This window comes from Geotrypetes seraphini, chromosome 4 (assembly GCF_902459505.1).
Source record: "Geotrypetes seraphini chromosome 4, aGeoSer1.1, whole genome shotgun sequence".
Lineage (NCBI taxonomy): Eukaryota > Metazoa > Chordata > Amphibia > Gymnophiona > Dermophiidae > Geotrypetes > Geotrypetes seraphini.
In genome coordinates, this window is record NC_047087.1 from 102,725,238 (window position 1) to 102,869,416 (window position 144,179).

Sequence of the window (144,179 nt, forward strand, 5' to 3'; positions counted from 1 at the left end):
AACTTCACGCGGTAAAACGCTCCAGTATTTTGAGATCACACGTTGATTTTTTTTTTTTTAATGAACACGTGAAATGTTATTGCCTAGGTTTGCCCTGTAAAACAAAAGTGTCAATCAGACCCTGAAGTTGATCCAAGCCGTCAGGCCCAAAGACACCGATAACCGCTGTATAAAATCATACGGTTTATTTATTTATTCATTTTTCTATGCCGGACGCTCAGAACCGGTTTACAAGAATTTATTCAGGTATTCAAGCCTTTTTCCCTGTCTGTCCCGGTGGGATCTCAATCTATTTAATGTACCTGGGGCAATGGGTTTGCAAAGTATTGCAAAGTGGAATCTAGCTGGATGACCCACGACTGTACATCAAACCGTACAAATTACTTTAAAATCCAAACCAAATTTCAGCAGCAAACGAAAAAAACGAAACAAAACAACAAAACCCAAAATCCTCAGACCCAAAAGTTTCTAATCAAGAATATTGTAAATTAATAGAAGCTACAGCTAGCAGTGAAGCAGGGTTTAAAAAAAATGCTGACGTGATTGCCACAATGAAACCATATTTTTATTTAGATAGGTATCTATAAATAAAATAGGCATTGGGGATTTTCCATTTTATTTCACAAGGTCGATTTGCCCTTAGCTTTTGGCACATTTCCTCCCCCCCCCCCCCCCACACACATATCAACTTTATTATTTCTTCTCAAATCGGCTACAAACGCGGCAAAGTAATATTTTGCGCAATAATGCCAACTAGGAGTCACTGCATTTAGCGCCCGACCAATTAATTTTTTTTAGCAGAGGTATTGGTTTGAAATATGACCGTCCTAATGGGAAGCCAATGGACAGTCCGTTGCCATAGGTCTGGCTCCACAAAGGCCTTAGCCCTGCAGATTAGAGACAGGTGGAAAAAGAACGATTTTTATTTTTTTTTGCCTACCGATTTCTCAAAAAGACTCGAAACCTACAAAGGGTTGCCATAAATTTTGTAAGGGATGCCTCCCATCAATTTACAATCTGGTCTCGGCCGACAGAGCGGCTTAAGGCAAGATATTGTAGTATACGCATCTTTTTAAAGGCATGTTACTAGTTGACCTTGTTCTTCAGATATTGGAGGGTTAAGTGACTTGCCCAACTCACAAGCAGCAGCACTGGGAAGTGAACCCCGCCTTCCCCCAGAGTCCCCCAGTCCGCCGATCTAAACCATGAGGCTGCTCCTCCAAGAGTTTTAATTATACAAATCCAGGTTGTAAAAATGCATCCTGGGATAGTCCAAGACTTATCCAGCATCTGATAATGTATATAATGATGTGGTTATGCTGCAAGGACATGTTAAAAAAAATAAAAAAATAGGGAAGACAGAAGAATCCTTTATTTGCACAAAAAATGTATAGAAAACAGCGAGTATAGACAACGGTTGATGACTAATAATAATAAAAAAATCTAATAAGCAAAAAAGCTGAACATAAAATCCTTTTTCAACGTAGAAAAAAAGCCAACGTTGGCTAAATATGCCCCTAATTATCAACCAAACTATGATGCATCTGCTTTTCTATAAGTATATTGTGGCATTTGTAGATGATTATTAATAAGATAATGCATCAGACAGGATCAATATGGTGAAACTGCAAGCATTTATACACAGTGGAAAATATATATATACAGTTTATATATATATAAACCAAGTCTATCAGTGGCAATACTTTTCAAACTCATATTAGACTCTCTGCCCAGGCTGTATAAAAGTTAAGGTTTTCAAGTGTGTAGTATACCTATGAATTTTGGGGAAGTTGATGTCCTCCTCATTCTGGGAATAAAAGTTTAATGATAAGATATCACAATTTCCAAACTGACCCCCCTTTAAGTAAGTCGCAGTAGAGGTTTCTACCGCAGCCCGGAGCAATAAATGCTCCAACGTTGCTCCAACGCTCATAGAATTCCTATGAGCATTGGAGACGCGTCGGAGCATTTAGCGCTCTTGGCTGTGGTAGAAACCTCTACGCAGCGTAGTAAAAAAGGGTCTAAAGTCTTACTGAGAAGCCTTGATGTTAATATTAACATCAAAGCATTTTCTGCCTTCTGTATTTATTTTAATCATATTCTATTGCAAAAATCATTAGTGGTGGAAGTGAAACCAGCACCCCCCTCACTCCATTTATCCTATATTAGATTATAGCATTATACATATCATAAGGAAAACAGACAGTTTTGGGGTATAAAAATGGGCTGGATTTTCATTTATTGGCGAGATACTTAATTCAAAACACCCAAACAAATTAAAGATTTAATAAATGAACAAACCACCAACCAGGCCACCATCATATCAGCACATAGTCCAACAAAGCAAAACAAATAGGATACACGAGGGGCCGCTGAAAAGTTCTCAGCCCAACCAACACAGTTAGGGCAGTCTCCATTAAGGGCTATGTACCTACTTAGTCCAGTGATTTTCCACTTTAAATCACTGGACTAAGTGTATAGCCCTCAATGGAGACTGCCCCAATTTTGTTGGTTGGGCTGAGAATTTTTCAGTGGTCCCTCGCATGCACTGCCATTAACAGCAAGAGCAAGTACAGTACATATACTCCCAGTACCTCCTGGACTGAATTTATGTGCTATAAAGCCCCAACATCCATCACTGGGTGAAAATTGAGGCCTGTTCAAAAGGACCTCCTTTGAATGCACCCTTGCTCGGGTACCCACAATAGTTGCAACAACAGAAATTAACCATATTTCCAAACTTCCTGTTTCTGTGTCATGGCAGAGAAGCTTTGGGGCAGCTGCATGCCACTTGTGAAAACGGCTGCAGTGTCATGACCCCTCTAAGAGAGAAAATTTTGATTCTGAAAAGCGCCCACAAAGATGAGAAGGGATGGAGATGGCCTGACAAGGGGAAGAGGTTCAGGTTTATTGTGTAGAGGGAGGGGGGGACACTGGAAGGAAGTGGGGAGGGTGGAGTGAGAGAGGGGAGCAGATGCTGGAAGGAAGTGGGGAGGAGAGATAGGGGAGCAGACGCTGGATGGAAGTGGGGAGGAGAGATAGGGGAGTAAACGCTGGAAAGAAATGGAGAGGGCACATACTGGATGGAAGGGGGGGGGGGGATAAAGAAAAAGGGCACATGCTGGATTGGAGGAAGAGGTTAGAGTTAGTGAGATAATGGAAGGTGTGAGGGATAGAGGAGGCAAGCTGTAGGTAGACATAATGAAAAGAGGGAAATTGAGGACTGGATAGTAAGAAAGAGACTGAGGCAGAAAATAAATTGAAAAGGAAGACCAGGGAAGAAAAGAAAAGGAAATGGAATGGAGAGGAGAGAGATGCCAGAGCATGGGGGAAGGAAAGGGGGGGGGGATACAGATACCAGATCTGAGGGGAGGAAAGGAGGAGAGATGGTAAAAACCACCAGGGGGAGGGAGGGAGGGCCAGTTTCTGGAAGAGGCATAGAAAAAGCAGTTGCCATATGGAAGAGGCAGAGAGAGGACAGACAGTGGATGGAAGGAAGAGCATGTCAAGACGAGGAAAGCAGAAACCAGATAACAAAGGTAGAAAACAATTTTCTATTTCTTTATTTATTTTTTGTTTTAGGATAAAATAGTATTGTAACTGTGTTGATAAAAATTTATAAATAGAAAATGGAAATAAGGTGATCCTTTTATTGGATTAATTTTGATACATCTTTGACTAACTTTCAGAGACCAAATCCCCCTTCCTCAAGTCAGGGCAGGATACTGTAACAGCAATATACTTTACAGACCTGAATAAAGCGGTTTTGACCTCTGAAGGCTAATTGAGAAATGTATTAGTCCAATAAAATGGTATCATCTTTAATTTCCATATTTTGTTTTTGTTAATTTGTAAAGTAGTTTGTTGTTTCTCTTTTTTCAAATTTATATCTACTATTATATATTTTGTACATTAGAGGACATGCATCACTGTTTCTGTGGTGTTGTAGAGTCTGGCTTCTTGGTGGTTCTGTTTAACTTTTGTCTACTTATTTCTATTTTTAGTTTGTGGTTACTTATTCCATACTGGGTGAGGGTGCTTCTGTGTTCTTTATGACAGACATTCTGTTAGCATTGACTGTGCAGGATTGATCTGTACTAATCTGGTTTGATTAGTTTTACATTGGGTGTATTGATGTTCTAATGCACGTGTGTCAAACAGAAGGCCCGCGGGCTGTTGTAAGTGGCCTGCGGGAGTGCTCCTGGATCTTCCCCTTCTCACGGCCCAGCATGTCTTCCCTCCCGCACTGGTCCAATGTTGCCATCATGTTGAAAAATCTGCTGGCCTCGGCAGTGATTCAGAAACATTGTCTGCGGCTCGCCTTCCTGCTTTCCGTCTGCCGTGGTCAACCCAGGTGGAAACAGGAGACAAACCACAGCAGATGGAAAGCAGGAAGGGGAGCTTATCTGTACTCTTCTCTTCCGCTATTAATTCCAGGTTTCACTGTGTCTTGCAGAACTAGAATAACCTTTGTTGTGTTGGTGTGACTTGCTCCATCTCTGTCCATATTCAAGTCCCACTAAAAGACCCACCTCTTTGAGACTGCTTTCAAATCTAAAACTCCTGGCTCTTCCTGATCTTTACCCACACACTAAACATATTTTACTGCAATATTGTCTATATCTATGTCTACAGGGAAATTCTACCAGCTGGTCTTTAAAATAAAAGGCCAGAAGGCAGCAGTCTGGAATGGACTGGATGAATGTTAATTTGAAGCACATTGTTACCTATTTGGATCCTTCAATGCTGAAATTTTGATTTTTATGGAGGATGTGGAGGAGCACTTGACTTTATATATACTGTGTTTCCCCCAAAATAAGACAGTGTCATATTAATTTTAGGCCCCAAAAATGCACTAGGTCTTATTTTTGGGGTTTGTACATGATCATCTCTCCCTTCCTCTCCTTCCCCCCAATTCTTCCTCTTTCCTTTTTCTCCCCCACATGTGCAGCATCTTTCCTCCCCTCCCTCATGCAGCAGGACCCTTGCCCAGCTTCTATCCTTCCCTCCCTCCAATCCCTCGTGCAGTAGGACTCTTGCCCAGCTTCCCTTCCCTCCTTCCCATCCCTTGTGCAGCAGGACCCTTGCCCAGCTTCCCTTCCCTCCCATCCCTTGTGCAGAACCTTTGAGCGAGCACCCCCCCAAGACACCCACCCCCAAACCCCTATCCCTCCCTCCCATCTGAACCCCGCCGACTGTGAGTGAGCCCTACATACCTTTCTAAGCAGCATCGGGCCAGCAGCACTCTAAACAGGCTGTTCGGCCTCATCTGTCTGTGAATTCAATCTGCCGCATTACTGATGACATCATCAGTAACGCAGCAGAGCAAATTCACAGGCGAACAAGGCCGAAGCAGTCTGTTTAGAGTGCTGGCGGCCCGACGCTGCTTAGGGAGATATGTACTAGGGCTCGCTCGTGGTTGGCAGGGTTCGGATAGGAGGGAGGGAAGGGGAACTGCTGATGAATCCCAGGACTAGGGCTTATATTAAGACCTACCCCGAAAATACTGCTAGGGCTTATTTTCAGGGAAACATGGTATATATGATTTTTTTTTTTTTTTTTTTAAATTTTGGTGCTTGGTTATTGCAGATGTTTTCACTGGTTATTCTCTTACCTTTTTTCACTGCACTACTTACACATGGCATATTAAGTGATTGATTTATTGAAAGAATTATGGTGTGTTTTGGAACAGGTATAGCAAATGACACAAATCTTTACACCTGCCGTATCTTTAATGAAATGTGTCTACTCCTGCTGTCAAAACATTGCTTGCCAAGTCAACAGAAGCAGCATTATCATGGTGGCAAAACTCAGCAACATCAGAGCAAATAAATGCATCCATAATTAAGTTTTTTTCTAGTTGTACCTACATCTATAGAGGATCTAATCTATACAAGCAATATGTAAGTGACATACCCCTTTATATACATAGGTCACATGTAAATGTAATTATTTCTGTGCTTTTTCTACTCTACAGTAGATCCCGTCCAGAACTAGAGTGCCCCCTGCTGCCCTTTTACAATAACAACATCAAAATGTTTAGTTTCTTCATCTGAGATCTGAATCCTTAAAACAGTGACATCAGATTGTCAGAGAACCAAATAGTTTACCCAACCCAATGGTATACCCGTCACATTGTTCAATTTTTTTGTTTTACTAGAGTAGCTGGGTATAGTAGATTCTACTGGTTCTGCATGAAGTGTCATTTACGATATGTGTATTATCAGTTTAGAACACTGATGGAACGCTGGCTCAAAACCACCTGAAACTGGCATGTGATCACGTACAATTATATTGCTCATGTTTCAGAGTCAATTTTCAGTTTCATAGGTGGTTTGGCATCTTGTCAGTGGTAGGACGTAACAGCCATGATTAGGGGGGGAAAAAAAATCACCCTTTTCTTGATCATGAACTAATCAGCTTTTCTGGGCATAAGTCCAGCATGAGCAATCAAGCGTCTTTTTCAGGCTCTGCTTTGATCCTAATAGTAAGTCAGGGAAGTGAATCTGAAGACAGAACTGAATGATTATTTTATTGGCATAAAATGTGTGGGATAAGGTTAACCCTCTCTTCAATATCCTCAGATGTTGATATGTTTCATTGTGATGCTTACTATGGGCTTGCAATGTGCCTTAAAAGAATATCCTCCTAATTCTATAAAGTGCACTAATCAGGCAACTAACAAACAGAAATTAAGCACCAAAACAGGGGTAAAACAGTAGTTAGGTACCTAAGTAAACCTAGGAGCTATTCTATAACTTAGGGCTCCTTTTACGAAGGTGCACTGGCATTTTTAGCGCACGCACCGAATTAGCGCGCGCTAGCCAATAAACTACCGCCTGCTCAAGAGGAGGCGGTAGCGGCTAGCGCGCACTATTCCGCGCGTTAAGGCCCTAATGAGCCCTTAGTGCCTAAGTGTTCTAGTACATGCAGTCCCGGGTTAAGAATGCCCAACTTATATCAGACTCATACTTATGAACTGGGGTCCTGCCTCTCCCTTCCTGTGCCAACGTGTCCCTCTTCCTCCCTTCCTGTTCCAACGCGACCCTCGTCATTCCTTCCGTGTCCCAATGTGACCCTCGTCGTCCTTCCCTCCCTTTGTTCTGTTTCCCAAATTTGGGCCTCCCTCCCGCTGGTGTTTACCTTCTCTGGCCAGCTTCCTCCTCCCAGCAACACTTCTCGTCACAAAGCCGCAAGCAGCGACTTCTGCACGTGGCTTACCCAGATGGAAGAATGGAGGGAGTGAGGGAAAGAGATGCTGATGTGGAGTAGGGAATAGAAAGGGAGATTTGTTGGGCATGGATGTCTGAGTGAGAGGGAAAGAGAGATGGAGGGAACGAGGAGAGAATAAACTTGGGAGATAGGAGGGAAGCATGGAGGGAGTGAGGGGAAGATGCCGAGGTGGAGGAAGGAACAGAAAGGGAGAATTGTTGGGCAGAGTGTCTGAATGAGAGAGAAAGACAGATGGTGTACTTGGGGAAATGAAGAAAGAGAATTGTTGGGCATAGGGAGAGAGAAATATTGGACATGGTGGTAGGAGAGGCATGAGGTACAGTTGCACAGGGAAGAGATGAGAGAAATGTTGGATATGGTGGTGGAGAGGGAACAGTGAGACGGATGAAGAACTTAAGTGTAAACCTCCTATCTTTTCTTTTTATTTAAACTACACTACTTTATTTTGAGGACCGTTTCTTTAACGTTTTTATAGACTGTTTACTATACAGGATCCGAGTTACACACAAATTCAACTTAAGAACGGCTTTAAAAATGGAACTCATTCTTAAGCCGGGGACTGCCTGTACATAATTATAAAAAGGATGCTCATATGGGAGGGGGTATGAACGTTTCAATTATTTAAACATGTGTGTTACTGAATACTGTCAGTTAGGTGTCCGAGTGCTCCATTTAAACCTCCCACAGTGCAAATAGTAAGTGGTAGTGCCTGACTGCTAACTTACACTAGGATTCCATAACATATTAGAGGCACCAATTTGCTGTTATAGAATGCTAACTTAGCACCTAGATTTTGGGCGCCTATCTTTCACAGAATTGTTCCCTGTAGCTGCATCATGATTAGGATTTGGTACTTTTGAAATCAGCACAGTAGATAAAGTCTCACAGTGTTTCATAAATCCTGTACAGGAGTCTTCTCTTCGCTGAATTCATAAATCTGAGACAAATCAAGTTTTATGCAAATATCAAACTAGTTCTAATCGACTGCTAACAAGTGGGAGAGCAGAGCTTGATTCATGCATTTGAATTTTTAATCCAGGAACTCTGGTGCTATCTCTTTGGTTTCTAGGAAAGGGTACACCTTACCTCCAATGTATATCTCAATCTGTTTTAGGAAACAGAGACTCAAGATACACAAAGCTCCATGAACCCAGCAAAAATATACTGGGTTGGGAGTAATTGGCTTTTACTGGGCTATGCATGCTATTTGTGTGGAGTAGCCTGGCAAAAGAGAGGAGGCACTGTGCTTGGTGCCTGCTCAGAAGAGCACATCACTAGGTACAGTTTCTCCTCCTGTCTGCAGCCATAGTTCTCCCCCTCTGCCCAACTGATGGGCTCCAGCGCCAAATCAGCTGAAAGCCAGCAGAGGGGAGAGCGGCAGCTGCCAGGGATGGATTTGCTTTTGAGCTGGATTGGAAACTGCAGGTTTGCTCAGCCATGAGTAATGGAGGGCAGTACCAGTTCCAGGACTCCAGAGCCGCGATCAGATGAATCACTGCTTCCTCTGCTAGCTCCGGAGCCTTGATCAGCTGATCAGGGCTTTCCCTGCCGGTTCCTGATTCAGAGTTGGCAGGGGAAACCCTGATCAGATAATCAAGGCTCCGGGGCCGGCAGAGGAAGCCAAGCCGATGCAAGGAATTGTGGAACTGGTACTTCCCTTCTCTATTACTCATGGCTGAGCATACTTGCAGCTCCGAATCCAGAAAAGCAAATCCTTCCCCAGCAGCCACCGCTCTCCTCTCTGCTGGCTCTCAGCTGATTGCGGTTCCAGAGCTGCCATCAGCTGGGTAGAAAGGAGAACAGCAGCTAGCTGCAGGTTGTTTTTTTTTTAATTTTTTTTAGAGGGGGTGCAGCTGTTGTGCATGTCTTGTGTAAGTGCACAGCACCCACACACACAACAGCTACAAAATGTCCCCCATAAAAGGGGGAGACATTCCCTTTAATACATCATAAGGTGCATCTTTGTAATGCATTTGCATAGGATTCTCGGAGGCTGCTACGAGGATCGGTAGCAGCCATAGAGAAGCCTTTTGTGCATCAGAAGCCACACTTTTGTGCCAGTAAGACTGCTTTAACGATTCTTACTGGCACAGAAAGCTTTTGAACATTGGGGCCAGAGTCGAGTCCCACTACAAACTGGTTTATGAGATAGCTACAGCTCTCAAAGGTTTGTGCATAAACTAGAACTGCCCCATGAGGTAAGACCAGCCTTCTAAGATAATAGATCTCAAGTCTTAAAAGTTTGCTGCTGGTATTATTTAAAGACAGGCTGTCGACCCAACTTGTCTTGTAAATGAACAATATCTGCGTGCAAGAGTATAAAGGAGGAAACCATTCTAACTACGATCTACCTAAAACCAACCAGACTTCTGATTTCCTGAAATATAGGAATGGATAGTTCTTTTGCCTTTTCAGTCCCTGAGGTCAAAACATTTTTCAAGTAGCCATGATCTGCTTTGAGCTTCTCAATTTCACTCCTGACAGGTGTGAGCTTTTGAATAACAGCCTCTGCGACAACAATTTTGTAACGAGCAGTATCCAGATCAACGCTCTGGCGGACTATTTCATCCACGTTAAGTCCAGTCACTGCAGAATGAATAGCAACCATGTTTGAGACCCCTGGTCGATGATCTGGGTCATAGGTCACCTCCGATGTGAAATCTGTAACTGCCTTACGGAATTTCAGCACAATTTCCTCCGGGCTATCAGTGATGTTAACTGTGGCTAGATTTTTAGGATCTGACTTGGACATCTTAATTGTGGGATCACGTAGAGATTTAATCTTCTTTGAAGTACCTAAATACAAACATGGAAAAGTACCATTACAAATACAAAATTTTGTAAGCAACATTCAAAATCTAATCAAACTCACACTTGCTAGTAGTTGGATCTTTTCAGTGAGCAATTTGAAGGTCAGGACACAAGAACTCAGTCTTCTACAGACAATCCTCAATGTAAGGGAGATTTTAAGGAAGGAAAAATGGCAAAGCCATACATTTTTGGATTTCCTTCCTAGAAAAGTTGGTAATTGATCAAAACATAAACGTTTGCCCATTTTCGTGACTTATTTTCCAAATAATTTTTCAAGGTGAAATTAAATACATAAAGTTCTTCCATCCCAAACCATTTTCACGGAATCAATGGTGAAGGTATTCAGATTCCCATCAAAGCTCTAAATCCAGTAACCAAGTGACCTGGAAGTGATGCAGAGAGAGAGAGAGCCGACGCCAACGTGGGCAGCAAGTTCGTGATGCTGCTTGCGCCGGGAAAATTAAAGAAATACGACGGAAGGGAAGGGGTGCATGCACACGGCGGGGGGGGGGGGCAGGAAAAAACAGGGGGCGGAGAGGAGAATGGGAGCTGGCATCCCCACCAAGACAGCGCCTGGATCAGAGGGTGACAAAACAGTATAATTTTATGGTTTATAATGTGATAGAAACCCCAGGGCTCCAGTGCTAAAGTGAACAGTGCAGAAAGACAGCCTTCCAATTCTCCTACTAATGCAGTGTATCTCAAACTGTGTGCCTCCTGAGATTTCAGGTGTGCTGCGGTACGACAGGGAGGAGGAGAGGAACCTGATGACTGCCTACAGGGAGGGGCCTTAGGTACCTGGGCCAATCATGGTCTTATGCCCCACCCCATTGCATCCTAGGATGTACTGGGAAGGGGAAGGTCTGCCATTCTATGGAGGCAGGCCTGTCAGCAGGAGGGACTGGGCATCCCTCTTGCTGGCTACCAAAGAAAGGTATGGGGACATTTGGGGGGGGGGGTGGAAGGGGGATCTTGAGGGGGTTCAGGGGTGATGGGACTAGCGGCAGGAGGGAGTGTGCATACCTCCTACCCAGGGATGTCTCAGAGGGGTGTGGCAGAAGGGAGTGGGCATCCCTCCTGCCGGGGGATATCTCATTGGCAGCAGCATGAATTGGGCACTCCTCCCGCCATGGACATTTGGGGGAAGGGGGCTTTGGGGGTTCCAGCAGGAGGGAGTGGGCATTCCTCCTGCTGGCCAACTTCACAGGGGTGGGGGGGGGAGGACAGGTTCCCTGCCAAGGCTGCTAAACTGATTGCGGCAGGGAGGATCTTTTACCGTGATTGGCTTAGTGGCTGCATCTATCTGAAATATAGACCAGCATTTTGCTGGCCTACATTTCAGGTACCTATCGTGGCCCTAGGGAGAGGCCTTGGGCCACCTAAGCTCGCCTAAGGCCACATCTGGGTGAAACTAACCCCACACCTAGTCTTGGGTGAGCTTTGGTGGCCCTAAGCATCTCCCTAGGATCACAAAAACACTTACAATGTAGGCTGCCTGCCTTGGGGTGTTTTTTTGTTTTTTTTAAAATACATGCGTCCCAATTAGCTGGTTAGACAGCGGTAGGACGCCTACTGCCACCTACAGTCAGGACGCTGTTCATAGAATTTGCCCCCTAGTATGTGTCATGTTAGGATGTAAACCTATTCTGAGCTCTTTGGGGATATTGATATAGGAAATGAAATAAATAAGTTATACATTAAACGGCCACTGGTGAATGTACAGGGTGGGCCAAAAGGTAGGAATACAAAATGGGGGGAACACCACTAGGGGTCAGTAACCTGGAGAGAGACCTGGGAGTGATGGTAGACGCAACACTGAAGGCATCGGCGCAATGCGCCACGGCCTCAAGGAAAGCAAACAGAATGTTGGGTATCATTAAAAAGGGTATTACGACCAGGACGAAGGAAGTCATCATGCCGCTGTATCTTGCAATGGTGCGGCCGCATCTGGGGTACTGTGTCCAGTACTGGTCGCCGTACCTCAAGAAAGACTTGAGGGAGTACAAAGAAGAGCAACTAAACTGATAAAGGGAATGGAAAATCTCCCATATACCGACAGATTGAAGCAGTTGGGACTTTTCTCCCTGGAAAAGCGGAGACTTAGAGGAGACATGATAGAAACCTTCAAGATCCTGAAGGGCATAGAAAAAGTAGACAGGGACAGATTTTTCAAATTAAAGGGCACCACAAGTACAAGGGGGCACTCAGAGAAATTGAAAGGGGACAGGTTTAGAACAAACGCTAGGAAGTTCTTTTTCACTCAGAGGGTGGTGGATACATGGAACGCGCTTCCAGAGGCTGTTGTAGACAAGAAAACCTTAAATGGTTTCAAAGAAGGTTTGGATAGATTCCTAGAAGAAAAAGGGATTGAGGGGTATAGATAGGTATAGACCATTACTCAGGCAATGGACCTGATGGGCCGCCGCGGGAGCGGACCGCTGGGCAGGATGGACCTATGGTCTGCCTCAGCGGAGGCAACTTCTTATGTTCTTATGTATTGTACAGGTGTCATGAATATCATTTATGTGAATTTTTTGTATCAGTTGCATAATTTCGCTTTTACTCGATTATCGTTCAGTAGTGTATAAAAATAAATAATGAATAAATATGGTACATCTACTTTTGGCCTACCCAGTATAACTGGCATTAAATAGTGCCTCAAAAATGTTTTTGTTCACTGTGACTGAACTATTTAAAAGACTGAATTACTTACCTAAAAGTGCCCTGGGCACAGGGAAGAACTCCCCATATTTTTTGTTAAAGATCCGTGCTGTATCTTGGGTTAGTTCTAAGTGCTGGACTTGATCTTCTCCCACAGGAACATGTGTTGACCTTTTATTAAAAGACAGAAGTCCAAATACAATATCTTAGAACTTCCTAAAGGCACTGAAGATTCTAGATATGGTGGTCACAGTTTTGGTATTGTAGCATAGAATTCTTTTGAGGACAGAGACCCCACAAATCTATTTAGATCTCTGTCCGTTCCCCTTCTTCCTTTTGTTTCTTTCCTTATGGGCCTCTTCTATTAAACTGCGCTAGCAGTTTCTAGCACGAGGAACCGCGCTGAATGGCCCGCGCTGCTCCCGATGCTCATAGAGTTCCTATGAGCGTCGGGAGCAACACAGGCCATTCAACGCGGCTTCCCGTGCTAAAAACTGCTAGCAAAGTTTAATAGAAGAGGGGGTATAAGTTTACTTTCCTTTAAATATTGTAGTTCTCCCTATTCTCCTCTTGTTTTTACTGTACATTATGTCAGTATATATTGTTTTTATTTAGCCTCTTGATTGTTTCCCTGTTTAATTTTATTGTACAACGCTTCGAATTTATGATTGGCGTTTTATCAAAATTTTAATAAACTTAAAAACTTGCAACTGTGTGAGTGGTGGATCATAAATGCCTATTCCTCCAACTAATCTCCATCATCCTTCTTTGCAGGCTATCTGCAGAATGGTTACTAATTCACAAGACCAGGTTACTGGCATTGGGCACCTTAGGCGAACATGCAGCCATATGACCCCACATTCAGCCCCCTAATCTCTCCCCAAACACGTCATCCGGCCGATATTCAAAGCGAGTTAGTTAACTGGCCGGAAATAGCTGTCAACTGGCTAACTTGCTTGTATGTGGTTATCTGGCCATCTTCAGTGACACTTAACGGGTTAGTGGCACTGAAAATGACTGCTTAGCACTGAAGTGGAAGCCAGTTACATCGAGGGCATTCAGGAAGTGTTTCAGGGGCGGAGTCCAGATAACTTCTAATATTCAGAGCTATGTTTAGCTCATAAATAAGATTACATAAATAGAAACCTGATGGCAGATAAAGGCCAAATGGCCCATCTAGTCTGCCCATCCGCAGTAACCACTATCTCTTTAGCTCTCCGAGAGATCCCATGTGCCTATCCCAGGCCCTTTTGAATTCAGACATAGTCTCCAATTGTGATGCAACAATACATAAATAGCTGTCTTAGCTCAAGGCTGGTTAAGTCTGAATACTGGCCTAATCAAGCATGTGCTAGCTGGCTTTAAAGAAAAAAACAATGCCCACATAGGACCCGGCATTGAATTTCCAGTTTTTAGTGTTGGCAGAGAACCAAAAGACACTGGCTGCCACTGGCTGAATACTGAACAGCATACAAGAAGCTTCTACTGCAAGAGGCAAGCCACTGTCTACAAGGTTGGCATTAAGGCAATGAAACCTGGTTGTTCACCCTCTCCAATGTAGAGATAACGAGAAGGCACTCTCTAAAGTTAAAAGGGATAGATTCCATACAAACATAAGGAAGTTCTTCTTCACCCAGAGAGTCGTAGGAAACTGGAACACTCTTCCGGAGGCTGTTATAGGGGAAAACACCCTCCAAGGATTCAAGACAAAGTTAGACAAGTTCCTGCTGAACCAGAACGTGCGCAGGTAAGGCTAGACTCAGGGTACTGGTCTTTGACCTAAGGGCCACCGCGTGAGTGGACTGCTGGGCACAATGCATCACTGGTCTGACCCAGCAGCAGCAATTCTTATGTTGTTATGTTCTCTATTTAACCATTCACTGTGTGAATGATGGTAAGTCACTTATCCTGTGTATAGTGCCTTTGGGGCCAGGACCTAATAATCATATATCCTGAGCAGTGTGTTTACTTAAAGCATTTATAAGTTTTGTTATTTAAACTTAATTACATGCTTAAATACTCCAATTGTGGTACAGCACTACATCTAAATTAGATCTTAATACAAAGATGTTAGAAAGTTCACTGGCATTTCGAGCTGCAAAAACATATTATGAAAAACACCAGATTAGAAAGTCTTCCGAAGGGTAATTAAAACAATGCTATTTTGAAAATATGTCAAACAGTTAATGAGATGGCTGTTTTGGTGATGCAATAATTTGCAATTCCTGGAAATGTCCTGTTTTAATCTTATTGTAATCCACCTAGAACTGCAAGGTTAAGGCAGAATAGAAGTCAACAAATGTAATGTAATTAAAATCATGAGCTATCAATATTTGAGAGGGGTGTGTCTGAAATATTTGTCACATAGACTTAATTGAGAGCAGAAACTGGGCCAATTTGGAAAAGACACTAGCCAATATCTCTTTGGCTGTCAATGAAAGCGAAAATGAGGGCAAAGTTATGTACTGATCGTAACTTACACCAGTCAGATTACACCATACCTTCCCAACGATCTCTTCTCAGTGTTGAAGGCGGTACAGAGAACAGGGAACTATGGGGCATATCTGGTGGAAGGTGTTGTAAAGAACGTGCATTTTGGAAAGTTATTCACGACCAGCTGCACTACTGGCTGATGTGCCAGATTCCGTGCAATCCTGGCGTCTTTTTATTTAATAAACTGCTGCTATATTGATTTTGGCTGGGTTTTAGTCATCCCTGGTGAAATGGATGACTAAAATATGGTATATATCTGAGATGGCGAGGCATATGGCTGAATGTAGGCATTCTTTGCCTAAATGGAAGACGATCTGTTACCTTTTCCATCCAAATGTTGGTAACATCCTAAATCTTTTTCTTAAGCTACATTGTCCTCATAATTGTTTCAGTAGCTAGAGAAATGTTACATTTTAGCTTGACCTGCCATGGAGGATTGGGGTACTGACGGAGGGGGTTATTTCTCTCTCTCTTTCTTGGGAGTACATAAGAACATAAGCAATGCCTCCACTGGGTCAGACCCGAGGTCCATCGTGCCCAGCAGTCCGCTCACACAGCGGCCCAACAGGTCCAGGACCTGTGCAGTAGCCCTCTATTATACCCCTCTATCCCTTTTTCCAGCAGGAAATTGTCCAATCCTTTCTTGAACTCCAGTACCGTACTCTGTCCTATTACGACCTCTGGAAGCGCATTCCAGATGTCCACCACATGCTGGGTAAAGAAAAACTTCCTAGCATTCGTTTTGAATCTGTCTCCTTCCAACTTTTCCGAATGCCCTCTTGTTCTTTTATGTTTTGAAAGTTTGAAAAATCTGTCCCTCTCTACTCTCTCTATGCCCTTCATGATCTTGTAGGTCTCTATCATGTCTCCTCTGAGTCTCCGCTTTTCCAGGGAGAAGAGCCCCAATCTCTCCAATCTTTCAGTGTATGAAAGGTTTTCCATGCCCTTAATCATTCATGTCACTCTCCTCTGGACCCTCTCAAGTATTGCCATATCCTTCTTAAGGTACGGTGACCAATACTGAACACAGTACTCCAGGTGCGGGCGCACCATTGCCCGATACAACGGCAGAATGACTTCTCTCGTTCTGGTCGTAATACCCTTCTTAATAATACCCAACATTCTGTTTGCCTTCTTCGCGGCTGCTGCACATTGTGCTGTTGACTTCATTGTTGTGTCCACCAGTACACCCAAATCTCTTTCAAGGTTACTTCCCTCTAATACTAATCCCCCCATTTGGTAGCTGAACATCGGGTTCTTTCTCCCTATATGCATGACCTTGCATTTCCCTACATTGAAGTCCATCTGCCATTTATTCACCCACTCCTCCAGTTTGTTTAGGTCCCTTTGTAGGTCCTCACACTCTTCCGCATTTCTAACCCTTCTACAGAGTTTAGTGTCATCCGCAAATTTGATAACTTCACACTTCGTCCCCGTTTCCAGGTCATTTATAAATACATTGAACAGCAGCGGTCCGAGTACAGACCCCTGCGGAACTCCGCTCGTGACTTTCCTCCAGTCTGAGTAGTGACCCTTCACTCCAACCCTCTGTCTTCTGCCTGCCAACCAGTGTTTGACTCATCTGTGCACGTCCCCTTCCACCCCGTGGTTCCACAGCTTCCTAAGTAGCCGCTCATGGGGTACCTTGTCAAAGGCCTTTTTGAAGTCAAGGTAAATGATGTCTACGGGTTCCCCTTTGTCCAACTGACTGTTTACCCCCTCAAAGAAGTGCAGTAAGTTTGTTTGGTACGATCTTCCCTTGCAGAAGCCATGTTGGCTCGCTTTCATCAGCCCATTTTTTTCGATGTGCTCACAGATGCTGTCCTTTATCAGTGCTTCTACCATTTTGCCCGGAACCGATGTCAAACTTACCGGCCTATAGTTTCCCGGGTCTCCTCTTGACCCCTTTTTAAAGATAGGTGTAACATTTGCTATCTTCCAGTCCTCCAGGATCTCTCCAGTTTTCAAGGATAGGTTGCAAACTTGTTGGAGTATTCCCGCTATCTCATTTCTTAGTTCTTTTAGTACCCTAGGGTTATAAACATTAAACTGTTTAAATTGTTAAGAGTTACGTTCTTGCACCTTGCTATGACTGGGAAATTGGTAATGTTTCTTGGGCCTGGTGGAGTAGTGATTTGTTTGCATCACTTTGGATGTTACATTGCAATCATTAATAAAGACCTCTAAAAAGATTAAGTAATAATAATAATCATCATCATCATGAGTTAGCTAATATAACTCATCATGAATCCATGGACTAGTAATATGTTCATATTTTATTAAGATGGATAAGCCAAAATTGGAACAGATTGAAAATTTCAACCGTTTAAATCTTCGCTTTTTAAATTTTCCACTGTCCCCGGCAGTATTACCTCTAGGTTTTCTTAAAAGGTACTTGATTGAAAAATTAAAAAGTTTCCCCAAACAATATACCTCCAATTAATAAAATCTATTACCTTCCGACTAAAAAGATGCCTCAAACTGAAGAAGAAAAAAAGAGTGGACAAAAAAGATTGACTTCGGTAACGTATCTGCCTTACTTGAACAAACGCTAACAGCAGACACCGACAGAGCTACTTTGTTGGTTTCTTTTGTTTTTGAACAGGATGCTAATATGATTTTGAAATTATATTTTAAAAATTGTTCGGAGACCAGAAAATATGAATATATCCTGATGTCGCTAAGACTACTCAAAAGCGAAGAAAAGTTTTCCTTTCCCTACATCAAGAGACAATTAAATTGGGTGCAACATTCTTATTAGCATATCCCTGTAAGTTCTTGGTCAGGTACTTGGGAATCAAATACATCTTTTTCTCTCCTGACCACTTGAAGGAGTTTATAGATATCAAAAAGATCATCAAGGAATGACTATGAGGGACTTTTAAAAATAAAGCAGTTGTTGAATATCACTAAGCCTTTCTTTTTGTGAAAAATTATATCTATATTTAATCTCATATACTTTTATCACTCTTCCTTAATATTATGGTCTAAGAAGGGGGTTATTATTATGATTTTGATTTTATATTGTAAAATCCAGGCTACACTCCTTCCTGGACTTCTGCAGTACTACTTGTACAACTCAGCCCCAATCTACCACTCTTGGCCATCCTGGTAAATAATCTAGCAAATCCCTCTAACCTCTAATAATACATAGAAACATGATAGCAGATAAAGGCCAAATGGCCCTTCCAGTCTGCTCATCCACAGTAACCTCTCTCTAAGAGATCAAATGTGCCTATCACATGCTTTCTTGAATTCAGACACAGTCTCTGTCTCCACCACCTCTTCTGGGAGACTGTTCCACACATCTACCACCCTTTCTGTAAAAAAGTATTTCCTTAGATTACTCCTGAGCCTATTACCTCTTAACTTCATCCTATCCCCTCTCATTCCAGAGCTTCCATTCAAATGAAAGAGATTCGACTCATGCGCATTTACATCACATAAGTATTTAAATGTCACTATCATATCTCCCCTGTCCCGCATTTCCTCCAAAGTATACAGATTGAGATCTTTAAGTCTGTCCCCAAATGACTTATGACAAAGACCACACACCATTTTAGTAGCCTTCCTCTGGACTGACTCCATCCTTTTAATATCTTTTTGAAGGTACAGCCTCCAGAATTGTACACAATATTCTAAATGTGGTCTCACCAGTCTTATACAGAGGAATCAATACCTTCTTTTTCCTACTGGCCATAAGTCCCCTAGCAACTTTCTAGCTTTTGTCATCACCTTTTCAACCTGTTTAGCCACCTTAAGATCATCACATACAAACATACCCAAGTCCTGCTCTTCTGTAATGCACATAAGCTCTTCACCCCCTAAACTGTACCGTTCCCTCGGGTTTTTGCAGCCCAAATGCATGACCTTGCATTTCTTAGCATTAAATTTTAGCTGTCAAATTTCAGACCATTCTTTAAGCTTCACCAGGTCTTTCTTCATGTTATTCACATCATTTTAGGTGTCTACTCTATTGCATATTTTGGTATCATCCGCATAAAGGCAAATCTTACCTGACAGACCTTCAGCAATCTCGTTTATAAAAATGTTAAAAAGAACAGGTCCAAGAACAGAACCTTGAGGCACATCACTGGTAACATCCCTTTCCTCAGAGCGATCTCCATTGATCACTATCCTCTGTCGCCTTCCACTCAACCAGTTCTTGATCCAGCTCATCACTTTGGGACTCATCTTGAGGGCACTCAGTTTATTTATTAGATCTCTGTGTGGAATATTGTCTTCCTCTTCCCCTACAAGGTTCAGCATGTCTCCTTCTCTCCCCCCCCTTCCCTGGCCAAATACAACATCTCTCTTTCTTCCTCACCCTCCTCCTACCAGATACATGGTAGATACATAAAATTAAAAAGATGGCCAATGTGAAAATAGTCATCTAGAAGGAAGGATTAGGTTCTTACCTTGATAATCATCTTTCCTATAGAACAGCATATGATGTCTTACGGATGAGTTATGTACCCCAACTTGCAAGTTGGATTACAGAAGGCATCAATCATTTTTCTCAGCTCTGCCTCCTTGTCTCCCTTGGCAGTGCCCCTCTCTCTTCAGATCATACCAAAGCAAGCGATAACTCTTAGAAGAGGAAATGATAAAAAGGAGGGGTTATGGGGACTCCCCGAGACCGTTAACTTTGTTTGCTTTGCAATAGGAATAACAAACAATAGGAGACAAAAAAAGTACACAATCTTTGTAAAATTAGAGATAAAACCAACTCACCACCTACCTGTGTGTAACCAGCACAAACACTTATATAGCTCTGTGAAAGCAGCATGCAGCGAGCAGTGGGCTCAACCCCCTACCTTACAATAATTTCCTTTTCTTCTCTTTTGGCTGTCACAAGTCCAGCAACTGGAAATTTAACCCAGACTATTATACAATGCAGGTTGTATTCATCTCAGACAGGGTGGGGCTTAAGGAATTGTATGCTATTCTACAGGAAACAGAATTATTGAGATAAGAACCTAATCCTTCCTTCCTGTGCAAACAGCATACAATTCCTTATGGATGGGACGTACCAGAGAAGTTCCTTGAGTTTAGGGCGGGATAGATGAGCCCGCAACAAACACCGAGGACCCAAATGCCATGTCCACTTGTGCTGACATATCCACTGTGTAAAACTTTGTAAAGATATAAAAAGTGGACCATGTGGATGCCCTGCAAATTTCATCAGGCAGCACTGCCTTGGACTCTTCCCATGAAGAAGCCACACTTCTAGAAGAGTGGGCATTCAGGGCGACTGGTTGTTATTTACCACATAAGAACATAATAGCCTAACTTAGTCAAACCAATGGTCCATCAAGCCCAGTAGCCCATTCTCATGGTGGCCAATCCAGGTCCCTAGTACCTTGCCAAAATCCAAGGAGTAGCAACATTTCATGCTACCGATCCAGGGCAAGCAGTGGCTTCCCCCATATCTCTCAATAACAGACTATGGACTTTTCCTCCAGGAAATTGTGCAAACCTTTCTTAAAACCAGCTTCGCTATCTGCTCTTACCACAACTTCTGGCAATGTGTTCCAGAACTTAACTATTCTCTGAGTGAAAAAAAATTTCCTCCTATTGATTTTAAAAGTATTTTCCTGTAACTTCATTGAGTGTCCCCTAGTCTTTGTAATTTCTGACAGAATGAAAAATCAATCCACTTGTACCCATTCTACTCCACTCAGGATTTTGTAGACTTCAATCATATCTCTCTTCAATCATCTCTTTTCCAAGCTGAAGAGCCCTAACCTTTTGTCTTTCCTCATACGAGAGGAGTTCATCCGCTTTATCATCTTGGTTGCTCCTCTTTGAACCTTTTCTAGTGCTGCTATATCTTTCTTGAGATAAGGAGACCAGAACTGAACACAATACTCCAGATGAGGTCGCACCATGGAGTGATACAGGGGCATTATAACAGTTTTGTTAACTATCCCTTTTTTAATAATTCCATTGGGATATCAAAGATTTAGAGGCAGGTATTCCCTTACAATTAGAGCTGGATAATACATACAGATGCTCTGAAAGCCTAAATTCATGTGTCATTTCAAGATAGCAGAGAAGCACTCTCCACACATCCAGCAACCACAAAACCTTGCCCTGTTTCTTTGTGCCCATGGGCTGAAACACAGGTAGCCTTACTTTCTGATTAACATGGAACATTGAAACCACCTTTGGTAGAAACGAAGGCACAGTGTGTAATGACACTCCTGCTTCGGTGAATCTGATAATGCCTGCAGCTCAGACACCCTCTTAGCTGAAGTAATTTCAACCAAAAACACCATCTTCACAGTCAGAACCATGAGAAAAGTGTCTCATAAAGGTTCATGTGGAGCGTTGATGAGGTCCCTCAATACAATATTAAGATTTCACATTGGAAATGGCTGCTTTACTAGAGGGCGGAACCTCAAAGCTCACTTCAGGAACATGGAAACATTTGGATGAGAGGTGCACAATCTACTCTAGCTTGGAAGCAAGAAAGATTAGCCACTTGAACTTTAAGAGAGCCAACTACCAAATCCTTCTCTAATCCTTCCTGCAGGAACAAGAGAACCTCAGAGATGGAGACCCGGAAAGGATCCAACTTCTTATCCTTGCACCAATGCTGAAAAGCTTTCCATGCTTTAGCATAAGCCGCCACTGTTACTGGTTCTCTAGCATGGAGGAGAGTCAAAATCATCATCTACAAATATCCTTTCCACGCTCAATAACTATGATGTAAGACTAATGCGTTCTGGATTGACTAATACTATGGGCCCCTGTAATAGAATGCCATGGTGCAGCCGTAGTCTGAGGCCGCTGTCTCACTGCAAAGTGGCCAATCTAGGGCTACAAGGACTACCAGTCCCCGATGGGTCGATATTCTGTGAATGATTTGGCCTATCATCGGCCATGGTGGGAATACATAAAGCAGTTCTCTTGCTGGCCATGGCTGTACGAGAGTATCCATTCCGATGCTTCCCAACTTGAATCTTCGACCACAAACCGAGGGGCTTTCTTGTTCTCTGTTGATGTCATGAGGTTGAATGTCAGTTGTCCCTAGCATCTCACAATACAGTTGAAAGCTCTTTGGGACAATGACCATTTCCCTGGATCCAGCGTCCACCTGCTGAGGTAGTCGGCTTGGACACTGTCCAATCCCGCTACATGTGCCGCCATCAGACCAACAATTGGGTTTCCATCTTCAGAGAAGAACTCTTGATTCCCCCTTGCCTGTTGACATACACTACCACTGTAGCATTGTCCAAGAATACTCTGACTGCTTTGCTTTCAGCCATGTCTGGAAGAAGTGGAGAGCCAATCAAATAGCTCTCAGCTACAGTATGTTGATGGACCATGTTTTCTGCAATGGTAGCCATTGGCCTTGCACTGGGAAACCCTCGCAATGAGCATCCCAACCAGATCCTGTAAGTGCTGGACTACCTGAGAAAGTGCCTGGCTGCAGTACAGCAAGGACAGTGCTCTGATCAGTCAATCATCCAAGTAAGGATGAACCTGGATTCTTGCCTTGTGCAGATCGGCTGCTGCCACCACCATTACTTTGGTAAATGTGCATGGCGCAGTGGCCAACCTGAAAGGTAGCACCATGAAATGAAAGTGTTTCTCTAGCAAATGGAACCTGAGAAATTTTCTGTGATCTGCAAATATGAGAATAAGCAAGTAAACCTCTGTCAGATCCAATGAGGCTAAAAATTTACCCAGAATCATCGAAGCAATGACTTTTTCATCTGGAATCTGGGAACCTTCGAGGCCACGTTGACCGCCTTAAGATCTAGGATTGGCCTCCAATCGTCTGAGTCTTTCTTGGGCACGATGAAGTATATAGAATATCTCCCTGATACTGAGACTGCATCTGGAACCGGCTCTATGGCTCCAATCTGTAACAGCTTTTGCACTGTTGCACTGACCTTGGCACCTTCTCCAGTCTTCCCGCTGGGGAGTCCAAAAGTAGGTCCCTGAGTGGGTGATAAAAGTCAAGCTTGTAGCCTTCTCAAATTATGTCCAGCACCCAATGGTCTGAAGAAATCTGCGCCCCAAGTCTCCCTCCTAAGCAGGGGCGCTTGGAGGCTGACCTGGCATCATTAGAACATAAGAAATACCATACTGGGACACACCAAAGGTCCATCAAGTCCAGTATTCTGTTTCCAATAGTGGCCAACCCAGGTCCCAAGTACCTAGTTAGATCCCAAGTAATAAAATAGATTTTATGCTGCTTATCTTAAGAATAAGCAATGGATTTCCCGAAGCCATCTCAATATCCAAACCTTTTTAAACCTCGCTAAGCTGATCCCATTACATTCTCCAGCAACAAATTCCAGAGTTTAATTGCACGTTGTGTGAAGAAATATTTTCTATGGTTTGTTTGAAATCTATTACTTAGTAGCTGAGAGCATGCTGGATGTCTGAGTTCTCCTGGAACCACCAAATCTTTGTCTAGATCCTTGACAGGACCTTTGTGACAGGGATCCATTAGACCCATAACACAGTCTTCTGTAGCCACAAAAGGAACCATGATTGGAACTGCCTGATCTTCATGGTTTATTATCTGGCAATGGTTTAGGACGATGGTCCATTACACTTGTCATCAGGTCATTCAATTCTTTGGCAAAGAGCATTTGCTTCTTAAAGAGGAGCCTGCTCAAAGTAGTCTCAAACGCTGAATCTCCTGCCCACTGTCTGATCCAGAGCATTCTGTGGAAGAAGAATTTATAAGCTGAGACTGCTCATAACTCTGAGCATATTGTAGATATCATCAGTCACATAATCCACCCCTGCCAGGATGACAGGGGGCAAACCGCCTTCTCCATGCCCGGATTCTGACATAGCATTTTGTAACAGGCTTACACAACAAGGGATGCTGTGGCCGCTGCCTTAAGGCCTAAAGCCAGCATCTCAAACTGTCATCTGAGGACCAAATTCACTCTACGATCCTGCATATCCTTCAGGATCACTCTCCCTTCACTAAGTAGCAAGGTTTGCTTAGTAACCTGCACTACCAGCAAATCAAACTTAGCTGGTGCAAATTATTGCTGTAATTCTGAAGCCATGGGATATAATTTTGTCAAGGAACCTTTTGGCGAGTTCCAATGCTCTGTTATCACCCTGGTAATCTCTGGTTGAGAAGGGAAGCACGTGGACTTGGTACTGCATAGCAGCAAAATCTGGGACTCTAGATTAGAGAGCTGCACGGGAACGGGGACGACGGGAATCCCGCGGGACCCGCGGGCATCCCGCGGGTTCCCCCTTCGGGTCACGGGGATCCCATGGGGACGCCCCCTAGGGTCGCAGGGATCCCGTGGGGACGCCTCCGAGGGTCGCGGGGTTCCTGCGGGGCTGGATGTACTAAGTCACGCGGCTTTTCTCCCTACCTGCTCTGCTTGCAGCACAGAGCCGAACGGAAGTCTTCCCGACGTCAGTGCTGACGTCGGGAAGACTTCCGTTTGGCTCTGTGCTGCAAGGGTAGGTAAAGAGGAGTAGCCTCGCGGCTCAAGTGGCTACCAAGGGAGGGGGGCGGTCCGCCCCGGGTGCAGCACAGCCGGCCAGGTCCCCTTACTTTTATAGCGCTTCCCCGACCGACCGACAACAGCCCTGGTCCGACAAACCTCCCTGCCCTTAACCGCGAATCTAAATTACCTTCTTACAGCAGCTGTAAGAAGGAAATTTAGATTCGCGGTTAAGGACAGGGAGGTTTGTCAGACCGGGGCTGTTGTCGGTCGGTCGGGGAAGCGCCATAAAAGTAAGGGGACCTGGCCGGCTGTGCTGCACCCGGGGCGAGAGAGAAGGAGGGGGGAGAAGGACGCTGAAAGCACTGGGGAAGACAAAGGGGTGGAGAAGGACGCTGAAAGGACATGGGGAAGACGGGGGGGGGGTGGAGAAGGACGCTGAAAGGCCATGGGGAAGACAGAGAGGGAGAAGGACGCTGAAAGGACATGGGGAAGACAGAGGGGGGAGAAGGACACTGAAAGGACATGGGGAAGACAGAGGGGGGAGAAGGACGCTGACAGGACATGGGGAAGACAGAGGGGGGAGAAGGACGCTGACAGGACATGGGGAAGATGGGGGGGGAGAAGGACACTGAAAGGACATGGGGAAGACAGAGGGGGGGAGAAGGACGCTGACAGGACATGGGGAAGACAGAGGGGGGAGAAGGACGCTGACAGAACATGGGGAAGATGGGGGGGGAGAAGGACGCTGAAAGGAAATGGGGAAGAGAGAGTGGGGAGAAGACGCTGGCAGGGAAGAAGACAGAGATGCCAGACTATGGGGGGAGCGGAGGGAAGAAGATGGGTGCCAGACCAATTTGGAAGGGGGGAGAAAGGGAGAGGCACAGTAACAGAGCAAATGGAAGACGCAGAAGGAAGAGAGACAGTGGATGGAAGGAACTGAATGAGAGCATGAGGAAAGCAGAAACCAGGCAACAAAGGTAGGGAAAGAATTCTATTTCTTTTTTTTTTTTTGCTTCAGGATAAAATAGTATATTGGTTGTGTTGATAAAAATTTATAAACAAAAGAGGCTCTGGTAGAAACCCGTTTACAAAGTATGTATTCTTCCCAATTAATATTTCCAAATTAATAAAGTCTTTTTGCTTATTTGTAAATGGGTTTCTACCAGAGCCTTTAATTCAGTAGCATAATTAAATGAAATAACTATTTCTGAAGTTTATAGGGACGGGCGGGGACGGAGGGGATTCCTCACGGGGACGGGCGGGGACGGAGGGGATTCCTCGCGGGGACGGGTGGGATTCCTCACGGGGACGGGTGGGGACAGGTGAGACTTTGGCGGGGATGGGTGGGATTTCTGTCCCCGCGCAACTCTCTACTCTAGATCCAACTCCCGCAAAGACTCTGTAATGACTTAAGTCAAATCTGACGGTTTGAAAAGTCTTCGCACTGTCAAATTCTCTCCCTGGTCTATGGCTGCCACTGATTGTCTGCTCTGAACTACAAACCAGGATCCTCCAAGGAGGATGATTTCTTGCAGAGCAATGGAATAGTATCTGACCCCAAATCATCTCAGTCCTTTTCTGACTGGACCTCTGGCTCCTGTAGTTCCACACACTGTGTAGGGACTTTGCCCTGAGGTAATCCTCTCTCTGTACCTCCCTAAAGGCACCCTGACACTCCTTCGTATTTTTGTTAGACTGTATACATCAGGGTCACAAATTAGGAGTCAAAGACCTGACCTGGATCCTCCAGAGACCTCCTTCAGTCTGATATTCGCTTCCTCTCAGGGTCAGTCACCTCCACACAGCAGCACTTTGCTGGTGACGCATAATAACGGTTTAGGGGCTCTAACAGGTTTTTGAGCCCTAGCTCTTGCGATCTGCAATTCATGACCCATAGAGGGACCAGAGGGGGCTAAGTCAATGGCTCCCACCCCTCCTTGCATGTCCTGTGGCACACAAACATTTCTCAGGCACCCATCCAGCACAAACTTTGCATGATATAGGGGTCAAAACCCCCCAAGGAGTCCATTATAATTGATTTTAAACCCAAACTGAGGCTGAGGCAGACAGAGGCTTTTAAAATATAATTGAGAAATCCAAGATGGTTGCTGTGGCAGCATTTTGGTGCTAAAAAACACAACCCGTGGAAACAAAACTAAAAATTTAAAATTGCCAATTTCAGACCCACCCCAATTTTTCCCATTGAAAGTAATGAGCTGTACTCACAGACCTGCCATGTGTTCTGCCTGCTTCAGCTTCTCACAGCAGCTGGAATTGGAGAAGTGATTTCTGCCTCAGACAAGCAAGGGTGCCTCTTTGGGCTACCTTTTATTCAGGTTCCAAAACCCTCAATCCCACATGATTCTTCAGGGGTGAGGGGGATGGGAGATGCAGCCAACCTCCACCAAGTCTCCCAGCCTGTCATGAGATCTAACCAGCCTGCACTCAAGCACCTGTCTACACAGGGGCATCACTCCCAGGGAACTTATTCCCATGCTTCAACTCCCCTATGTATCTCCCCTACTGATCAAATCAAACTGGTTACCACTCTCCCATAGGATAACTTATAAAATCCTACTTCTCACATTTAAAACAAAAATTAACCACACTCCAGGATTCATATATAGATTAATTATTCCTTATTGCTCCTCGAGAACACTACAATCAAGCAATCAACATCTCTTAACTATTCCCTCCTTACGCCATTTATTCTACAATGCGCAAAACAATTTTTTCTGTGACAGTGCCAACAACCCTCTGGGAAGAATCTTGTATAAACAAATGCAAATCCAACCTAAAAACATTTTTGTTTAAAGATGCCTATAACCTATAACACCCGTCAGAACTTTATCAACAGTCTTACAAGAAGAACACACCCCATTCCTAATGTACTTACCGTTTTTTTGTAAATCTATCCTATTACCATATGTATACGAATGTTTTGTCTTTGCCTGTTGAAATAGTATGTGTCATCCTTGAATTTTAATTTTTTTATATTTCTTTGTATTTCGTGGGGGATAGGGGCAGAGCCGGCCCACGAATATTGAAAATTTGCAAATAACTTTTGGGCTGGCTCTGACCCACCCCAGCCTCCCTCAGCATCCCGGTCCTTACCTGGTGGTCTAGCGGTCTTTCGGGGCAGGAGCGATCTTCCTACGCTCTTGCCCCATGCAGATCACTCATACAAAATGTACTACGGGAACTCACGGCAGCCATTTTGTATGAGTGATCTGCAAGGAGCAGGAGCGTAGGAAGATTGCTCTTGTCCCAAAAGACCGCTAGACCACCAGATAAGGTCCGGGGAGATCCGGGAGGCGGAAGGGAGGTGGGGGGTGATTCTGGTTTTAGGAAATCGTGAATAATCGAAATCGTGAGTCCTAAAACCATGAATCGGGAGGGGGGAGTGTACATCGCTTAGACAACCTATTAAGCGGTATATCAAATTTTAAATAACAGGTACTCTTTTAGAAGCATGGTCCTCCTGGCTAGACCCCAACGTCTGACCCTTCTCCCAGGCAGAGCTACTGGGAACCTCCTAGCACAGGGAAGCCTTGAAAAAGATTGGATTAATATCTCAAAATAATAAATCTAGAGCAGATGAAAAGACACTTTTCTCAACTCATTTGTAGAAGTTAAGGCTGAAGAGAGAGAGCGCACTGCACAGGGAGAGAAGGAGGCAGAACTGAGAAAAATGATTGATGCCTTCTACAATCCAACTCGTGAGTTGGGGTACACAACCCATCCGTAAGGAATCATATGCTGTTTGCACAAGAATGCCTAGATATCCTGTACCAGAAAACTGGGGGTTGTATAACATTTGTGGAAACAAAATGTGCAGCATCTTACTTGTAGAGCAGGATGTCTGCACACTGGAGAACTGGATATGTCAATAAACCAACCCCTCCTTCATTCTTCTGTGTTTGACTCTTGACCTGTGGGATGGGCAATTCAATAGAACAGGTTCAAGCTACCTTTCTCAGATCAGTATTTACACTAAATATTTTTATACTCTGATGTCAGCTCAGGCCTCTGCAGGTAGCTAAATGACCTCTAACGGCAACATTTACAAAGGCACCAGAGATGCAACCTTGGCAGCCACGCAAGCACTATGGCAAGGTAGTAGCCCGAGAAAGTTGTAAGCAGCAAAGATCCATGACAGCAATCTCCAAGAATTAATTTCTCAACCAACCTCTGCCAGGCTATGCTTTCTTACAAGCATGCTGAGCTGAAACTCTGGGTTATCTGCTGCTTTGCTTCTGTGCTGGAGTGTGCAAAGCCAACATCCTTTTATCACACAGGAAATATCATATCAATCCAGTGGATGCCAAAGCGCGCTCTATTCGAAATCATTTACAATACAGGTATGGCTAAGTATAGTACTCTACATCCTTTGAGTGAGCAGCTTTTGAATTTCTATTAATTAAAAAAAAAATTAAATAAAACAAATTAACAAATAAACTTTGGCAGCTAATTTTCTTGGAATAAAAGTCTTAACAAGAAGTTCCCACTATAACCTGACGATGTCCACTGCATATTTATTTATTTTATTTAAAAATGTATACCCCGCTTAAACCTAAGCGGTTCATAAGATAGATACACTATTTTTTAAAACATTACAACAAATGTGAATACTTTAATAATATTGTTGGAAAGGTTTTTATCTATTGCTTGCATTTAAGCAATAAATGAAAGACTGACCTATTATATTACATTAAAAATAAATGAAATAAAGTGATGCAGAATCTGATCCCCCCTCCCCCCCCTTTTACTAAGCCACGGTAGAAGTTTCTACCGTGGCCTGGAGCTCTAAATGCTCTGATGCTACTCCAATGTTTAAATAATTCTTATGAGCTTTGGAGCAACATTGGAGCATTTAGTGCCCCGGTCCATGGTAGAAACCTCTACCACAGCTTAGTAAAAGAGGGCCTTAGTTTTTAAAAATCATTCTCAATTATGGATTGAACAGCTTATCTAGGAGGAGCAAACTGGCAGCTACCTTCCACTGGTGTAAGTGCTGTAGACGAGGCATGGAAAGTAGACATCCCAAAATCCATCCCAGCTCTGTATGTTCACTGACCTGCAAACAATTTACACACAAAACACACAAGTTCAGCACAAGCAATAGTTTCATTCAATGTATTTGGATGGGATGTTAAGATATTTAATTGGGTTACTGACCGATTGTATCTCAAACACTGAATCTTTGGCACTAAACCTAGGCACGAAAACATCAAAGCAAAAAAAAGCACCAAGGGCCATCAAGTATAGGACAATCAAAGAAAGGTTTATTGGTGGATCCGACAAAGGCTGTGTTTCAGCATCGAATACATATGTCAGGGGCCGTTTGAGTTCTAAATGATAACCCAAAGTTATTGCATCACCATTACACAAAACCTGTTTTAGTTGAACAGGTTCAACATAAGTCTGAGATGCAGTCCTGTTCTAAATAGTTTGATAGGATTCCAAAGCGAGCTGCTGCATCCTTTTGCCATCCTCAGGAGAGAGTAGTTTAACTACATTGGTGAAGCAATAGTGAAACACCACTTGGATTAATTTGGACTCCTATCAAATTATTCAGAACAGGACTATATGCACATCGTACTTATGTTGGACCTGTTCAACTAAAATAGGTTTTGTGTAACAATGATGCAATAACTTTGGGTTATCTTTTAGAACTGTGTCTCAATTAGACAACCTCTGATGCAGGAGTTTAATACTGAAACATAGCCCGTATTGGGTCCACCAATAAATCTTTCATTGTCCCATACTTGATGGTCCTTTGTGTTTTGTTTTGATTCTACTGTGGTCAGCTCCTATTAGAAACCCCAATGCTATGCAGTGAGCGCCTATTTCATAGTGGTATCTGGGTTCCAAGATTCCATTACAGAATACTAGCATAGTCTGGTATTGGTGTGCCTTACATTTAGATGTGGTGTGAACAGTGAGCACCCAAGTGTGTCAGGGCATATGAAATTTACTGTATTCTGTAAGTTGCGTGCATAAGTGGTAACCTCAACCATGCCCCGTTGCATTTTACTCACTATGCTCCTTCCCTTCCCCATACTTCTAGTGGAAGATGTTCACGGTGGTCAACAGCATGCTCTTCGCGATCATGTCTGCTCTTATGCATACCTTAACAGAACAGTCGATTTGCTGCCCACTTGAATATAAAGGTGCTGGATTTCTTTACATTTATGCACGCAAGTGGTGTAAAACTATAAGAGTCCTGTTATAGCACTACCCTTCCCATGAGTGTGTGAATCATTCATTTGAATATTAACCGCATTCAGTGTAGATTAAAAGTCAATGTGTCCTTTCACAATGTGTACACTGTAGCCATACTGAGAGGCATTTCTGGGGGCATGTATGCGTTGGGGGGAGAGGAGAAAAGTGCGCATATGGGTAACATATTTGATTTATCACACAATTTCCAGCAAAAAAATCAATTCATAGATCAAGCGAGTGAAAGTGACCACATGTATTTTTAACCCATAGCAAGTTTCAGGATAAAACTATGCACCCATATTTTTTTTCATTCTTTGAAAACATTTACTTTGAAAACAGTTGCAAAACCCAGGGTAGAACTGTGTATGCTGTTTCTCCCAATGCAAATTATTCTCTTAAAGGACATTACAGCTTATAAAGACTCATGTGATATAGAAAGCACAGTTACTTACCGTAACAGGTGTTATCCGAAGACAGCAGGCAGATACTCACGTATGGGTGGCATCATCCACAGAGCCCCAGGACGGACAGTGGTAAAGTGGACTGTCACTTTAATCTTTGAACCTGCCCATACGGCGCATACACGGGTACCTTCCCGCCTGATGCCAGCTCGCAAGTTCATCAGTTCTACGCCCAAGTGAAGAGGTCAACCAGGGGAGATGGACAAGATGTGAAAATATCTGCATGCTATCTCCGAATAACACCTGTTAAGGTAAGTAACTGTGCTTTATTCTTAGACAAGCAGGCAGCATACTCTCACATATGGGACTGCATAGCTTTAAGAAATTTAAACGCATGTTGCCTCGCAAGAAAATCAGGTATACTGTCTGCAGTGGCATAGTAAGGGGACTGTGTGTGTGGGGGTGGGGGTAGGTCCCGGTCTACCTAAGGGCGTGGTACCCCTCCTCCTTTCCACCCCCCCCATCTCACAACGTGTGCACACCCCTTGCCTTCCCCCGTACTTTTTTTTACTTCCCTGGAATGAGGTTGCTGCCTGTGTCGGCATCGACGTTCTCTCTGACATCACTTACGGGACCCGCCCAAAAAGGTTGTATTTACAAGTGGTTTTTCAGAGAATTTTAGCTTATCAAGTAGCATCTTGAGACCAGAGTTTTATTAAGTTGATATGAGGTTCCAGTTCCTTTCAGGTTTTTAGAAAGATGCTGAAGACTTACTTATTTGATAAATGAGTTTGTAATCTACTGTGTGTGTACGGTTCTTTTTAATTCCTTTGTAAACCGCTTAGGAATGAAAGGTACAGCGGTATACAAGTATAAGTGGATTTTTATGTTATGTTAAGTGATGTCAAAACACCGACGTGGTGCTCACGCCGTAGAATTTAAAAATCTACAAGGAAAGAGAAGGGTGTGTGTGCGTGAGGTGAGGGGGGAAAGAGGCCGGTGGAGGAATGCTACTGCCCTGGGCGCTGCTCACCCTACTTTGCCACTGACCATCTGATATGAGTAGGCCGATGCAAGGGAATGAAATAAATACAGCCCAAGCAGAAGAACAAGCAAGAAGAAGCAAGAAGAGAATAAAGAAAGGACCCCAGGGAGTACTATAGTAATGGAGGTTATAAATAATAGACAACCTCATAGCAGCAGGGGAATCCAAGCATAGGCAAGAAAGAAGCCAGAAAAATTAAAAATAAAATAAAAAAAGATACGGGCCAATGTACATATATGGACGACCAGATCAAAAAGAGCAGGTAAAGCCAGGTGTGGCTCAGGAAGGCACAGACTGGAGTGAAAGAGAATTTTGTCAAGCAAAATGAAGGCATAGTTCCCATTTGTTAGAATAGTTTCGAGGAAACTAGGAAAAAATACATTAAGAAGGAGAAAAATATTACTGTGGTCCATAGAAAGAAATAGTGGCGGACTGGGAGGAAAGCTACATGTTAAAAATGCTCCCCTTGAGGGCTGTGAGAAAGCTGTTATGTCTTGAAAATGACCAGAACTAGTGCTAGGATGGCAAGAAGTAGCACTTCTTAAGAAATATGCTGGAAAAAAGGGAAACCAGCAAAGAGGTATAGTAAAGCCATGGTGAATGGGGAATGGAAAAGTGGGATATCCCCATATAGAATGAAAACAAAGAAAAGGATATGCAAAGTTATTGCAGAAACTGGTCTCATGATCTTCTATTAAAAGTGTAGTGAGCTCAGAAACTTGAGAACCAAGTAAGAGAATATATGAGAGTAGAGGCAATTTACTTCATCTTTGTACTCAAGTCTCTATTCTGCAAACCATTCAGTGAGACAGCTGATGCAACTCATGGGTCACAAGGCCTCCACAGCTGAATGGTAAAGGGATACTCCAGGACCAAGTTGAGAAACAATGCACTAGCCCACCTTTGAAGACACTTGTGTGCTGCTCTACTAGGCTTTCCCATACCAAGTGCTGCTGTTCTAGAGACAGGTACGTATGTTTTCATTCAGATCTTTTTGGGGTGGGAGGCATGTGGAGTAATCATTACTTAATCCCTCCAGTGATCATCTGGTCAGTTTGGTTACCTTTTGGACACTTAAGATGCTTTTAAAGCAGGTCTAGCTCCAGAAGTCCGAGTTCCGTCCTGGATGGCTTAGGAAATGTTTGTCATCGCAAGATGTCCAAGTGCTAAGAACCCATAACACACCAACACACACCCTCAAACTCTGGATGCACAGAGGCTAGCCAGAAATCCAGAAAGTTGGTTTCAAAAATCAGTACTTGGACGTTTGGATGAGAAAAACCTCCAAGTGCCAATTTATGCCATTTTTCAGATATCTTAGTGTTTTGAAAATGCCACTAAAGGTCGCCTATGTGACTTCATAAAATGTTAGCACAAATCCAGCAGCAACAGAGCAGACATTACACCTGCTCAAGAGTGGGTGTAAACTTTAGTGCATACTTTATCTGCATAAATCATAACTCTGCCTATACATACCTACTATACAAGTATGCACCAGCTTGTACCGTACGCACAATACTTTTAGGTGTTACCTAATTTTATAAGAACCTATTTAGATGTGAAAGTGATGTATAAAATTAATCCTCCCCCCCAGCCCAAATGTTCTACAGCTTTGTACAAAAGGAAATGTGCTATGTCTCTAGAATACCCCTTCCCCTTCTTGTGATCTTATAATTATCTCATTTATGATGTCAGAAGCATGATCCAGTGGATATGGGGAGGGGAAGGAAAGAGCAGGAAAATGTCTTTGGTAACCACAAATTAAACTTTGGTTCCAATGAAAAACACCCAACACAAACTCTTTTTATGTGCAACAATCTCCAGTTGTTAATTATAGCCTGGAAGAAAAAAAATAAAAATAAAGAAATGAAAAACTTTAACTACGTGCATGAAAGAAAGAAAAAGATTTTTTTTAAAGTTCCTTCCTCCTCCTGCTGCCCAGGATGCTCGGCTGCAATTGACTTCAAATAGCCACTGCACATCTCAATGAAGTCAAATATTTTACTTGGAAGAAGCTTTTATTTGTACATATGGAAAGAAATTCATTTAATATTCCATGGGAGGTCTGCAGGGCTGCCAAGATATATGGTATGAAGTTAATTCAAAGACTGGAAAAAAATAAGACGTCAAAAGCATTTCCCATCATCTTCATTTATAACACAAATCCATGGGGGAGGAAAGGGGGAGGAGGAGGAGGTTATTCCAACATTAAATCTCACAAGCTAACGAATATTCCATTATTTGGATAGACTACAGGGATTGGAGATTTCATGAGCATACAGACACTGCAACTTTCTTTCTTGAACATGTCAAAGGCTTACTGACCATCTACGGAAGGTTTCATTATTAGACGAGCTTGCTCTAGTGCAATCTCATTATATATCCCAACGGAAACAAATTAATCCATGGTTCTCCTCTGAACTCAAACTAATTAAAAAACAATTGCAGTCTTTGGAAAAGCGATGGAGGCATGACAAATCTTTAAATAACCTCAATCTTTACAAGGAACATACAATTTTCTATAAAACTAAAATAATTGAGGCAAAATCCAATTATTACTCTAAAAAAATATCCATAGCTAAAAACTCAGCAACACTTTTTAAGATTTTACGTTCTCTGACTACAAAACAACATGAGAAATCCAATGTTTCTCAGTCCAATCTTTGGTTGAGTTTTTCATAGGGAAAATTTTAAAAATTAGATCAACCATTCAGACTTCAGACCAATCAAAATTCGACAGCTTATCTCTCTTAAATTTCACATCTTCAAATACACGGAGTTCAAAATGTTCTAGGTTCAGGATTCCCTCATTATTAGAGATACAACAAACCATCAATACTCTGAATAGTAAGGGTTCCTCTGCTGAAGCCATTCCCCCTCTTATTCTCAAGCGTTATTTTTCAATATTTGGCCCCCAAATAAGCAATTTTATCAAAACTAGTCTCCCTACAAGTACTGTTCCTAAACAATGGAAAGAACCAATCGTCTCTCATTATTAAAGATAACAAAGTCAGTGCAGCACAGATCTCTAACTACCGTCCTATTTCCAATATTCCATTTTTGTCTAAACTTACTAAAAAAATTGTCTTTAATCAACTCTCTGATTTCATTGAGCAAACAAATGTCCTCCATCCTAATCAGACGGGTTTCTGTAAACACCATTCAACTGAATTATCCTTGATAGGGTTAACCACTAACATCATGTACCAATTAGATCATAAATCAGTTTTACTTATTTCATTGGATTTATCATCAGCCTTCGATACTATAGATCATCAATTGTTAATCCATAGGCTTTGTGACATAGGGATCTCTGATCAAGTGTTAGACTGGTTTAAATCATATTTTAAAGATTGTTCCTCGAAAGTCCAGTTTAATGGTTCTACCTCTGACACTTTCTCTAACAACTATGGGATCCCACAAGGTTCCATTCTTTCCTCTATGCTGTTTAATATCTTCCTTGCTCCACTTATCACATTAGGGAAATCTATTGGGTTCTCTATCTTCGCTTACGCGGATGATATTCAACTTACCCACCCTGTTGATCTGGGCAACCCTGCAGATATTTCATCTATTAACTTGAAACTAGAACAAATCAGCCATTGGTTAAGCACAAATATGTTAGCCCTCAACATCAGCAAAACCAAAGTAATGATTTTCCCAGTCAAGAATGGTCTTACCCTTCCCTGCCCCATAACAATAAAATCAGTTTCAGTTCAGATAGTCACCTCTATTAAACTTCATGGTGTTACTTTTGACGGAAAACTCTCGTTCCATGAATAAATAAGTTCAGAAGTTAAGAAATGTTTCTACCATCTTCAAATGATCTCTTGTCATCTTATTAGATCAATCTTCATTAAATATTCTTATTCATTCGCTCGTTATTTCATGTTTAGATTACAGTAATGCACTATGCAAAGGAATCACTAAGAAAGAAATAAAACGTCTTAAAATTATTCAAAATACTGCCATAAAAATTATCTCAAAAGCATGAAAATACGATCATGTCACACCTCTTTTGATCAACGCTCACTCGCTTCCTATAGATCATCGAATTTCCTATAAAATAATGTTACTGACATACAAGACCATAACTTCTGGCCAACCTGATTTTATTAACAAGCTACTTATCCCCCATACCTCCCATCGTACATTACACTCATCTAATCAAAACATGCTATCCATCCCTTCTTTAAGATACATTAACACTATGCGTACTAGCATTTTTTCTATTACGGCCCCTACCATCTGGAATTCAGCACCAAATTATATAAGAGAAATTACATCCCTTGATAAATTTAAAAGTAACTTGAAGGCCTTTCTTTTTAAAGACGCTTTCGGTGTATAATAGTCCTTCTAAGGACGGTAATGGAAATCTGTTCCTTGCCTTTTTTTAATCATTTTAGCCTATTTTACAAAATACTAGACTCTTTATTTTATTGTTCCCCTTCCTTTTGTCTTGGTCCTTCTCCCCCTCTTTCTCTTTATACAAATTGTATTTCTGCCCTTTTCCATCCTGTATCGGTAAGTTAATGTTTGCCAGGGTGTTTTGATTGTAGCATTATTTGTAATTTGTTTTTAACGTACGCTCCTTTTATACTTTGTTTTTATATTATATAAAACCACTTTTAATTTGAATAAAGCGGTATATCAAATTTTTAAATAAACCTGAAACAGGCATGTTCTGGTGATCAGATTCATTATTAACTCTCAGATAACTAGCAGGATCAGCAGATCTGGGAAAGTGCAAAAGGAGATCATAAGGACTACTAGGATGTGTTGGGTGCTTCCAAGTGATATGATTAGCCACTGTCAAAAGACAGGATGGTGAACTCTTTGACTCACTTGACCCAGCAGAGCTTAAATTCTTAGCATTCAGCATCTGTACAGCATTTGTTTTCAGAATGCCAGTCTCACCATTTAAATCTAGTCACATATTTGTAATGTTAAAAATATCAGGATATTTGAAAGAGATCAATCTCTATAGCAATACTATAATCAAAGAAATTCCCACTGGGTTCAAACATCAGCACCTCTCAGGGTAATATTTCCAAATCGGTTTATTTTGTGCACACCAGGACAGGAATAAACCTCAGTCCTACATCAGAGTATGTTGGGCATGATCTAAATCTCTTAAATGTACTACTAGTGTTTAGCTTAACACTTGAACTGTACCTAGGATGTAACATGTGTAGGGTTACCAGATGTCCGGGAAAACCCCAACATGTCCTCTTTTTAGAGGACTGTCCTGGTGCCTGGATGGTTTTATAAAAATGGGGGGAGTCTGTCCAGGTTTAGCTGGCTCTCCTGACACCCCCACCTATCTCCTCCCCAGGCCTGGCCATTGTAATTTATCTTTGGGTCTACATTGGAACAGGAAGTTGCTGCAGAGGGGTGGCTTCTGGGGCAGGCTGGCAGCAGCAGGCTTACCTCATTTCTGCTGCTGGCTACCCAAAGATTAGATTACAGCAGTCGGGCCCTGGGAGGAGGATAGGTGGGGGAGTTGGGATTGGAAAAGTTGCGAGAAAAAGCAGCATCAGAGGTTGGTGGGGAGGGGGGGGGGTAGAAATAGCATGGAGAGAGGGAGGAAGGCTGGAGAAACAGCATGATGCGAAGGAGGGAGAAATAGCATGAAGGGAGGGCTGGAAAAGCATTATGGAAAGGAGAGAGTGCTGGGAAAAAGAGCATGGAGTAGGGCAGTGCTGGATGGGAGAGAAGAGACAAAAACAGAATGAGAGGAGGTTGGAAAGAGAAAGAGGAGCACCTGCGGGGTGGGGAGGGTTTGGGGTTGGAAGGAGGAAGAGAGAGAGAAGCACCCAAAGGTAAGGGAGGTTAGAAGTTGAAAGAGAGAGAAGCACTTGTGGGCAGTGGTGTAGTGAGGGTGAGAGGCACCTGGGGCGGTGGTGCCCCTCCCCTCTTCTTTGCCCCCATGTTCCTTCTTCATCCCCCCTGCCGTGGATGCTCCTTCCTTTTCCCATAGCTCTTTGTTTCCCAGCGTGAGCAGCAACACCTAAGCGCGGGATCCAAAAGTGACACCAGAGGGAGAGCTGACACTGGCGCAAGCAGCGGGCTGGAGTTGCTGCTTGCGCTAGCAAAGAGCTAGAGGTACCGTGGGGGGAAAGTGAAGGCGAATATGTGGTGTGGGAAAGAGCAGAGAGGAGGAGGGGTGCCAGCACTCCCACCAAGATGGCATCTGGGGCGGACCACCCCCACCTCCCCCATGGGGACCAAGGAAATGGGTGGAGTATGGGCGGGGTCATGGGTCTTGTTTTTTGTCTTCACAAATATGGTAACTCTACATATACGTCTAGGTAACTTGTGCTTGAAATCTCTTTTTTAATCTAACCATTATGGCTCACCAGCCATTACCATTGTTAATTTGTGAAACTATTCCTTCATCCCCTCCCATTACTATTGTCATTTGTCATATACCTCTATCAAGGCAGGCACTTTTGAACCATATTTTTCAAAAGGTCAGGCACTGGGGAGAAGGATGTTAACAATTATTGTCACACCAGGATTCTTGATAATTGCTGCTATTAGTGATATCCACAATGACCATGGTTCCCAACCTTTTCCTATTTGGGATCGATAATATAGTCACAGGATCCACCACCAAAGCAATTTTCTCTGAAGTATAAATACAAATATCCCCAAATTACATTATGAAATTTGTCTCAGGGTAAAACAGGGCCCACCATCTTTGTTTATACTAAATAAAAGGTCTACAAACTTGTGTGTGAGGTTTTTTTTTGTATCTTATTTCTTTACAAGTATTGTTTGATCATATTTTGGGGCCAAGGCCCATAAGCACAAACCCAATACAATCTGGGGTTAATTTAGAGCTGGCGGAAGTGAGTGTTTTTTTAAACACTGACTTTTACTGGTAAAGTTAGGCCTGGATATTCAGTGCCAGGCCATGTCTAGTCTCTGGCATTGAATAACCAAGCACCAGCTGATATTTAGCTTTTTTTTTGCTGTTCTACCTGTATCCACTTACTTAAGTTTCAAGTTTGAAGTTTATTTAAAATTTCTTATACTGCCCAATCAACCTTCTAGGCGGTGTACAACATCATAAAAACATACTATAGCTAAAATACAAATTTAAGCTGACAAAGCATCACCAAACAGTAACAATAACTTACAAAGATTTTAAAAACACAGACAAACAGGAACTTAACCAGCTAGTGGACTGAAAATCATCATTAACCAGTTGAGTATTGGCTTCACCCAAGCCCCACCCCCTGACCGCCCTTGTACTAAGTAGACAGTGCCTGGGTGCTGCTTAAGTGTCACTGAATATTGGCGGATGGCCAGCTCAGCAGGATTTAACCGGGCAGGAGCTTCTCTGCCCAGTTAAACCCTTTTCAACATCAGGCCCTCCGGAAGTAATTTTCTAATGCATGTTTCACACATAAAGCATGTGGAAAAGAGCCATTATAAAGTAGTTTGAAGATTCAGATGTGTAAAAAGTAGGTCCAGGAAAACGTGCCATCTACTATATGTGCAGGTTTTGCACTGTATACATAAGAATTGCCGCTGCTGGGTCAGACTGGTGGTCCATCATGCACAGCAGCAGCAGTCTGCTCACGCTCAAAGACCAGCGCCCTAACTGAGACTAGCCCTACCTGCATACGTTCTGATTCAGCATAAACTTGTCTAACTTTGTCTTGAATCCCTGGAGGGTGTTTTCCCCTGTGACAGACTCCGGAAGAGCGTTCTAGTTTTCTACCACTCTCTGGGTGAAAAAGAACTTCCTTACGTTTGTACAGAATCTATCCTCTTTCAATTTTAGAGAGTGCCCTCTCGTTCTTCCTACCTTGGAGAGGAAAAACAACCTGTCCTTATCTACCAAGTCTATACCCTTCAGTACCTTGAATGTTTTGATCATGTCCCCTCGCAATCTCCTCTATTCAAGGGAGAAGAGGCCCAGTTTCTCTAATCTTTTGCTGTATGGCAACTCCTCCAATCCCTTAACTAACTTAGTCGCTCTTCTCTGGACCCTTTCAAGTAGTACCGTGTCCTCCTTCATGTACGGCGACCAGTGCTGGGCACAGTACCCCAGGTGAGGGCGCACCATGGCCCGGTACAACGGCATGATAACCTTCTCCGATCTGTTGCAATACACTGTATGTACCTATTTTACAAAATGTGTGTGTACATACACAGAGATAAAAATTTGTGCAAGAGCATTTATACTATTGGGTCTAATTCTGGGTGCCTTTTTTATTTTGTTTATGCTTTTTCAGTGGTAAGTCAAAGTAAATTACATTCAGGTACAATGAACACTTCCCTGGCCCTTGAGGGCTTATAATTATCTAAGATGTATTTGAATCAATGGAGGGTGAAGTGACTTGCCTAACTTTGGACAAATGAAAGATGTAGGATTTGAACTGCAGAATTCCAGGTTATCAGCCTGCTGCTCTAACCACTATGCTATTTCCTATGTTGCCTTTATAAAATAGGTTTTAAATAGGCACCTTTCATCAACTTTGACAGGATGCAATGTAGAGAAGGAATGGCCTAGTGGGTAGAGAAGTGGGCTGGAAACTGGTCAAGTCACTTAACCCTCTACTGTACAGATTGTGAGCCCTCTGGGGACAGAGAAATACGTGGAGAGGCCTAATCAAAACAAAGGTCTAAGTCCAATTCGGATGCCCAAAGTCGGCAGTGGGAAATGCCCATTTCCGAAAAATACATCTAGAATATATTTTTTTTTTTTCGCAAAATTATCTGGATGTTCAGGCTATTGTTTGTCCAGACTGCCAGAACATCCATCTTTATACCACATTTTTGTCCAAGTCCCAAATGCCCAGAACAAGACCATTTGGACATGGGAGGGGCCAATCTTGTAATGGACTGGCAACTTAGACATGGCAACAGAGCAGTGGAGAACCTTACAGGGCACTGCTGTGAACTTCACAAAAAGGGTGCCAGATAAACATCTCACTAGAACTTCCATATAGGTTATGGTGAGCCCCCCGAAACCTACTATACCCACCTGTCTACAACCCCAATAGCCCTTATGGCTGCAGGTGGCACCTAAATGGCAGTCGAGTAGGATTTGGGGGGGGGATGGTATGATGGGGGCACACACGTTCAACCATAAATGTAGTGGTTAGGGTGGCTTATGGGTCTGGGTCCCCCTCTCTATGGTTCACTAGCCCACCTCCCAGGATATTTAAAACACTTGTGTGCAGCTCCACTAGGCTTTCCTATATCAGGTGCTGATGTTCTGGAGACAGATATATACTTTTTTATTCTGATTTTTGTGGGTGTGTGAGGGAGTCAGTGAACACTGGGGGGAGTGTGTGTGGGTCTTTACTTTGTCTCTGCAGTGGTTATTTGGTCACTTTGGATGCCTTTTTGGCACTTATACCTGTTTTTACATTGTCTAATTACAACGTTTAAGTTTCATCCAGGATGTCTAGTAAAACATTTGATTATCCCTGCAGGATAACTAAGTCTAGGTCGGCCCCCATCCCGTCCTAACCACTCCTCCAGATATGCCCCTTTTAGCTCTGGGCGCACAGCGGGATTCAGAGGCCTGAAAAGTCCTGCGACATGTCCAGAAAATTGGTTTGACTATTGGCACTTGGACAACCTGTCATTCAAGTGCTCACTTGGGCGGGTTTTTATATATGTTTAAGTTTTGATTATTAAATTGCCTCAAAAAAATAAATAATTTTGTAACTGAGTGCATGCATAAATAAACACTTTCCCATGGGTTAAAAAAACCAAAGCATAAGTGTGCTTCTATTTTAAAAATTGCCCCAGGAAATTTATTCCCTTACATTTACACCTGTTCTTTAGAATGCACTAATTTTCCAGATTATTTGACACATGTATTTTCACAAGTATGTGCAGAAATGCAAACCCCTCCCCAAATCTAGAATATCTTTGCTCAGTTTGGGTATCAGTAATGTGTGTACATGCTGTATATGTCTGAAATTATGTGCAATTCTATATACACCTTTTTCTCCGTACTTGCTTTAGGAGAGTTCAAGGGTGCCTGATTTAAGAGGTCAAATAGCTGTTTACATAGATGTTTATTAAAATCTTTCTATACCACCTATACAGCCAAAAAGGATCAAAGCGGTTTAAAGACTGTGCTATTTTAAAAGACACATAAATCTCTATAAAATACTTGCAGTAAGGATCAGCAGAAATCATACCTGTCTCACACCGAAATTATTATCCACCTACTTGCTAACTCTGCCTCTGTATACATTAGAGCACCCTCTCTCTCTCTTCCCCCACCACCCACCCGATGTGGCCAGCACCCTCTCTCTCTCTCTCTTCTCTCCAGCCCTCCTACCCTATGTGGCCAGCACCTTCTCTCTTTTCCCTTTTCTCCAGCCCCCCACCCCCCTCTACCCCACAAGGCCAGTACCCTCTTTCTCTTCCCTCCAGCTCCTCCCACTCCACGTGGCCAGCACCCTCTCTCTCTTCCCTTTTCTCCACCTCCAGCCTCAGCCAGACAAGCTGCCCCCTCCCACCCCCCCCACCCCCGGTGGGTTCAGTAGTCTCTCTCCCTTACGGATCTTCCCTCCAGCTTCCAGTTTCCTCCAGGTCCATCGATAGTGGCAACACCCCCCCATGTGGGTCCCAGTCCAGCGTTGGTGGCAGCAGTGGCGTTCCTAGCATATGTGACACCCGGGGCCCATCATTTTTTGGCACCCCCCCCTTCCCATCTGTATGAAAAACATGATTTTTAGTAACAAGCCACATGTCACACATGAGTACCAAGGAAAAGGCAGCATCTTACATACTGCAGTGAGCAGTACAACAGTAATACACCCATTGTAAACAAGCAAGACTAGTACAGATCAATCCTACACCGTCAATCCTAACAGAAAACCATGTCTTTCGAACACACAGAACACAGAAAACACCTTCGCCTAGTATGGAATATGTCATCACAAACTAACCCCTCCCCCTTTTACAAAACTGTAGTGTGGATTTTAGCCATGGTGGTAACAGCTCTGACGCTCATAGAATTCAGAGCTGCTACCACCATGGCTGGCGCTAAAAAACGTTCCACAGTTTTGTAAAAGGGGGGATAATATAGAAATACATAGACAAAGGTTAAATTGAACCAGCAAGAAGCTGGACTCTGCATACAATGCAACACCACAGAAACAGTGACACATGTCTCCTAAAGCAATAAATAAATAGAAAATTTTTGTTCTACCTTTGTCTTCTCTGGTTTCTGTTTTCCTCATCTTCTTGTTACTCTCTTCTTTCCATACACTGTCTGCCATCTCTCTGCCCCTATATGGCATCTTCTCTCCTTCTATGCCCCTTCCAGAAACTATATGCCTCCCCCTTCCATCTCTCCTTTCACCCCCATTGGTCTGGTATCTCTCTCCTCTCCTTCCCTCTCCCACACCTCTCTTCTGCAATCCCTTTCTTTCCTCATTTTCTTTTTCAATTTATTATCTGCATCCATCTAGATTATGTTCGTACTACCCTCTCATCAATTTCCTTTTTTACTGTCTACCTACAGCTCGCCACCTCTTTCCCTCACCCCCTCCAGTATTTCCCTAACTCAATCCTTTTTCACCCATCATGTGCCCTCCTTTTATTTATCCCCTCCTTCCATCATGTGCCCTCTTTCTCTGCCCCTTCCATCTAGTACCTTCTCCTCTCTCTGTCCATTTCCATCGTCTGCTCCCCTCTTTCTCTCCTCCCATTTCCTTCCTGCATTTGCTCCCTTATCTCTCCCGTATGCACTTCCATCCAACATAGGCTCCCCTTCTACCCGCCACACTACCATCCAATGTCTGCCCTTTCTCTCTCCATCCACCCCTCTTCAATCAGCATCTGCCCCCTTTCTTTCCCTCCAATCCAATTCCATCCAGTATCCTTCCCCCTTAAGTCTCTCTCCCCCTGTACATCAATTCCATCAGCACTACCCTTCCATACCACCCTGCCCCCTTTCTCTCCCTGCACCACTCTTTCATTCCAGCAGTCCTGCTCCTTTCTCGCGATGACTGTAGCTGCCGGCTGCCGGTCCACCCCACTCCGACGTACTAGTTCTGGAGTAGAGTCAGCAGCCACGTGCTGGAAGGTCCCGCGATGACTCCAGGCTTTGCTCCGGAAGAAGTAAGTTACGTCGGAGGGGTTGACCCGGCAGACACAGGGAGTTGCGGCAAGGACCCGTGATGTCTGCGTCTGCTGGGTCCACCCCGTCCGACATAACTTACTTCTTCAATGTCTCTGTTTTCTGCTTTTATCTTCTTTTCACTCTTTTCCTTCCAGCGTCTGCCCTGTCTCTTCAGTCCAGCATCTGCCCATTCCATCCACTGTCCGCCCCTTCCAGAAACTGTCTGTCTCCCCCTGCCATCTCTCCTCTAGACCCTCCCCCCCTTTTGGTCTGGCATCCATCATCTTCCCTCTGTTCCCTCATGGTCTGGCATCTTTCTCCTTTCATCTCTCTTTCCCTCCCCCCCTGTGGTTTTTAGCATCTCTCTCTTCTCATTTCCTCCACTCAGATCTGATATCTCTGTCTCCTACCCCGTTCTCTGGCATCTCTCTCTCCTCTCTCTCTACCCTTCTCTGGTCTTCCTTATTTATTTTCTGCCTCTGTCTAAATTAAATTCTTTCTTACTATGCAGTCCTCAGTTTCCCTCCTTTCACTATGTCTACCCACAGCATGCCATCCCTTTCCTTCACCCCTCCACTATCTCACTAACTCTATCTTCTTCCCCCATCCAGCATATGTCCTTTTTCTTTATCCCTCCTTCCATCCAGTATGTGTTCTCTTTCTCCACTTCCATTCAGCATTTGCTCTTCCTTTTCCCTACTTCCATCATCTGCCCTCTTCTCTCTCCCCACTTCCATCATCTTCCCCTTCTCCCTACTTCCATCATCTGCCCTCTTCTTTCTCTTCCCCCCCACTTCCATCATCTGTCCTCTTCTCTGTCCTCACTTCTATCATCTTCCCCTTCTCCCCATTTTCATCATCTGCCCTCTTCTCTCTCTTTCTCCCCACTTCCATTATCTGTCCCTCCTCTCTTTCCCACTTCCATCATCTGCCCTCTTCTCTCTCCTCACTTCCATCATCTGCCCCTTTTCCCTCCCCCTTTTCTCCACTTCCATCATCTGCCCTTCCCCCCCTTTCAAATTGGTCTGACACCCCATCTTCTTCCCTCCTCTCCCCCCCCCCCATAGTCTGGCATCTCTGTCTTCTTCCCTTCCAGCATCTTCTCCCCACTCTCTGTTCCCCATTTCTGTTCAGCGTCTTCTCCCCACTCTGTCATCCCCATTTCCCTTCAACGTCTTCTCCCCCTCTGTCTTCCCCATGTGCATTTAGCATCCTTCTCCCCCCTTTGTTTTACCCATTTCCCTTAAGCGTCTTTTCCTCTCCATCCCACCTTTCCTCCCTTTCTCCCTCCCTGCTCCTTACCTTCGTGGAGCTTTCACCCCCCCTTACCTTCGTGGCGCTTTCACACCCCTCCCAACAGGCCCGGGCCAACAAACCTCCCTGCCCTGTGGCCGGCGATGTCTAAACTGCCTTCTTATGGCAGCCATAGTGTTGTAGTTGCATATGGCTGCCATAAAGGTCATTTCTGATGCAACTTCCGGTTGCGTCAGAGACGACCTTTACGGCAGCCATATGCAATTACAACGTTCCGGCTGCTGTAAGAAGGCAGTTTAGACATCGCCGGCCACAGGGCAGGGAGGTTTGTTGGCCCGGGCCTGTTGGGAGGGGTGTGAAAGCGCCACGAAGGTAAACCCCCCCCCCCGGGCCGAGCCTGGGGGGGGGGGGGTTTGAAAGTGCTACGAAGGTAAAGGGTGGGTGAAAACGCCACGAAGGAGGGCGGCAGTAAGGAGGGAGAGAGTGCGATAGGGACCGGGCCGGCTGTGCACCCCCCCTAAGGCTGCACCCGAGGTGGACCACCCCCCCTTGGTACGCCACTGGGTGGCAGTGTTCCCCTACCCCACCCCCGGCATGGGTCTGAAAGCAGCATGGGTCCAATGGTAGAAGTAGCACATACCAGAAGTTCTCAGCCCTCACCGTCAATAGGCATAGCCCTGCTCTTGGGCTTTCCCTCTGCCGAAGCCTTCCTTCTGATGGAACTTCCTGTTTTGTGAAACAGGAAATTACATCAAAAGGAAGGACTCCAGCAGAGGAAAAGCCCAAAAGCAGGCTTGAATAGGTGAGTCTGATGTTTTTTCCCCAAACAAATCGATTCAAATTGATTCAGCCAAACTGAATAGGTGAATCAATTCGAATCGTGAATCAGGCAGCACTAGTATTCACCTACTGGTAAAGCACATACCATCATGTCATGATGTTTATTTTTAAGCCAATCTTTATAAGAGAGCACATATGTGCAAAAATGATTTTATAAAGCTACCTCCTATCTATAGAAATGACTTATACTCGTAAATGGCCCTCTCTCGTACACAGTCTAATGTAACCCTGAGTGGTTTGGTCTTTCCAACCATTGTGGGTGCTGCCTCACATAAAATAATCGTAGCCTGAAGAAATTATTAAACTTATTTACAACATATCTAACATAGCTTATTTATAAAAAAGATGTGATATTAGACTCTTTAAGTGAAAGACATCAACTGAAGAAAAATTACCTGCGAAACACCACTATATTTAGAACACAAGATGGAATTAGGTCATTTAATCTAGCAATTTGATTTGTCAGTTTTGACTGTTTAATTTATCAATTTCTTAAGAGACTTTTAGGCACTCTGACAAAGGTGATGTACAAACACACAAGAACATCAGTAAACACATCCATAGTTTCTATTGAAAAACCCACTATCCATTTCTACCAAACGTTCATTAATTATTACTGCAGTCCCTACCCAGTTATCAATAGCTCTGACAAATTTAGTCAATGGACAAAAAGAAATCTAGCGATCAACAGCCAGAGATACCACATGTCAGGGCTAGTCAATTCCGATCCTCGAGGTCCACAGGCAGGCCATTTTCAGAATATCCACAATGAATATTCATGTACTGCCTCCTTGATATGCATATTCATTGTGGTTATTCTGAAAACCTGGCCTTTTGGTGGGCCCAGAGAACTGGAATTGGATAGCCCTGAAATACATTATAAGCAAAATAAACTACATCAAGCCCCCTCATTTATTTTCCATTTTATAATCTGTAACCATTAATTGTGAGGATTAGAACTCAAGATAGAAAAATGTCTCTCTCTTGGCGCCTCACTGTTTTGATTTACTGAAGAATCTTATTCTTCTCTCTTTTGTTTTCATTGCCTCTGCCTGTGTTGATTTCCCTTACAATATGTTTGCCATATGTGGATATTCCTGTGACCACACCACCCTATTGGCAAGGTGTACATGTCTTTGCTTGGCAGGAGTTTCCATCCTGATGGCGGCACAGGGATCTTTTACTTACATAAGACATATGGTGGGTGTGGGGGACCAAACCAACCCTCTGATTTTCACAGCTGTCTGCAGTCACTGGATTCATCACATTTTACATTTTATTTTTCTACCCATAGAACTCTGTTTCACTGAAGGGAATTATTAGATGGAAACAGGAGAAGGGGAAAATGGCTCCCGTGAGGCCAACTGGGTTTGGCCCCTCAAAGAATCAAGTTTAGTATATAAAAGCATAAACTGAGCTGGAGTTTGAGGTGACTCCAATCTTTAGTTCATAAAGATCCTTGTCTCATTTCCATCTCTGGTCACAAGGGAGGTGAGTTTGTATATATTAATATATACTAATCTCCAATGAATACTTTTTTTACTGTATATCTTGAAATCTGATTAAGTGAAAGGCCCATCAGACAGTGAGACTGCATTAAATTTTCAATCTGAGTTTAGGCTAAAACCTCTGTAGTAGCTGCTAGTAAGTACTATATTTCACCAAACTATTTTAACAAGTCACAGGTAAAGGTGATTATGGACTCCACAGCACTTTTCAGGTGATTAGCTAGCCTTACTCCTGTATCTAGCCATTTGTTTCACTGCTGCTGTGGGCATGTCCCTTCTGTACACTGTCCTTTTAAGCATGGCAAACTCAGGGCTCTCATTTCCTGGATTTTGGGTCAGACTATGTTGTGACTTCAGCTCCATCTGGATCGGGTAGTAAACTCTGGACCTCTAGAATCCATCAAGCCACTCATTCACAGCTACTAGCAAAAAACATCAGTTTATACATTGTCTCCCGAAACATATGAACAAATTTCTCTTTCAGGTTACAATCTTTCCTCATCGGCAAATCCTTCATCCTTTTAGAATGAATAGGAATTGATGCATCCAACCTAGACAGCAAAGAACTTTGGATGGAGTCCTACTTCTGCCCTTCTTCCTCATTTTTCTCTGTGAAGCCTCACCCTATTTGAAAATGAAAGCAAAGCGTGGGCAGCATTCTGCCCCAGGCAGCTTAGCCGTGTCTACAGCGAGGCCTTCGAATCCTGCACTTTTCCTGACTTTTCGCTCTGGAGTTGTGGTGTAGCTCATCTTCAACTGTACCCACCTCTGAACAGGACATAAGTGCCATCATATATGAACAAAAAATACACAAAGCATACGACATCAGCCAAAATAACAACTTTAAGCACATTAAGGGCTCTTTTATTAAAATGTCTGCATTGGCTCCTCGTGGCATATCAGGTTCATTTTAAGATCTTAACTGTGGCATTTCACATTCCTTCCATATTGGGGGGCCTAGTCTACTCCAAGATAGCTTAGCACTGTATGATCCTTGAGATCTTTATGCTCAAGTCAAAGAGGTGATTCCAGCTATGTGGTGGATGGGGAAAGCTGAAACAACAAAGAACAGTTTGTGTAGTAAACCAATCCCTGTAGGACATACTGGCAGAGGTAGGGAAATTTTTACCTCAGATTTCAGAAGAGGCTAAAAGCCAATATTACATACTAATTGGAAGGGGTTAGAAGAGTGGGTCACTTTGTGAATTTTTAATGCATTTTACCAGATAGGGGGACTGGTTCAAATGGTTTATTGATTTATTGTTTTTTTTTATTGCTCTAACTTACTATGGATGACCTTTACACCAGGAAAGCTATTAATAAAAGCTTTAAATAAATAAACAGCATTACAACAAAATACCACCAATGTGATTCACATAGTCTAACTGGTTGATCCAAAAGACAAAATATGGACAGTCAAATTAGTACTAAATAATAGAAAACTACTATCAAAGTTACATGTTATAATATTTAATTGATATAGCATATAAAGAATTACAAAAATCAAGGCTTCACCAGAATTTTCCTTTCTCTGTCCTCCTCAAACACAATTCTAAAACCTGTATTTTACTTTTGAAAATGCTAACAAAAATACAAAGCATACATATCCTTTACCTCACGAGAGGGACAGTCTGCTGCATGGCACTGACCCTGATGTCCTGGTCAAGGTGGTTAAAAGTAAACAGTATGAGTAAAGACTAAAGAGGTTGGGGCTCTTCAGCTTGGAAAAGAAATGACTGAGGCCTACAAAATCCTGAGTAGTGTAGAATGGGTAAAAATGAATCAATTTTTCACCCTTTCAAAAAGTACAAAAACTAGGGAACACTGTGAAATTACATGGGAATATTTTTAAAAACAATTAGGAGGAAATATATATTTTACTGAAAGAATAGTTATGCTCTGGAACTTGTTGCCAGAGGATGTGATTACAGTGGTTATTGTAATTGGGGTTGAGAAAGGTTTGGACAAATTCCTGGAGGAATACCATGAAATTAAGACAGACATGGGGGAAGTCACTGCTTGCCCTGGATCGGTAGCATGAAATGTTGCTACTATTTGGGTTTCTGCCAGGTACGTGACCTGGATTGGCCACTATTGAAAATAAGAAACCCAGTATAGCTGTTCTTATATTCTTAGTAGAACATTTGTAAGATAATCTCGGTGCCTTAAGGCAGTGATTCGCAAACCTGTTCCTAGAGGCACCCAAGCCAGTCAGATATTCAGGATATCCACAATGAATATTCATGAGAGAGATATGCATGCATTGTGGATATGTTGAAAACCTGACTGTTTGGGGGGGGCCTCCAGGACCAGGTTTAGGAACACTGACTTAAGGTGATAATATGCTGAAAATCTTCTATATGCCACAAATTACTTAATAGAAGCAAGGAAAGCATAAGAATTGTCGCTGCTGGGTCAGATCAGTGGTCTATCCTTCCCAGCAGTCTGCTCACGCGGCGGACCCTAGGTCAAAGACCAGTGCTCTAAATGAGTCCAGCCTCACTAGCAAACATAATATCCTAAAAATGTTTTATCAGCCCTTTCTTTTTTTGGCAATTAGTTTGAACAATCTTGATGTGGCATACAGGACCACGATTTATGAGCTTTGTTACAGAACACCGATGGGGAAAAATCTAACTATGCATCTCCACTTTCAACTCTGCTTCTTTTCTGTATTAATGCAGTAGTTGCCAAAGTAAGATCTGGTGAAGTGATGGAAGAGATTTTACCTGTGACTGCTGGAAGATGATTGCCTTCTCTGGATTGAGGCCACAGGCAAGGAGACAGGCTGTCATATGAAGGATACTCTGTCGCAAAATGGCAGGATCTTGGGGAACGGTAATGGAGTGAAGGTCCACAATGCTGTATAAAGCAGAGCTGAACTCCTCCTGCAGCTGCACCCAGCTCTCAATAGCGCCCAGATAATTACCCAGGTGAGGGACCCCTGTTGGCTGGATACCTGAAAAAACACGTGGTTTGGCCTTCTGCAAAACCCCAAAATTAAGAGAGAGAAAAAAGCTCAAAATGAATAAAGAGCATTCATTTTAAGGATAATAATTTGCATAGGTGGTTGACATAAAAATATTAAACAGCAACAGAATCATTAGTCAGCTACAGAAAAACAAATTGAGACTCTTAATCCACTTATTAAAAATACAACCCCATTTTAATTGCCACTGTTAAACCAAAATATTTCTTCCCATACTTGGCACAACAAATACACCCATTCAGCCAAAATTTGTCATATTCAGTTGTTTCAGTTCAAGCTTAAAGGAACAGGAGCACTGCAGGCTAGAATAGACAGATGCACATATTCAGAGCTCGTTAAGGGACAATATGGAGGTGTAGCAGGCTGAAAGGGCAGAGAAAAAACTGGGGAAGGAGACCATGTATAGTGCCTTGCAAAAGTCTTTACACCCTTGTAAAAATTTTCACATTCTGCTGTTCATAAAATACAGAATGCATTAAAGTAGGAGGCTGTTTCACTGATCTATACCAGTGGTTCCTAACCCTGTCCTGGAGGATCACCAGGCCAGTCGGGTTTTCAGGATAGTCCTAATGAATATGCATGAGAGAGATCTGCATATAAAGGAGGTGCCAGGAATGAAAATCTACTCGATGCATATTCATTAGGGCTAGCTTGAAAACCCGATTGGCCTGGTGGTCCTCCAGGACAGGGTTGAGAACCACTGATCTATACAACATTCTCTATACTTCAGTGTGAAAGAACTATGGAAATATTCAAAAAGTAAATAGGAAAACCTATATGTCTTGATTGCACATGTCTTTATACTCTTTACAATACAATTCTTATAGACTAGACTACAGTTCCCCAACATAATTGGTTCTACAAATCAAGAGGCTAGAAGAGTACTAGAAAGTACAGATAAAAATCAATATACTATAAAAATGTCTGAAACAAATATGTCTTTAATTTCTTCTGAAACTTCATATAATTAATTTTGCGCCTAATGTCTAATGAAAGAGAATTCCATCAATGGGCAACAAGATATAGCACAATTAAAGACAATAATCCAACAACAAAATACCACCAATGGTATAGGATAGTAAAGAAAAGAGTACAATTGTTTATATGCTGGGTCAAAATCATAAGCCCTCAAAGCAAATGTACAGAATTTGAATATAGCTCCTGCCTCTATGGGCAACCAGTGTAACCTGGTCAGACTCTATCTGTTGGAATCCAGCTTTGCAACAAAAACAATTATGAGTTATTTAGGCTAAATGACTACCAGCTCTGTAGAATAGGATGGTACAGTGTTTTGCAGAACAGTTCAGGTTCTTTCACACTGGCTGGCTAATTTGGTGACTGCCACAGATTTTCTATCAGATTCAGTTCTGGATTTTGATCGGGCCATTTGAAGACATCCACTTTTTTCTTGATGAGTCGCTGCGCTGTTGCTTTCAATCTTGCTTAGGATCATTGTCCTACTAAACGTGAATCTTCTCTGCAGTCCTAGTGTCTATGGCACACTACAAAAGGTTATCCTCAAAGATCTACTTGTACCTTGCACTATCCATCTTTCCCTCAGTGTTCACAAGCTTCCCTGTCCCTCTTACTGTGAAGCATGCCCACAACATAATGCTGCATCACCATTCTTTACTGTCAGGATGATGTAAGGAAGGAAACGTGCTGTTCTTCATGCACTACAAACTAATTAGCATTAAGACCAAAGGTCCACTTTGTTCTCATGAGACCACAAAACCTTCTCTCATATGCTTGCAGTATCTCCCAAGTGTTATTGGCAAGCCTATACAGCACATTATGTAGCTTTTCTTTCAGCAATGGCTTACTTCTCACCATGCTTTTGAAGTAATCTTGTTACTGTTGGTCAGTCTCACCCTCATTTAAAGTAATCTTAGGCCTCATTGTGACCTCCCATAGCTACTGACTTAGGAGGGACTACCTGTCTGAGACAGTGTCTCATTGGTGCCAAAAGGCTTCTACTTTATGATGGTGGACCTGACAGTGTGCCCCAAAAGATATTCAAAAACACTGAAAATTTTTCTTATAGCCTTCCTCCAATCTATATCTTTGAACAACTTTAGCCAGTTCTTTTGGAAGCTCTATATTTGGCATGCTTAAACCTTTGCTTCAAATTCAATTTATACTACAGAAATACATTGATTCTTCATCCAGTACTACAATCAAATCAGCTATTGTGATTAGACAATTAGTACCAATAATTTTGGTACTAATAACCAATTATCGGCGCTAATTGTCATTAATTAAAATTTACACCCATATTTTTAGGTACCGGTCTCTATGTGTAAAATTTGTGCATAGATCCATAAAGGGGTCTGGCAATGGTAGAGCATAGGTAGATTGGAGGAGTTCCTGGAATTTGTGTGTTTTATAGAATAAGGGAGATCCATGCATAATTTAGAGATGAGAATTTGCACCAGGTTTTATTTGGTGTAAATCCTTGCACCAAAAACTGGGCACGGATCCTATCACCAAACGCTATTCTATAAAAACGGCAGCCAACTCTGAGCACCACTTAAAGAATAATGCAAAATTTATTAATGCTGATTTTTCAGCACCACATGTAGAATTTTGGCCACTACAAAAATTGTGAAGACTTACTTAATCAAAACTTTTGGTTCCTTAATCTTAATTACCTTTTGAATATTTAATTGTCTTTTCTTATTGAAAGTGTAGGAAGCAGAGAAGCAGCAGGCTAGAAACTGGAAGGCCCAGGTTCAAATCCTATGGCAGCTCCTTGTGGCCATGGGCAAGGTTGTTCCACTGGTCTACATAATATACACTTTCAGGGGAAGATTCTCTAATGTTCTCGGCAAAATCTGATGGGCCGCTATTGCGACCTTTATTGTAAAGATTTCAAAAAGACAAAACATTCTCAAAAAACCACACATGCAAATGAGGTTCATTGAGTTTCGTGAAAGGTTGCTAAATTTACATGTGATGAGTTGCTGGCGATAGCAATCGGTGCATGTGCAGAATACACCACAAAGAGAGGCTTAAATGTGCATACGTGCCAGGAAAAACAACGTCATATCAGGTCTCACTGCATACCTTCTCATCAGGACAGCACGAGGATAAGAACCATCATCCATAGTGCCGTCTGCTATTGTAGTACAAAACATGCGCGGCTCACAAACACCTATAATTCACTGGTTTTTAAATTTTTTTATGCCATATTTTATCATGAGCCACAGCCAGAAACATACGAGACATGCCTATACTACACGCACTGAAGAAGCGTGGGTTTTTTTCCCCCCCTCACCCCCCCTAAAAACTATAATTCATGTGAATCTAGTTATATTTTTGTTTTAATGTCAAATTTTATCATGAGCAACAGCCAGAAACAAATGCCAGAGATGCGATTTTCACAGTACCGGCACCTCTGGAGCAGTTGGTGATTTTTGGTCGCAAAAAGCCAGCACTTTGCTTGAGGAATCACATGGCAATGATAGAGAAACCTGGAGTGCTCCTTTCAATACTGATGAGCCCATTATGACCTTGTTGTACTATATTTGCATGGCAGTGCCAGAGACTGCTAGAAAGCTTGGAAAACACCGCGGTGAGCCGTTTTGATAATTGGCTGCTAAAATACATGCACGATAGACCAGCTGGAATAGGTTTAGCGACCATTGTTAGGGCCACGGTAAGTTTTGAGAATCTGCCTCTCAGTCGGGAGAAGGCAATAGCAAACTATTTGTTTATTATGCCAAGAAAACCAGAAAGAAGGGCATCCCTTATTGTGTGGTTAAGGGCACATTTGGATGTAGACCAAGTGTATTGTGTAGTCCAGTGAAACAACCTGCGACTTTACTGAATTCTGAAGGAGAATGTAAAAAAAAATATACAAGGGTGAGAAGACTTTTAAAAGGTACTATCCGGGTACAGTAAAGGATGCTGTGGGAGTGCAGTTTTGGAATAGCAAGGAATACTGAAGATCAGGCCTGAGGAGGAACACAAGTGAACTGTGTATAGGAAGCTTTCATATAGCTGGTTATAGAACTACCATGTCACTATCCCCTTCCTTTTACTAACGTGTAGCGCGCGTTTTAGCATATCTATGAGAAATTCTATGAGCGTCAGAGCAGTTACCGCCGCTAAAACCCACGCTACGCAGTAGTAAAGGAGGGTGTATAAAATAGTTAAAATATTATTGACAAAAGTAGCTCCAAAAGCAGAAGGCTGATCTTTTAAATTTATATATATATATATATATATATATATATATATATTTTTTTTTTTTTTTACAGTAGAATCCAATTTTTCTTGGTTTAAAAAAACACTACTCCCCAGAGGCTCCCCCTAGATGCAACTAGTTTACACTTGCAAGAACAGTACTATGGAATGAAAAATAAGGGAAAAGAAAACCCAACATTTATTATGAGAACAGAGTAATTAATCATTCACTGTTCCCCAACGTCTTCACTTCGACTTCTACAAAGCAAGAGAGATTACTAAAGGAAAGGTGGCAAGACATAGATCATCGAGCTGGCAACGTGCTACAAAAATAACCCCCCACCTCTTCTTACCACTAATAATATACACAGCAGTTCTTGCTTGCTTGACTGAATTTATGTTCTCTTTCCTTCTCTTTGGAGGGCCAGCAGCAGGGTTCCTAGCAGACGCAGCGAAGCACTCCGGTTTGGTACCATGAAGTCATGCGGCAGGAATGTAGTTCAATGGAGTTTGGTGGGAAGGACAGGGAGAGTAAAGAAGAGAGAGGTAGGAAGGATAGAGAAAGGTGGGACAGGTCTAATAAAAACCTCTCTCCTCCCTTTGAAGAACAGAACCAAAATATGGGAGAAAATAGCTGTGAAAAACAGGGACTTACACTAAAGCTTTTACCATGCAGCAAACAGCTTTTATAAATTTGTGCAATTATGTAAGGGGGAGAGTGTGATGCAGTGGTTTAAGCTACAGCCTCGGTACCCTGAGGTTGTGGGTTCAAACCCACACTGCTCCTTGTGACCCTGGGCAAGTCACTTACTCCTCCCATTGCCGCAGGTACATTAGATAGATTGTGAGCCCACCGGGACAGACAGGGAGAAATGTTTAAGTACCTGAATAAATTCATGTAAACTGTTTCGAGCTCCCTTGGGAGAACGGTATAGAAAATTGAATAAATAAATGCAGAATGAATATACGGTGGTGAAGTTTTGATATATACACCCACTTACACCATCTTTGGAGCAGGTGCAAATGTGAACTGAATTTACATGCACGTGCCAGGTAGGGCATTAAGATCCGCAATCTAAAACTTACTTGCTATTCCTGAGGTCAGCCCTGCCCACCTAATGAATACATGTGATAAATCTTTTTTTTTTTTTTTTAAATCAAGCTCCAATTCTTTGGAATGTTCTGCCTTTTTATTTGCGGGAAGAGCGTTCGTTAACTTGTTTTAGGAAACAGCTTATGGCACATTTACTTTGGAAGGCCTTTGAAATTGGTTGGTTGGTTTTTTTTGTCATTAATACTGTGGGTTTTTTGTGGACTATTGGTGGGGACTTTCCTGTTTAGTATATGGAGTTCTTTTCTAATATGTGATTTTATTTAAAATTATAAACGCTTAGATTGTATTGTAAGTTTGCAGTATATCAAATTGAATAAAATCTGTAAATCTGTGCTTTTCTGGACAGATTGGCTACATTATAAATGTACATAGACCATCTAAAAAGAGCAAATATGCAATTTGTTTTAAAGAAACCAACTCTAGATGTATTGTTACCCAGTTCCTATTGACTGATCTCTAATCTACCCTTCTTGTCAGATTCATAGGGCCATATTCTATAAATGGCGTCCCGATTGTAGGCGGCAGTAGGCGTTCTACTGCTGTCTAACCAGCCAATCGGGATGCATTATTTCTTTTAAAAAACCCTCGAGGCAGGCTGCCCACACTGTAAGCATCTGTCGCAGTTGAGGGAGACATGTAGGGACGCTTAAGCTCGCCCAAGTCTGGGCGTGGGCTTGCCCGGAAGTGGCCTTAGGTGAGCTTAAGTGGCCCTAGGTGTCTCCCTAGGGCTGTGATAGGCACCTGAAATGCTGGTTTACATTTCAATTAGACGCAGCCACTAAAATGATCGTGGCAAGGAAATCTCCATGCCGCGATCAGCTGAGCGGCCATAGCAGGGAACCCCCAAATCCCACCGTAAGTCAGTCAGCAGAATGGATGCCCACTCTCTCCTGCCGCAAACCGCGAAACAATCCCCAGCAGAAGGGATGCTCACCCCTCTTGCCGCAAACCGCAAAACAATCCCCAGCAGAAGGGATGCCCACCCCTCCTGCCGCAACCTGTGAAACAATCCCTGTCAGGAGGGATGCCCACTCCCTCCCCCAACATCCCCATCAGGAGGGATGCCCACTCCCTTCTTCCGGCAACCCCCACATCCCCAGCAGGAGGAAAGTCCACTCCCTCCTGCTGCAAACCGCAAGACAATCCCCAGCTGGAAGGATGCCCACTCCCTTCCCCCACAACATCTTTCCACTCCCTTCCCCCACATCCCTCTTTGGCAGGAGGGATGTCCACTCCCTTCTGCTGGCACCCCCCTCCCAACATCCACGGCAGGAGGGCTGCCCACTTCTTCCTGATGACCCCCCTAAACCCATTACCCCCCAAAACCCCCATCCCCCAAAACCCAGACCTCCCATTCTGGGAAGCACTGGGGAGGGGCCTAAGACCCTGATTAGCCCAGGCACCAAAGGCCCCTCCCAAAGGAGGGGCTTTAGGCACCTGGGCCAACTGGAGTCTTAGGCATCCTTCCCAGTGCATTCTAGTGCATCCAAATGCTATTATCACGCATAGCTTATAACCGAGGTTTAGAGGAAGAAGGAGCAGGCCTCTTTCTATGAACCATCCATTGGTGATGTGACCCAATGTTTGAGTCCCGACCCAAAGTTTAAGATCCCCCCATTTTAGATGTTGAATCAACTTTCCACTCTATACATTAACAACTTCTCTTATGGAAGCTAAAGTCACTTAGGACTAGGTTAGTACCGTAGTTCTAAAAGGGTTTCATTCATATTTAATTGGATGAGAAAAGCAGCTGAATATAGGGAATAAAGGTTTGGAGTAGGCTAACCCAAGTCTTTCTTCAGCATCAGTGCTTTCTGCATTACTGTTCAATGTTTATTTGCAGCCATTATGTCAAGCAATAAGATCACATGATGTTTATTATCACCTTTATGTGGACAATATAATGATGCATGCTCTTTTCTCTTCTGCAAATGAAGTTCAAACAGTAGCCACATTTGAATGTTGCCATGATACATACAACCCAATGGTTGTCTTACCATGGATTAAGAGATAATTATAAAAACCTAAAGTGCTATTTGGTTCCTGGGATTCTTCATTTGTTTTTCCAACAGTATTAAAGTAAAAGATGTGGAATTATCAGCTATCATACATAAAACACTGCCTAAAGGTCATCTCCCATACTGTAGGTTGCATCCCTACTTTCCTCTTAATTTCAACACCCATATAACTCATATATAGATTGCTCCATCATTTCACAGGTCTGGCATTTACTTTCCTTTCCCTAGGGCAGCAGTTATTTGGTGTGTGTGTGTGTGTGTGGGGGGGGGGGGGCATGGCAAGAGAGCATACTCCTCTCCCCACACAATCACACCAGTTCTACCATCTTCCCCTCCCAGAGTGTCTCAAGACCCAACAGCAACAAGTATGCTCTCTCCCCTCCCATTTCCATGCTGTCACTTTCAGCCATAACTGCTCTTTGCACTGTAAAGCAGTTTCAGCACAGGCATGGGTTACAAGGAAACTGGATATGGGGAAGTCTCTGGATGTCGTGTACTTGGACTTCAGCAAAGCTTTTGATAGCGTCCCGCACTGCAGATTGTTGAGCAAGATGACTTCAATGGGATTGGGAGTGACATTGACGACATGGGTCAATGACTGGTTAAGCGGTAGAATCCAGAGGGTAGTGGTTAACGGTACCCCCTCCAATACATCGGAGGTGACCAGTGGAGTGCCACAGGGATCGGTCTTGAGACCGATCCTTTTCAACATATACATAAGAGACCTGACTCAAGGGCTTCAAGGTAAAATAACACTATTCGCCGACGACGCCAAACTATGCAACATAGTAGATAACAGCACCCTGCCCCACAGTATGGAACAGGACCTGCTCTTAATGGAACATTGGTCCTCGACTTGGCAGCTAGGCTTCAATGCCAAAAAATGTAAGGTCATGCACCTTGGCAGCAGAAACCCGTACAGAACTTACACTCTAAATGGTGAGACCTTAGCTAGGACTAGGGCAGAGCGTGATTTGGGAGTAATCATTAGTGAAGACATGAAAACTACCAAGCAGGTGGAGAAAGCTGCATCCAAGGCTAGACAAATGGTGGGATGCATCCGTAGAGGTTTCGTCAGCCAGAGGCCCGAAGTCATAATGCCCCTGTACAGATCCATGGTGAGACCTCATCTTGAATATTGTGTTCAATTCTGGAGACCACATTATCAAAAAGATGTACGGAGAATCGAGTCGGTTCAGCGAATGACCACCAGGATGGTCTCGGGACTCAAGAACCTCCCATATGAGGAAAGACTAAATAAACTGCAGCTATACTCGCTCGAGGAACGTAGAGAGAGGGGAGACATGATTGAGACTTTTAAATATATCACGGGCCGCATCGAGGTTGAAGACGATATCTTCTTTCTTAAAGGACCTTCAACCACAAGAGGTCATCCGCTGAAAATCAAAGGCGGGCAATTTCATGGCAACGCCAGGAAGTATTTCTTCACCGAAAGGGTGGTCGATCATTGGAATGAACTTCCATTGCAGGTGATTAACGCCAGCAGCATGCTCGATTTTAAAAAGAAATGGGATATGTATGTGGGATCTCTAGCCGGGTGAAGTCTGGGGGTGGGTCATTAGAGTGGGCAGACTTGATGGGCTGCAGCCCTTTTCTGCCGTCATATTCTATGTTTCTATGTTACTCTATGCGTAGGGCTACCAGACATCTGGATTTACCCAGACATGTCTTCTTTTTAGAGGACTGTCTGGGTTTCCGGACGGATTTTTAAAAAGCAGCAGTTCGACCAGGTTTTCAAGTTCGGGGCTACATCTGGAGGGCCTCCGAGCATGCGCGGGTGTGACAGAATGACATCAAAGGGTGCGACATCATTGCATCACATCTGTGCATGCTTGGAGGTCCTGCAGACACGGCTCTGAGCTGGAGAGAGGAGGTTTGGAGGGGCGGGACTGGGGCATGACTTGGGCAGAACAGGGCAGCGCTGGGGTGAAATGGGGAAAGGCTGGGGTGGAGCCACGTGTCCGGGTTCTAGCTTAACAAAATCTGGTAAGGTAACCCTATCTATGTGTCCAGGCTCAGGCATTATGCTGGGTCAAACCCTCTGAAATGTTTCACTGTATTTTATATTCCATGCACCTACTCCAATTGAAATACGCCAAACCCTTTTTTGGGGAGGAAGGGGGCATATCTTCTGTAGCCCCCAGTCTGATCTGGCCTATTCTTGAACTGTGTGTCCTTTTACCATTTTTCCCCACATGCCAAGTTTTATCCCATTCCAATAAAATTTTGGAGACTATTTAAGACCACAGACATTCTCAATCCGTTTTGTATAATTCTTTCCCAACTTCTGAGGGGCTGGAAAGAATGAACATGCATTACTTAGTAATACTACAGATGTATCATTGTGACATCAGATTTAAGTATCAAATTGTAGGAATCTGAAACCTACAACACGTACTGCCATAGGAGGATTTGCTGGAAGACCTGTGCACACAGATTTCCTTTGGAAGAATATCTGTGGTAGTCTCTCCCTCAGCAGCAGCTTCCCCCACCACTCACCCCCTCCTCTCAAATACCAAGCTCTCTATGTGATTGTTAGTCTTACTATTCCACAGCTGAATTAATAATGTTCAAATAAATACAAATTACCAAAGCAATGAAAATCACAGCTCATTAAATGGAAGTGGACCAGAAAATCATGCAGCCCAGCTCAGTTATTTCCTCCTCCTTCTACTCTTAGGGCCTTCCAAGCAGAATGCAGAGCCTCTCATGCGGAGAAACCCCCGAAGATACAGACTTCCGTATCTCATTGCTCTTATAAACATGGTTTGCGTTTTACATCCAGAAAGCACACATGAGTAATGGGAACAGCTCTGAAAAGCTGCAGCTGCCTGCCACAAAGGGTGCTTCCCTCTCCCCTTACTCGGACTATCTTGGCTCTTTAAGGTTGCACAAGCAGAGACTGGTTCCCATTCACATCTCGCTTGGCTCTTACTGTTGGTTAGGTTCCAGTTTTAATTCTTACTTTGTCCAAAACAGCAGTTCCACATTGTTTTATTTGCAGTTATTACTTTTTTTCCCCCCAAAGAGGACATAGTGTACTATGATGGCCACTCTTTCTTTACCTACACAACTGTGCTAATAGTAAAAAGGATGCTTGATGACACATAGCACAGTGGCATTTCAGTTTACTTAGGTTAGTCACGGCATGAGTAGCAAGACAAAAAGGGCCAAATGAACAAAGTAATCTTCTGAGATACATAAAATTGCAAAGAGCTTTTAGTTAGTATATCAGAACCAAAGAGCTTTCAAATCATCTAATTTATCCACCATGAAGATGCGATTGGAATTGGAAGGGAAAGGGGGAAGGTTGGTGTATGTTTGTTTTAATGACTAACAATTAAGTAAAAGAAATAAAATACATTTAAGTTCTAAAGCCTCCAGCCACCTAGTAGCAAAGCTGAGTGGCTGGCTACAATTTTTTATCTCGTAGGAAAATAAAATGTGAATCTCTAGTTTAAAACCCTTGGAAACCAAGGGATCTCTCCTATTAAGACAAGGAAGGAATGCAATTCATACTGATTAATTCTGCCGTGGCCCATATATCATGGAATAGACTGAATATCAGACTTCAGCATATACGTTATAGTTTTAGGAAAAACAAATTAAATGACTCTCCCCTATCAGTTGAGTCTGAGGATTTAAAGTGATGCATCTTTCTAGTGATAGTGGATTATTCAGTTTTAATTATTAATGCAATAGTTTTGGTGATGTTTTGTAAGGGGGATAAGGGCCGACTGATAGAAGTTGGGGTGCTGGATGATAACTACTTCAGGGTTTTTGTACATGATAACATTAATAGATATTGCTGCAGGGCAGCAACAGCAGGCAATGTTCACTCTAAGGACTGAGTTCATATGAGCAAAATCTTTTTTTCGTGAGCAAAGTTGATTTCAGCAAAACTTTTCCTTTACATTACCATGATGGTATTCTACATACTGTACATTACAAATTAAGAATTACAAATATAAATTACAAAATGGAAAATAAGAAGATATTATTGAAAGAGCTTAAAACATTTTTTAGTTAGCTCGCAGAGGCCAATACCTCCTTCCCCAGATCAAGCAGTAAGCTGTCCTGACCTGAGAAAGGAGGTTTTGGTCTCTGACAGATTGTCAAAAATGTATTAATATTAGTCCAATGAAAATATATCATCTTAATTCTATTTTCTGTTTATATTCATTAACCTTTATAAACACGGGTACCACACTATCTTGAGATAAAATAAAATTATTTTTTCTCTCTTTGTTTCCTGGCCATTTACTTCTCTGGTTTCTACTTTCCTCCATCTTCAAGTCTCTTGCCGGGATTTTTCTCTCCTTTTCTTTTTGGTTTTCTTCAATTTATTTTTCTACTTCTATGTCCAGATTTAACTCATTCTTACTAACTAGTCAGATTTCCTCTTTTTATACGGTCTGCCGGCAGCCTTCCATCTCTTTCCTTCACCCTGGCTCTCCTATTTTACTTCCCCTTATTTCCAATCTTTCACCAACTATGCCCTCTTTCTCTCCCCCTCTAAGAACATAAGTGCCTCTGCTGGGTCAGACCAGAGGTCCATCGTGCCCAGCAGTCCACTCGCGCGGCGGCCAAATAGGTCCAGGACCTGTGCAGTAGTCCTCTATCTGTACCCCTCTATCCCCTTCTCCTTCAGAAAATTGTCCAAGCCCTTCTTGAACCCTAATACCGTACTCTGTCTTATCACACCCTCTGGAAGCGCATTCCAGGTGTCCACCACCCTTTGGGTGCCGAAAAACTTCCTAGCATTGGTTTTGAATCTGTCCCCTTTCAACTTTTCCGAATGCCCTCTCGTTCTTGTAGTTTTCGAAAGTTTGAAGAATCTGTCCCTCTCCACTTTCTCCATGCCCTTCATGTAAGTCTCTATCATATCCCTTCTAATTCTCCTCTTCTCCAGGGAAAAGAGCCCCAGTTTCTCCAGTCTCTCAGTGTATGAAAGGTTTTCCATACCTACAGTGCTTGCCCCCTATATCTGTCCTTTCTTTCCCCTTCCATCCATCAATATATCTCTCCTTTCTTTCTTTTTCCCCATATATCTGCTCATTTCTCTCCCCTCTTCCATCCAGCATCTGCCCCTTCTATACAGCATCTGCCTCCTCTCTCTCCCTTACCATCCAGCATCTCCATGCTCTCTCTCCCCTTACATCAGTATCTCTCCTCTGTATCTTCCCTCTTCCATACAAGTCTTCCCCCTCTCTCCCCTTTCACTTCCCTCTTCCATTATCTCCCTCCTATTTCTCCCTTCTTCTATCCAGGCTTGTCTTCCTCCTTCTATACAGCTTATTTCCCCTTCCCTTCCCTCCCTTTCCATTAATATTTCCCTCCTCTTTGCATCTCTTCCCTTCCATACAACTTCTGTCCCCTTTCTCCCCATCACCTTCCATCCAGCATTCTACTTTCACTTCCCGTTTCATCATCTCCCTCTTCTCTGTACCCCACCCCCAACATCTTCCCTCTCTCTCCCCTATTCTATCTATAACTTGTCTTCTCACTTCTATACAAAATCTGCTCTCTCTCCCCCTCAACCCAAACCATTTCCACTAGCTTCTGCACCCTCTCCTCCCACTTCCACCAGTGTCTACCTCTCTCTCTCACCCATCCCTTTCTACTAGTATCTGCCCCCACCCCATTTCCACCAATATTTGCCCCTTCTCTCCCACCCACTCCACATCCACCAAGTTCTGCCACCTTTCTCCCCACCCCACCCATAAACCATTTCCACCAACTTCTGCACCTCTCTTCCCCCCATGCCTCTTCCACCCCCATCTGCCACCACCCCATTTCTCTCCCAACCACTCCACATCCATCAGTGTCTGTCCCATCTTTCTCCCCCACCACACATAAACCAGCATCTGCCCCCTAGCATCTCCATCACTGCTGCTTTCCCAAAGTGACAAGCTAAAACAAATCAGTTGCAGAGCCTTCTCATACATTTCCCTGGGCAAGTCACTCGATCCACCATTGCCGCAAAGCTTACAGGGAACATTGATAGCAGGAAACCCCAATCAGCTTCAATAAACACAGCAACACAAACCCCAATGTCACACTCCCTCCTGGGTTGTGTTAGCGGGAAACAATGCCTAACAGGCTTTCAATTTCAGCAGCTTTTTGCACACTGGAAATGAAACCCTGGTAAGCACAGTTTTCTGCAAGCAACCCAGGGAAAGAGCAGAGAGTTGGGATTCATGTAGCCATGTCTCCTGCAGTTGGCCGGGGTTTCCTATTGCTGCTCTCCCCTACATGACAATCCTGTATTTGTGACAGTTCTGTGATACACCTCTTAATACACATTATACATTGGACTCAGAAAAGTGAAAATTGGGTATAACTTGGACCATCTGAACCAAGTTGGACCATCTGTATGTATATTACCTATACATACAGTGTCAATATTTTGTGGTCTTATAAATATAGCTTATATACCCAATATTTGAATTTATACTTGAATTTTCTGGACTAGCTATGGTGTATATATATATATAGATAGATAGATAGATAGATAGATAGATATAGATATATATATATTCACACACACACTCCTGGTTTCTATATATGGTGCAGAAATTTAGGCATGAAATCAAGATGCACACGAGACTAAATTAGTTAATGAGCTATAAATTATGAATTAATAACTCTTAATTGACACTAATTTGAGATGCAAACTATGGGATTAAGACAGTGAGTTATAGAAGAGAGGGCAAATGCAAAGAGGGTGTAGCCAGTGGAGGGGCATGGGTGGGTCAGGGATATTTTGAAAAGTTGCACCTGCTTTGATAAAATAGCACGATTTATGTGCCAAAATACCATAAGTTGAGTGCTGACATTTACACCAGGTTTCACCTGTCGTAAATTCTGGTGCTCAGTTTTTAAGAACGGGTATCGGCTCCGAGTGCTATTCTATTAAAAGTGCTTAAATTTATAAAATAGTATTTTGTGTAGATTTTTTTTCCAGTGCCAATTTTTGAGTGCTAATTTTATTTGGATTTATTAACTGCCTTTATGAAGAGATTCACCCAAGGCAGTTTATTTATTTGGATTTATTAACTGCCTTTATAGAATTCCCCTACAGTGCTGCAGAATATAGGAATAAATATGAAATTTCCAGACTAGACAGTTCCAACTATTCCCAAGATGTTTCACTGAAAATTGACCTGTATGTTTTTATGGTCACAGAATGTCTGGGATAAGCGATCAAGACTTTCCCTCTGTCACTGCCTCTCTGTGACCTTGGCCATGCTACTTCATCTTCTCTGCATCTGGATCACAGCTGAAAGCAAAGCATTTGTCAATCAAAATCAGATCTGCTACAGTTTGGAGACATGTTTCTGCATAAAATGATACTATATTAGCATTATGCTTCTCTGGGGACTATTTATAGTACTTTCAACTGCTGAATCAGATAAAGAATAGCACCCAATATTCTTACAGTGGCAAACAGTACGTAGGTACCTGAAGGAAATGTGAAAGAAACAGGAGTTTTATACAATGATCCATTTCATTATCCCTTCTGGTTTCCAAGTCATGGTTTAGGTAGGGCTTCAGAAATCCCAGAACAGGTCAGCCACGTGCCCAGGATTTGCCTCCGCCAACCTCCTACTTCTGCTGCTGCCAAACTGAGCCCACACAGCTTTCCCTTAGTGGCAATTCCTTTAGATCCTGCTATCAAGAATTACAACAATTCACAAATTAGCATTTCCTTCTCTGAAAGGTATTAAATGCACTGGGAAGCTTAGTAAGTCTTTTACTTTTAAATTGGTGAGAATTTGGAATGGACTTCCAGATTCTCTAAGACTGGTAGATCAATTATTTCAATTTCAAAAAAGTTTAAAAAGCTGGTTGTTTTCACAATAGTTAATTTGATTTTAGCTGTCGTATAGTAATTTTAAGCAATTCAACATACTTTTTTCTAACTTTTTCCATCCATCTAATCCAGGGGTCTCAAAGTCCCTCCTCGAGGGCCGCAATCCAGTCGGGTTTTCAGGATTTCCCCAATGAATATGCATGAGATCCATGTGCATGCTCTGCTTTCAATGCATATTCATTGGGGAAATCCTGAAAACCCGACTGGATTGCGGCCCTCAAGGAGGGACTTTGAGATCCCTGATCTAATCTAACCAATTTCTGTTTTATCCCACAGTTTTTACTTGTTATGTTTCATTTTTTAACCAACTGTAAACCGAGTCGAGTAGATTCGGTATATAAAATGAAGATTAGATTAGATTAGATTGAGCTGAATGGTGACTGAATTATCGTATTAGTCTCGTAAATTGGGGTTTCAGACATAATGCGGCTCAAATAGAAAAGAAAACAACAATAAGCAGCAGCCACCATGTGATTCTGGTGCACTCACCTAATGGTGAGTGCAGCAACTTGAGAACCTGGGGAACTGGGTTTGATTCCCACTGCAGCTCTCTGTAACTCTGGTCAAGTGGTTTATGCATCCTGCTGCTTTGGTGAATCGATCAGTTTGTGGATTACTACCTACTGTTTATCATTCTCACTCCTTTCAGAGGATTCATAATGACTCCTGACGAAGACACATGTGGCTATGCCGAGCTGAGCTGTAATCCGTTTTATGTGATCCTCCAATAAAGTTTGTGTGTTCCCAAGGAAGGACTATCCTCGCGTTCTCACTTTTTTCTGCTTGTGCAAGCCACTTAACCCTCCATTGCACAGGTAATGGATTCCCATTTGATGGTTAGGAAAGAACTTTCATTGTTAGGTGTTAGCTAAATTCTGCTCTCTCGATGGGGAGGCAGATTGTTAAGGTCATCCAGGGAGGGTACGAGCAATTACATATTTTGCATAGGTTGAAACCAATGCTCTCCCAATTTGATTTTCGAACTGTGGTACAGGCGTTGATACTCACTCAACTTGATTACTGTAATATGCTGTGCCTTGGTTTGCCTAAGATGAAACTTAGATCTCTGCAGCTGCTGAGGAACTCTGCTGACAGATTAATAACTGGTACACCAAGGTTCGAACATATCACTCTGGTTCTAAAAAAAACTGCACTGGCTTCCAATACCACTGCGAATATACCACAAGGTTCTTTCCTACATGCACCAGGTGGTATATTTTTATGCTCCAGCATGTTTTCAAAACCTCTGGGAAGTCTACCAATCTAATCGTAGGTTACGATCTGAGGGTGGTATGAGACTGGTGAATCACAAAGAAACTAGAATTCACTATATGGAAAATGAGGGATACCATGTTTTCGATAATGGGTGTAAAACTTTGGAATTCACTCCCTGGCTTATGAGACAATGTAAAGATCATATGAATTTTAGGAAACAACTGAAAACCCAATTGTTTGTTGACGCCTTTATGTAATACGTATATTGATATTTTCTGGATATTTATGGAATGACGTTGCAGAAGTGGCAGACGAAGTAAGAACTCCAACCTGTAAATTATGAAATGGTACAGTAAATTTTTGGTTTATGTTATGGATCTTGGTGTGTTTCAATAATGTGTATGTGATTTTGTACATTGCTCTGATTGTAAGTGATTTATAAATCTTTTAAAAAAATTAATCAACAGGTACAAAATAAGCACCTATATATAGTATGTAAACCACTTTGGTTGTAATCACAGAAAGGCAGTATATCAAGTCCCATTCCCTTTACTTTCTCTTAAAACTGCCATAAACATAAGAACATAAGCTGTGACAATGAGTATAAGTCACCACAAGTTGTGAAGTGCCACCATTGGGACACCGACAAATGGGTATATTAAAGGATGTTGACCATTCAGGAGCAATCTAGGACATTAAGACGTGTAACTTGTATTGTTTTGTTTGAAGTCAGAATTGATGGTGAGTGTGTATCCTCTATTTCTGCACATTAAAATGCTACCTATACAAAGACACATTTGAGTCATAGATAGGATAATTCATCTATCATTAATCCCAGGCTCAAATACCTAATTTTAACCAAACCTTATGTATAGGTCACAACCTCCCCCATCCTCTTTTTGGCTTACCCTCCTGATGTTGTTTTTTCCTTAAATGTATTTTTACTTTCCTTAAAGATTGTAGTTCACCCCTCTTCCCTTATGTATCGTTAATTACTTATGTACATACATTGTATGTTTACTTGTAAAAATTGTTTTATTTTGTCTCCCAATTTTTTTTATTGAAGTATTTGATATTGCGTGATATTGAAGTATTTGATATTGTGTGTACAACAAACTTTTAATAAACTTGAAATTTAGCATTGGGGCTGGAGGCTGTGCTGACATTTCTTTCAGTTGCTGACATCCTGCAATATTTTGAATTGTTAATTTTCTCTTGTATCTAGTCAGGGAGAAAAATATATAAATGTTATTGCATTTTGTAGTTTTAACTGTCCTTTAAAGTACTGCCTGGTGGTATGAATGATCGACTTGCGATATTCGGCATGCAGTGCAGTGTGTCGGGAATTTTGTCTGGTTTCCGTCGGTGCACCCCTGCTGCTGGCAGCTGGTAATCGGATCCATGACGTCGGGCCCTGCCCTTCATGTTGGGGCGGAGTTTGCTTCGGCTGAGGCCCGCTGGTCTGGTCTGGTGTCGGCTGGCTGATGCAGATGCTGGTGGAGAGTTTGCTACCGATCTGAACTGTTTTGTGGTATTGCGGTATACAAAAATAAAGTTATTATTATTATTATTCGTCCTTAGGTCCTCGATCTGGTTTGCTGCCGATGGCCATGGTGTGTGGCCTTGCCTGGTGTTTTGGAGCCGCATCGGTGACTCAACGGCCTACACAGAACAGACACGGATGTGGTGCTTTACTGGATTGGACTGATGCTATGATTTTTTGCAGACTGGATTTTATGTTATTTCTTTTAATTTTATCTTATTTGATTCTTCTGCTCGGTTTATGTTTATTTTTGTTTGAATTCTTTATTCATTTTCAAAATTACATTTATGATTATTTTTTGCCTTTCTGCTTTATTTTTTTTCTTTTGCTTTTGATATTGTTTTTTCTTCTCCTATACATTTTATACACTTACCGTATATATATTTTTCATACTCTTTATTTCTTAAGCACTTTAGTTTAGATTGTGAACCTATTTGGGACAGAGAGAAGTTTCAGTTGCCTTCAATACTATATGCAAATGGTTTTAAGCAGAATATAAATGTTAAACGTTTTAGCGTATGTGTTCTAATGTAAATCACGCAGAACTGTGGATGCAGCGGGCTATAAATTCTTTAAATAAATAAACTAACCCCCTCTTTTACTAAGGTGTGCTCTGCTTTTAGCACGCAATAAATATCAGTGCTCGCTAAACGCTAATATGTGCATGTTATCCTATGGACACGTTAGCGGTTAGCGCATATGTTGATTTAGCGTGCGCTAAATCCACGCTAAAACGCTTAGCGCACCGTTGTAAAAGAGGGCCTACATAAATACTGTAGTGATCAAACCAGCTCAATGAACTGTCTGATGTACACATTTGGCTAATTTTTCAGAAAAGTTGGGAACGTGATATAAACAACACTCCATCTGATCAGCTTTGGTCTTAGTTTTGGCTAAAAGATTCCCATTCTTCTTTGTCAGCTTCTTTAACACAATCCTTTTCTTTATCATTGTTCTTTATGGACACCAATTCAATCACATAGAACTGGTTAGACTACAGATATCTACTGGGCATGCACTTAAGAAAATAGTAATCTCTCATATGATATTTAAATGTAACAATCTTAATTTATTCTGGTCTAAAACGTGGAAGAAAATTACTAATATTTTACATAGCAATATTGAGCTTTAATTAAACGTGTGGTTTGGAAAGCATGTGCATTGTCCATATGCCTTTCTGATTATGATTTGTAGCCTAAGGCACTAGTTTAGCAAATTAGAATGAAGACTATTCCAATATATCAGTGATTCCCAACCCTGTCCTGGAGGAACACCAGGCCAATCGGGTTTTCAGGCTAGCCCTAATGAATATGCATGAGAGAGATTTGCATATGATGTAAGTGATAGGCATGCAAATTTGCTTCATCCATATTCATTAGGGCTAGCCTGAAAACCCAATTGGCCTGGTGTTCCTCCAGGACAGGGTTGGGAACCACTGCTATATATAGATAAACATCTATCTATTTCTGATTATGATTGACATCTTTTTGATTTCCTCATTTCAGTCACACTCAAATCAATCAAACCATTGGAAGGAGAATGCCTCTTTCTACATAACATTATGGTGGACAATATGAACCTACTCAAAGTAATTTTGTTAAACAACAGAAGAAACTGGATGAATATATTCACCCTTTATGATAATTTGCATCTATACTGATTCAATTTGTATATTGTACATTTCATTGCTCATCTCTATTCTTATTATAGAAACATAGAAACATGACAGCAGATAAAGCCTGAATGGCCCATCTAGTCTGCCCATCCACATTAACCATTATCTCTTTCTCTCTCTGAGAGATCGCACGTGCCTATTCCAGGCCCTCTTGAATTCAGACACAGTCTCTGCTTCCACCACTTCTTCCGGGAGACTGTTTCACCCATCTATCACCCTTTCCGTAAAAAAGTATTAAATCAGATTACTCCAGAGCCTATCAACTCTTAACTTCATCCTATACCCTCTCATTGCAGAGTTTCCTTTCAAATGAAAGAGACTCGACTCTTGCACATTTATATTACGCAGGTATTTAAACGTCTCTATCATATCTCCCCTCTCCCACATTTCCTCCAAATTATACAGATTGAGATCTTTAAGTCTGTCCCCATGCTCCTTATCACAAATACCAAACACCATTTTAATAGCCTTCCTCTGGACTTTTTGAAGGTGCGGCCTCCAGAATTGTACACAATATTCTAAATGAAGTCTCACCAGAGTCTTATACAGAGGCATCAATACCTCCTTTTTCCTACTGGCCATACCTCTCCCTATGCAACCTAGCATCCTTCTATCTTTCCCCGTCACCTTTTCAATCTGTTTGGCCACCTTAGGATCATCACATACAATCACACCCAAGTCCCGCTCTTCCGTCGTGCACATAAGTTCTTCACCCCCTAAACTGTACCGTTCCCCCTGGTTTTTGCAGTCCAAACGCATGACCTTGCATTTCTTAGCATTACATTTTAGCTGCCAAATTTCAGACCATTCTTCAAGCTTCGCCAGGTCTTTCTTCATGTTAATCACCCCATCCGGTGTGTTTACTCTATTGCAGATTTCGGTATCATCCGCAAAGAGGCAAATCTTACCCGACAACCCTTCAGCAATATCATTTATAAAAATGATATATTACATAATATTTAATAAAAAGATTTGAACTAAAATTCCAGAAATATGAATCAATTCATCTGTGGAAAATAGGCTGTAATTAGCATTGCTTTGCACTCACTAATAGTCACCATTTGCTGTTTCACAGCCATGTCAGATAATATTCTTAACTAAGAACTACATCAACCAAGACCTCCACACCAGCATCAAATTAAAAACCAGCATTAGGATAAAAGCAGGATGAACAGTATTTGTCAAATCTTTTACACTGACTCTTTCTAGTATAAAATAGCCAAAACTGGGAGAATTACACACACATTGAAAGACAAAACTCATTTTGCAAAAAAAAAAAATAAAAAAAATGCTGCATCAAGAATTTATTCAAGGTAGAAAAGTTTTACTTTTCACTGCTTCATTGTCTTTTGTCTCAACTGAGTTGTTTTGCTTAGATCCAAAGTAGTAATACAAGGGGGTGCTGAAAAGTTCTCAGTCCAACCAACCAACTTCCTAAATTCTGAGTGTTATATTGTCACTGTAGAAGAAGTTATCTTATTTTGTTAAGTGCCAATTTGCAGAAACAAAATTCTGTTTTGACATTGTTTCAGATCATTGATTGAACCATATCCACGTCATTCTCTTTTTGGTTTGGCTGAGAACTTTTCAGCAACCCCTCGTAGCACTGGATGGCTCTTTGGCTACCAGTATACAAGCAACCCCAGTGTTGAATTTTAACACAGGTGGCAAAAGAGAGACATGAAGGGTGAGAAGCCAGGGAGAAGGAGATCCCCGCTGACATTTTTGACAGATATGATTGATTGGTTTCCTCTGCACTTCTCCCCACTGTGCTGGTATGTGGGGAAGGATAGACACAGAGCAATTCTTGTGAAAGTTACTACGAGGAGGAGCAAATGTTTGGGCCCATGCATGATTAATGAGAATGCAATGACTCGGGACAGAATCCTCTCCAGAAAAAATCATTCACCACAAACTGCAGATGGATATTCCACAGACAGCCCAGGTACACATCAGATTTGTGGGAGAAGCATCTAGTGAGGTGAAGGAGAAACAGCTTATGAAAGCTTAAAAAAAATTCCTTTTGCTCATATTTGAAGCAGATTAATTTCCAAGGTGACAGCTCTTTATAATCCCAGTTAAACAGTGCCTCTCCTAGTACCTCTATATCAGATCATGCACTAACCCAGATGAAACTGTACTATCCACAAGATATACTTAAAACAATTTAGATGGAAAGTAGTTGATATTTTTAAGCTTTGATTCAAAGACTTATGCTGCTATTAAGTTTGTTACTGGAATATTAGGGCATGCTCAAATGGAATTTGTAGAGGGAGACATGCAAGGATAGATACCAGAAAGATAATAACGGCAACAGAAAAAGGTAGAGAAACAGTTTAGATGCATAAACCACTCTTGACAAGGTGTCATGTGGTTAATACGATGGACCACTGGTCTGACTCAGCAGCGGCAATTCTTATGTTCTTATAAAGCACTTACAGTAACTATAACACAGTTGCCTAACTACTCTCTCTCACCTGCCCTCTTAGCTAATGTCTGCATGCTGCACAACATTGAGAAGTGTCGGTCTTGGAGGATGGGGAAGAAAAAGCTTGCATAGATTTTAGAGTCCGTGCATACAAAGTGAAATTCTTATGTTCATTTTTGAGCACTGGTGGTTCAAGGGTCAACTTTATTTAGGAATAACCATATTGGGTCAGACCAATGGTCCACCTGGGGCAGTATCCTGCTTCCAACAATGGCCAATCCGGACCACAAGTATCTGGCAGAATCCCAATTAGTAGCAAGATTCCATGCTACTAATCCCAAGGATAAGTAAAGGCTTTCCTCATGTCTTATCTTAAAAGCAGATTACAGACTTTTCCTCCAGGAACTTGACCAAACCTTTTATAAACCCAGATGTGTGGTAAACTGCTCTTACCACATCCTCCAGCAATGAGTTCCACAACTTATCTATTCGTTAAGTGAAAAGTTATTTTCTCCTATTTCTTTTAAAAGTATTATCTTGTAACTTCATGAAGTGTCCCCTACTCTCCTAATCTTTGCATTAATTCATGTTTACTCATTCTACTCCACTCAGTCTCAAACCTTTAGAGAGTGACATAGAGAAAAAAATCTGCTCCCATCTTCGAAGGCTTTTTCCCTACCCCTACCCCATTTCTGCAGTTAACAAAGGGCTCCCGGCCCCATGTCATTCTCTAGCATAGGTTTTCAGTGTACAGTGAGGCATAAGACATTTAAAACAAATTGGGGAAAATGTATTTTCACTCCGTGAAAAATCAAGCTAGGAATTTGTACTCCAGGCATCTAAGCATAGCTGCACTTAAAAGTGAGTTAGACAAGTTCCTAGAAGAAAATGTCTATAACAAATATTATTTAACTAGACTTGTAAGCTATCACTCATCCCTGAGAATGAGTTACAAGGAATGGCTATTCTTTGAGATCTTTCTAGTACTTCCTAGTAATCCAATCTGGCCACTAGCAAAGAAAGAATCCTAGGATCAGGAAGACATTGGTCTGACCAAGCAGAGCAAATCCTGTGTTTTAATATGTTCTCGAGGATGTTTGTTATTATCTTTACTATTTGTTAACTTTGGAACTGCTAGCAATTAAATTGAGAATATATTTCAAGGAACACCAACACAAAAATAGGTCTATTTGCTAGGAGTGGCTAGCAAAAAAAAATTAGTCTTTTTTTTTTCCTTTCATTCCGGAACAATGTCAAGAGCGTAAAGGAGTGTGCACTCTTTAGATTCAAGAAAGAGTGACAAAAAAATTAAGTGCTAAGCAAGTGTTCTATAATGGCAAAGATGGGTGCAAAAGCCGTTATATAACACTAGCATAAGTCAGTATTTTTGTACCTAACTTTAGGCGTGAGCATTTACGCCATATCAAAGGCGTAACTGAAAGTATTCTATAAATTTAGCCCCCCCCCCCAATTCTATATACTGCATCCAAAATTGCACATATAAATCTATACACATCACTAACACTGACAATAAATCAAGTGCCTTTAAATGTCAACTCTCTTGCACACATCATTACTGCAGCAGTTCATGCTTGAGGTCTGCTCCAGTGCATGTTCTCCGATACATCCTGCCCATGGGAGTTTAAACTGTAAACATCTGACAAGTAGATAGAATCCTGAGTGAGTGGATACCAAATCTACCTTCTCGAGATAAGGAACCAGTTGATGTGGGATGTTGTCCGCATGTACCTGGTTTTGAGGTGGGAATGTGAATGGGTGTATATCCTGTCACTGGCCAGCAGAGGGAAGTCTCAGCAGTAGAGGATATAGATGCTGCAAAGATACCCGTGAGCTCTCTACTCACCCTGAGTTGAAAAGAGAGCTGAAAACAAGAGTTCCAGTGCAAAGAGCTGGTAAGAGCTCTTTCGGGAACTTAGGTGACAGGAGGCGACTATTTGGCCCATTCACAATGAGATTAATGTATTTATTATTTTTTATCCCGCTTAAACCTAAGCAGCTTACATATTTGAGTATACTGTATATGGTATAGGTACAAGATCCTTTATCCAAAATCCTTGGGACCAGGCATATTTTGGCTTTTAGAATTTTTCAGATTTTGGGAATGATAATACTGTATTAAGTCAGAAAAAGAGAGACCGTAAGGCCACAAAATTACCACCAAACTTATCTTTCTGTTTCTTTAAGTCATATGCTTATTCTTCCCACAACATATTCTTCAGTCTGTCATTGTACAGATAAACCATGATCAAGCTTCGGCTCCAGTTTTTATTATAGATTTAATGTGGCATCATTTATTTAGTTATCCATGATTCTGCAATTATGATTTGAGTGTATGTTCCTTTGTGGACCAAGTTATTCATATCAACTACGAGATTTTTAAGACTCCTGAGGAAGGCCATTCTGGCCAAAACATGTACATGTCAAGTCATTGAGTTGTTGTAGGATGAATTAAAGGATATTTCCACCATACAGTCTGTATAGGACATTTCCACTTTTTGTCTTGCGATCTTGTGGTTGTGGATTTGACTTTCCTGTTTTATACTACAAGCTTCTTCAATACCTCAAGCTTCTGTGCTATTGACAGAGAGAAGCGCTTCCTTTTCTGCTTCTCACTGTCACCCTGAGGGGAATCTGTAGCTTTTTGCCATTTTTCAAGCTCTCCAACTTGAATTGCACAGAGAACAGGAGAAACACACATACCTGCCTTAATTTCAGCATGTGTCACATCAGAGAAATGGACTACTTCCAGTTTGTGTCAAATTTCGGTTCAGAATTTTGGATAAAGGATCTTGTACCTGTACTTGTTATTTAGGAATAAACTCAAAGCATTTCTGTATCCCCAAGTTTGTAGATTTGATAGGTTATTGCAAAATGATTTATTACTTTCTAGGTTTTTTTCTTGCTGCTCGTGTTGTTTGTCTGCTTATGGCTATAGGTCATTTTAATATTTTATTTTGTTATTTGCACTGAACAATATTGTATTAACTGTTAACATTAATTTCTGGAAACTATAGAGACATCCTGTCTCTACATTGTCACCATCTCTTTTACACAGATACTTAAAGATCTTCCAACCCAAAAGCCATTAATGCTTCTGATTAAACCCAGGACTGCAACTGTTCAAAGCCTTTCATGGCCCCATAAGTTTTTATTATTATATTCTGGAGTCCATCCAGCAGTCCAGTGTAAATAGAGTTTCTTCTACCACATCCATATGGGAAAAGGAAGTGATCAAACACAGCAGTGCCAGAACTGTACTTAATCCATGTTAGGAATCGGTTTCCTTTGCCAGCGATTCTTTGAACACACAGACAAACTATCTTAGTAAATCAATAAATCTCTTTATAAATGATTTGCTGTGTCTCTGGGTTGGTCATACTCAAAAACAAACATTTGTATTTTCTTTTGGAGACATTTAATACTTGATCCTAATTTCTTACGTCCTCCTTTATGTGCCAGACCCAAAATTGTTCCTTAGAAATTGTAAAAAGAGGGGAAAACCTATCAGTTTTGCCTTCTGAACATTTTCCAGGGTCTGGTCATCAGTATATACATATACCACACTTGGGAACTTGGTCTAGCCCAGTGGTTCCCAAACCTGTCCTGGGGGACCCCCAGCCAGTCAGGTTTTCCAGATATCCCTAATGAATATGCATGAGAGAGATTTGCATACCTGTCAATTCCATTATATGCAAATCTCTCTCATGCATATTCATTAGGAATATCTGGAAAACCTGACTGGCTGGGGGTCCCCCAGGACAGGTTTGGGAACCACTGGTCTAGCCTCTCTGTGGGCATAAGTACACAGGATGGAACTCCTGAAAGATGGGGGATTCCAGGGATAAAAAGATAAGGGAGTCTATGCGCATTACCTTTTACTTTTATGATTCAAGCATTTTCGGGAGTCCTTTCTGCTATTAAGTCATATTTCCCTAGGTAACATAGGGGTCTTTTATTAAGGTGTGCTAAATGCTAAGATGCCCTTAGGAATATAATGGATGTCTTAGCATTTAGCGCGAGTTAAATCAGTTAGCGCACCTATCTAAACATAGGGCTCCACTTACTAAGCTGCGCTAGCGGTTTTAGCACGCACTCTAGATGCTAATGCCACCATTTTATACACCATATATTTTACAGTTGCAGATCCTCAAAATCAGTAGTAATTGAAGTTTTAGGCTGATGCTTCTTTATGAAGGTAAATTTTCTAGCAGGTTGCCTTGGCTGAGAGGGAAAGAAACCATCTATTTCTAGCATGGTAAATAAAAATCATTTTTTTTTTTTTTTTAAATTTAAAATCGGATTTTTGGATTTATTTTTAAATAAAATGCTTTTTTGTGGAAAAATTTATCTAAACATAGGGCTCCACTTACTAAGCTGCGCTAGCAATTTTAGCGCGCAATCTAGATGCTAATGCCACCATTGAGCTGGATTAGATTTTATGCATAGCATGAGGGGCAGCACGCGCTAAAAACGCTAGCGCACCTTAGTAAAAGGAGCCCATAGTTTTCTATTTAAGATGCATTATAGTCCAAAAGTTATTCATCATGAAATAAAAATTAGAGAATGACAAGGGATGGGTACCCGCAATTAACTGTGAGGCAGGGACGGGGACAAAGCCCAAGGAGACTTGAATAGAGATCACAGGGAGAGGGTCAAACTTTGTCCCTGTGTCATTCACTAATTTAAACTTGAGATTAGAAACATAGAAAAAAATGGCCCATCCAGTCTGCCCATCTGCTGCATTCAATATTTCCTCCTATCTCTAAGAGATTCCATGTGCCTGTCCCACACTGTAAGAGGACTTCCACAGATTTTCACTTTTTTTTTTTTTTAATTCAAATTGTTTATGAGTTTATGAAAAATACAATCAAAAGATATAATACAAGAGGTTCATGAGGCACAATTGTAATGCATTAATGAAGCAGAAATTAACTGGAGAACATGATAAAAGGTATCGCATTACATAACAGAAGAGGAGGTTAACAGAAAGAAAAGAGGGAAAGAAGTAAAAAGGTCTAAAAAAAAAAATCCATGAAAAGAGAAAAGCAAAGGGAAAAGAAAAATGACTGCTCAGCTACATACACCAATTACAATACTAGTAGTGATGTAATATATCTATATTGTACCATGAGTATTAACAGAACAATGATCCGTAAATGGCTGCCAAGTAGTTTGAGTTTTGAGTAGAGCTCCTTTCTTTTCAGCTGCAATGAGTTCGTACTTGGCAGTGAGGCAAACCTGATTCCACCATGCTGAGTGTGAGAGAACAGTTGAGTTTTTCACTTTTAACCACTGTAGGGACAAAGTACAGACCCCTACACACTCCCCCAGTGATCACTGCCCCCCCTCCCCCACTGCCATAAAAATCGTAATAACAACTTTACATATCTGCCTCCAGAACATCAGCACCTAGCAGCCTGGCATAGGAAAGCCTAGTAGAGCTGCACAGAGGTGGCTTAAGTGGTCTGGGGGTGGGCTAGTAAACCATGAAGAGGAGGACCCAGGCCCACAAGCCACTCTAACCACAGCATGCATGGTGAAACATGTGCACCCCCCAAACCCTTATGTACTGCCATATTATTGGCACCTGCAGCCATAAAGGCTATTGGGGTGGTAGACAGATGAGTCTAATCGGTTCTGGGGGGTGTTTTGGGGGCCTGCAAGGGAGTTGTGGTGAGATGTTTATGTGGCACCCTTTTTGTGAAGTTCATAGCAGTGCCCTGTAAGGTATCCCACTACTCTGGTGCAATGTTTGTGTGTCCAGTCCATCACTTTGCTGACCCCGCCCATGTCCAAAAGGTCTTTTTCTAGGTGTTTGCGACTTGGACAAATTTTTGGATGAAAATGGGGTATAAAGATGGACGACTTAGCAGTGTGGATGATCAGACAGCTGGACATACAGTAAGACGATTTTCAGAAAAAAAATATGTTGGACGTATTTTTTGAAAATGGATCTTTTCCCATGTCTAATTTTGGGCAACTAGCGACTTAGGCCCAAATGGACTTAGATGTATCTTTTGATTATGCCCCTGTATAAGTCTACAGTGGCTTGTAAAAACTTTGACCCTTATTTTTTGGCATTATTTGCTGGCACTGAAAAACAAAACCATCTGTTTCATGGGGTTTGAAACATGCTCTAACAGAGTTGGTTCGAAAATTTTTCTAGATGATTCTTTTTTGTAAAAGCTGCTTAAAAATACCCGATCTTATGGGAATAGCTTCATTATTATAGGGGGCCACAGAAGGCAAAACTTGAAATGAAAATCTGCATTAGTTCCACTAAATAGATTGTAAAAGGTTGTATAAGATAGCCAAGTTTCATTTGTTTTGCTTATATAACAGAGCTTAGGAACTACACTTGACTCAAACCTATCATTCTCCAAACACATTTCACAGATGGTTTCCTCGTCTTTCTACTACCTCCGTCAGCTCTAGAAGATTAAAAAAAGCTTCACGATACAAGACTTCAGTCATCTACTCCTGTGTCTGAATTCAAAAGGGCCTGGGATAGGCACGTGAGACCTTTCGGAGAGAGAAAGAGATAATGGTTATTGCGGATGGGCAGACTAGATGGGCTATTTGGCCTTTATCTGCCATCATGTTTCTGTGTTCTACTCTATGCTCTTTGTCCTTACATGCCTGGACTACTGCAACACATTATTCAATTGGCTAACAAACATCAACAATTACAGCAAAAAACACTCAACAATTAGAGTGAGTTCAAAATGCTGCCATCAGACTTCTGAAAAACCTACAAGCCCATGACTTAGTCTCTCCAGCACTGGCATCGGCCCATTGGTTGCCCATAACCAAACACTGCCTCTTCAAAGGCCTAGTGCTAGCTTATAAATCCCTCCACAACATGGTACCCAGATACGTCTCAGACAAACTTCCTCCTTACACTCTAGAAAGAGTGCTATAATCCCAGGATGAAATATACCTACATACACCCTCAAGAAATGCATTACAATCCCAAACAGCACGGAAACAATCCTCTCCCACTGAGTGCTCATTTGAGCCATCAATAACTATCTTCACAGCATACTGTTGGCTTGGCATGGACCATGACAAGTTTTGCACTGGTGAGTGATAAACACAGAAAGTATATATTTCTTGATCAGCTGCTTAACTTTATCAAGTCACACTATCCACAATTAAATCAGGCTGCATTCTTCAGTGACAGTGCAACTAGTCAATTCAAGCAGAAATTCTTGTACTGCAATCTAACATTTATGAAGGCAGCTTATGGTTTGGATGTCCAGTGGCACTTCTTTGAGATGTGGAAAAGGTGTCATGGAAAGGATAGGGGAAATTGTAAAGTGAGCAGTATGAAATGAAATTTGAATTGGAAAACATTTTGCTAATGCCGATACATTTGCTCTGGTTGCTGCCAGAAGACCATCTAAAGTTACAGTTCCGATGATCACTGCAGAGGAAATATGCAGACAAGAAGATAAATTGGATCAGCACTGGACTGGTATCAGAGCAGTCTGAGACACAAAATGTAGGTGCTGCTTCATACAAAATAGTGATGACTGAATTAAGCAAACAATATTCCAGTGTTGCAAATGTCAAGCAAAGCACAGAAAAATGAAACGAGAGGAATGAGACAAAGAAGAGGAAGAAAAAGAAGATGACGAGGAAAATAAAGAGCAGAACGAAAACCTGAATAAAACTATCACGGAGAATTTGCAATAGAAGAAGAGACAAGGAAGAAGGAGACAGTCCTGGATTTTCAGAGGTTGACTCCCTTTCAGAGAGAGCCCATAATCTGATCTTATGCAATTGAGACACTTCACTGTTTACCTCTTTCCACTGAGAAAATGAACCATTTAGTCCTGGTTTCTGTTCTTGCCAGCTCCCCCTTTTATATGGTACCATTTTTGAGTAGATAAGCATGCAAGATCCCCACAACCACTTACGTAGTTCACAGACTGCATCCTTTTTCCAAATCCTGTAATGATCCTAGAAAAATCTGTTTTTATTTTTCATAAGAACATAAGAACATAAGAAGTTGCCTCCGCTGAGGCAGACCATAGGTCCATCCTGCTCAGCGGTCCGCTCCCGCGGCGGCCCATCAGGCCCATTGACTGAGCAATGGTCTATACCTATCTATACCCCCCAATCCCTTTTTCTTCTAGGAATCTATCCAAACCTTCTTTGAAACCATTTAGTGTTTTCTTGTCTACAACAGCCTCTGGGAGCGCGTTCCATGTATCCACCACCCTCTGAGTGAAAAAGTACTTCCTAGCGTTTGTTCTAAACCTGTCCCCTTTCAATTTCCCCCAATGCCCCCTTGTGCTTGTGGTGCCCCTTAATTTGAAAAATCTGTCCCTGTCTACTTTTTCTATGCCCTTCAGGATCTTGAAGGTTTCTATCATGTCTCCTCTAAGTCTTCGCTTCTCCAGGGAGAAAAGTCCCAACTGCTTCAATCTGTCGGTATATGGGAGATTTTCCATTCCCCTTATCAGTTTGGTTGCTCTTCTTTGTACTCCCTCAAGTACCGCCATGTCTTTCTTGAGGTACGGCGACCAGTACTGGACACAGTACTCCAGATGCGGCCGTACCATTGCACGATACAGCGGCATGATAACTTCCTTCGTCCTGGTTGTAATACCCTTCTTAATGATACCCAGCATTCTGTTTGCTTTCCTAGAGGCTGTGGCGCATTGCGCCGATGCCTTCAGTGTTGCGTCTACCATCACTCCCAGGTCTCTCTCCAGGTTACTAACCCCTAGTGGTGTTCCCCCCATTTTGTATGTGAACATCGGGTTCTTTTTCCCCACGTGCATGACCTTGCATTTCCCCACGTTGAAGCTCATCTGCCATTTTTCGGCCCACTTTTCCAGCTGCGTTAGATCCTTTTGGAGATCCTCGCAGTCTTCCTTGGTTTGAGCCCTGCTGTATAGTTTGGTGTCATCTGCAAATTTAATGACTTCACACTTAGTTCCCGCCTCTAGGTCATTTATGTAGATATTGAACAAGAGCGGTCCCAGCACCGACCCCTGCGGAACTCCGCTCGTGACCCCTTTCCAGTCTGAGTAGTGGCCCTTTACGCCAACCCTCTGCTTCCTGTTTGACAGCCAGTTTTTGATCCATCGGTGGACCTCCCCTTGTACCCCGTGGTTCCATATCTTTTTAAGCAGTCTCTCGTGTGGCACCTTGTCGAAGGCTTTTTGGAAGTCAAGGTAAATGATGTCTATAGATTCCCCTTTATCCACCTGGCTGTTCACTCCCTCAAAGAAGTACAATAAGTTTGTGAGGCATGACCTACCCTTACAGAAGCCATGTTGACTTGGTTTTAGCTGCCCATTTTTTTCGATGTGCTCACAGATGCCGTCTTTAATCAGTGCCTCCATCATCTTTCCCGGGACTGAGGTCAGGCTCACCGGCCTGTAGTTTCCCGGGTCCCCCCTTGCGCCCTTTTTGAAGATGGGCGTGACATTTGCTATTTTCCAATCCTCCGGGATCTCTCCGGTTTTTAAGGATAGGTTGCATATCTGTCGAAGTGGCTCCGCTATTACGTCTTTTAGTTCCTTGAGTACCCTTGGGTGAATGCCATCCGGACCCGGCGATTTGTCGCTCTTTAGTCTGTCAATCTGCTTGAGTACATCCTCTTGGCTTACCTCTAAATCGACCAGCTTATCTTCTTGGTCTCCTATTACGATCTCCTCGGGTTCTGGAATGTTGGTTATATTCTCCATCGTGAAGACTGACGTGAAGAACTCATTTAACCTGTCAGCTATCTCTTTCTCTTCTTTTACAACTCCCTTTCGGTCTTTTCAGTCTATTAATTTACTAGATCACCATAAGAATCTCCTAGAAATCATGCGGTCTATAAAGTTTGACCTTCCCCTAACTACAAACCCCTTGAAATCTGAATAATGAGAGTCTAAATATAAGATACGAAGCAAAGGCTTCCAAATAGCTAGGTTATCTCAATAATTCTTTGTAGTTGAAAGACAAAGGATTCTGGATGATAAGTAAATACCCCCTTTCCAAGAACTATTGCAGAAGTATGTCAATCACATCTTTCAACTCCACCTCCTTCCCACTGGAATCTACTGTTACCTTCAGTTTGTACCAAAGCAGTCAAATAGACTAAGGAAAAACAAAGGAGGGGAAGAGGAAATCTCCCCAACAAATCAATTTTGTTTTACTCTGTAAGAAATATGATTAAAAAAACTGTTAATAAACATGAAATCTCTTAGGTGGAACCAATAAGCCCCCTGTCTGTGTGCAACCAGCACTAATATAAATGGAGCTCTGAGACCTCTTTTTTTTGGCACAAATGATATTTCTTCTCAGGCTGGAAAAATAAAACCTCAGTTCTGAATACATATAGCTGTCCAAGGCAGAAAGACAGGCGAACAACTGACAGGGTGGGGCATCTGGAATCCTTTGCCCTTCCACTACAAAGAAAATTATTGAGGTAAGAATCTAATTTTCCCTTGCAGTGCAAAGGGCAAAGGATTCTGGACGATAGGTGACATACCAAAACAGTCCCTTGCGTCTAGGTTGGGACAGCTGAACCTGCCCTTAAAACCAAGGACCCAAAAATGGAGTCATCCTGCACCGCTACATCTAGTCTGTAAAATTTTGTAAAGGTATGGAGATTAGACCACATAGCCACTCTAGAAATCTCGTTGGGCAAGATCGCCCGGGCCTCCTCCCACGAGGAAGACACACTTCTCATGGAGTGTAATTTGAGAAAGATAGGTGGCTGATTTCCATAGCCAGTATAGGATGAAGAAATTGCTATTCAAATCTATCTAGAAATAGTCACTTTAGAAGCTGACCGGCCAAAACAAAAAGATGATAGTCAAAACTCATTGGTTTCTTCCAGGTAGCGGAGAAGGACTCTCCACACATCCAGCAGTTTCAAAAATGTATTCTGTGCCTTTGATGTCGTGGACTGAAACACTGGTAGATGAACTTCCTGATTAATATGGAAGTCTGAAACAACTTTTGGCAAGAACGATGGAACCGTGGTTAAGGCAATTCTGGCCTCTGTGATCTTGAGAAATGGCTCACTACATGATAATGTCTGTAACTCTGAGACTCTTCTTGCAGAAGTTATAACTACCAGAAACACCGTCTTAACTGTAAGATCTAGCAGTGACGCTTCTCACAAAGGCTAATGGGGCCCTTACTGAAGCCCTTCAGCACAATGTTAAGATTGCATGATGAAAAAGGCATAGGAACCAGAGGACGCAGTCTGAGCACCACCTTCAGGAAACTAGCTATATCCAGATGAGCTGCCAGTGAATCCTTTCCTAGTCAAGCTCTGAAGCATGAGAGACCTACAACTTGTACTTTGTTTATTTATTTGAATTTATATCCCAGAAGAGCTCAGAACGGGTTACAAGTTTACATACATAATAAAATATAACAGGATATAGTAATGTAGAGCATGACAATACATTTTAGATCATGACATGATGATACATAGGGGAACACGATAGTACTCAAAAAAGCATGCAATACTTAATATATGACAGGACAAGACCTCATACAGTGGTGGTGATGTTATGAACTTGGTATGACATTGCGGTAACTAATAGAGCTTGACAGTACATTATAGTGACTGAGAGTATGAAGTGTGGTGAGGCAGCACATAATAGAGTATGGCAGTGGATTATGATGCATGGCAATACATGGTATTGCAGGAATGTAACAGTGCATGGCCTGGTAGGACAATACAAAGTGTGAATGATAATATAAGCTGGGTATGGTGTAGCATGGAATGTCTGTCAAAGTGTGGAAGTGTCAGCAATAACAGTGAATGACAGTACGTGACATGGCAAGGTAATATGTAACAGTACGTGAGAAAATGTGTTAGTCATGATATCGTATGGAGTTAACCAACAATCCCTTGTCTAGCCCAGCCTTAAAAAAAACACAAAACCACAGAAACCGGGGCTCTGAAGGGTTCTATGTCCTCTGCCATGGCATTGTCTGAGAACACCAAGACTGCCCTGCCTTCTAGGGACTTTTCCATCATCTAAAACGCCAGCCGAATGGCTCTTAGCTGCAGACAATCAATCATTCAGAGAAAATAGTCCATCAATCATCAGCCTTGTATCGGATGCCCATTCCAATGGCCTCCCCAGCCATACAGGCTGGTATCCGTCGTTAAAGTTATCCAGGATGATATCTGTAGGGGTACTCCCTTTGAGAATGAGTACGATTGGAGCCACCAACGCAAACTCTTCCGTGCCTCTGCTGTCCAAGGAAGTGGTCGCTTTAGTGAGTCAAACTGTGGAGACCAGCGGGCTAACAGGGAATCCTGTAGGGGGCACATATGAGCCCTCAACTAAGGGACTACTACCTCTATAGTAGTATCCCAGAACCTGGAGTAATGCCAAGCTTTAGAAGCTTAAAAAGATACAAAAAAGAAGGCAAAAGATGTCAGTAAGGACTCTATGAGTGTGTCTATCAGCTAATCACTACTAACAGACCAAACCACACAAATACCAAATGTCAATTGAGGAGTAGGGACGCTCTCAGTGTGAGGTTATTAGCGACGGGAGAACAAACTCCAGCGCTTCCACTACAAAGACGGAGGTGAATCACCCCGCCTGTACACCATCATCGGGCGTCCCTAGTGTGCAAAATCAACTATGCTGAATTAATAACAATAAATAAGTCACAAACAGTGAACTAGTGAGAGAGTGAATCACACTGAAACCCCACTCATAGAGTCCTCCCCAGCCTAATCCCCAAGATACAAAATGAAACCACAGCCAACTTAGCTTTTAAAGGGAGCCAAATGAAGTCAATGAGAATTGCAGGAGACCAGAATAGTCATTGGATCAACCGGTTTCGGGTGAAACCCTTCATCAGGATCTTAAGGCTGGAGCAGAACCGGCTGGGAGGGAAGCAGGAGAGCCCGCAGAGGCAACTGACCGGGCTTAAAAGCAGATCCAAAATGACATCAGACACTTTCAACCAATCAGAAACAAAAAAGAAGAAAAAACAAGGAGGAGTCACCAAAAAATCAAACAATAGTATTCCACTCCACACATTCATTGAGGCCCCCCGGAATGACCGTGCCCAGCTTAAAAATCCAATGTTGTTCTCTCAATTGAAGTTGTGTCATTCTGTCTCCTCTGTAGGTATCAGGAATCTGTTCCAGCACCATCCATGTTAAGTGTTGGAACTCATGGCCCAATTGTAAACAATGGGAGACCATAGGAGCCGACTCGACAGCCTGGTGAAGTCTACTCTTGTGTTCCGTCAACCTGGTTTTGATCATTCTGCATGTGCGACCTACGTAGGATAACCCACAGGGGCAATTGATGGCATACACAACCCACCGTGATTCACAAGTGGTGTGACTCCTTAACTGAAATTCCCTGTGGGTATGAGGATCATGCCAACAAGACGCAGTGATAGTATTTGCACACATGGAACAACGCCCACAAGGTAGATGAGAGCCAGGACTGCTCTTAGTGACACGAGTAGACAACAAATTTTTTAGATTCCTGGGGCGCGAGAATGCAATGAGGGGGGGTTCCTGAAAGATAGAGTGGAAACTCAAAACCTGCCAATGTTGTCTGATGAGGGCAGCCATTTGTTGAGCCCGAGGGGAATATGTGACCACACATACTTGAAGTTCTGGATCAGAACGCTGAACATGATGAAGCAATAGTTCAGGATTAGCATGCCGGGCACGTAAATAAGCCCGTCTGATAGTCCACTCCGGGTATCCTCTTTCCAAAAAACGTTGAGATAAATCTCTGGCCTGGATTTTGAATTCAGCCAGAGAAGAACAAATCCGGCGAATTCTCAAAAATTGACCGACCGGAATAGCCTGTTTAAGTCTGAAAGGATGACAACTAGTAAAATGTAAATAGGTATTCCGGTCGGTCACTTTTCTAAACACAGACGTTATCAACTTTCGCGCACTCTTAGTCACCACCGTATCCAAATAAGTCACTGAAATAGCACTTGTAGTGGCAGTGAACTTCAAATGAGTATCCACTGAATTAAGCCAATCCAAAAACACATGAAAACGAGCCAAGGAATCCGTCCATATTAAAAACACATCATCGATGAAGCGAAACCACACCGAGATGACAGACATTCAAGTGGACTGGTAAAGGAAACACTCCTCAAAATTAGACACATACAGATTAGCAACACTAGGAGCCATGGCGGTACCCATCGCTACCCCGTGCGTCTGTAAATAAAATTCTCCTTGAGCTTCAAAAAAATTCCATTGCAGAACGAAAGAGGATAAAGTCTGCAAAAAAGAAGCAGAGATTCTGTTATCAATAGGCAAAGCAGACAAATTCTTTTCCACTATCTTTAACGCTTCTGCCTGAGGGATGTTGCTGTAAAGTGCTTCAAGATCCATGACTATCAAATAATCAGTGGACTGGACTTAAGTGCTCTGATACTTTTTAAGAAATGGGTGGTATCCCAAATGAACGATTTGGCTTTGACCACTTGAGGTTTGAGAAAGTGGTCTACCATCTTGGACAACGGCTCCAGGACAGTCCCACGCAAAGACACAATGGGTCTGCCCGGAGGGTTGTGCAAAGACTTGTGTATCTTGGGGACAGTATAAAATTGAGGAGTGCGAGTAGGGGTCTGGGTGAGAAACTTCGCCTCAGTTTTGGTAATCATGTTTTTTTCAAGAGCAGTTTGGACCACCTTAGCAATATCAGCTTGTAGGACGAGGGAGGAGTCAGACTCAAGCCTTCTGTACCATGCCGTGTTGGTAATATGGGCCTGTACTTGAGCTAGGTACTGAGTAGTAGATTGGACAACAAGGGCCCCTCCCTTGTCAGCGGGTTTGATGTCCAGGGTAGGATCAGTTCTCAGTGCTTGAAGCGCCTGGTACTGAACCCGGGTTAAATTGGTATACCTCTTAGGGTTTCCACCAGCCGCCATACGATTGACCTCCCTGAACATCAAATCCCTAAACACTCTGATATGGGGGTCCATATTCCCTGGTGGAACCCAATGAGACTTGCAGAATGATCAAAACCAGGTTGACGGAACACAAGAGTAGACTTCACTAGGCTGTTGAGTCGGCTCCTATGGTCTCCCATTGTTTACAATTGGGCCATGAGTTCCAACACTTAACATGGATGGTGCTGGAACAGATTCCTGATACCTACAGAGGAGACAGAATGACACAACTTCAATTGAGAGAACAACATTGGATTTTTAAGCTGGGCACGGTCATTCCGGGGGGCCTCAATGAATGTGTGGAGTGGAATACTATTGTTTGATTTTTTGGTGACTCCTCCTTGTTTTTTCTTCTTTTTTGTTTCTGATTGGTTGAAAGTGTCTGATGTCATTTTGGATCTGCTTTTAAGCCCGGTCAGTTGCCTCTGCGGGCTCTCCTGCTTCCCTCCCAGCCGGTTCTGCTCCAGCCTTAAGATCCTGATGAAGGGTTTCACCCGAAACCGGTTGATCCAATGACTATTCTGGTCTCCTGCAATTCTCATTGACTTCATTTGGCTCGCTTTAAAAGCTAAGTTGGCTGTGGTTTCATTTTGTATCTTGGGGATTAGGCTGGGGAGGACTCTATGAGTGGGTTTTCAGTGTGATTCACTCTCTCACTAGTTCACTGTTTGTGACTTATTTATTGTTATTAATTCTGCACAGTTGATTTTGCACACTAGGGACGCCCGATGATGGTGTACAGGCGGGGTGATTCACCTCCGTCTTTGTAGTGGAAGCGCTGGAGTTTGTTCTCCCGTCGCTAATAACCTCACACTGAGAGCGTCCCTACTCCTCAATTGACATTTGGTATTTGTGTGGTTTGGTCTGTTAGTAGTGATTAGCTGATAGACACACTCATAGAGTCCTTACTGACATCTTTTGCCTTCTTTTTTGTATCTTTTTAAGCACCTTTTGGCAAACGTATAGGAGTTTATAGTTAAGCTTTAGAAGCTGGCATTTGCAAGAGGTTCAGGATTTGTTCCCTGAGATTAGCCAGGCATGTCTGAGGAAGCTGGACCTAGCCCTCCACCATGTTGAAGCAAACTCCTAAGTACTCTAGACCAGTGGTTCCCAACTGTGTCCTGGAGGACCACCAGGCCAGTCGGGTTTTCAGGATAGCCCTAATGAATATGCATGAGAGAGATATGCATATATTAGAGGTGTCAGGCATGTAGATCTGCTCCATGCATATTCATTAGGACTATCCTGAAAACCCTACTTGCCTGGTGGTCCTCCAGGACAGTGTTGGGAACCACTGCTCTAGACACTGAGTCAGTTCCAAGTGACTCTTCTTGAAGTTGACTATCCAACCAAGGTCTTATAATAGTTGGACCACTTGAGCCATCGCTTGTTCCCCTTCCGTTCTGGACTGGGCTTCGATCTGTCAATCGTTCAAATATGGGTGTACCTGGATCCCTATCTATTGAAGCTGCACTGCTGCTACTACTACCAACTTTACTTTAGTGAAGGTTCAGGTTACCGTGGCCAGACAAAACAGCATTGCTAGATTGGAAGTGCCTTTCCAGGACATGGAATCTCAAGTATTTCCTGTGGGCCAGAAATATGAGCATGTGTAAATAGGCCTCTGTCAAATCCAGAGAGGCCAGGTATTCCCCCGGCGTCACTACTGAAATGACTGACCGAACCATTTCCAAAAGGAAATGAGGAACTCTGAACGCTGCATTCACTGACTTCAGATCCAGAATTTATCTCCAGTCATCTGAGCCTTTCTTGGTATCTTCTGGCCCTAAAATCCCTCAAAAAATGGATATTTTAGATACCTCCTTCCCCCCCCCCCCCCCCCGCCGCCGCCGCCGCCGCCGGCATAGGCTTCGATAGCCTGTACTCACAGATCTGTGCTGCTGCCTGCCTGTTTCAGATGAACAATGCCACCATGTAGAACAGAGAAGACTTCTACTTCTGGATTGGTTCTGTACATCCAACACTGCGATCTTCAGGTTGCCAATCTGGCCAGAGCCAGACCCCGACCTCAACTCCACAAAAAAATGTGAGTCACAATGGAGGGAGCGAAAGAATGAAGCCGGCACCCGTTGAGGCCCTTGGACCACCATGGTGCCAAACAGCCTGCACTTAAGCTCCTAATAAAACAGGAATGCAAGCTAGCTCCTAGGGAACGTACCTCGAGCTCTAAAAGAGAAACCAGGCTGGCTACACAGGGACCAAATGGTTGCCTTAGGAGCTGCAGGCAACTGCTGTGAGAGTCTGCATACTCTCTCAGAAACTGGGCAGCAGAGCCTCCAGGAAAAAAAAAAATGGAGTAAAATACTCAAGAAAACAAAAGTTGTCAGAAATCAGGAAACACCTTCTCATTTCGCTTGCAGAAGGAAAAACTGAAGGTGGAAGTATAGTCCACTGGGAAGGAAGATGAGCTGAAAAATGTAATTGACATCCTTCTGCAAAAGTTTGCGGAAAGGGAGTATTTCACCTATTGTTTGGAATCTTTGACCTTTGCACTACAATGTAGTTTAGTTGATAGGTTAGTTAAGTTTAGAGGTCTAGAATTAAAAGTTGATAAATAAAAATTCAATACTTTTTTTTAATAGGAATCGGTGTGTACACTACAACCCATAACACTACTTCTGAGTTTAAAATGCGGACTACATATCCCAGAATGCCAAAGCTGTAATTTTCCCCTCCCCCCAAGCGATGCAGCAGTAGCTATCATATGCTATCCTGCCCCGATCTGAGATCCCCGGAATGTTGATTTACCTGGACAGGCTGTACCGGGCCAGTACCAAGTACCCGGATCCAAGTTCTCTCAAAACGGCATACCACACGGCTAACTCTACGCAGCGCCATATTTGAACACGCAATAACATGAGGGACGCGACTCGATATGACGTCACGATGGAGGCGTGTGTATGAGTTTGATCTTGAGTAATCCTTATGTCTTTCGTTCTTCTGGAGACTATCGCAGAGATGTGTTTAGCGTCTGTTCATTTCTGAACAAATTTTGACTATAATTTATAGTACAGTGATCGTATGCAAAAGGGATCTCTCAAGGGATGCTTTCTTGTATTTCCCTTTGTTTTACAAATCACACATTTCTAGATGAAACAGCAGCAAAGTGGGGCTGCCTGATGATTAGTTACGCTAATCCTGCATTTAGCAAGCTAAGCGTATGTTCTAACAAAGGGTTTGTACTTTCCTGTTCCAGAATGAATACTGTGCAAGTAGGTGTCAACGTTCCAGAAGGATTGAGGACGCTGAATATTTTACGCATTTTCCTCTCCCCTGACCATAAATGAAGGAGTTTGCTCAATATTTTGCCTAGTTCAACATCCACTCCACCCACAGAGCTGGCTCCTATGAGCAAGTATGCTACACTTACAGTATATAGTGTAAAGCAGTAGGGATGCAACTTATACAGCCACCATGCTGGAGTAATAAGTTAAAAAGCAAACAACGTTTTGAAGGGAAATCCTGTGCTTCAGTTATTAAAAGTGGTGATATGCCTGTCTAATGTAGTGCTCACAGCCCAAAAGCTAAGAATTATCTAGTTCAAACTGACATTCACCAGACCAATAACTTTAGATTAAGGTTACCATATTTTTGGTTTGCAAATCTGCAGTGGCGTACCTAGGGTATGTGGCACCCGGGGCCCATCATTTTTTGACACCCCCCCCCCCCCCCTCATGGAAAAATTTTTTTTTTTTTTTTTTGCAATAACCATGAAATGGAATAAATGGTCAGAATAGAAACAGGCAGTGAAAATTTTCTTTTATTGAACCTCATTTATGTAACCATTATTCCAAACATAACATAACATAAATTATGTCGGAATTGTCATGACATCAGAAGTACATATGGAGTAGTTGCAGGTGATGCTTGGGACAGTTCTGATTATGTTAGTTTGGTTTTATGTGTTTTTTGAATAGAAGGGTTTTTATTTCTTTTTTTAAGGTTTTGTAGTTTGTGGTCGAGGTCAATAGGTTGTAGAGTTGGGGGTCAAGTGTTGCAGCTCGAATGGCTAGGAGGTTGTCGAACAGTTTTTTTCTTTTGACGTTTTTGGTTGGAGGGTGTGTGAATGGTGCGTGAGTTCTCCTATGTCTGTTTGAAGTGGATTGAATTATTTAGCTGAAGAAATTAGTTACCCCCCCATTCCACACACATTAATTCTCTTCCATTTTTGTTCCCATTATAAAAAAACACTGATAAGTTCCCAGGAAAAAAATACATTAAAATAAGAAGTGAAAACAAAGGCCCCTACAGATGAGAACATAACATAAGAATAGCCTAACTGGGTCACACCAATGGTCCATCATGCCCAGTAGCCCATTCTCATGGTAGCCAATAGTGCTGCCCGATTCAGAGAAAAATATTTCATTCGATTCGATTCACCCTGTTGAATCGATTTTTCGATTAGATTCACTGTTAATGACACCGCTTTTTAAGTTTAAACAAAGTATAACAATAAATTTCACAACAACAATAAATTTCACAAAGTACTTAAAAAAAAAAAATCACATTTTTCCATTAAAGCAGTTCTGGAGACATTTGCTTGAACAGTCTTTTTTCCCAGTCCATAAGCAAGCAATATGAAAAAGATTTCCTTAATTATCTACTCAAACATTTTTGCTATTTACTTTCATTGTACCTAGACTATTATTCAGTAGAAAAAATTTAGTTTGTTCAATCAAGCAGAACATTCACTCATAGAAGTCCAATGTCCACACAGGATTTGATTGAACAAACCATATTTTTTCTACTGAATAATAGTTTAGGTATACTGAATAGCAAAAATGTTAAAGCCACACAGAAAAGCAGTAAAAGTCAATAGGTTCTCCAAGTGGGAACAACCTGATGTCTCAGCACTTGAGGAAAAGACCACGTAATAATGTTTATAAGATAAATCATATAAATAATTATACTGAAGCAGGGTGTCCTCAGCGTGAGAGGTAAGCGAGAGGAGAGAATTCTCCAGTGCTTTACACAATAAGGCTCCTCTGCCTGCAGTGCACACCATCATAGGACACCTCAGGTGTGCTCAAATTAATCAATGTGATAAATTAAACAGTGATAAACAATTGGTCAATCACAAGAGTGCAAGATCAAACAGGTTGTTCCCACTCAGAGAACCTATTGACTTTACTGCTTTTCTGTGTGAGTAGATAATTAAGCAAATTTCTGATAGCCTACAGAACTGATTCTCACCTTCCATCCCCAGCCCCCAAGACTTACCAGACCCCCCCTGCCGATGCATTTACTTACTGCCTGAACTGGATATTAAATCGTGGGGAAGAGAGGAGAAATGCGGGGAAAGAGCCAGCCAAAACTAGTATTTGTTGCTGCTGAGTGCACCAATCCAGGGCAAGCAGACGCTTCCCCCATGTCTTAATAACAGACAATGGACTTTTCCTCCAGGAATTTGTCCAAACCTTTCTTAAAACCAGCTACGCTATCTACTTTTAACATAACTTCTGGCCACTTCATTTTTAAGCTTAGATCTTTCCTTCCAAACAGAGACCTTGCTAGATGTCAAATACAGCACAAGGTAACTTCACATGGACTTAACTGTGCAGGAAATGAATCTCCTCATACACCCACCATATAGTGCAAAAATGTGCAAAGGTCTGTTTTTTTCTTTCGATCACTACATAGCCTAATGCCACACAAGCAGCGCTGTTACAAACATATTCTGAAGGTCAATGCTAAGGTTGACAAAGTTTCCTTCCTTGGACCAGAAGGAGATACTGACAAACCACTGGAAGAGATTCTAAAACAACTACCCAGAAATAACACCCAAAGACCCACTCAGTGTGTGAACCAGTTGAGTGGAGTGGACTAACTGGGGGTGGAAATGGGCCCAGAGTTTGCTCAGCAGAATTTCCCAGACTACCTCTTCCTCTCAACACACTGACATGCTACCACCACCACCAACACTAGGAACACCTCACCGAGTATGCCAGCAATGCTTATAAACTTTATAAAACACATTATTATATTTTCTTATAAAGCATATATTTTAACTGAACTCAGCCTTGCCATTCACAAAAATAGAAAAGTTCCCATTTCAAGCTGTCTCATGTACACTTTTCAAATCTAACATATTGTAATCACAAAACAGAAAATAAAATTATTTTTTCTACCTTTTGTTCTCTGATCAATATTCAAATCTTGTTGGTCCCAGGCTCTTGTTGTCTTGCTTGCCAGGGTCTCCTTTCTCCGTGCTAACCATCCGTCTGCCATCTCTGTTCTCCCCTTCCGTTTCCCTTCCCTCTCCCGGAGATCTGGCATCTTTCCTTTTTTTTGTCTCCATCCACAGATTCACCTTTTCTCAACTCCCCACCACCCCAGGATCCACCATCTCTCCCTTTCTGTTCCCAACTATCCTCCTATCCAGTATCTCTATCCCCCCTCCACACCATCCCCTGTTTCCAAGTTCTCTCCCTTTCTGTTCCTTCCCTCCCTAAATCCCATTATGCACCATCTCTCTCCCACTCCTCTGTTTTTAGACCCATTATTTCTAACCCCCAAAGTCTGGCATATGCACGTATCTTTGAACCCCCCCTTCCCTCTCTCCCTCTGTGTACTTTTACACCAGGACCCCCCCTCCCCCGAAGGTCTGTCCCCCCTCAGAAGGGCTACACCCCACCCCTGAAGACCTGCACCCCCCGAAGGACTTTACCTCCCACCCGAAGGTCTGTCCCCCTCTGAACGCCTAAACCCCACCCCTGAAGGCCTGCACCCTCCCCGAAGGATTGTACCCCCCCACCCGAAGGTCTGTCCCCCCCTGAAGGCCTGCACCCATCCCAAAGGCCTGCACCCACCCCGAATGCCTGCACCCACCCCGAAGGCCTGCACCCACCCCGAAGGCCTGCACCCCCGAAGGCCTGTCCCCCCCCTTGAAGGCCTGACCCCCCCTTGAAGGCCTGCCTGCTTGTCCCCCCTTGAAGGCCTATCCCCCCTTAAAGGTCTGCCTGTCCCACCCCCTTGTAGGCCTGTCCCCCCTTAAAGGTCTGCCTGTCCCACCCCCTTGTAGGCCTGTCCCCCCCTTGAAGGCCTGACCCCCCCTTGAAGGCCTGCCTGCTTGTCCCCCCTTGAAGGCCTGTCCCCCCCTTGAAGGTTGGCACCCCCCCAAAGGCCTGCACCCCCTTGAAGGCCTGTCCCACCCCCTTGTAGGCCTGTCCCCCCCTTGAAGGCCTGCCTGCTTGTCCCCCCTTGAAGGCCTGTCCCCCCCCTTGAAGGCCTGCACCCCCCCTTGAAGGTTGGCACCCCCCCCAAAGGCCTGCACCCCCTTGAAGGCCTGTCCCACCCCCTTGTAGGCCTGTCCCCCCCTTGAAGGCCTGCCTGCCTGTCCCCCCCTTGAAGGCCTGCACCCCCTTGAAGGTCTGCACCCCCCCCCGAAGGCCTGCACCCCCCCGAAGGCCTGTCCCCCCCACTTGAAGGCCTGCCTGCCTGTCCCCCCCTTGAAGGCCTGCACCCCCTTGAAGGTCGGCACCCCCCTGAAGGCATGCACCCCCCCTGAAGGCCTGTCCCCCCTTGAAGGCCTGTCCCCCCCCCCCTTGTAGGCCTGCACCCCCTTGTAGGCCTGTCCCCCCCCCTTGTAGGCCTGTCCCCCCCTTGAAGGCCTGCCTGCCTGTCCCCCCCTTGAAGGCCTGCACCCCCTTGAAGGTCTGCACCCCCCCCCGAAGACCTGCACCCCCCCTTGAAGGCCTGCCTGCCTGCCTGTCACCCCCCTCCCCCTTGAAAGTCTGCCTGCCCGCCCGCCCGCCCCCCCCTGGAGGCCTGATGCCCCGACCCACCCCGAAGGACCATTCGCCCCCCTGGCCTCCCCGCACTACCTATGAAGCAGCCGCAGCAGGATCGCGACGTCAGCTATCTTTGCGCTGCTTAGGAGCTGCTTCCTGCGCCGGGCTACCTTAAGCTACTGCCCCCCCCACGCCCGAAGGACCGCTCGCCCCACTGACCTTCCAGCACACCTATGAAGCAGCCCGCAGCAGGATCGCGACGTCAGCAATCCCTCAGCTGCTTGGGCGCTGCTTCCTGCGCCGTGGTCCCGCCCCCTCCTCTGACGTCAGAGGAGGGACGGGACCGCGGCGCAGGAAGCAGCGCCCAAGCAGCTGAGGGATTGCTGACGTCGCGATCCTGCTGCGGGCTGCTTCATAGGTGTGCTGGAAGGTCAGTGGTGCGAGCGGTCCTTCGGGCGTGGGGGGGGACTGAGCGGCAAGGCCGGGAACACCCCCTCAGGGCTGGTACCCGGGGCGGCCCGCCCCCCCCGCCCCCCCTTAGGTACGCCACTGCAAATCTGTGACACGGGTGGGGTTGGATTGGATCAGGTAGGGCAGGCCTAAACAGATGGCAAGCGTGCAGAGTTTTCAAATGTCTATTTTTCACCAGAAAAAAATTATAATCTTAATTTTTCCTTTATCCTTTCAGTTCAGCCATCTCCACCTCTCTCTGCCACCCCCCCCCCCCCCCATTTTTCAGCCATAGAAACATAGAAGATGAAGGCAGAAAAGGGCTACAGCCCATCAAGTCTGCCCACTCTGCTTACCCACCCCCTGTCTATGCCCTAATGACCCAATTTCCTTATCTTGACCCTCGTGGGGATCCCACACAGGTATCCCATTTATTCTTAAAGTATGGCACGCTGTCTGCCTCGATCACTTGCACTGGAAGCTTGTTCCAATGATCAACCACTCTCTCTGTGAAGAAATACTTTCTGGTGTCGCCATGAAATTTTCCGCCCCTGAGTTTGAGCGGGTGCCCTCTTGTGGCCGAGGGTCCCTTGAGAAAGAAAATATCATCTTCCATTTCGACACGTCCCGTGAGGTACTTAAATTTTCGATCATGTCTCCCCTCTCCCTACATTCCTCGAGAGTGTAGAGCTGCAATTTGTTCAGTCTCTCTTCGTACGAGAGACCCTTGAGCCCCGAGATCATCCTGGTGGCTGTCCGCTGAACCGATTCAATCCTGCGCACATCTTTACTGTAATGTGGCCTCCAGAATTGCACACAGTACTCCAGATGAGGTCTCACCATGGCCCTGTACAACGGCATTATAACTTCAGGCTTTCGGCTGACGAAACTTCTATTGATACAACCCAATATCTGCCTTGCCTTAGATGAAGCCTTCTCCACCAGCTTCCTTTGTCTCCCCTTTCCATTCAAGCTATCTCCACCTCTCTTCCAGCCCAGCATCTAATTCTGTTTCCTTTCTCTCTCTCCCTCACCTCTCTTTACAGCTCCTGGCTTCTCCTTTCTTCCAGTGCAACACTTCAGTGGGAAGGCTCTCAAACACTGGGTCTCATAATCGAAACTTAAACATGTCTAAAAACCCGCTCAAGTCAGCACTTGGACAACCTAAAGGACAGGTCGTCCAAGTGCTGATAATCAAACTGAATTTCTGGACATATCCAGGAACTTTTTAGGCCTCTGAATACCGCTGTGTGCCCAGAGCTAAAAGGGGCATATCTGGAGGAGTGCTTAGGGCAGGATGTGGACCAACCTAGACTTAGTCATAATCTATATAATAAAAGGTTAACTCGCGCATGCGCACTCCTATTTATGTGCTTCCATGATCTGTAGTTCCGTGGCCGCATGAGTGCGCATGCGTGAGTCCCCAGCCTTCTTCCCAGCACCTACCTTGGCCGCAAGCAGCGGCGGCTCATCTCCTGTGGGGACCTCATCTCCTGTGCTATGTCCGTGGCTTGAGGCTTATGCGCCAGTTAGGTGAATCGGACGACAGGAGCAGCGCAAGCGGCGGATGGCGGGAGGAAGGCTCATGGTCCTGCCGCCGCTGCCGCTCCTATTCATAGGGCCTGCACGTCGCCGACTCCCCCCTTCCCGCAACAACCGCTACCGCTCCTGTTCAAAGCGGCCTGCTGAGGTTCGCGGCCGGCTGTAACGAACCTCGCAGGCCGCTCTCCACATGGTAGCACGTTCCCTCTGACGCGATTGCGTCAGAGGGAACATGCTACCGAGTTGGAGAGCGGCCTGCGAGGTTCATTACAGCCGGCCGCGAACCTCAGCAGGCCGCTTTGAACAGGAGCGGTTGCGGGAAGGGGGGAGTTTTAACAGGATTAGAATTTTAACAGGAGGAGTCACCGAAAAAAACCTTCAGCAGCAGCAGGCCAGCACGCGGGAAGGGAAGGGGGAGGGGCCGAACGGAGCAGGGCAGCTCACGGTAAGAGAAGGGAATAGGGGGTAGGGGAAAATGCTTCTACTACTCAGCAGGGACCTGGAGGGGAAGGGAAATACCGCTGCTGCTTATGCAAAGGAAAGTGGTGGTGGGGGAGAGAAGGGAATGGGGGGTGGGTGGGGGAAAATGCTGCTACTACTTCTCAGGGATCTGGAGGGGAAGGGAAATATCATAGCTGCTTCTGCAAAAGAAAGTGTGGGGGGGGGAGAGAAGGGGGTGGGGGGAAATGCTGCTACTGCTTCAGCAAGGACCCGGAGGGGAAGAGAAATACTGCTGCTGCTTCTGCAAAGGAAAGTGGTGGGGGGGGAAGAGAAGGGAATGGGGGGTGGGTGGGGGGAAATGCTGCTACTACTTCACAGGGATCTGGAGGGGAAGGAAAATACCGCTGCTGCTTCTGCAAAGGAAAGTGGGGTGGGGGGGGGGAGACACAGAAAGAAATACAGACAGACAAAGGAGGCTAGGGAGAGAGACAGACAGAAATAAAGACAGACAGGGGACCAAAGAGAGACAGAAAGAAAGAAAGACAGACAAAGGGTGCCAGGGAGAGAGAGAGAAAAATTGCAGGAGGGAGAGAGATAGAAAGAAAGGAAGAAAGAGACAGGAGCAGGGAGAGAGACATAAATAAAGAAAGACAGACAGCCATATATTCTAGCACCCGTTAATGTAACGGGCTTAAACACTAGTAATAATAATAACTTTATTCTTCTATACCGCCACAATCTTGCAACTTCTAGGCGGTTTACAATCAAGAGAGCTGGACATTCAGCGAGTTACAATGTGCAGATAGTCAGAGGAAATACAGAGTGCAGAAACATTTAGGAAGCAAAATTATAGATATACAATTTGCTGAGCGAGAGTATAAGTAAAATTACGATATGATAATAATAACAATTTGTATATATCACAGAACCAAGAGTTCTATGCGGACTTAAGAGGGGAGAGAGGAAAAGGGTAAGAGGTCGGGAGGATTGTTATTGAGGAGAGAGGGAAGAGCAGGTCAGTTTAGGTATTTCAGGAACAGGTGTGTTTTTAGGCGCTTCCTAAATTCCTTGTAGGTGGGCGAAAGCAGTTGATTTAGGACTTTACCCCATAAGACTGCTTGGTGAGAAAAAAGGTGATCATGGTGTTTTTTCAGTTTGCAACCTTTAATTGGAGGGGAAACGACGTTTGAATGTGTACTTCTCTTATGTTTGTTGGTGGAAAAGGAGAAAAGGTCAGTTATGTATTTGGGGGTAGTCCATATAGAACTTTGAAGCAGAGGCAGGCGAATTTAAATTTTATATGTGCTTCCGTCATCCTACAGGGATAATCGAATGTTTCACGAGACTTCCTGGATGAAACTTTATTTGTGACCTAGATGATGTAAAAGCAGGTATAAGTGCCAAAAAGGTATCCAAAATGACCAGATAACCACTGCAGAGACAAAGACCCCCACACACTCCCCCAGTGTTCACCGACTCCTCCCCCCCTCCCCCCAAAAGATCAGAATAAAAATGTACATACCTGTCTCTGGAACATCAGCAACTGCTATAGGAAAGCCTAGTATAGCTGCGTACAGGTGTCTTAAATAGCCTGAGGGGTGGGCTAGTGAACTATAGAGAGGAGGACCCAGACCCATAAGCCACATGAACCACTACATTCATGATGGAAAATGTGACCCCCCCCTCTCCCCCACACACACACTGTACTGCCATATAGGTGGCACCTGCAGCCATAAGGGCTATTCGGGTTGTAAACAGGTGGGTGTAATGGGTTTTGGAGAGGGCTCACCATAACCTATAAGGGGGTTCTGGTGAGATGTTTATGTGGCACCCTTTTTGTGAAGTTCACAGCAGTACCCTGTAAGGCAGTGTTTCTGAACATTCGGGTACGCGAGCCGCTTGGGTACGCAGCACTGGCCGCTGCCGAGGATATTGCCTGCCCGCCCACTGAAGCCATCGCTGGGGATCCTTCCTTCCTGCCCTCCACCCTTTTGTCAAGCCGCTGCCAGGGATCTCTCCTTCCCGCCCGCCCCCTCCACCGAAGCTAAGTCAGAGGGCTTCCCTCTGATGTCAGAACTGATGTCAGAGGAAAGCCTTCCAGGTCAGCGGGGAGAGGGGGTTTCCCAGTTACCTCCTTTTGCCTTCAGTGGGACTCATTGCAGGGATGCGCAGATAGCAGTTTACATGCTGCATGGAGCTGACCCGGAAACTTCTCCGATGTCAAGAGTTGACGTCAGAGGGAAGGCTTGTGAATTGCTGTCTGCATGTTCCTGCAGTGAGAGCTGCAGAAGGAGCGAGTGTGGCTTGAGCAAGTAAGGGAGAGAGGGGACATGATCTGGGACAAAGGGAGAAAGGGGTGGGGGGAAGGAGCACAATTTTGGGACAAAGGCTAGAATGCAGGGGGGGTGACACGAACTCGGGACACAGAAGGAAGGGAAGGGGCATGAACATGGGACACAGAAGGGGGGAAGGAAGGGAGCACTAACTTGGGACATAGGAGGGAGGGATTAGAAAGGGAGAAATGTTGGGCATGAGTGTATGAGTGAGAGGGAAAGAGATGGTGCACATGGGGAAAGGAAGAAAGAGGAAAATTGGGCATAGAGAAAGGAGTGAGGTAGAAATGCATGGTGCACTGATTCTTGTTCTTTACTCTGCTGCAGCCTGGTTCATTCCTCTAGTGCTGCGAGACGCCAGTGAGGAGATGAGAGGCGCTGGCATTGGCTGACTGCCTACAAGACGTGCCTCTCACAGCGAGAGGCACATTCTGTAAGCAGTCAGCTGGCACTGGCACCTCGCCTCCTTTATGCGGCACCCCTCACTGGTGGCTCAGGGCCCCGTCTGGAGGGCCTTCATGCTTGATGTCATCGCATCGACGTCCACACATTTCCAGATGCCCTCCAGCCGCGGCACAGGGTTTAGTGTGCCGCAGCTTCCAGAAGTTTGCGAGACACTGCTCTAGTGGCTTTGTTTGGTTTTCTGTGTGGAAATAAAGAATCATGTTGTAGGTGATGACATTAAGGGCTCCTTTTACAAAGCCACAGCAGCAATTCCTGCACAGCAAACGCAATGTAGTTCATTCAATTCCTATGGGCTTCGTCTCATTTGCCATACCAGGAATTGCTACTGCAGCTTTGTAAAAGGAGCCCTACGTGTGTTCAATAAAAAGGTATCTTTGACCAGCCTTGAAGAGTTATTCTAAATTCATCAGCTCAGTGAAGACAAAATACAGTTACACTGGGCTTAAATAGTACAGACTTTGGTTTCTCTCTTTAAGTTTTTACAGTTCAGCAGCTGGAGCATCTTAAGAACTTCAAACAGTGAATTTATATGCCCTGTCACACAGGAAAAACAAATAGAAATATAAAATAATTAATTGACAGAATGAAAAGAAAAGACTGGGTATTTCTACCTTTCAGCAGTGGGTTATCAATGATATTTCTCTGTTGTTTGAAAAAGCAAGTTCAAGAGATTCCCGAGGAGGGGGAGTGAGGTACTGGACCAAATTATTTTCAGAGCAGCCTGAAATACATTCTTTTGCAGGCATGACTTGGGAGAAATCCCTCAGCACATCTGGTGAAAAGGGCAACACTTAATAATTAGTGGTCAATGCCTGTTAATTGCTGTGGTATTCACTTTAATAACATGCCCTTCATGGTCCCATTTAGTGTTCATGTGGATGAGATATGTAATGGCAAAGGAATGCGACAGAAAGAAGCGCCACTAGAACAAAGCTAGTAAGGTTTGTCGTTCTTTTCCTTCATGCTCTTTTTTTCTCTCTCTCTTTCATTCTTCACATTTTACACAGTCTAAGTCTGATTAGTTTTTTAACATTTTGACTGAGAAGTGTTATTAAAAACAGCTTGTGTACACATCTGGAAGGAGGTATAGATATCTACCATACAAAGTATTACAATATGGAGGATAATTTTAGAAAGGTTTTCTACATGCAAAACCTAGTTTAACATGTAGAAACTCGCCTGTGCATACATGGATAAAAGCACATGTTATCCAGCAGACATGTATTTATACTTGCTCTAGTTCATGCTAGTGGGCTCATATATGTGCCAATTTTAAAAGGGAAAGTATACACATACTTTCCTTTTCAAAAATTGCTGCTTTCAGCGATATCCAGTTGCATCCACTTAAACAAGCAGTATTAAACTTAAGGCCATTCTGTTTACTGTATATTGAGAAAAATGGCAAAATATCAGTTGATGCTTTGTCTCCTTATGTGGCAGCCTGACCCCTAGTGGTAGTTCTGCAAGACTGCTATTAGTGACCATATGGAAGCTATGTTTGAAAACGCAGCCACCATGGGATTGCACCACCCTCCTCCACTGTACTGGGAGGGGGAGAGAAGAGGAAAGGAAGATTATTAAATTTAAAAAAAAGATTGAGGGTGGGCATTTGCTCAGTGTTAAAATGGATCAGGAGGAGAGAGGATCCGAGGTGGCACAATTTTATACAAGGGGTCAGGAGACGGGGGATTGCAAGAGAGTTCTTGCAAACTTAGAATGGTTTGAGGGAAGAGGACATGTTTAAGTTTGAGGAGAAAGCAAGTAACACTTTTGGGGGTGTTATTAGCTTTTCATGAATAATGCAGCTTGCAAAGTTTAATAGAGACTATATTCATTTTGCAAATGAAGGAGAGATGTTCTCAGGGGTGTGCTTTAGGAGTATTGGAAGATAATTCATGTAAAATGGGTATTTGAATCTGTGTGCATTGTTTTCCAAAGAATATCTTCTTGCAGAAAAGTGAACAATGTGAAATTAGGCAGACTGTTTGAAAATAGCCCTCACTACTCTTAAAAAAGGAAAGAGAAGGGTGACAAAGTTAATCAAACAATGTCCATGAGAGAAGACTCAAAAAGAACTAGGATTGTTCAGCCTGGAAAAGAGATATCGGCAGGGTACAAAAAATCACAATAAATGTGGAGAAATATAAATTAGAGTGTTACTCACTATGGTCCCAATTCAGTCAATGTGAATTTCCTGTGCAAACAGCATATGGTTCCTTATGGAAAGGTTGTGTACTACAACTCGTGAGTTGGATTGTAAAAAGCATCAATAATTTTTCTCAGCTCTGCCTTCTTGCCTCCCTGGGCAGTACCTTCTCTCTTCAGTCTTAACTTCTACAAGTGAGTTGAGAAGGTGTCTTTTCTTCTGCTCTGCACTATCAGCCCACAGGCGAACATAAACAGTACAAGGTTTTGAGGTTGCTGGGTGTGTAGAGGGTGCTTCTCCACTAGCTTGAGGTGACAAATGATTTTAGGCTCTCAGACCATCTTATCCAGCACTAATCATCAGGGAAGACCAGCCTTTAAGGCTTCTATCGATGGATTTGCATGGCGATCTCCTCAGCATCAATTGGCTGTGATAAACAGCTAACTGCTAATCACCTTGTAAGCTCACTCTTCCAGAAATGTGGCTTCTTCTTGGGCAGAGTCCAGGGCAGTGCCACCTGATAAAATTTGGAGGGCAGCCACATGGTCCACTCTTCATACCTTTATGAAGTTTTATAGAGTGGACCTGTCGGTACAAGCGGGCATGGACTTTGGGTCCTCAGCAGGGCAGGATTAATTCATCGAGGACCCCTAGGCACACAAGTATACTGGGCCCCCTGCCCCACCCCACCATGCGCCCAGGCAGAAATAGGAAGCTGTGTCAGAGGGAAGCTTTGGGCAAGCAGCACCGCTTGCACAATTACAGTTCCCATTGCCTTTCTTACCCACGTTGCTTGCTTGTCTTATTTTCTGTCAATGGGGGAGCTGCATTACCGATCAGGGGGGGCCCGCGTTGCCAATCGATGCTGGAGGGGCCCATCGCCATTTGGAAAAAACAATGTTGATGCCCTCCTTCATTGTGCTCCCCTGACCATTTCGGGCCCTAGGCACGTGTCTACTTGGCCTATTGGTTAATCATGCCCTGGTCCTCAGTGCTTGTTGCAGGTTCATCTCTCCTTATGAACAGTTCAATGTTATTTGAACCTACCTTACAAAAACTGAACTGTTCATAAGGATTTATTGACTGCTCATAGTTTTGTGGAACAGAGTTGGTTGTGATTATTCTGAGATACTCCACTAGTTTCTATTTGGAACTGTTCTGGTACATCTCATTCTAAAGGAATCGTATGCTGTTTGCACAGGAAGAAAGGATTAGGTTTTTACCTCAATAATGCTCTTTCCTGTAGAACAGCATACAATTCCTTCCGCCCCACCCTATCAGAGATAGGTGCAGCCAAAAGAGAAGAAAAGGAAATTATTTTAAGGCAATGGGTTAGAGTTCCACTGCTCGCTGCATGCTGTTTTCATAGAGCTATTCAAGTGTTAGTTCTGGTTGCACACAGGTAGGTGGTAAGTTGGTTCCACCTTTAGTTTTGCAATTGCAATGTTAGTTTATTGTTTTTTTTGTTCATATTGCAGAACAAAGCAAAGTTAACGTTATTGGGGAGTCCCCCAAGCCCCTCCTTGTTATCATTTCCTGTTTTAGGTATTATCGCTTGCTTTGGTATGGACTGAAGAGAGAGGGAGACAAAAAGGAGGAGCTGAGAAAATGATTTGATGCCTTCTACAATCCATCTTGCAAGTTGGGGTACACAACCCGTCTGTAAGGAATAGTATGCTGTTCTACAGGAAAGAGGATTATCAAGATAAAAACCTAATCCTTCCTTAACTGTGAAACTGTCAAGAGTCCATGGTTCCAGAGACTGCCGGTCTACAAAAAAAAAGAATGACCACTCAGGCCTAGATGCACTAAGAGGATCGGTAAAACCATGTGGGTCTGCACCGATCCAATTTTTTTGGACGATTTAAAAAGAGCTATTGATGCACTAAAATGTTTGCATGCAAATGATTCACATGGATGTTTGTTCCAATCCCCAATTCAGCCTCCAATTGATTGCTGTGAGAGTGACTCTCACACATGCGCAGAGCCGGTAAGGAAAGCCCAAACAGCTAAGAGGCTGTTACACACGCACAATATCTCCCCATTAAAAAAAAAAAAAAGAAGCACGCCCCATGCCTCTCATGAAGCACTGAGGAGGGAAGGCCTGCCATTTAGGATCGGCAGACATTGAAGGAGGAGGAACCGTTCTTCCCTCCTCCTTCCAAGCTGGAAGGTATGAGGAGGGGGGTTCAGGGGAGCATCCAGTAGCAGGGTGGATTGGGCATCTCTTCTGCCTTTTTGAGGGGGAGGAATGGGGAGGGGAGGGGATGGTTCGGGGGAGCCACCATTGGCAGGAGGGAGTGGGTTTACCTCCTGCCAATTTTCTTTTGTGGGTGGGGGTGGGGTTGGCATGACAGGAGGACGTGGGCATTCCTACTGCTAATTTTCTTTCTCGGAATGGTGGTGTCGGCATGGAAGGAAGAAGTGGCATTTCTCCTGCCATTTTCACTGCCGGGGGGGGGGGGGGCGGGAATCAGTTTACAGTGCCAGTTCATGGGGTGCTTTTTTCTTCTTTTTTTTTCTAATGGGGCAGATATTGTGCATATGTGTAACATGCATAGCATCTGTGCCCATTAAAAAAAAAAAAGGTTAGGCAAGTAAGCAACTGGTCTTGACCAGCTGCTTTTTTTGGATTGCTAAAAGCAATCACTTTTTTAGTGCATCGGGAAGCCATTTTATGGCATCAATTGCTCTCCTAGTTCACATGGCATTTTAATATTAATTAGCTTATATGTATGGTCGGACTGGGGAATGATCGATCGTGCAGAAAACCAGGTGGTAAGCCGTTTTCTGCTTCGAGTCGGCAAATACGATCGTCGCTAAAGCGACAATCGCTGGCTTTAGTGCATCTGGGCCTCAGTCAGTGCATCTCTTACTAAACTTTTGCACCTGTGAAAAACAAATCTAAATAAATTCTCTTGTGGTATTCCTGCGTTCCAGGGCATATTACACCAAGTCATATGGAAGGATGACCTAAAATGAGCAAGCTCCCAGTCCTTTCAAAATACACATTCTGCTTTTTTCACATCTGCAGGACATTTGGCTGTCTGCATCTGGTTGTGTTTGTACAAATATAATTCCATATTCACGAATAATTCCTGAGGCTATAGGGCCCCCACACATAACCTTGTTAATATTCTCTCAAGGCCTGGTGTGAACGCCTCACAGCATTTTGATTAGAACTCAATTTTGTATTTTTTTCTCTATCCCCCTCCCCCCTTTTTTGTGTCTGAGAAGTACTGGACCCTAGTTTCCTGACCACCCACATGAAAAGACCTTCTCGCTCCCCATTCTCAATTTCATGGAATTTCCTTTTGTCAGAGGTAAAGTGTGATTGACACATTTTCTTCCTCTTAAGAGCAGTCTTCCTAATATTCTGTTTAACTATCTCCGTATGAGAGTCTCATGCTCATTACTTAGGTGAGAAGGACTTTCACGTCTTCTGTTTCTTTATGGTAAATGATAGTAACTCAGTAGACCTCATACTGCTAACAACACCCGGGACTCAATTTACCCAAATTCTTTTTGATTCTTTGAGGGCAAAGTGCACTTAATGTTCTGTTGAAAAGGATTCTCATAAGTTAGTCAACAAAAAGAGAAAATTGTCTTAAAAGTCCTGAATAAAGATACCCACTGCAGGCACACTTAACATGCTCCCAAATACTGATTCATCCAAATACATATACACTCTTTGTTTATTTATTTATTAGGATTTATTTATCGTCTTTTTGAAGAAATTCACCCATGTTGGTGTACAGCCAAACAAACACAATAGCAGTAAACCTATTCAAATAGCAATACACATTATGGCAGGACTTCCCAAAGCCGTCTGAAGACACCATAGCCAGTTAGGTTTTCAGCATATCCACAATGAATATATAGGAATTTGCTTACACTGGAGACTCATCCCCTGTTTTACGAAGCCGTGCAGCAACGGCCCCGAAGCCCTTTACATCTCTATGGGCTTCGGGGCCGTTACCGCAGCGCAGCACGGCTTCGTAAAACAGGCCCTCAGTATATGCAAATTCATCTCATGCATATTCATCATAAATACAAGTATCCTGAAAACCCTACCAGCTGTGGAGGTCCCAGGACAGATTCGGGAAGCCCTGCATTAAATTATCTTAATTGACAGCATAGGGTATAGGAGGAGTTGCAACATATAAGATAAGATACGAGTTAGATTAACTGGAGTTAGATAGACATTAGAGAATGACACGGGGACAAATTTTCCACCGTCCCCGCAGGAACTCATTTTCCCGTCCCCGCAAGTTTTTTTCCTGTCCCTGCTCCTTTCCTAGAAGCTCCATCCTCATTTGCATAAGCCTCAAACATTTTAAAATCATACAGTGTTTGAGGTTTGTGTGGTTAAGGTAGAGCTTACAAGAATGAGACAGCGACAAAACTTGCAGGGGCGGGATGGGAAAATTGAGTTCCTACGGGAACAAATTTGTTCCCGTGTCATTCTCTAATAGAAATAAGGGTGACTAACTTAAGGAACAAGTGCACATAAATTCAGAAAAGGTGCAGGAAAATGATCTCAACAGAGGAGCGAAAAAGACAAGTCCTGCTAAAATATATGCAGTCAGTGTTAGTCCTTGTGTGTGTGACTAGCTAGTTGGTTCTTCACTACCTCCAGTGTATTTAGTCCCGCATGAGGTTAATGTAAGTACAGGAAGAATGTGGCCATATTGGCACAACCTCTGTTATTTTGCATGGAAGCAAATTTGACATTTCTAATATTTTTGTCATGTTTTGAAAAATAGAAAAGCTAAAGAAGAGCTCAATATGTATATTCTGGAGGAGAGGAGGGATGGGGGTGATATGATACAGACATTTAAATATTTGAAAGGTATTACTATAGGACCAAATCTTTTTTTTCCAGAGAAGGGAAATTGGTAAAACTAGAGAACATAAATTGAGGTTAAAGGGTGGTAGACTTAAGAGTAATGTTAGAAAAAAATTTTTCATGGTGAGGGTGGTGGATGGCTGGAATGCCCTCCCAAGGGAGGTGGTGGAGGGGAAAACGGTGACGGTATTCAAAAAAAGCATGGGATGAACACAGAGGATCGCTAATTAGAATATGAATGGGCGAACTTTCACGGTCTGAATCCCGCAAAGGAGATGGTTTGGATAGGCTGGAGTGAGCTCTTCAACGGCAGCTCCAGTAGTTGGAACCTAATGATAGTACCGGGTGGATTTCTAAGGTCTATGACCTAGAAATAACAAAGAAAGGAGACATTTTTATTTAATCATGAAATTGTAATGCGTGAGATTAAAGATCAGACTGGATGGATTGTTCAGGTCTTTATCTACTGTCTTTTACTATGTTACGATGTAAATGGACCAAACCCATTTCATCATACTTGATAACACTAAAACTTTTTAACAATTTTTTTCTAAGGGGTCAATGTTCAGCACGTTTTAATTGGCCAGAAATGACTCCTTGCCAGTTAAATTGCCTGTTTGAGACTTAACCAACGCAAGGTACAAAGTAATATACTTAGGACTCCTTTTACGAAGGTGCACTATCGGTTTTATCGAACGCACCGGATTAGCACGTGCTATAGCGCGCGCTTGCTGAAAATATACCACCTGCTAAAAAGGAGGCAGTAGTGGCTAGCGCGCACATCAATTTAGCACATGCTATTCCGCACGTTAAGGCCCTAGCACGCCTTTATAAAAGGAGCCCTTAGAGGCCCTTTTACTGAGCCACAGTAAGCACTAACATTTGCTCACCATGGTATTAAATTTATTTAAAAAATTTATTACCCATTTGAAACTGAGCAACTTACAAAATACAGTCATAAATATAACAAATACATAACCAGACAGTATAGCTACAACATTCTCCAAAGATGTCACTACTTATTCACTACTTGTTCAGCGGAAAGCTTCCATAAATAAAGTTGTCTTCAGCATCTTAAATTTTTGTATATCTGAAAGTAATCTTAAGGATCCTTTCAGATTGTTCCACAAAAATGCCCCTGCTATTGAGATCACAGATTTTATCTTAGAAATAAGCTTTGGATTTTCCTTAATCCTTCTTAGTAATGGCTTATGGACTTTTCTTTGTGGAAATTATCCAAACTTTTTTAAAACCCTGTAAGCTAACTGATTTCAATGTGGAGATGGAATATGTACACAGAATTAAGTCTTAAAAATAATGAGATTCTTCCAAATATGCTTTATTGATGTTAATAGACCCAACATGGTCCGTGTTTTGACTCAAAGAGCCTGCCTCAGGGGTAAATATATTGTCCTTCACATGCCGCCCATGTAGACGCCTTCTTCCAGGTTGTAGGCGATGATGGCAGTGAACAGGTCTTCCATCCCATAAAGAAGGGTTGGGGAGGTAACACCTGGAGTTAGCAATGCCATGAGCAACCATTTCTATGCCTCCATATATCTCTCTCACAGACTACCCAGCAGCCAGTAACTACTGACAGCAGAACAACAATGTAAGATTGCCTCTTTGCGGATGATACCAAAATCTGCAATAGAGTAGCAAACCCGGATGGTGTGAGTGACATGAAAAAAGACCTAGCGACGCTTGAAGAATGGTCTGAAATTTGGCAGCTAAAATTTAATGCTAAGAAATGCAAGGTCTTGCATTTGGGTGGCAAAAACACGAAGGAATGGTACAGTTTAGTGGGTGAAGAACTTTTGTGCACGACAGAAGAATAGGACTTGGGTATGATTGTATGTGGTCAAACAGGTGGAAAAGGTGACGGTGAAAACTAGAAGGATGCTAGGATGCATAAGAAGAGGTATGGCAGTAGGAAAAAGGAGGTATTGATGTCCCTGTATAAGACTCTGGTGAGATCTCATTTAGAATATTGTGTAGAATTCTGGAGACCACGTCTTCAAAAAGATATAAAAAAGGATGGAGTTGGTCTAGAGGAAAGCTACTAAAATGTATACTTTAGAGCAGTGTATCTCAAACTGTGTGCCGGGACACACTAGTGTGCCTCTTGAGATTCCAAGTGTGCCATGGCACACTGAAGAGGAAAAGAGGCACCTGCCAGCTAACTTCCCTACGCGATACAGAGCCAGCGCTGCCTGATTCGCCAAAGGCCTTCATGTTTCCTCCTTCTCTCTGGCATCCTCCAGCTTCCCCCCTAGCCTTCCGGCCTCACCTTTAAAGCTAATTACAGCAGCCTGCAGAGGATCGCCGGTAGGTAAAATGATTTTATTTTCAATATAGTGATTGAAATGTGTCAAGTTTTGAGGAATTTATATCTGCTGTGTATATTGTGTGTATATGAAAAATGAATGGAAAAAAATTGCATTACAATTAGTAAAGGGGATGGGATCTGTGGCAAAGCTTGGGTGGGCCTAGGGAGGTCTGTAGTTGGGGTACTCAGTTGATATTTGTTAGACTTACAGCCTCTTTTACAAAGCCGCGCTAGCGGCTGTGCTAACAGCTCGAAGCCCATAGAGATTTAAAGGGCTTCGTGGCTGTTGCAGCACGGCTTTGTAAAAGAGGCTGTTAGGGGGCACTTAGCTTGAAGTAATTGAGAAACACTGCTTTAGGCAATCAGCTGGTGCCACTGCCTCTCCTTGTCTCTGGTCCTCTTCCCTGCTGGCACCCCCTACTGGCCACTTAGGGCCCATCTGGAGGGCCTCTGCACATGCGCAGACGTCTATGTGATGATGTCATCCATACATGTGATGTCATCACGGCGATGTCCGCGCATTTCTGAGTGCCTCTAGCCATGGCCACTACCTTAGTGTGTCCGGCTCGAGAAAGTTTGAGAGACACTGCTTTAGAGGAAAAGCGGGAGAGGGGAGATATAATAGAGATGTTTAAATACCTGCGTAATGTAAATGCGCACAAGTAGAGTCTCTCTCATTTGAAAGGAAACTGCAATGAGAGGGCATAGGATGAAGTAAAGAGGTGATAGGCTCAGGAGTAATCTAAGGAAATAATTTTTTACAGAAAGGGTGGTAGATGCGTGGAACAGTATCCTGGAAGAAGTGGTGGAGACATAGACTGTGCCTGAATTCAAAAAGGCTTGGGATAGACACGAGGGATCTCTTAGAGAGAGAAAGAGATAATGGTCACTGCAGATGGGCAGAGTGGATGGGCCATTTGACCTTTATCTGCCATCATGTTTCTATGCAACTCAACAGAACTTGAGTAGATTTGCTCATCTTACTGGTTCAGTAAACTGTATCACAATGCATGAAATGTTGTCTATTGATTACAGGGCCATACATTTCTCTTTCATAAGAACTTTATCCCAGCCTGGCATAGAATAAAATAAAATTTTATGTAAATTGGGTTATAGCTTTTCCACAGTGACCAAAATATGTTCCCATGTCCACCTCTGCTAGTCGTCCCATAGCCACCTAATCTGAAACAAAAATTAGTAAAAAGCAAGTTCCCGATAGAAGCTCAAAACGAAGAGAATGGCACATGTTCCTGCAGTATACCAAGCTGCAACTGTGCCAGCACATTTCACAGGATCTCACAGCATTCAGCATAAGGGAATCCTACACATGCTCATCTTCAAATGTGATATATATCATTCAATGCAAAAATGTGACAAAGGATGCTATATTGGAGAAACAAGCCAGATACTAAAGACAAAAATCAGCTTTCATAACCACTGCTTGCCCTGGATCGGTAGCATGGAATGTCGATACTTGTGGCCTAGAAGTGGGCTAGATGGACCCTTGGTCTGACCCAGTATGGCTATTCCTATGTTTTTATGTTATAAATCACAATGACAACCAGGATGTCACCTCTATGGGACAGCACTTCATAAACCCAGAACACTGCATCAATGATTTTGTCGTGAGAATATTAAAATGTTGAGCCAATCCAGGAACAGAAGACCTCTGAAATCAAAATGATGAAATCCACCAGACAGCAAAGATTTGGGTTATCATATCATATTTCTATCACAAATCATAATATTATAGGAGGTCTTTTACAAAGTCACAGTAGTGATGCTGCTGAGGTAAATTCATTGAAGCCTATCTTTGGGGCATTACTGTGGCTTTGTAAAAGAGACCCATATACTGCATTGTTACCCTCTTATCATTCATCCATCTCACTCTGTCTCTCACCTTAACAAACCCTTCTCTTTTCCTGTGAAACTGTCACTGGAATGCTTTTACGTTTCACTTATATATAGTCTGATATTTGTCGGCATTTGCTCATTTCTGATCTGAAGAAGAAGGGTTACTTTTGAGAGCTAATTAAAAAAATGTATTTAGTTCAATAAAAAAAGGTATCATCTTATGATCTTTTTTATGCTGTATTTCTATATATTATATATATTACCATAGTGACTGGAAACATATAGGGCTTCTTTTACTAAGCTGCACTAGTGTTTTTAGTGCGTGCTAACCCCCGTGCTATGCGGAAAAACTATCGCCAGCTCAATGGAGGCGTTAGCGTCTAGTGCATGCGGCATCATAGTGCCCACTAAAACCGCTAGCACAGCTTAGGAAAAGGAGCCCATAGAGGTGGTAGAAAGGGGGCTTAGTGTGCCCTTACACAGGTTTTTCCTGCATGCTAAGGCCACTTCTACCGCAGCCAGAAAATGAGCAAATGTCATATAAAATATAGACAGAAGAGCCCCTCGTCTTGAGATAATAAATTTATTCTTCTATACCGCCATTACCCAAGAGTTCTAGGCAGTTTACAGCGTAAGAAACTGAACAATCAGTGAAGTACATTTATATCATAAGATTTTAAAAAAACGAGATTAAAAATGATAAAATAATTACAATGTTAAGAAGGCCTAATTATGTGATAAATTTGTCAAACAAAGCAGACTTTACTAATTTTTGAAAAGAACAGTAAGACATGGCTTGATGAAGATATTCACCGAGCCAACATTGAAATTTGCCTGCCTGAAATGCTAAGGTCCGTTCAAAAAAGGTCTTATATCTAACACCATTTGGCTTAGGATAGGTAAATAAGTTAGAGCTTCTCGTAATCCTTGATGAGGGAACAAATAAATTGGAGACTCTCCTGAAATCAGTTTAAAACAAATACAAGAAAACTTAAATAGTACTCTTGCTTCTAACACTAGCCAATGCAATAATCGATAATATGGACTAATGCGGTCATTCTTCAGACCAAATATCAATCGAACCTCAGCATTTTGAACTATTCTCAGTCTTCTTAAAATCTTTTGGGAAGATCCTAAATAAAAGATGTTACAATAATCCAGAATGGGTAGGATCAATGATTGTACCAGTAATCTAAAAGACACTGGATCAAAGTAATTTTTAATGGTCCGTAATTTCCACTATGTATAGAAACATTTTTGTACTACCAAGTTTGTATGATTGATCCAAGTCAGTGGGCGGTCAAGCGTGATACCCAAAATTTTTAAGGAATTGGTTATTGGATAGATATGTCCATTAAGACAAAACGATGTTTCTGTTATTTTATCATTGGGACTGACTAAAAAACATTTTGTTTTTTCCGTATTGAGTTTTAGCCTAAAACTGATAGTCCATTGCTCTATCTGAAATAATATGGATGATATCCGATTTATGACTTCCACAGTAAACTTGTTTAAAGGAAACAGAATAGAGATGTCATCAGTGTATATATTACTCCAAACAAAACAATGGATAAGAACCTCCTCCAAAACACAAACAATGATACAGGTTCCACATGCAATTGACTTATGCTTTATAAGAGGGAAAGACCTCAGAAGCCTGCACCATGCGCAGAAAAATCAATTCTAGCAATGGTTTGTTCAGCAGGACAGGTTTTCTATCATAGGTCATAAAACCCTCACAGCCAACCGATTGACAAAACTTATTTTCGCTAGTGTATTTACACCCAACTCTTTCAATCGGTGAAGACTTAACAAAAAAATGCACTTATCTGAACAGATAAGTGCATTTTTTTGTTAAGTCTTCACCGATTGAAAGAGTTGGGTGTAAATACACTAGCGAAAATAAGTTTTGTCAATCGGTTGGCTGTGAGGGTTTTATGACCTATGATAGAAAACCTGTCCTGCTGAACAAACCATTGCTAGAATTGATTTTTCTGCGCATGGTGCAGGCTTCTGAGGTCTTTCCCTCTTATAAAGCATAAGTCAATTGCATGTGGAACCTGTATCATTGTTTGTATCAGTGTATATATGAAATTTTAAATTTAAACTCTGCAAAAGATATCCAAGAGGGGACATATAGATGTTAAACAGTGAGGCAACAACGGAGAGCCCTGGGGTACGCCACAAAGGTTATTCCAAGGGTGAGAATAATTTCCATCACTAATCACTTGGTACAAACAGAGGAACAAGAAAAGGCAATATAATGAAGTCTTTATTTAAAACAAAAGGTCCCAACAAGGATCCCAGTTTCGGCGTTTAGAAGACGCCTTCTTCAGGGGACACTATTGGAGAACAGTAACATATAAAAGAACATATTAAAACCATAAAATCTTACAGAAAAATGAATTACATATAAGTGACATTAAAATATAAAAATTAATGGTATTAGTAGAAGATGTAATTGTAATCATAAAACCAATAAAAACACATATAAAAACAGATGGAAGAGCATTGTGTGAGATATAAAGGTTAATGACACAAAACTGTTGATGTAATATACTATCTAACCAGAAAAAATCAAGAGTACAAATCCATATGACAGCAGTGAAGGAACATATTAAGGCCATAAAATGTTGCATAGAAACAAATTGCATATAGATAACATTAGAATATGGGAAATAAATAATATAAAAATCTGATCATTAGAGCAACTGCAGGTGTATGTAAAAACATATAAAGGAGTACAACTGGAGGGACCTGGTGTTTGTGCTCTTTTCCTTGCATGTCTACTCTCCACCAGGTCCCTCCAGTTGTACTTTTTTATTATTGAAATTTTACAAATACAAAAGTATAAGAATAAAACAAAACAATAAGCTGCAGATACCAAAATATACATAATATGCAAAATATAGTATAGTTAATATACAAAGTAAAGTTAATTAGGATTTACATGAGTCCTTATATATTCATCAAGAGGGGTCCAAATTTTGTGAATCTGGCTATGTTATTTTGTTTGAATGTTATAATTTCCTCATACTTTCTGATGACACAAAGGTGATTCCTCCATTCGTAAAAATTAAGCCTAGAATTGTCTTTCCAATTGGAAACAATATGGTGGATAGCTAAGGCAATCATGAAATCAAATATTTTTTTATATAACAGTGGTATTAATATATCTGGATTAGAGGAACGCAATATGATTGATTTATATGACATGGGCAACTCATTAATATTCATGTTTAAAATTGAGCAGATTTTGGACCAAATGTCTGACAAGTAAACTAGGCCAATCATGTAAGTTAGGGCATTCATATAAAAGGTGTATTAGAGTCCCAGGTTGCTGTTGGCATGACCAACAGAACTCTGAAGTCACATGTAACACTTAGCAGGGGTCCAGTAAGCTTTATGCATAATGAAAAATGTAGACTGGCATATGGATGCCGACATAGTAGGTCTAGCTGAGAATGCCCAGAAGGATTTCCAATCTATTAATCTTGGATTTTCATTTAGATCTGTTGCCCACATATTATCGAAGGGAATATCTTTTTCTCCCTCACACTCTCTTAAGATTTTATATAGTTTTGGTGCTCTTTTGTTTCCTGATAATAAAGGGCCTATAGTCTTTGAGAAATTAGTTAGACCAGAGTCCTTATACTTAGATAATAAAGACTTAAATGGAACCAAGATCCTCTGCCATAAATTGGTAGCTATACTGTGATAATCTAGAATATGTTCAAATTCACCTATAGAAATTAGTCCCCCATTGCTGGTAAGATGTACTTCTTAATCTAAAGTAGAATTGGTCTTTTTTCCACTGCTCACGTTCTTTAATTGTTTCTTATAGATTCATGTTTGGCTTTGTGATTCTCATACCGGCTCTGTTCATTTTGTCTTTTCTCTGCTACCAATTGCATTTCTCAATAGCTGTCTCCTTTTCTGCATATCATTGTTTGCATTTGTCACATTGTACATTTGGCATTTTTCTCTGTTGTTTCTGTCCCTACATTTATTTTTATTGGTCTTTTTGATTGGTCATTATGCTGCATCCACAGATTTACTTCTTTTTGTTTTATTAATAGTTATATTTTTTCTGGAAATTTCACTAAATTATATGTTTATATTATATTTATGATATAATTGATTATAATATTTGAAAGAAGGTGGGTGGGACGTGATATAATTTTTATGTTTTTAGAATATATGAGAACAAGCTGATGCCCCGGCGTTGCACGGGTATTTAATTATAGCAATAACACTGTAAATGGATTCAAATAAAGATACTTTATAGTGATGAATGAAAATATTTTTTTACAGCTTTATAAAAAGTACAATAATCAAATTATAATGTGAAATATTTGACAAAATGAATACAATACAACTAACACAAAACTTGATTATAAACAACATTTTTAGTTTCACCTCCAGGAGCAAGAACATATAAATTCTTGGGTGAAGAGACCCCAGAACATATCACCCCAGTTAGTGAGGGATCTGCATACCAAGTTTCGTTCAAATCGGTCAAGCCGTTTTAGATTTACTGTGAGAATGGCAGCTGTTTACATTTTTTCCATTGACATGAATGGGTGAAATCTGATGTTCTGTTTGTAGCTCCGCCCACGTGTGCAGGTGGGCCGCGAGACCCCCAGGACATATCACCCCAGGTAGTTGGAATTACTGTGAGAATGGCAGCTTTTTACTTTTTTTCCATTGACATGAATGGGTGAAATCTGATGTTCTGTTTGTAGCTCCACCCACGTGTGAAGGTGGGCCGCGAGACCCCCAGAACATATCACCCCAGGTAGTTGGAATTACTGTGAGAATGGCAGCTTTTTACATTTTTTCCATTGACACGAATGGGTGAAATCTGATTTTCTGTTTGTAGCTCCGCCCACGTGTGCAGGTGGGCTGCGAGACCCCCAGAACATATCATCCCAGGTAGTGAGGGATCTGCATACCAAGTTTCGGTCAAATCGGTCAAGCCGTTTTTGCATGATCGCAGCACATACACACACACATACACACATACATACCTCCAATTTTATATATATAGATTACAAGTGTTATTGTTGTTACTAATGATATATTCCTGTACGCTTGCTGTAAGTTTTCAAAATGAATAAAGAATTAAAAAAAAAAAAAGTTATATTTCATGCAATGCCTTAACGATTTTACTTGTTCCTTTATATGATTTTACATACACCTGCAGGTGCTCATAGGATCCGATTTTTATACTATTTATTTCCCATATTCTAATGTTATCTGCATGCAAATCGAATAAAAAAATCTTTCCTTGAATCAGGCAGCACTAGTGCACACACATTGAGCTTTTATTGTAAGACAGCTCAGGGTGTCCTGTGGTAAGCGCGTACACAAACAAAAAAGTCCAACAGATCTGCAGTGATGTGTCGAACAGGGAACAAAAGAAAAAACTGCAGGAATGGTATACAAGACACCAAGGGCTCCTTTTACAAAGGTGCGCTAGCGTTTTTAGCACATGCACTGAATTACTGCACGCTATAATAATAATAATAATAACTTTATTCTTATATCCCGCCTGTAATCTTGCGACTTCTAGGCGGTTTACAATAAACTAAACTGTAAATACAATCAAGAGAAGTTTTACATACAGCGAATTAGAGAGTATAGCGGTTTACAATAAAGAAACTGTAAATACAATCAAGAGAAGTTTTTCATACAGCGAATTAGAGAGTATAGCAGTGTATCTCTCGTACAACTACTTAAAGAGTATAGCATTGTACATCTGATGACATTAGTAATGTTAACGTCAGTTTGTGTGTTGCAAGGCCAGGAAGCGCCAAGTTGTTTAGACAGAAGTAGAAATATTCCGTAAGTTCGTATAGTGTTCATGTTTAGTGATTAGGAGGGTTTGGGGTTAACAGTTGCAAGTTCAGGTGTGTGGTGATGTTACGAGGGGGGTTGATGTTCCGGTTCGTTACCTGGGTATTTCAAGAATAGGTAAGTTTTTAGGTGTTTTCTGAATTCTTCATAGTTGTTTGTGTGCGCAATTAGTTTTTCTAGGTCTTTACCCCATATGGCAGCTTGATATGATAGCAGTTGTTGATGGTGTCTCTTATATTTGCACCCTCTAGCCGGTGGGGAGATAAATTTCATGTGTGCTACCCAAAAAACTACTGCCTGCTCAAGAGGAGGCGGTAGCGGATAGCGCACGCGGCAATGTAGTGCGCGCTATTCTGCGCATTAAGGCCCTAACCCACCTTTGTAAAAGGAGCCCCAAGTCCTTAGTAAACAAACATTGATAGGAACATGAACGGTTTGTATCCAAACAGGTTGGTGAACTCGGACCCGATACGGTCCATGTTTCAAAGAAACACTCCTTCCTCAGGGGTCCAAAAAGAGTATCATATACTGGGAAACCTTATGGATAACAACTGGAAACAGCGGTGTAATGAACAGCTAAGCAGGCTCATAAAACTCCTTCGTAGTGCGGGTACGAAAGAGTTTTATGAGCCTGCATAGGGAGAGGTATGGCTAGTAGGAATAAGGAGGTATTGATGCCCCTGTATAAGACTTTGGTGAGACCTCATTCAGAATATTGTGTACAATTCTGGAGGCCGCACCTTCAAAAAGATATAAAAAGGATGGAGTCGGTCCAGAGGAAGGCTACTAAAATGGTATGTGGTCTTCATCATAAGGCGTATGGGAACAGACTTAAAGATCTCAATCTGTATACTTTGGAGGAAAGGTGGGAGAGGAGAGGGGAGATATGATAGAGACGTTTAAATACCTACACAATGTAAATGTGCATGACTCGAGCCTCTTTAATTTGAAAGGAAACTCTGCAATAAGAGGGCATAGGATGAAGTTAAAAGGTGATAGGCTCCGGAGTAGTCTAAGGAAATGCTTTTTTACAGAAAGGGTGGTAGATGCATGGAACAGTCTCCCAGAAGAGGTGGTGGAGACAGAGACTGTGTCTGAATTCAATAGGGCCTGAGATAGGCACGTGGGATCTCTCGAAGAGAGAAAGAGATAATGGTTACTTCGGATGGGCAGTATCTGTCATCATGTTTCTATGTTCCCTGTGGTAAGCGCATGCCAGTTCTTACCACGATTTAGTAAAAGAAGCTCATAATATTGTTCTGGCCTATATTGACAGGTTTTACACCTGATTTGGAGGATAAGTTTTTTGTTAATTTGGAGTTGTTTGCGATAATGTTTAACTTACCAAAACACTTATTTGAGAAAAATCAGTCCTTTGCTATATTTTTATGTGTGTGTGTGGGGGGGGGGGGGGGGGGGGGAATGACCAGATATGCTTTCAACAGGAAGCATTTTGTACAAAGTGAAAAACAAAACACTAGGGAAAACACTGACTGTCCTTCTCACAGTCTCTTCACTCTCTGCCTCCCATCCAGCCTGGGATCTTTGTGTAGGGGTGTTTTGATGTGGCTGATGAAAGAAGTGTCAGAGGTGTTAAAGCCTTGGGGGAGAGGGAATGAAGGGAATTAAGTCACTGTAACAGGAACCTCTGTCTGTCTTTCACCAGAGTAGTTTTGAGTCAATAAATACCAGTCAAATTTAAAATGCATGGTTCCTTTAAAAAAATAGAAATGTCTTGAGGTCTGCTGACCTGCGACCATCCTACCCTTTCCATCACCCTTGCATATGTCTGGGTGTTGGACAGCTTCTGTTTTCAACGCTTATAGGGAGAGTTTAGCAACAGCAACTTTAATTCATATGATTATCATAAATGACAAATCATTATGTTTTCTAACACTGCCAGTGGACTAGTCCCATCAAGTAGATACAATGTTCCTGCCCCAAAGAGGGGAACATTGGAACCAACTAATCTAGTGATTCAGTGGTACGTCTATTCATTTCTACTGGGTTCAATTCAGAGGGTAATACTAATACAATTTTCAAAGCATTTTAGGAAAGGTTTGGGCAAGTTCCTGGAGGAAAAGTCCATAGTCTGTTATTGAGAAAGACTTGGGGGAAGCCACTGCTTGCCCTGTATTGGTTAGGAAAGTACAGGGAAATATATTAATGTAGTCAGAAAATCGCTAAATAGGAAGAAAAGATCAGACTGACTATGATGATAATAATGGATGTCAGTGAGAAGAGAGTAGAGCTACTGGTATTCAAAAAATGCTCAGAGAAGTGAAACCCTGAAGAGGGGTTGAAAACCACCTCTTGAGAGGAAGAGTTTACCATCCAATCATTGCATTCACATGTAGAAAATTACTCTCTGGTCACTGAAAAAATATATTTTGTAACACTTATGTGGTATTATTCAAAAAGCTATATCAGAGACTCTCTATATGGACAAAATATGATTGCACTTAGCTTGCAGAAAACTTAGAAAGGTTAACAGTCTCAGGGGTCCCAACGTGGCCCCGTTTCGAGATGTTCTGCTTCAGGAGACCCAAACGTGTTTGTTTAAAGCCCTCTGTGCAGCCTTGATAGAAACGTTTGGAAACTTTGAATCTTAAGACCGATTTCTCTTGGCAAAAAATTGTTTCTATCAAGGCTGCACAGAGGGCTTTAAACAAACACGTTTGGGTCTCCTGAAGCAGAACATCTCGAAACGGGGCCACGTTGGGACCCCTGAGACTGTTAACCTTTCTAAGTTTTCTGCAAGCTAAGTGCAATCATATTTTGTCCATATAGAGAGTCTCTGATATAGCTTTTTGAATAATACCACATAAGTGTTACAAAATATATTTTTTCAGTGACCAGAGAGTAATTTTCTACATGTGAATGCAATGATTGGATGGTAAACTCTTCCTCTCAAGAGGTGGTTTTCAACCCCTCTTCAGGGTTTCACTTCTCTGAGCATTTTTTGAATACCAGTAGCTCTACTCTCTTCTCACTGACATCCATTATTATCATCATAGTCAGTCTGATCTTTTTTTTTTGCCCTGTATTGGTAGCATGGAATATTGCTACACCGTGGGTTTTTGCCAGGTGCTAGTGACCTGGATTGGCCACTGTGAGAACGGGCTACTGGGCTTGATGGACCATTGGTCTGACCCAGTAAAGCTATTCTTATATTCTTATACTCATCATGCAGTGGTGACACCTAGTGGCCAAATTACTTGATTCCACAATTCTGACAAGAACTCAAGGGCTATCACTGGAATGACATGGCCCAGGGCCAGATTAACCTTTAGATGGGCCCTAGAAAAACAAGTTCATTGCTCTCTTCCCATTGTAATATAAATACTTTTAAAAATGTCCCCAAATGTTTGAACACCAGTACATTAGCCTGAGATGCATTGGACATGGCCAGTCTGTAGTATTTATTTATTTGAAATATTTATAATCCTCTTTAAACCAAAGTGGCTCACAGTAAACATTCACAGTATGTTGTGGAAATGTGTTGTATTCCAATCTTAAACAATAAAAACATAGAAGGCAAAGAAGAATACTAGGCATCATGTCTTTACAAAGATAAGGAGATTATCAAGATACATCATTATATCTCTTTTATTTGAATTCCAGTGCTGTTATATTTTTGAAACTGTTTCATAGCAGTCCTATTATTAAGTTTCAATTTGCAGATTTTGAGTGCATCTTACTCATTATATTTTTTTTTATAATAATCCATGAGTCACACAACAAGGAAAAGGCAGCATCTTAAACACTCCAGGGAGCACTAGAACACTAACACATGAATTGTAAAACTAAACAAGCCAGATCCTGCACCGTCAATTGATCCTGTACAGTCGATGCTAACAGAAAGCCAGGTCCTTTTCATACACAAAGAACACATAAACACCCTCGCCCAATATGGAATAATCACAAACTAAAAATAGAAATAGGTAGGCAAAAGTTAAACTGAAACGCCAAAAACCAGACTCTGCATACAATGCAACACCACAGAAACAGTGACACATGTCCCCTAATACTGTGCAAAATATAAAGAAAGTAGATGTAAATTTGAAAAAAACTGATATATAACAATCACCACTTTACATATTAACAAATAGAAGTAAAAGAAATAATGAGAAATAAGAAAATACTATTTTATTAGACTAATCCATTTTTCAATTAGCTTTCAGAGGCCAAATCTTTCTTCAAGACAGTACAGTATACTGCTGTTATGGTATCCTGTCCTGACCTGAGGAAAGGGGTTTAGTCCCAAAAAAAGTTGCCTTATTTCCATTTCCTATTTATAAAATTTTATCAATACAGTTACAATACTACTTGATTCTACGTAAAGCATCAAAAAAAATTTCTTTCTACTTTTTGTCATTTCAGCTTCAATCATCTTCTCTCTCTTTTTTCTATACAGTATTTGTCCTCTCTCCCTTCCATACAGCATCTGCCCTCTCTCGTTGCCCCTTCCATCTACTGTCCACCCTCTCTCTGCCCCTTCCATCCATTGTCCACCTCTCAGTGTCTGCCCTCTCTCTCTTCCATATGGCATCTTCCCTCTTTTTATGTCCTTCAATAAACTGTATATCGTGTGCCCTATCTCTCCTTTGTACATGATTCATTTCAGTTTCACCCCTCTCCATTTTCCTGTCTCCACCCCCTCCCCTATGCTCTGGTATCACTCTTCTCTTTTCCTTCCTTCCTTCCCACTCCACCCCATGGTCTGGCATCTCTATCTCATTCCCTTCCCTCCCCTCATGCCCTGGCATCTCTCTCCTCTCCTATCTCTCCCTCCTTGCTCTGTCACCTTCTCTCCTTCCTTTCCCTCTGGTCTGGCATTTGTCTCCTTAGTTTCCCTTCCCTCCCCCATGCCTTGGCATTTCTCTCCTCTCCTTCCATCTCCCCCCTCCATTATCTGGCATCTCCTCTCCTTCCTTTCTCTCCCTCCTTCCTTCCTTTCCCCTGGTCTGGCATCTGTCTCTCCCCCTCCTCCCATATGCCCTGATATCTCATCCTCCCCCTCCATGGTCTGGTATATCCTTTCCTCTCCTTTCCCTCCCATGGTCTTGGCATCTCTCTCCTTCCCTCTCTCTCCCCAATTAGGTGCAGCAGCATTTCTCTCCCCTGCACCCCAATTGGGTGCAGCAGCATTTCTCTTCCCCACCCAATTGGCCACAGTGCAGCATTTCTTTGCCCCCCCCCCCTGCAGCATTCACAATTCACTATAGGCTAAGGCAAGAGATAGGGAAGCGACGAGGGAAACTTACAACTAGCTGCTCTTGCTTGCTTTGGGCCTTTCTTGCTGCCGGGTCCTGCCTTCGCTGAAAAAGAAAGTAGGCAGCATCCAGCAGCGAGGAAGGCCCAAAGCAAGCAAGAGCAGCTAGTTGTAAGCTTCCCTCGTCGCTTACCTATCTCTTGCCTTAACTTGTAGCGAATTAAACCCATGCTCCAGGGCTCTAAAGGTAACACTGTGCATGCCGGCTTCCTTTCTCTTCTCTCCCCCCTCGGACTGTAACTTTCGGTTTCAGAGGGGAATAAGGGAAGCCGGCACGCACAGTGTTATCTTTAGAACCCTGGAGCATGGGTTCAAGTTGCTTGCTGGTGCTTTAAAAAGAAAAAAGTCAGGCAGATGCAGGAGTCAAACGTTGAACTTCCAGCGGCTCTTCAGGCTGTGCCAAGTCAGCCCGGGGAATCCCCAAGCCGGTGAGAGGGTTTAAAAAAAAAAAAATGTTTGGGCAGCAGCAGGATTCACGACTGAGATGATAGACAGGTGGTCATCTAAATTAGCCGGGTGTAGCGCCCGGCTAAAAGGCTCTAGGGAGAACACTGAAGTGGATTGATTTTTTTTACTCTATCAAAAATTACAAAGACTAGGGTACACTAAAAAAAATTACAGGGAAATACATTTAAAACCAATAAGAGGAAATATTTTTTCACTCAGAGGAGAATAGTTAAGCTCTGGAATGCATTGCCAGAGGATGTAGTAAGAGTGGTTAACATAGCTAGTTTAAAATAAAGGTTTGGACAAGCTCCTGGAGGAAAAGTCCATAGTCTGGTATTGAGACAGACATTGGGGAAGCCACTTGCTAGCATGGAATTTATTTATTTTAAAAATGTCTCTACCGTTTAAAACTAAACAGTTTACATAATTTACATACATAATGTTGCTGCTATAGCTGTTGTCTGTGCAGAGCTGATTATCTCTTGCAGGGCTGATTATCTCCAGTGTTTGATCCACTATCTCTTTGAAATTCTGCCACAGCCTTCGGACCTTGGGACAATATCTTGAGTTTTCTGGAAGGGCGATTGGAAAAATTGCTACTGGAACCTTCACCTTTCAATACGTATGGAGAAGGAGGTACACAAGTTTAACTGATTGACTTATGGTCCAATATGATTAATCGCAAGAATTACATTAAGAATTAGATTAATCTCAATGAATTACATTATGCAGCCATTCTACAATCTTGTTGCAACCAACATATCCTGAAAGGACTTAGGATTTTAAAAGAGCCTCGTCTCTTTACCGATGATCAAGTTTATTGTTTATTGTTTATTCAGTTTTTTGATTAAACGCTTTTTCGATACTACAAAGCGTTGTACAAGGTATAAAATAACATTTAAACAAAAAATATAACAATTAAAACATACTTTTCTATGAAAACTGCGAGGCTGACAACAATACATACTAGGTAATTATGGATTAACAATACTAGGTAATTATGGACTAACAGGCCATGGACACAAATAGGGAAGGGGGGGAAATACAATTAATATAGTAAATGTGAGGAACATGTAAGGTAAACACAAAAGGGACTGGGAAAATAAAGTGTTCCTGGATCATTGGTGCGCAATTTTAAACAAATGCTCATTAGACCTTATTATCCTGATTGCAGAAACCTCAAAGGAGAGAAATTAAATTTTGAAAAAAGAATTAGATAGTAAAATAACTGTACTTAAAAAGGAGGATAATAATGTCGAACAGGTGTAAGCTGATGTAGAGAAAAAGATGGATGGTTTCAAAAAGGACATCAAACAGGTTAAAACAGAAAAATTAAAGTGCAATGCCCAGGATTATGATAAAGAAAATATATGCCCATGAGCTAAAGCTAGAATACCACATATCAATAGGCAAAGACCATTGTCAAATGTTTGAAACAGAAAAACTTCAGTTGCTCATTTCAGATCAAGTTCCCGTAACAGACTAGATCAAAATAAAAGTCAAGAAAGAGAATAAGGAGTGAATTGCATGATACTTATACATTACCGCCCACTAGTCCATTTTCTACCTCGCTTTCCAAGCTGTGTCGGAGAAACTGAGAGACCCAGCGCAGTCAAGTTCCTGAAGAAGGGGGTGTGCACCCCCGAAACGGAGTCCCGTAGGACGAAGCCATCTTTTGCTGACTGCCTACACACGGAGAAGCTAAGTTCTTCTAGTTTGTGTTCAGCTTGGTTAGATTTGGACACTCATTTTCCTTTTGGCCCCATGATTGGGGGATAGAGACAAATTTCAACTTAATTCATTGGTGTGTTTTTTTATTTAATCATATTTTTTCACACATACTGCACTTTATTGTTGCACTTTATTTATTCACTTATTATGCGGAGAGAGCCCGGGGATGTTTCGCAGTTAACACTCTTCTGGGTGTAAATTCGCGTCAGCTTTTCCCTGGGGTTTCCCAGTGGTGGCTGTGTGACTGAGGGCTCTCCCGCTTAAGCATTTATTAATTTCTAACACAGTTGATTGAGTGTTCAGTTGGTCTTTGTCTCCTTCCCCTAGTCATTTTCCTCTCTTGGGGTTTGGGAGGTTTTTTCTAGTTCAGTGATTTTTCTGCCTCCACTTTTGTAGGGTTCATTTTTTGTTCTTTGTAATTTAACAAGACATTTGCATGGAAATTTTAGATAGAATGATGCCTCAAGAGCTAAAACTCTTGTTTTTAATTTTAAAAATTCTTTCTTTCTTAATTGCGTAGCTCTTGATACATCAGGAAAAGTTGTAACCAAATCTCCACAAAATTTTGTCAACCTATTTTTAAAATAAGTTTTCATTATTAACATTTTATCTATCTCACTCATGCATGTTATTACCAGAGTGGACCTACTCTGGATTACATCCTGACTATCTTCCAAAAACTCTGTCAAATTTATTTCATTAGTAACCAGATGGTCCACCTCCTGGGCGGATTGTATTTTTCTTTGAGGAACATAATAATAATTATTTAATGGGAAATTTTCCGCATTGGGTAATCCCAGTATTTCTTTAAAATATTTCCTTAACAAAATTTCAGGAGACAATAAATGAGTTACTGGGAAATTAACCAAGCAGAGATTTCTCGCTCTATAAACATTTTCCATCATTTCCATTTTTGAATGTAACACCGTAGAATCCTTAACAGCAGATACTGAGATAGCTTGAAGTGTATTACTTTGAGTTTCAACCACACTTAATCTTTTATCCAAACAACTCAAATTGGAATCCACATTTTCAAATTTTTGAGACACAAACTGAAAAGTCCAATGTCTGTTTCACTGTTTCTCTGAGAATCCCTTCAACTCTAGATATACCTAACCACAAATTTTTAAGGGTAATATCCTGTGTTTCCACTGTAGGTGGTTGGTCCTCTGCTACACTTGAAAATTCAAGTGGTTTAGGTATTTCAGAAAAAGCTAATTTACTTGTCTGAGCAGAGGATCCCACATATTCAGTGGAAATAGCTGGAATGTCTTTCCTGCTATCACCTGATACTGGATGAAGGGGGGGTTGCTCTTTCAAGGGGACTCATTGATGCACCCGATATGGGAGATGTCATATCCAATAAAGTTTGTGGAGGATTATTAATAGAAAATGTCAAATGCTTGTCCATGGGACCAGATAAAGCAGGTGTTGAACTCTTAGGTTTAATCTTTCTTTTCCCCATGACCTGGCTGATTAATATTTATACAACCTGAATTCCTGCTCCTCAGCTCCTTGTTGCTTCAAGGGGCTCCCAAGGGGCAGGCTCTGCCCCTTTGGCGTGCCCCTTCGGCTGCGGCCGCAACCGCGGCAGCGGTGTGAAATTTAAAGTAATTCTGTGGAGAAGGACCCGATGACGTCAGGGGGTCCGTCTCTCCTAGTGCCTGCCCGATGCGATCAACAAGCGCCTGCTGCTGCTGCTGGAGACTCGGGGCAGCAAGGGAAAGTCTCCTCCAGGTGTCCCAGGGTGAAAGCAGGAGAGCAGCTCCCAGAGAACCATGGCAGCGGTGTGAAATTTAAAGTAATTCTGTGGAGGCGGACCCGATGATGTCAGGGGGTCCGTCTCTCCTAGTGCCTGCCCGATGCGACCAACGAGCACCTGTCGCTGCTGCTGGAGACTCGGGGCAGCAAGGGAAAGTCTCCTCCAGGTGTCCCAGGGTGAAAGCAGGATAGCAGCTCCCCTAACATTATACATTTTAGGATTCCTGATACAGATGTTTTAGCCGAAACACGGTCCGTGTTGAGTCATATGATGTGCCAAATGATTTTCTACATGTATTATACCACTGGTTGCTAATAAAGTGTGGTTCATTTGAAGACCAGGCATACTCTGCTTTTGTTTCTGGATTTGCTGTTGTCTGTGCAGAGCTTATCTCCAGTGTTTGCTCTGCTGGAACAAAAACACAACACAGTTACACAAACACATCAACACTTTATTCACACACTCTTAAAACTCCAAACCAGGTTCCTCCAGACCCTTATGCTCATCACTGGGTCCTCTGGGTTCTCCATGACCCTCACTTGCCCTCTGATTCTTCTCTGGATCCTCCCTGGACTCCAAGGTCCTTCAGGCTGCTTCCTTGGGCTTCTCTGGCAGCTTCTGGTATCATTACTGGTTTCTTCACCAGTCGCCAATGGTCCCTCCACCAGTTGCTTGCCAGACCCCCTCAGCCTAGGACTTTGACTCTTCTGGCTCTTCTTGAGGAGCCACTGCCAGTTCTGGTACTCCCCAGCTTCTTGGGTCCCCACAGATCCTGGATACCTCTTTACCGGTCCCTATACTGGTCATCAAGCCTGAACCCCTCCGTGGACTCCAAGCTCTACCGGGCCCTCTGGCTACTCCTTTTTCCAGACCCACGCTCAGGTGATTTCCTGGACCAGTGCTGCCTGATTTAGGGGAAAAAATTTTGATTCGATTCAGCCTATTGAATCGATTTTTCAATTCAATTTTCCTGCCCAATTGGGTGTTTTTTTAAAACATCCTGGTGGGTTTATTCTGTAGCTTCTTTACCCACACTGGCGCTGTGGTGTAAACAAATAAAAAAGATTTCCTCTCTCTGCTAGGTCCTAGCTCACATTCACTGTCTAACACCAGCTCTGGCAGGATACACATTTAAAATCTGACAGAAAATAAAATTATTTTTTCTACCTTTTATTGTCTGGTTATTATTCAAATCATGTTGGGCCCAGGCTCTGGTTTCTGTTTGTCTTCTGTTAACTCGCTTGCCAGAATGTCCTGCCCATTTGACGTTTTTTTCTTTCTCCATGCTTACCATCCATCTTCCATCTCTGTCCTCCTGTTTCCCTCCCCCGGAGGTCTGGAACCTCTCCTTTTTTTGTCTCTATTCCCGCAGTCCAGCATTTCTGTAATGACCACTTCCCCCATCCAGTATTTCTATCCCCCCTCCCTCCACACCATCTCTTGGGTTCAACTTCTCTCCCTTTTTTCCCCCTCCCTCCATTCCATTGTCCACATCTCTCTCCCTCTCCTCTGTTTTAAGACCCATTATTTCTTCCCCTTCCTCCTACCCTCAGTCTCTTTCGACCCCCCACTCTCTGTGTACTTCTAATAGTTATATCAGGGGTCCGTCGAAGGCCGACATGTTTCCCCCTTCCCCCCAACATCGCCCGGCTTTCCCCTGGCCTCCCAGTCTCACCTTCAAAACTAATTACGGTTTGCAGAACATCGCTGGTGATGTAGTGATTGTAGCAGGCTGCCGTTGGCCTCTGCTTCACGTTCCCTCTGCTGCGGTCCCACCCCTCCTCTGACATCACATCCTGTTTTGGTCTGGGATGGACCAAGGCAGAGGGAATGTGCAGCAGATGCCGACAGCAGCCCACTAGAATTGCTATATCACCGGGGTCCTCTGCAGGCAGTAATTAGTTTTGAAAGTAAGACCGGGAGGCCAGGGGGAAGCCGGACGATGGTGGGGAGAAAGGGAAAACATGTCGGCCTTCGGGGAACCCCCTAAAGCTGTGGAACCAAGGGTAACAACAGCGCTGGCACCTATGCAACACTTCCCGACCAACACCCCTCTCCCATCGTGAGCTCTGCCATCGAGCCTCCTAAAGCAGGAGCAGCAGCGGCAGTGGGCAGCCAGCAAGAGGCAGCACTTAGGACAAGCTTTGTGCTGCCAGAGCGCTGCTGCTCCTGCTTTAGGAGGCCCGAAGATATGTTGGGAGGAAGGTTGGTCAGTGAATCAGAAAGCCTGATTTTTTTAAGAAAATGAATCGATTGAAATCGGCGAATCGGGCAGCATTATCCTAAACACACACACTGAGGACTCTCCCAGTCACTCAGTTGTCTTTTCCCAGACACACTTTCCAGTAACTCAGTCGTCTTGTCCTAAACACATGCACTGAGGACTCTCCCAGGCTCTCAGTTGTCTTTTCCCAGACGCATGGACTGAGGACTCTTTCCTCACTCTCTTTCGTCACTCTCCGAGGGCTCTCCCTGAAGACTTCTGCCAGATCCTCAGATGTTCTCTGTGAGTATTCTCCTGTCATTCACAATCCTGGTCTCTCACAGATCACCAACAGAACCTCTGCTGGTCATTAACCCTAGGGTACTCACCTGGTCACCCCAAAGGTCTATCAGGCAGGCCAGTCTAACAGGCTTACTGAGAGTTAGGTCATAAACCAGAATTCCTCGTCTCAAAGGTCACCTGGTTCCTGAAGGAGTTTCTGTTTTTCTCATCTTTCTGCTTTGGACCTGTCCTTTTCAGCACCACTGTTCCCTAAGGGTGAGTGGACAGCACCCAGCAGACTTTTCAGGGTGGTATGCAGATTAACTGCTCAGGCTCCCTCCACTGGACAGTGTCAGGTACTCCACCCTGTCACACAGCCATAGAAAACAAATTGTAAGGCAGTTGTATACCTGGCTTGGTGGCCATCCTCCTCTAGGCAATGGTGGGTGCATGGAGCAGTTGCGGGACTGTGGTCTATATGCACGCTGCCATTGGCTCTGCCAGTCCCCTACCCTGGAGCAGGAAATTGACATTAGAAGGGGGCAGGGCCGGCAAAATTAATAGTCATGCACTCCCATGACTGTTCCATGTACCCCCTCCTCCACTGCCTGTACTGGAACTCACTTCCTTCCCCAACGGGATCCAGTACCTTCTTACCCTTCCCATTTCTAAAGCTATACTCTTTCCACTATTCAGACCGTGGGCAATGTGAGTGAAGTAAACAGGCCGCTTTTGGTGGCCTCGGAAGCTTTCCTTTTACTATAGCTTCCTGTCCCCCGCATAGATGGATAAATGTAGCCTAGGGAAAGCTTCTGGGGCCATTGAAAGCATTGTTCTTTCTTCACTCAGGCTGCCCGCGGCCCAAAGAGTGAAAAAGTGCAGCACTGGGAACAGAAAGAGTAAGAAGATACCAAATCCCATTAAGGGAGGAAGGTAATAGATTGCAGGGAGAGGGTAGTAGAGAGATGCTGCATCGCAGGGATAAGGAGAAAAGGAAAAGATGCCAGACCTGAGGAAGAAAGGGGAGGACATGGGGGGATAGAGAGATGCCAGGCCAGGAAAGGAGAGGAAGGACTATACCAAGAGGATGGGGAAAGGGAAACAGAGAGATATTGAACCATTGGAAGGGGGAGAGGAAGGGAAGGAGAGAGAGAGAGATGCCAGACCAGGGACTGGAAGGAGGAGGGGTTCCAGACTAAGAAAGGGAGAAGGGAAGGACAGAGAGATGTCAGAGCACAGTAGGGAGGAGGAGGGTAGAAAGATGTCAAACTTTGGGGAGAAGGGAAGGACAGAGAGAGAAACACACACAAACAACACCAAGGAAGAGAAAGAGGGGGGAGAGAGAAGGACAGAGATGCCAGACCACTGTAAGGGGTAAGAGGGAAGGAGAGGATTCCAGACCATAGGAGGGGGAGGAGAAGACAGAGATGTCAGACCATGGGAGGGGGAGAGAGGGAGGAAAATAGTGCACAAGGATGAAGGGGATGGGGAAAGAAAGGGAGAAGATGGTGCACAGGGATGGGAAGAGAGATGGAAGAAGTGATGTTTATGGATTGATGGGAATAGAGAAGAAGAAAGAGAGTACAGATGGTACACATGGATGGAGGGGAAAGGCAGGGAACAGATGGTGAATATACAATATGTAAAGGGAAGACATGGAGAAGTAGGTTTTAGAAGGAAGCAGAAAAATGGAAGACAGCTGAATGTTAAAAGTTAATGTCAAAGATAGATGTAGGACCGAAAGTGAAGAAGGAGAGAAAGACATAAAATGGATAAGAAGATCCTGGAAACAGAGTTAAGAGCACAGACAGAAGAAAGTGCAATCAGAGACTGGGAAAAGATGATTAGAAAAATAAAATGACCAGACAACAAAGGTAGGAAAATTATTTTATTTTAAATTTAGTGATTGAAATGTGTCCGTTATTTTATGTACCGTATTTTCACGCATATAACGCGCGCGTTATACATGTTTTTACAAACCGTGCATAGCCTTGTGCGGTATACGCGTGAGCGCGCTATATAACATTTTTTTTACATAGTTCCCCCCCGACGCACCCCCACCCCGAAGGACCACTCGCACACACTCCCACCCGCACCCGCACCCCCACCCTGAAGGAACGCTCGCACCCCCACAGCCTCCCAACCCCCCCATCATGTAGAAGCTCTTACCGGTGTCCTGCTGCTTCCTCTTCCGGCGGTTCGCCCTTTCTCTAACGTCAAGCCCTCTTGCCCCGCCGACTCCCCGACACGATCGGGGCAAGAGGGAGCTCAAGCTCTCTTGCCCCAGTCAACCGCGGCACCCCCGACACGATCGGGGCAAGAGGGAGCTCAAGCCCTCTTGCCCCTGCCAACGGCGGCACCCCCGACACGATCAGGGCAAGAGGGAGCTCAAGCCCTCTTGCCCCCCCGACACGATCGGGGCAAAAGGGAGCCCAAGCCCTCTTGCCCCGCCGACTCCCCAACTCCCCGACAATATCGGGCCAGGAGGGAGCCCAAACCCTCCTGGCCACGGCGACCCCCTACCCCCACCCCACACTACATTACGGGCAGGAGGGATCCCAGGCCCTCCTGCCCCTGACGCAAACCCCCCTCCCCCCAACGACCGCCCCCCAAAGAACTTCCGACTGCACCCCCCAGCCGACCCGCGACCCCCCTGGCCGACCCCCACGACACCCCCACCCCCCTTCCCCGTACCTTTGTGTAGTTGGCCGGACAGACGGGAGCCAAACCCGCCTGTTCGGCAGGCAGCCAACGACTGAATGAGGCCGGATTGGCCCATCCGTCCCAAAGCTCCGCCTACTGGTGGAACCTAAGGTGCCTGGGCCAATCAGAATAGGCCCAGGAGCCTTAGGTCCCTCCTGGGGGCGGGGCCTTGGGCACATGGTCGGGTTGGGCCCATGTGCCTCAGACCCCGCCCCCAGGAGGGACCTAAGGCTCCCGGGCCTATTCTGATTGGCCCAGCCGCCTTAGGCCCCACCAATAGGCGGAGCTTTGGGACGGATGGGCCAATCCGGCCTCATTCTGTTGTTGGCTGCCTGCCGGACAGGCGGATTTGGCTCCCGTCTGTCCGGCCAACTACACAAAGGTACGGGGAAGGGGGTGGGGGTCGGCCAGGGGGGTCGTGGATCGGCTGGGGGGGCGGTTGGAGGTTATTTGGGGGGCGGTCGTTGAGGGGAGGGGGGGTTTGCGTCGAGGGCAGGAGGGCCTGGGATCCCTCCTGCCGTAATGTAGTGCGGGGTGGGGGTAGGGGTCGCCGTGGCCAGGAGGGTTTGGGCTCCCTCCTGGCCCAATATTGTCGGGGAGTTGGGGAGTCGGCGGTGCAAGAGGGCTTGGGCTCCCTTTTGCCCCGATCGTGTCGGGGGGGCAAGAGGGCTTGAGCTCCCTCTTGCCCCGATCGTGTCGGGGGTGCCGCGGTTGGCTGGGGCAAGAGGGCTTGAGCTCCCTCTTGCCCCGATCGTGTCGGGGAGTCGGCGGGGCAAGAGGGATTGACGTTAGAGAAAGGGCAAACTGCTGGAAGAGGAAGCAGCGCAGGCGCAGGGCTCACGGAAGGGCCGGGACCGCCAAGAGAAAGCAGCAGGACACCGGTAGGAGCTTCTACATGATGGGGGGGGCGGGAGGCTGTGGGTGTGCGAGCGGTCCTTCAGGGTGGGGGTGCGGGTGGGAGTGCGAGCGGTCCAGCAGGGGGTGAATCGGACGTCGGGGGGGGGGGGGGGCATCAGGCTTTCAGGGTGGGGACAGGACTTCAAGGGGGAGAGGAGAGTCGGGGCGGGCGAAAGGAGAGTCGGGGTGGCCAGAGGAGAGTCGGGGCGGGCGAAAGGAGAGTCGGGCAGCATGCGCGGTATATGGGTGTGCACGGTATATAAAAATTTCTGTACATAAATTTGTGGTTTCCGCGCGCTATACCCGTGTGCGCGTTTTACACGGGTGCGCGTTATCTACGTGAAAATACGGTATTTAAGATGACAAGAGAAAGAATTTCAAGTGATGTGTATAATTCAATTGATGTAATATTGTGTACTTGATGTAGGATGAAAAAATGAATAAAGAATTGGGAAAAAAAAAGAAATGTGTCCGTTTTGAGAATTTACATCTGCTGTCTATATTTTGCACTGTTAGAAAGAAATTCATTTCTTTCTGTTTCTCTGGTGTTCTACTGCATGCAGAATCTAACATCTTAGTGTTTCGTTTGTGTATATTAGTACTTTTAGTTTGTGATTCTGTATTTACATAGGGTTTGTGTTCTGCCGGCCTGGTGTCCTGGTAGGAATGAAGGTTGAAAAGTATTACTGGTGTCATAGCCCCAAGAAGAAAGATACCATTGGCTCTCCTTCAGCCCTTTTAGACCCAAAATGGCCCTCACTTAAAAATTGGCGAAGACTACAGGTCTAGGACATGTCTCGTCGTCTTTTCCTCAGAGGATAACTGGCTTATCCTTTGACTGTATAGCACTTGTTGTTTCAGCTGCAAGTCTCTTGTCTCTGCTCTCAAGGGTCATGAGTTTGATCCCCAGTAAGCCTCATACTAATCAAGCTAAGATAAGTACTGTTTTTTTTAAGCCTCCATTGACTGAAAACAATGCATTTTTGGTTCATTCAGTACCTGTATCCAGAGGTACATTACCATAAATACCATAAGCATTGCAATTCTGGGACAGACTGAAAATCCATCATGCCCAGTATCCTTTTTCTAAAAAGTAACCAATCCAGGCAGTTACAGTTTTTTAATTTGACATACCGCCATTTTAAAAGTCAAATCAAAGCGGTTTATAAGGAGAAGGCAATGGGAACTGTCTAAAATCAATAAAAACAAACAATGAAAATGGACAAACATAAATTAAGAAAACTGGATACAATGGGCAAACGAGAGCTGGAGAGATTACAGTATCATAAGGATAGAACAAATGGGATAGGAACAAAAAGAAAGTAGGTAAAAAAAAAAAAAAGGAGTGGAAGAAGAATGGAATAAGAAATAAAGAGAAGAGAAATGAACAAAGAAATTTATTTCCCTTTCACAGTTTTGGGATAAAAATGTTAGAATATCGGACTACTAGGAACTCAGAACAAGAACTACTAGGAACTCAGCCAGAAGAACTCGGCAAGATCCAAAAGAGTAAAATCGGTTTCATGCTGCTTTCCCCAGGAATAAGCAGTGGACTTTCCCGAGTCCATGTTAATAAGGATATGTGAGCTTTATTTTTAGGAACGAGTTTATACCTTTTTTAAACCCTGCTATGGTAACCACTTTTACCACATTCCCTAGCTATAAATTCTAGAACTTAATTACAAACTGGTATTAAATCTCTTACACAGGAGGTTGCTGATAGTACACAAAGCAGGTAATGTTTTAGATTTGATTTTCTTATCTCCTTCATTGCTTAGTGAATTGATTGGTGGAGTAAGAATCGACCAAGTAGTATGGTCAATCATAATTTGCTGACCTTTACATTTCACTCTGTGAAAAGGAAATAGGCAGAAAAAAAAAATATGATAGGCAAAAATTTGAACCTTTGGATCTATGTAATGTGTGGAAAATAGAGCAGTAGAAGATTTGGAAATTTGGACTTAAACTCTGAATTTGGCTCTAGTCTAGATGTAGTTGCGTCAGAAAGGAGGGCGCTTCCTCACAAACATTTACTCTATATTCATGGAGGTTACCCGCATTACTTGCAGATAGACATGATGTTAGGAAGTCTGATATAAAGTGGAGAAAGTCTAAAGAGACAGAGGACCATGATAGTTACTGTATCAAACTCATGGAATACAAGGTGTTAATGTGAGAATGAAAAATCAAAGTTCTTTCAAAATTGTATAAAATTTGCCCAAAATAAGCAAAGGGAATTGTTCCAAACCGTTAAGTATTTCACTGTTGGTGAACGTTTTAGTGGTAATAGGCATCAACCAAATGCTGATCAGTATGCTGTCTATCTAGAGCCAGGGTGTCAAAGTCCCTCCTCGAGGGCCGCAATCCAGTCGGTTTTTCAGGATTTCCCCAATGAATATGCATGAGATCCATTAGCATCGAATGAAAGCAGTGCATGCACATAGATCTCATGCATATTCATTGGGGAAATCCTGAAAACCCGACTGGATTGCGGCCCTCGAGGAGGGACTTTGACACCCCTGATCTAGAGTCAAAGCTGTCCGGTAAGGAATCTAAGATGGTTGATCTGGATGTGAAAAATGAAAGAGATTCAGCTAATAACTCTTGGGAATCATTTTCTCAATCAACAGTAGAGGAAATTACTGCTGTGATTGAGAATTTCAACCCCACAAGATCTGTTCTTGATCCATGCAATACAGGTATTTTACATTTACCTGTAAAAGATATCATCAGTCAGTCCATTTGTCACTTGGATAGTAAATAAATCTCTTGATAGTAGAGTTGTTCTGGAGGGTTGTAAACAGTCAATTGTAACACCAATTTTTGAAAAAGAGAAGCTCAGATGTAGAGTCAATGTCTAATTACTGTCCGATTTCGGTCATTCTATTTTTTGGAAAGGATGTTGAGCGTGTGGTTCTGAAACAATTGGATGAATATGTCCATGAATTTTGTTGTTTAGACAAATCCCACTTTGGATTCCGTCAGGTACATAATGTTGAACTATTATTGGTATCAGTGGTTGATGCTTTGAAGGAAGGTATGGATAAAAACATGAGATTCTGTTTTGTGTCACTAGATGTTTCTAGTGCCTTTGATTCCATAAATCTGAAATGTAATGGAATGATATGGGATATGTAATGAGGTTTATGACTGGTTTGTGTCCTACCTAGGTGGACAATCATTTAGAGTAAGAAGTGAGGGCATTGTGTCAAAATCAGTAAAGGTCAAGCGAGGAGTACTACAGGGATCTGCCCTCTCCACACTGCTATTTAACATCTACTTGGCAGGGATAGGAAAGGTGTTTCAACAACTAGGTGTACAATATAGAATGTATGCTGATAATATATTGTATTTTTTCCCTATTGGAAATGATATTCAAAGTATTGAGTTACTATTACATTTTTATATGACACGTGTTGTAGAATGGATGACAATGCATGGATTACAGTTGAATGTTCAAGAAACTGAGATTATGTTAGTAGGGATAAAGAACAGATTGACCTAGAGCATTTAAATGTGCTGGGGAAAGAGTGCTGCTGGGAAATGGTCAATTTTTCTACTTATGCAGTAATGGCTATGCACTAATTTTCCCACTAGCTCATGGCCATTAGAGCATGAGCACTTTCCAACACCTATTTAGTAGATGGTAAGGGCTCATGTGCTATTCACGCACTAATCTGTGGCAATGTAGCTGTGCTATCCAATTGGCGCAGAACACACCTACTCTCTGCCCCCAGACCCGTCCTCAGTGCTAAGCCCGTCCTCAATGAGTAGCACGTGCACATTCACAAATTATTGTGGAATGCCTGAAGGCAACCCACAACAGTGCATTTTAAGCTGTTGTTAGCACACATTAGTGCTTACCATGGCTTAGTAAAAGGACCCCATAATATTTTTTGTTTGGTCAATATTATTAATTTTCTTTGCACCTTTTTCTGTAGCAAGTGTTTTTGCTTATGAAAAATTCATCTAATAAACAAAATAATATCACAGTACTAATAAGAGGGCAATTGCATTCTGGACCAACTGAACAGCCTACAGAGAGGAATTTTTTTCCCTCTCTCCTTTTATTTAATTACGTTTGTTTTTTGCTTTCTGAACTACATTATAACCCGCTTTGTTCGTCCCATCGTCTACCGGTATATTAAGCGCTCTGTAAACAATAAACATGTAGGAAAATGCAACAAAGCTGAATTACAATAGTTGGATCCATTCAAAATACTGAAGGGAATAGACTTAGTAGATAAAGACAGGTTGTCCACCCTCTCCAAGGTAGAGAAAACGAGAGGGCACTCTCTAAAGTTGAAAGTGGATAGATTCTGTACAAACGTAAGGAAGTTCTTTTCCAGTGGTAGAAAACTGGAATGCTCTTCTGGAGTCTATTATAGGGGAAAACACCCTCCAGGGATTCAAGACAAAGTTGGACAAGTTCCTTCTAAATTAGAACGTATGCAGGTGAGGCTGGACTCATGAAGAGCACTGGTCTTTGACAAAAGGGCCGCCATGTGAGCGGACTGCTGGGCACGGTGGACCACTGGTTTGACCCAGCGGCGGCAATTCTTATGTTATTATGTTTTTATGTTCCAGAACTGATAGACTAATTTGGCTTGTGTGTCTCCAATGGATTCTTATAGGATCACTATCTTGCAGAATTTGAATGATCAGGGAAGGCCTGAGAAAGGCAAGATTTAGGATTGTGGTCCTAATGTTGCCTGCAAGGTCCAAGTTTTAAATTGTTTTCTGAAAGTTAAGAAATTTAGAGCTAGTCTGATACTGGGTGACTGAGTATTCTTAAAGGTTAGGGCAGCAGCAGAGAAAGCGCTCTCTTCGATAGTTATGAAGTGCATTTCTTTAGGTGAAGGCAAAACTATTTGGTGCTCTACCTAAAGAAAGTCTTCAGTCTCTCCAGAACCAGGATTCTGTATTCTACTTACAGAAGCGGAAATTGCTGAAGGCAAAATAGGCTACTCACCAGTCTTGTGTTGTAAACACTGTCTGATTTTCCCCCAAGTATTTCCTGCATTAATAATGGTCTTGAAGAAGTGGATTGACTTTGTTTTTCTTACATTCCTCTCAAATGAGCTCAAAGTACTTTTTAAATACAGCACAGTATGTCCATAGCAGAAGGCATGTGGTGTGTACTTAACAAACATTGTCTGCAGTGCTGAAAAGAAAAACACTTGTTCACCAGGGATTGTAGTCATACTGTGAGTCTGGCTACACTTGCCATTCAGCAGATCCTCGGAGGCAGTCAGAATCCGAGTGATGGATTGTATGGTCACACTTTGGTTTCCACTGGGGTTGCGTCTGAGATAAATGATCGGACCTTGTGGCTCTCTCTCCCTCTCTAGGAATGACATTCATTTCTGAGCTCTAAAGCACAGGTCTTGGCGACCAGTGTAGACAGAACGGAAAATGTAGATGTGGAAACCAAAACAATATTGCTCACTTACTTCTGGAAAGTCATGTGTGGCATATGCTCAGGAGATCTGAATAAAAGGATTTATAATCAGGCTCCAACATGCAAACACAAGGCATCAAAAAGGATTAGAGCGTATCGACTCGGGGAAGGTCAGCCAGCCAAAACAGAGCCTGACTTTCACGTGGAAAAGCTGGTGATCTTCGGTTTTGTAATTATTTTAGTTTTATAAATAGCTGTATACATAGTGCCTTGCAAGGTGTTAAAGCAGTGCTAACTTAGAACAAGTCCTCTATTCTGGGTCTCGGACAATGCTCGTTTGAGAAGAGAATGCACCGTTTTCAATATGAAATCAGATCTAAGAACATAAGAAGTTGCCTCCACTGGGTCAGACCAGTGGTCCATCGCACCCAGCGGTCCGCTCCCGCGGCGGCCCATCAGGTCTATGACCTGTGAAGTGGTTTCTGAGCATTTCTATAACCTACCTTTACTTCTATCTGTACCCCTCAATCCCCTTAGAAGTAAAGGTAGGTTATAGAAATGCTCAGAAACCACTTCACAGGTCATAGACCTGATGGGCCGCCGCGGGAGCTGTTCTGATCAACCATGGAACTGTGTTCAGCAGTCTGAGATCCTGCATCCAATGTTCAGCTGTTGTCTTCCCTGCTGGAGAATGATGCAGAGACACTCGGCAAATTAATTCCAACACTGCCCTATTTCTGTGATATATAGCACTGGTGATGTCAAGAGAAACACTGCAGGATAGACTAAAAATACACATGTTGGTTTCAAGTTGATTTATAAAGAATTTCAGTAGTTCCAACAGCTAATATTACTGTCTCCCAGCCTAAAACTTGAGTGTATCGTTGCTACTTTGTCTTTGACTCTTAGAGGGTCATTTTCTAGGTTAAGAGAGCATATAGTTGTTGCTGCTTGAGATGCTATTTCATATGGTCTGTGTGTCTTTCTAAATACTAGTGAACGGGGCAGAAATTGTGCTTACATTGCAAAGTTATACCAGCCCAACTTAAGTTTGTGTATTTTATAATCTATATGATTACCGTATTTTCCCAACGATAGGGCTTGATTTATACATAGATTTTACAAACCTGCCTATGGGGTGCAGCTTGCTTAAATGGGGCGGCCTATCTAAAGACAAGAAAACTCTTTTTTAAAATCGCGTATATTTTATGTTTCAATCTGTTTATTAAATTTTTACAATGAAAGAGAACAAAAACTGGAACATTATAAAAGAGTTTTAAAATAGTAATATAAGGGAACCGAGGCCTGTACTCTTATGACCCCCGACTTCAAAAGTACAAAATACAACAGTAACTGCCCAACAGATTTATATACCCTACGCACCTTCCCACCACTTACCCCGCACCCCAATCCTCTCATCACTCCCCCGTGAAAGCAACAGTAAGCTAGTATCACTATCCTAGCAGTAGTCTGCAACTAAGTCAGAATGTGGCTTCTTGGCATTGGTAATGATAGCTTCAAAACTCATTGTTTTCCATATAGTCATCCCTTCCCCCCGGTACCTTTTTAAATCCCCCTTAAATACCTCCCTCGCTGGATAACTGCCGGATGCCTTCTCTAATTTGTGGCAAGCAGTGCAGGGCAGGAACGATCTTTTTGCGTTCCAGGCTGGCCTTGCGCCACTTCCTGAATGGCTGCCGTCAGTTCTCACGGGACTCGGGGGGATGATTTAAAAAGGTAAAGCTACTCCAGTAACACCGTGGCTAATAACATGGGGCAGCTTATCTAACAGTTTAAAAACATACAATATTTTTCACACCATAAGACGCACCTGACCATAAGACACACCCTAGATTTAGAGGAGGAAAACAAGAAAAAAAAATTATTCTGAACCACATTCTCCCTGCCAGGCTCTGAACCCTGTCCCCCCTCCCTGACCTGTACCCTGTGGCCCTTCTGGTGGTCTAGTGGTAGGCCAGGACAGTGTACAGGGCAGGTCTAAGTAGTAGGCAGTCCCAGCCACTTATTTTTTTGTTGTTGAGGGGGTTAAAGAAACATATAAATTTCCCTAAAACTGCCCTCCGTTGGGGGTGGGCGATGGCATAAAGAAAATCAAAGGATGCTGGAAGTGAGTTTGTTTGCAGACAGCTCTTCTCAACAAGTAAACTGTGCACGTGCGTCTCTTACACCTCCGGTGCTCCCTGTGAGCCATCCTCCAGCAGGGTTCTCAGAGCACCAGACCATCCTCTAGTTAAGGAAAAAACCACTGCACCGAACAGAAAAAGAAAAGTCCAGAGCCAAATCCCATGCCGAACAGACAGTTCTGTGAGAGGCTCAGTGGATTCCCTGACAGGCAGCTGCTGGCTCTCGCTCGTATCCCTTTCCATTCCTGTCTGGGCAGCAGGAAGAAGGGGGAGCATGGCAGTTCTCCTCAGCATGCCCATTTGTAGCTTCACCGCGGGGCAGCAATGAGGATGCATTGGACTTGCAAGGGAGTTGGGTCACCTGCAACAGCCAACACAGCCAATCAGGAAGACAGCCCCACTTGGTGAAGCAATTAAACAGCCTGAAAAAGAGAGAGGCTGCACAGATCTCTTGGACAGAAGAAAAGTAGGCAAGAAACCTATTCCTGTTCCAGAGCTGGCCAAAGGAAGACAGCAAATCAGAAGGACAGCCCCAAGCTTCCCAGTGAGCGTGCACCACCTCAGAGCCACTGCATGCCTCCCCGGGTCAGCTCAGTCGTGCGGTAAAGACATGGCTACAGCAGCTGATGGCACCGTGCGATTGACCTGACCCGGGGAGGCTAGCAGTAGCTCTCGGGTGGTGCATGCTCGCAGGGAAGTGAAGGGGGGGGGGATGGAGGGAAGGGAGAGATGGCTGGTCCTAAGTTTTTCAACTCAGTTGTGGAGGTCTGAGCAGCGGGAAGAAGGGAGTGCACGGCGCTTCTCAGCATGCCCATTTGCAGCTTCCCCACGGGATGCATTGGACTTGCAAGAGAGTTGAGTCACCTGGGGAGGCTCTGCAGTGGCTCTCGGGCAGCGCTCGCTCACTGGGAAGCATGGGTGGGGAAGTGAGGGGGATGAAGGGAAGAGAGAGAGAAAGAAGCAGAGCCATTGTCTGGTACAGAGCCGTTGTCTGGTATATTCGCTTCATAAGACGAAATGTTATTTCCACCTACTTTGGGGGGGGGAGTGCGTCTTATGGAGTGAAAAATATGGTATATCAGCATGTGGCCTATAGAATGGGGTGGCCTATCATGTGGAGCGGCCTATCATTGCGGAAATATGGTACTTGCAAACTCTGCCCCTGTACACATCTGCCAGCAAAATATGTGTAAAAATATATTTTTTTAAATTAAATTCATTTGTATTTAGCTTATATCTTTTTCAGTAGTAGCTCAAGGTGAGTTACATTTAGGTATACTAGATTTCCCTGTCACTAGAGGGATTACCCACCATAGTCTCAGGTATAAACTTAGATTGTAAAGTGACTCCCAAAGAAAACATGGCCCAGCAACGGGATTTGAAACAGGCTTCCCTGGTTGACAGTTCAACTCAGTGATCTAATCACTAGGATACTCTTCCACTCCACTCATGTCACGGCACATATTTTAACAACAGTTGGAATTGTATAAATAGGCCACAAATATCATAACAAGACTTTATAAAATTATCCCCAGTGAAAGAGTCTATAGGATACTACCACTCCACTCTGCTGGATACTCCCTCACAGTGTCAATGTGTAGAAATGATGCTGCACACACAAGGCTCAGAGTGGGATGAGGCGACCTAAATGGATGGTCTCTCCCCCTTTTAGTGAGAATCATAGTTCCATTAATTACTTAACTAATGCTCTACAAGGTTATAATGTCATAAAGCTTTTACAGTGAGGATTAGACCAAGGCAATACATTGTTTACATATTTCATGTGATTCACAAAGTTACTATCTCACGTGACATATGAATACATAATAACAGTTACAATAAAGTGATTCCCAATGTGTACATTTCTGATATTTCTCAAATCTTACTATAGCATGTGACAGTCCAAAGGTTATAATGCATACTTCTTAAGCTTTCTGGATTAGCGTTAAGTCAAAGCTTGCTCAGACAAAGTCTGATTGTTGCCCATATAAGGGATGCTTAAACAAGATAAGGAATAAGATAAGGGTAAACCTGTGACAGGTTAATATGTGACAGGAAGGGAGGAGAAATGCCTCCATATTCTGTCTCAAGGTGCAAACCTTGTCCTTGCTTAGAATGTATACGTGACAGGAGGGAGAGGGAATGAGAAACAGGGCCTTAGATCCAAACATAGGCCTAGATCCACACACAGGCCTAGATCCGCACACAGGGCCTAGGTCAGTGTGCCGACCTGGCCTGTGTTCAGAACCGCCTGTGTGCTGACCCTGCCTGTGTTCTGATGCCCTGGATCAGAACTTAACAGATCTCCATCCCTACATTAATGCCACCTTAATTTTCATAGCCCCGCCCAAGGGGAAGTGACACAGGAGGGGTGGAGACAGGAAAGCAGCTGCCAGGAAGTATAAAAGGCAGGGCCAGAGTTGGTTTAAGGAGGCTCAAGGAAGGAAGAAGTGATTCCTATCAACGCTCCATTGTCAAAATTGAGAATAGAATAAAAAAATAGAATAAAAAAATCTTGTGAAGAATAGCTCAAAATAAATTCTTAACTACCTGTAATTGCTCAAAAGCAAGAAGAAAAAGCCTCAGGGCAGAATCGAGGACCAGCGTACTCACAGATCTGTCCCTGCCTCCTCATAGGCATTTAAAAAAAACCCTGCTATTTCATGTACAGGTGGATCCTTTACTGAACTTGACAAACTTCTCTACTCCACAACAGTATTTTGTTAACCCAATCTCTAAACAGTTTCTCATTAACTTCACAAAATTCCCCTCCCCCCTTTTTACAAAACCGCACAAGAGGTTTTTTGCGCCGGCCAGCACACTGAATGCTCTGACCTCTATAGAGCAGCGCAGAGCATTCAGTGCACCGGCTGGCGCTAAAAACCTCTTGCGCGGATTTGTAAAAGGGCGTGGAGGCTGTAAAATCACATTTATCTTGTGTTGTTAAACGATTAATAGATGTATGCTCAGAATAAGAAAACAGATCCTGCACAGATGATGACCAGCTTTTCGCCAGTACAGTTGCTTCAGAGTTGAAAAGATCATTTAAACTGCAGCAGATAGGGAGGAAGTGACGTCATCGCCATGGATGGGAGCTTGAACTGAGAGCTCCGTTCGGGCCGGCGAAATAACTATCATTTCGGTGTGTAAACGGCGCAAATTTTTCATCCCCGGGGGCTGGTGAGGGTGCGAAGCCACTGTGAACACTATGGCAACGCGAAAAAAGTTGCCCGGCGACAAACCCGGCCAGCGCACGATGGAACAGGCGCTGAGCCGGGCTGC

General features: G+C 43.0%; 1 protein-coding gene across 4 annotated transcripts; it reads right to left on the reverse strand.

Annotated features, from left to right (window-relative positions):
- Positions 1-9,098: 9,098 nt before the first annotated feature.
- On the reverse strand, positions 9,099-90,929 carry WARS2 (tryptophanyl tRNA synthetase 2, mitochondrial). 4 transcript variants are annotated; one of them, XM_033943687.1, is made up of 8 exons: positions 90,803-90,880; positions 65,818-66,024; positions 65,520-65,635; positions 50,753-51,007; positions 29,638-29,718; positions 28,488-28,573; positions 12,758-12,876; positions 9,099-10,029 (listed from the first exon to the last, which is right to left on the reverse strand). In XM_033943687.1, exons 4-8 carry the CDS (start codon positions 50,816-50,818, stop codon positions 9,581-9,583), a joined length of 801 nt encoding a protein of 266 aa, XP_033799578.1. In that variant the 5' UTR covers positions 50,819-51,007; positions 65,520-65,635; positions 65,818-66,024; positions 90,803-90,880; the 3' UTR covers positions 9,099-9,580. The 4 variants fall into 4 exon arrangements, with proteins under 4 accessions (XP_033799578.1, XP_033799576.1, XP_033799575.1 ...); XM_033943685.1 differs by lacking the exon at positions 65,818-66,024 and having other exon boundaries at positions 90,803-90,897; XM_033943684.1 differs by lacking the exons at positions 65,520-65,635; positions 65,818-66,024 and having other exon boundaries at positions 90,803-90,929.
- Positions 90,930-144,179: the final 53,250 nt, after the last annotated feature.

Excerpts from the sequence above, each read along its gene's own strand:
- WARS2 (XM_033943683.1), bottom strand. The coding sequence starts at position 90,144 with ATGGTGGTCCAAGGGCCTCAACGGGTGCCGGCTTCATTCTTTCGCTCC. Across the intron at positions 28,574-29,637 it reads AGCACTTACACCAGTGGAAG|GTCAAGAGTCAAACACAGAA; the intron begins GTAGCTGCCAGT and ends CCCATCCCACAG. Across the intron at positions 10,030-12,757 it reads TGTGCCCAGGGCACTTTTAG|GTACTTCAAAGAAGATTAAA; the intron begins GTAAGTAATTCA and ends GTTTGTATTTAG.